This window comes from Melospiza georgiana, chromosome 33 (genome assembly GCF_028018845.1).
Source record: "Melospiza georgiana isolate bMelGeo1 chromosome 33, bMelGeo1.pri, whole genome shotgun sequence".
Taxonomy (NCBI): Eukaryota; Metazoa; Chordata; class Aves; order Passeriformes; family Passerellidae; genus Melospiza; species Melospiza georgiana.
In genome coordinates, this window is record NC_080462.1 from 2,477,515 (window position 1) to 2,578,498 (window position 100,984).

Consider the following 100,984-nt stretch of genomic DNA (forward strand, 5'->3'; position numbering starts at 1 on the left):
ATTTGGGTTTGGGGGTCTTGGGGACGTGGGAAGGTCCTGACCCCGCTGGATTTGGGGGTCAGGGCTGGGGGTGTCCCCACGCAAAGCAGGGATGCACAGAGGGTCCCAATTTGGGTTTGGGGAGCTCGGGGATGCAGGAAGACCCCCGACCCCACTGAATTTGGGGATGTCCCACCCAGGCAGGGATGGATCCCAATCCCCGTGTTTGGGGGGGCTCAGAAGACCCCAGACTCCCCAGTCCCCGTGTTTGGGGGATCAGAAGACCCCAGACTCCTCAGTCCCCTGGTTTGGGGAGGCTCAGAAGACCCCAGACTCCCCAATCCCCGTGTTTGGGGGGGCTCAGAAGACCCCAGACTCCCCAGTCCCCGGGTTTGGGGGGGCTCAGAAGACCCCAGACTCCCCAGTCCCCGTGTCTGGGGGGGCTCAGAAGCCCCCAGACCCCTCTGGATTTGGGGGTGACGGTGTCCCGGGGTGCCCCCGTACCTGAGCTGCCCGTAGCCCGCCATGCCCCGCGGTTCCTTGCCCGGTTCCCAGCTGTGCCTCCGGAACGGGTCCAGGGAGCTCCGCAGGGCCCGGGGTCTGCGCAGGGGGATCCGCCCTTCATCCTCCTCCTCCTCCTCCTCCTCATCCTCATCCCAGGCCGTGCCGGGCTCCAGCACGGACACGCAGCGGCGCCTCGGGGGCGGGAGACCCCCGTAGGGCTCTGGGGTGACTTGGGGGGGCTCCAGGATTTTGGGGGTCTCCAGAACTTGGTGGGGCTCCAGGGTTTTGGGGTGTTCCAGGATTTTGGGGTGCTCCAGGATTTTTGGGTGCTCCTGGTGGCCGGAGGCTGCAGGAAGGGGGAATGGAGGGGTTGAGGGGGGTCCAGCCCAGCCCTGAGGGGATTTTGGGGGGTCTCAGCTGGAGCAGGGGGGGGGTTCTGTCTCTCCGCGGTGCTGGAGGGTCCCCAAAGCCCCCAGGGGGGGCGGGAAAGTCAAAATTCACTCCCCCTGCCCGAGGCTGAGCTCTTGTGGTTATTCATTAAACCGGGAGGAATTCGGGAAGGGAGGAGAGAGGCGGGGAAGGGGAAAATGGGAAAATGATGGGAAAGGGAGAGGAAATGGGAAAATGGGATTGGGAATGGGAGAGGGAATGGGATTGGGAATGGGAATGGGAGAGGGAATGGGATTGGGAATGGGAATGGGAGAGAGAATGGGATTGGGAATGGGAGAGAGAATGGGATTGGGAATGGGAAATGGGAGATGGAAATGGGGAATGGGAAATGGGAAATGGGATTGGGAATGGGAAATGGGAAATGGGAATGGGAATGGGAATGGGAAATGGGAAATGGGAATGGGAATGGGAGAGGGAATGGGGACAGGAATGGGAAAATGGGGAAATGGGGAAAAAAATGGGAAAATGGGTTTGGGAATGGGAACGGGAATAGGAATGGGAGTGGGAATGGGAAGTGGAAATGAGAAAATGGGAATGGGAAGGGGAAAATGGGGAAATGGGAAAATGGGAAAATGGGAAAATGGGATTAGGAATGGGAAAGGAATGGGAGTGGGAGTGAGAATGGGAGAGGGAGAGGAAATAGGAATGGGAATGAATGGGAAGATGGGAATGGGAGAGGAAATAGGGAAATGGGAGTGGGATTGGGAAACGGGAGAGGGAATGGAATTGGGAATGGGAAAAGGATTGGGAATGGGACTCCCCACCCCAGGGGGACCCCTCAAGGACGCAGCTCATCCGAGCCCCCAAATTCCCACCCCTGAGGGGAGGGATAAACCCCCCCAGAGTGGGGAAGGGGCCCAGGGGGCTTTAGAGGGAGCAGGGAGTGTGGGATGGGATCTCGGGTGGGTTTGGGATGGGGCTGGGAGAGGCTGTGGGATGGGAACACGGCGAGGTTTGGGATGTGATTTATGGCGAGGTTTGGGGTGGGATCTGAGCGGGTTTTGGGGTGGGATCTGAGTCGGGATCTGAGCAGGTTTTGGGGTGGGATCTGAGTTGGGATCTGAGTGGGTTTTGGGGTGGGATCTGGGCGGGTTTTGGGGTGGGATCTGAGCAGGTTTTGGGGTGGGATCTGAGCGGGTTTTGGGGTGGGATCTGAGTTGGGATCTGAGCAGGTTTTGGGGTGGGATCTGAGTCGGGATCTGAGCGGGTTTTGGGGTGGGATCTGAGCGGGTTTTGGGGTGGGATCTGAGCAGGTTTTGGGGTGGGATCTGAGCTGGGATTTGGGGGATTTCAGCCTGGCCATAGCCCCTAAAAGGCCCCACGAGACCGGGAAACCCCTGGGAATCCCGACCCCCTCCCAAAATCCCGACATCCCCCCAGAACCCCGACGCCCCCTGAGCACCCCGAGCCAGCTGCTGCTGCTGGGATCCCCCCCGGATCCTGGGCTGCATCCCCCCAATCCCTGTGCTCCAGCCCAGCGCCACAACCCCCAAATCCCAGCCCCACATGCTGGCCTGGCCAGACTCACCCCGCTGGGGACAGGGAGGGCACTGGGATGAGCTGGGATGAGCTGGGATGAGCTCGGCCGTTTTTCCTGTTTTTACATTCCCAGCCCGGTCAGCTGATGTTAAAAAAAAAGAAAACAACAGAAAAACCAAAAAAAAACCCGTTTTCCTTTGTGGATCTGCCCTTGGATCTGCCGGGGATCGGCCACAAACGCGGGATAATAAACATGGAATCATAAATAAATGAGGAGAGGAGCGTGGCCATGGCTCCAGGGGAAAACCACGGGCTTGGCTCTTCCCGAGGACCCACGAGGCTCCCCCCACGCAGATTTTGGGGTTCCCGGGCTCATCCAGGTGCAGGAAAGCAGCCGGGATGTGCAGGAGCTTCCCTGAGCCTGCCGGGAATCTCAGGATGCAAATTCAAACTCCGGAGCAGGGAAAGGGAAATCCTGCAGCAGATCCCCCCCAAATCCCAATTCCGGGGACAGATCCCCCTAAATCCCCATCCTGGGGATAGCCCCCCCAAATTCCTGGGGACAGTCCCCCCAAATCCCAATCCTGGGGGAGGCTCCAGCCCCCAAATCTGGACCCAGCCCCAAATCCCCCAAATCCCGGTCCTGGGGACAGATTCCTCCCCGAATCCTGATCCTGGGGGACAGCTCCCCAAAATGCCGACCTTGGGGACATCTTCACCCCTAAATCCCGATGCTGGGGGCAGCTCCAGCCCCAAATCCTGATCCCGCTCCCAAATCCCGATCTTGGGGACCGCTCCCCCAAAATCCCGGTCCTGGGGACATCTTCCTTCCCTCCGAACCCCTATGCTGAGGGCAGCTCCAGCCCCAAATCCCAATTCTGGGGACATTTCCCCCCCCAAATCCCGGTCCTGGGGGCAGCCCCGAAATGTTGGCTGAGAGTGGCCAGTTTGGATCCCGACCGGGACTCGGGAACAGCGGGATAACACCGGGACAAGGCCGGGATAACACCGGGACAACGGCGGACCGGGAATTTCGGGATCTCCTCCGAGCTGGGAATGGCCAAACTCACACCGGGGTGGGGTGTGCCGCGATTCCCGCTGGGAATTCCGGGATTCCCGGAGGGGTTCGGAACCCGGGGGGGGGCTCCGGTGTTTTCCCGGCACCGTCCGGTACCGGCGGGGAACGATCGGCGGGGGATTCCCCATCCCGGCGGCGCCGGAGGGAACCGGGACCGCGACCTTGGGGGGACCACGGGGAAGGTGGCCCTGGGGGGGGGGGGGGGCTCAGAGGGGATTTTGGGGGGTCCTGCTGTCCCCGGGTCACCCCGGGTCACCCCGGTCCTACCTGCGGGTGACGGGAGCGGGGGCTGAGCTCGGTGCCGGGCGGGAATTCCCAATTCCCAAATTAATTCCCAGTTCCCAAATTAATTCCCAATTCCCAGCGAGGTCCCGGCGGTTCCCGAGGAGGGGTCCCGGCCCCGCGCCCCCTCCCCCTTTCCCCGCACTCCAAACAAACCAGGAACCACCCGGCCGAGCGGAGCCTTTTCCCGGTTAACCCTTTGTCCCGCAGCTCCGGGGGTGCCGCTGCCGCTCCCCAAATCCCGGCACCCCCCGATTCCCTTTCCCAGCCATTTTCAGGGATCGGGAACAGCCCCCGCGTTCCCCTCGGGGTGGAACTCTCCCTTCCCCGCTCCCCGAGATCCTTCCCATGGGATTTGTGGCTGATTCAGCCGGGAACCCCCAAAACCCCGCAGGGCAGGGCGGGGCTGGCTCCGTGCCTCAGTTTCCCTGCCCCAAAGGCGAGAATTCCTTCACCCCCACTGGAATATTCCCGTTTTTCCCAACCCGCAGCCTGCAGAACCCCACATCCCACGGGGCTGAACCCCGAATCCTCGGCGCTGCCCCCACATCCATCCCCACCTTGTCCCGGTTCCGCACGGGTCACACACCTCGGGCAATGCCGGATCCAGGCGGGATTTCATCTCCTGCGAAAAACCGGCACGGAACGGGTTAATCCCGGCTGCACCGGCTCCATCCCGCTCCGGAGGCACCTGCGGGCCCCCAGCACCCCGATTCCCACCAAAGGGAATATCCGGCAGCGTGGAAAAGCTCCGGGAGCGCCCAGATTTTCCCGGGGTTTCTCCTCGCCGGCAGAAATCCCAGGAAAATCCCGAATTTTCGGCCCCTCCGGAGCCAAAGGGCCCCGGGTTCCGCGTCCCCGCGGGTATTCCCGGGGATTTGTCCCGCCGGGAAGGTGTTTGTTTAAACAAGCGGGCGGAACGGGGACCTTTGTGCGGGATTCGGGAGGTGCCAGGAGGTGCCAACTCCCCGGCCCCGAGCCCTGCCCGCTCCCGAAGCTTTTCCAGGGATTTCCTCGGGAATTCTCTCTCCCAGGGCAGGGATTGAGTGAGTTCTCCTTTCCCCCAGGTTTTTCGGGGGTTAAGTTTTGGCCTGGCGGTTTCCTGGTTCTGCGGGTCCGCCCCGCGGCGCTTGTGTGCATAAACCTTTGGAATTAGGGTGGAATTTGGGAAGCTGGGGCTTGGATTCCTGGATGGAGGCGGGAATGGGGTCTTTGGGTCCTTGCCGAGCAAAGCTATGACCCCACAGAGGGACAAAAACCCCTTCCCCAAAACTCCAGAAACATTCCAGGCGTGGAATCTTTCTGTTTTCCAACCTGAATGATTCCATGATTTCCAAGGGGATTCTGGAATTTTCTCCTCCTCACCAGGGTCCCCTCGGGGGGGGTTTCATCCTTGCCGATGCCGCAGCTCCACCCCCCGAAATCCAGGGAGGTGCCAGGGTTTGGGATCCAACGGGGACAACTCCTTTTCCCAACAAAGCCTCGCCCTAAATCCCAATGCGGCCGCTGGGAATGAGCCACCCGCGCCCCTTTTCCAGCTGGAAATCCCTCTGGGATCATCCTTACCCCTCATCCCGGCGCTCCGGTGCTCCCGGCTGCTCGGATCCCCCCGGCACGGGAGGGGTGGGATCCGGGGGTGAGGAATTCCAGCCTTGGGGACATTGTTTAGGGACAAAAGGGACAAAGGGGACACTGTTCCCTCGGGATCTCCATCCACCAACACGGAATTCTTGGCTGCGGGGTGATGGGAGCCACCAAATGTTGGGATTTTTTTTTTTTGGGGGGGGGGGATTATCTCCCAAATATCGGGATTTTTGAGGCGGCAAGATGCAAATCTTTTATTTTCCATGGAATATCTGCAATCCCAGCAGTGTCACACGGGGGAGGGAAATCGATGTCCGGCATCGCAGCAGCTCCAGAGGGAGGAACCCATGATCCCAGAGATCCCTGTGATCCCAGTGCCTGATCCCAGTGATCTCTGTGATCCCAGTGCCTGATCCCAGTGATCTCAGTGATTCCAGTGATCCCTGTGATCCCAGTACCAAATCCCAATGATCTCTGTGATTCCAGGGATTCCTGTGATCCCAGTACCTGATCCCAGTGATCCCTGTGATCCCAGCACCAGATCCCAATGATCTCTGTGATTCCAGGGATTCCTGTGATCCCAGTACCTGATCCCAGTGATCCCAGTACCAGATCCCAATGATCTCTGTGATCCTTGTACCCAATCCCAATGATCCCTGTGATTCCAGTGATTCCTGTGATCCCAGTACCCAATTCCAATGACCTCTGTGATCCCAGTACCTGATCCCAATGATCTCCGTGATCCCAGTGATTCCTGTGATCCCAGTACCCAATTCCAATGACCTCTGTGATCCCAGTACCTGATCCCAATGATATGTGTGATCCTTGTACCCAATCCCAATGATCCCTGTGATTCCAGTGATCCCAGTACCTGATCCCAGTGATCCCAGTCATCCTGGTACCCAATCCCAATGATCCCTGTGATTCCAGTGATCCCAGTACCTGATCCCAATGATCCCAGTGATCCCAGTCGTCCTGGTCCCCAATCCCAATGATCTCTGTGATCCCAGCACCTGATCTCTGTGATCCCTGGGATTCCTGGGATCCTGATAATGGGATCCCAGTAATCCCAGTGATCCCAATGATCCTTGTGATCCCAATTACCCTGGTACCCAATTCCAATGATCCCTGTGAACCCAGTGATCCTTGTACCTGATCCCCACGATCCCTGTGCCTGATCCCAATGATCCCACCATCCAATTGCAGTGATCCCAGTGATCCCTGTGAGCCCAGTGATCCCAATGACCCTGGTACCCAATCCCAATGATCCTGTGATCCCAGTGATCCCATTACATGATCCAAACGATCCCTGTGATCCTTGTGATGCCAATGATCCCAGTACGCAATCCCAGTGATCCCAGTGATCCCATTACCTGATCCCAATGAACCCCGTGCCCGATCCCAGTGACCCCTGTGGTCCCAGTACCCAATCCCAGTGATCCCAGTGACCCCTGTGGTCCCAGTTCCCAATCCCAGTGATCCCAGTGACCCCTGTGGTCCCAGTACCCCATCCCAGTGATCCCAGTGACCCCTGTGGTCCCAGTACCCAATCCCAGTGATCCCAGTGACCCCTGTGGTCCCAGTACCCAATCCCAGTGATCCCAGTGACCCCTGTGGTCCCAGTACCCCATCCCAGTGATCCCAACGACCCCTACGATCCTCCTACCCGCTCCCTGTTGCCCCTGTGACCAATCCCTGCAGGAATCACCATTTTACTCCCAAACCCCCACATTTCCACCAAAAACGAACTCCCTGATGCTTATCAACAACATTTCCCCATCCCACCCTCTGGATCCCCTCCCAACCCACGGATCCAACCACCAGACAATGCCCAGCGCTGGAAAGCGACCCTGGAAGTAGAGGGATCCATGGAATCCATGGAAATCTGGAGCTCTGGGGAGGTGCCTGGAGTGCAGGTGCAGATCAGGTCCAGAGCAGGTCCAAAGCAGGTCCAGACCAGGTCCAGATTGGGTCCAGATCGGGTCTAGATGAGCGGGTAGGAGGCGTAGCTGGCGATGCCGCAGAGGTTGGAGGCGTTGCGGGCCATGCGGATGTACCCGGCGTCCCCGAAATACACGCCCCAGCTTTGGGAACAGGGAGAAGAAAACAGGGAAAAAATCCTCATTTTTTTAAAAAGGAGAAGGTGCCAGAATCCTGGGATTCATGGAACTATTCCGTGTGGAAACCCAGGGCACCACAGGGAATATTTCTCTGTTTGCTCTGACGTGTTCTGACGCCCAGGGGGAGCACTGATTTTGACCCTCATTCATGGAGAAAGTTTTCTAAACTTCGAGATAGACTAAAATCCACAAAAATGTGAAATTATAGAGAGCAGTGTAGAGGCATCACTTGGTGAGAAATTGAGATTTTGGGATTTTTAGTGTGCAAGATGGAGGGCACAGGGTGTCATCCTGGATTTCTTCTCCAGGCTTCTTCTTCATGGGTTTGGGTGGCATTTTGTAATTGGGCGGAAAAATCCACATTGGGATCAGTTATTGGGTTAAAAGGGGAAATAATTTAGGTGTCAGTTCTTAATTGGATAGTTTAGTCTTAAAAGACCTTGGAACAAGAGATTGTTGGCCATTTTGTGCCTTGCTGCCCAACTCACAGTAGTGAGATTGTTTTACTGATAAGAAATAATAAACACAATAATAAACACTTGAGTCCCAACATGAATTATTGTCTCAAGTGCCTCCAGTCCAGACCCAGAGAAACTCACAACTGGTACCACCACAATTTGGGTTGGTAAAGTCCTCGGAAATCACAAAGTCCAACTGTCCCCGAGGCTGCTAAGGCCACCACCATGGGAATGTGTCCCCAAGTGCCACATCCACACGGATTTGGGCAGCTCCAAACACAAAATCCTGGGATTATGGAGTGGGTTGGGCCGGAATGGACCTTATGGATCATCGTTCCAACCCCCCCGTGGGTGAAGAAGCACCTGGACAAGGCCCTGAGGGACAAGGTGGGAGTTTTGGGGTGTCCAGGGCTGGGAGTTGGACTCTGATCCTTGTGGGCTCCATCCAGCTGGGAATGTTCCAGAATTCCCTGTGGATGCTCAGGGTTTTTACCTGTTCTTCACCAGCCAATATTCCTTGTTTTCCAGGGAGCCGTATCCCACCACCAGCACGGCGTGGTTCAGCTTCTCCTGCGAGCACTGGGGGTCGTCAAACACGCCTGGGGAGGGAGAAAATTCAGAATTCCAACGGATCCCAGCCTCCCTCCAGGAATTCACCACCAGCCTCCCAAACCCCACCCAAATTCCCAATGATACCTCTCACCAGGATTCTGGGGTGAAAGAAAGGAAGAAGGTAGGTTTGGAAGGGTGGAAGGATTCTGGAAAGAAAGGAAGAAGGTGGGTTTGGAAAGTTGGAAGGATTCTGGAAAGAAGGTGGATTTGGAAGGTTGGAAGGATTGTGAAAAGAAAGGAAGAAGTTGGATTTGGAAGGTTGGAAGGATTCTGGAGTGAAAGGAAGGAAGAAGATGGATTTGGAAAGTTGGAAGGATTCTGTTGGAATGTTGGAAGGATTCTGGAAAGAAAGGAAGAAGGTGGATTTGGAAGGTTGGAAGGATTCTGCAAAGAAAGTGGATTTGGAAGGTTGGAAGAGCCCTAAAGGCCTCAAGACCATCCCACTCCAGCCTCCCCCCAGGAATTAACCCAAAAATCCCCGAATTCCGCCCAATCCGGAGGCCTCACCGGAGCGGTAGAGGAAGAAGCTGGGCCGGGTGGCGTCGATGGCCACGGCCACGGGGCCCACGGTGGCCACGGCGTCCCTGAGCGCGGCCTCGTCGCCCTCGGGCAGCTCCACGAAGCGGGAGCAGGAGGCGGCGCGGGCGGAGGCGTTGTAGTGGCACGTCCCGTTCTGATGGGAAACGGGGGAAAAAAACGGGAAACGGGAATGAGGTGGGAAACGGGAATGAGATGGGAAATGGGAATGAACTGGGAAATGGGAAACAGGAATGAGGTGGGAAATGGGAATGAACTGGGAAATGGGAAACAGGAATGAGGTGGGAAATGGGAATGAGGTGGGAAATGGGAATGAACCGGGACATGGGAATGAGGTGGGAAATGGGAATGAGCCGGGAAACGGGAATGAGGTGGGAAATGGGAATGAGCTGGGAAATGGGAATGAGCCGGGAAATGGGAACCAGGAATGAGGCAGGAAACAGGAATGAGGTGGGAAACAGGAATCAGGCAGGAAATGGGAAGGAGATTGGAAATGGGAAGGAGATGGGAAATGGAAATAAACCAGGAAACGGGAATGAGCTGAGAAACGGAAACGAGACAGGAAATGGGAACGAGCCAAAGAATGGGAATTAACTGGGAAACGGGGATGAGACAAAGAATAGGAACAAGTCTAGAGACGGGAACCAGCCAGAAAATGGGAACAAGCCAAGAAATGGGAATGAGCCACTGGGATCCAGGAGCATTCCCAGACCCCCATCCGAGCCCCTCCAGTCCTGCCTTCCCCATCCTTGGTTTGTTTCCCACAGGATTCTCTGTCCTTTTTCCTCAAAAACATCCAAAATTCCAACCCCATTCTGAGGCTGGTTCCCAATCCCAAATCCAGCACAAGCCTGCATCGTCATCCTCCTCTTCCCTGGAGCCACCATCCTCATCCTCCCTATCCACAGATGCTTCTCATTCCCTCCAGACCCCAGGAACAGCTTTTCCCTCTGTAGCTCCACATTCGGAGAGTTAATTCCCACTTTTTCTTGGATTGAGCTGTTGTTGCTCTGACCCATTTCCTGGGATCGTGTTTTCAGGAGGCTCCTGACCCATTTTTCCCTCCCCTCCAGCTCGTTGCTTAAGAAATGGTGAAATAACCAGGTAGGAATTCCAGCTCCTGGTCCAGTCACTCCCCTCCAAACAATCCCAAAGTTCCTGGCCTGGCTTTGGATCCTGAGGTGCCACCAGGAAACCGAGGCAGGGGGAATTGGATGGGAGAGGAGGGAGCAAAACAGGAACAGGGTGAGGTTTCCATGAGTTTTCCAGGAAAAGAGGTTTTCCAGGCCCACCTGAGCCGTGTAGGGATAGGACTCCTCGGACTCGATGCCGCCGTTGTCGATGATGTACTGGAACGCGTCCGTCATGAGCCCGCCGGCGCAGCCCTTGTTCCCGTACATCCCAGAGCAATCCACAAGGTTCTGGACGCTCAGGGACACCAAATTCCCGGTTTTCAGCTTCAGCTGCGCCTCCAGAGCTCCCACGGCGCTGAAGGCCCAGCAGGATCCGCAGGCGCCCTGCGGAGGAGGCGGGAGAGGCTCAGGGGCCGCCGTGGGGAGCGGCGGGAGGATGCCGGGGCGAGGCTCACCTGGTTCTTCACCTCGGTCACACAGCCCTTGTCCCGCCAGTCCAGAGCCTCGGGGATGTCCCCAGCAGGCCGGGGTCGGGCTGGGAATGCGGAATTCCGGCGGGGACGGGGACGGAGCTGGAGCCCCGTCAGCGATGCTGCCACCTCCTCGCTGGTCTGGGGGCAAGGAGAATCCCAGAGGGTGATTTCTGCTCTCTGTCAGCCCCACACGAGGGTGGTGCGGGATTTCTGAGGTGGAATTGGCTGTGGGGGATCCTCAACTCCTTGTTTTTCCATTTAATTTCAAGATTTTAATCAGGAAAGGAAAAGCTCAGCTCCAGCTCCCCAAGTCCCTGGAAACTGGGTCATAAACCCCCTCCAAATTTGGGACACAGAAGAGGGATGATCCATAAATATCCCAAATGACCAGGACAGCTCCTGTGCGCCCCAAATTCCACCCCAGGGAGTTCTTTCCTCACAGAATTCCTCACAGAATTCCAGACACCTCCCGTGTGTCCCAAATCCCACCCCAAGCAGCTCTTTCCTCACAGAACTCCAGAGCAGCCTGTCCCTGGCTGCTGGATCCCACCAGAGAGGGCTGAGGGGGATGTCAGGAGCTTTCCCACCCCAGACCCACCAAAATCCAGGTCCAGTCCCCCTCCGGGGCAATTCCAGAGGGCTGGAACCGCTGCCAGCACCCACCATGTCCCCCAGGTGGTTCATGCCCAGCGTGTAGGAGCGGAGCCCCAGGGAGTGCTCCAGGTTGTGGAGGGTCACCAGCCACAGGTTCTTCTCCCACGTCAGGCGACGGAGCAAATCCTCCTGCAATGCCAGCAGGGCCCTGTCAGAGCCGGGACAGCCCCTCCAGAGCCTTCCCAGCCCAGTTCATCCCAGTAAAAGCCGTCGGGAGCCCCAGCTGGCTCATCCCCGGGGAGCGGCCGTGCTCACAACGCCGTCGGATCTTCTCCAACCAGGAGAGCCCCAGGAAATCCCGGGATGTTCCCAGGACATTCCCAGCTCCCATCCTATCACCTTCGCACCTGGGGGTGATATTCCTTGCCGTAGGATTTTTTCCAGAGCTCCCAGTGCCGGTCCAGCGCGGGGTCGGGGTGTCCCAGGGCCAGCACCAGCAGGGCCAGGAGGGCGGCGGGAGCCAGCGGCTCCATCCCGGGATCCGGAGCAGGAGCCGAGGGCTCGGAGCCGGGATTGACCCCTCGGTGACAAATCCGGTCTGGGCAGGGAGGTGACAACACCCCGGTGACCTGGCGGTGCCACCGGCCCGCCCGGACACGCAGCACAAAATTCCCTGCGGGGGAGAATCCCGGAGCCAGCCCCGTGTCCGTGAGGGCAGGCCAGGACACACCCGAGCTGCTGGGACAAATCCATGCCCAAAAATCCCCAAAATTCCCTGGTTTTACCCGAGCAGCGCCCCTCAGGATGGCATACACCGACAACCCCACAACCCAGGTGGAGGTTTGGGATAAAACAGACCCCACAGCCCCACAAATCCACTTGTCCCCGTGTTTTACTTCCTCCAAGCGCTCCTGGGGCGGGGATTAAAACATCAAAGCCGCCCAAATTACCTCCAGAAGCTGCTCCCGGGCTGGCCCCGACCTCCAGGAGGGGCTGGGGAGGGGATTTGGGGGTTCGGGCTCGGATCAGGAGGGTTCCCAGCGCCGGCACGCCGGGATTTGGGGCGCGGGGCAGCGGCGCCGTGGGCAGAAATCACGAGCCAGGAAATGAGGGAATGAGGAACCGAAAGTCCCAATTTCGATTTCAGTTCAGCTCTGAGGGGCCAGCAGGGCGAGAGCTTCCAGAAAACACCCAGGGAGGGAGGGAGGGAGGGAGGGTTTGTTGTTTCAGCACCCCAAAAATGCGGGGTGAGAGCGGGGTCACAGCTCGGGGTGGGTTTGGGGAGCTCCAGGTGGGAATGGGGAGAGCTGAGCCCCCAGTTCACCCCACCAGAGCCAGATCTGGGGAAAACATCCTGGTAATTCCCCTCCGGATGGGAAAAGAGGGGTGGGAGGAGGATCCATAATAGGATCAGAGCACTGACCCGTGTTAGCACCAGCGTGGGGAGCATGAAACATGGACATTCCCAGTTCCTCCAGTTAAACCACACACAGAAAAGGTTTATCCAGGTGGAATTCCCAACTGAGCATCCCCACAAGGACAGGAAGGAGACTTGTCCCACCCCAGGGTGGTGGTGGCACCACCTGGATTGAGAATCACGGAATGCTTTGGGAAGGGACACCTCCCAGGAAGGAATTCCCTCCCCGCATCCCCAAACCCCGCAGTGTTCCTGCAGCCAAGAAGCAGACCTGACCCATTTTGGGTATTTTATCCAAAATTTATTAGCGGGAAGCGGAGGGGGCGACAGGGACAGGGCGGAATTCCCGTGTGTCTCCGTGGCATCCCGGCTGCCTCAGTGCTGCTTCCGCCGGAACGAGCAGCCTGGGGGAGCAAACACAGACCTGGCAATGCTGCACCGCTCTGGGAACGGCAACTCCACCTCTCCCATCCCGAATTCTGGGCAATTCTGATGGCAAAAGCTTCCACAGCAGCCCAAATTCCAAACCTCTCCTTGGCGTTCCAACCCTCCACCACAAATTCCAAAACTACTGAGGGGGGGAATCAGCCCCGCTGAGGTCCCAAATCCCCCCACCCCAAACAGGAACCAGCCCCTCCAGTGGGGTCCACACCGTGTCCCCCCACCCCAAAATCCCCCCAAGCCCTCCTTGCACGGCACCTCCCCACGGAGCAGCCCCGGATTCCTCCATCCCCTCCCACCCTCGGTATTCCCAAAGCCCCCTCGGGATACCCACCCTCGGTGAGCCGAGCCTTGCCCCCCGTGGGCTGGCACAGCACCGTGGAGCAGCCCACGCAGAGCACCACGGTCTGGGCATGGCTGAACACGGTCGTGATCTTGTAACAGCCTGCGGGGACAGCGTGGGGACAGCGGAGTTACCGGGGTGGGGACACGGGCAGGGGGACCGGGACACGTGGAGGGACACGGAGGGACAACGGGACAAGGCAGGAAACGCGTGAAGGGACACGAAAGGGGGATACCGGGAGGGACACGGAGAAGAAGAACGGGGAAAAACACGAAGAGACGGCGGGACACAGGGAAATAAACACATGGAAGGGCAAAGAGAGAGCGGGGACAACAGCGGGACACGGGGAGACCCTCGATGCCCACCGGGGCACTTGACGTCCATGAAGTACGAGTTGGGGCTCTGCACCAGCCGCTTCTTCTTATGCTTGCGCTTCTCCTCCTCGGGAGACGGGTGCAACAGGTCCTTGGCGAGCTGCGGGGACACCGGGATCGGTCAGTCCTGAGGACACCGCGATCGCTCCCGCTCCCCCCACCCTCCGTCCCCTCACGCCGCTGCCGCCATCTTGGGGCTCCCACGTTCGCGCTCCTCGCCCTCAGCGCCCCGCGCGCCCCCGGCCCCGCCGCCCTCCCCGCGCCTTCCCCGCGCCCTCCCGCCCCTCCCTGGCCCCGCCGGGCGCGGTTCTGGGGCGGCCGCGGGGGCGGCGGAGCCCGGGCAGGGTCGGGCCGCACTCACAGGCATGGCGGCGGCGGTGTGAGGGGCCGGAAAGGGACGGGCTCAGCCCCGCAGCGCCATTTCCGCTGAGGGGCGGCCCCAGGGGCGGAAGTGGGGCGGTGCCATCGTTGGGCTGTGGCGGCGGTGTTGACGCCATTGTGGGAAGGTCGCTAACTTAGCCGCCTTTTGGGACGGTCGTTAAAGTTTTGTCACTTTGAGGAAGGCGCCTCTCATTGCCGCCATTTGGGGTGGTTCTTTAAACTGTCGGAATTTGGGAAAGTGCCTCATTGTCAGTAGGGTGGTTCGTGTTTCCGCCATTTTGAGATGGTCCCTGTGTTGCCGCCATTTTGGGGAGGTCGCTGAACCTCTGCCATCTTGGGATGGTGGCGCCATTTTGGGAGTGGCGCGTCGGACTCGTGACGTAAGAGTATCTGTTCGATGACGTCATCTGGGCGTGGCGTCACGGCGGGAGGCGGGGCCGCATTCAGGCCCCGCCCGGGGGGGGCCGGCCCGGTCCCGGTGGCGGCGGGCGGTGGCGGGGGCCATGGCCAAGGCCTACGACCACCTCTTCAAGCTGCTGCTGATCGGGGACAGCGGCGTGGGCAAGACCTGCCTCGTCATCCGCTTCGCCGAGGACAACTTCAGCAGCACCTACATCTCCACCATCGGTGAGTGAGACCCCCTCGGGACCCCCCCCGGGACCCCCCTAATGGGGACCCACCGGGATTCACCGGCACCCCCCAAACCGGGACGCCCCCCCCAAGTGGGAACCTCCGGGATTCACCGGGACCTCCCAGCGGGACTCACCGGGATTGTTTGGGACTCCAATCCTAGGACCCCTCCGGGATCCCCCAGCCGGGATTCACCGGGACCCCCCCTCTCTGAAATTCCCCCGGGATCCCTCCCTGATCCTTCCATCCCGGGACCCCACCGGGACCCTCATACCGGGATTCACCGGGACTCCCCCAATCAGAAATTCCCCCGGGACCCCTCCCTGATCCTTCCACCCCGGGAGACCACCGGGACTCCCATCCCGGGATTCACCGGGACCCCGCCTCACCGAAATCCCCCCGGGACCCCTCCCACATCTCTCTGCCCCGGCACCCCCATCCCGGGATTCACCGGGACCCTGGCACTCAGCAGGAACCCCCACCCCAAAATCCCCGGGACCCCCACGCTGGAACTGACCAGAACCCCCCCACCGGGAGCCCACCGGGTTCTTCCCGGGAACCTCCGCCCCGGAATGCCCCGGGATTCCCCTCCCGGATTTTGCCCCCCCCGTTTCCCGGAGAGCCAGATGGTTCCTGGGCGCCGGAATGCCGTCGCTGGGAGCACTGGGAGCACTGGGAGGGCACTGGTTTTGCTCCCCAGTGCCCCCCTCTCTTTCCCCCAGGCATCGACTTCAAGATCCGCACTGTGGACATCGATGGGAAGAAGATCAAGCTGCAGGTCTGGTGAGTCGGGGATGAGGGATGCTCAGGGAAGGTTGGAGACCCCCAAATCCCCCCCCAAAATTCCCCCAAAATCCCCAAACCCGCCCCGTTTCCGCAGGGACACGGCGGGACAGGAACGCTTCAAAACCATCACCACGGCCTATTACCGCGGAGCCGTGGTACGGGGAGGGGGCTGCAGCCCGGGGGGGGGGTCGGGACCCCACCCCAAAACCGCGGGCAGGGGGTCCCGACCCCCCTCCCGTGACCCCCGATCCCCCCCCACCCAGGGCATCGTCCTGGTGTACGACATCACGGACGAGAAATCCTTCGAGAACATCCAGAACTGGATGAAAAGCATCAAGGAGGTGGGTGGGGGGATTCTGGGGAGGGGGAATTGGGTGGGGGTCGCGGGGGTCCTGCCCGTGTTTCCCTCCCCTGTCCCCAGAACGCCTCGGCCGGGGTGGAGCGGCTCCTCCTGGGCAACAAGTGCGACATGGAGGGGAGGAGGAAAGTGCAGCGGGACGCGGCCGAGAAGGTGGGAGGGGGCTCGGGGAGGGGGCTGCGAGGGAAGAAGGGGTGCTGGGGGGTCCCTGGGGGTGGGATTGGGGTGGGGTTTGTGGGGCTGGGGGGGTCTGGAGGCGGCTTTGGGGCTGGGGGGTTCTGGGGACGCGCTGGAGGAGTCTGTGGGGTCTCCATGGGAATTGGGGGGTCACAGAAGGGTTTTGGGATGGGGTTAGTGGGATTGGAGGGGGTCCCAGGGGTTTTGGGGAGGGGTTAGTGGGATTGGAGGGGGTCCCAGGGGTTTTGGGGAGGGGTTAGTGGGATTGGGGGGTTCCCAGGGGTTTTGGGGAGGGGTTATTGGGATTGGGGGGGGTCCCAGGGGATCACAGGAAGGTCACGGTGCCTCAGCTGGCCAAGGAACACGGGATTCACTTCTTCGAGACCAGCGCCAAGTCCAGCCAGAACGTGGAGGAGGTGAGGGGGGGTCCCTGGGACTGCACCCCCAAATTTGCCGGGATGGGGGGGGGGGGGGGTCCCTCCTTCCTCCCGGAGGGTCCCCAAGCACTGCCCCCCCTCTGAGCAGCCCCTGTCCCCCCAGGCTTTCTGCACGCTGGCGCGGGACATCCTGCACAAATCCTTCAGCAAAGCCGTGAGTGGGGCCGGCATTTGGGGGTGGGGGGCAGCCCAGCGACCCCCCCTGCGCCCCCCTGACCCCCCACTCTCTCCGCAGCCCCCCGGCAGCAGCAGCAGGGCCCTGCTGGAGCCCGGCCCCCCCCGGAAGGCCGGCGGGAGATGCTCCCTGGGGTAGGGGCTCGGGAGCTCCCCGAGACCCCCGGGGCAGCGCGGGCGCCTCTCCGGAGGGATCTGGGGGGGAATCTGGGGGGATTTGGGGCTGCCCCCCTCTCTCCTTGTGCCATAAAGCCCCGCTGTGCCTTGTCCCGCCTCCGGAGTCTCTTTGATGGGGGTTTGGAGGGGGCGGAACCGGGTTGGGATCGCGGTCGGGACCGGGATTGCGATCGGGATTGGGACCGGGACCGGGACCAGGACCGGGATCGCGGTTGGGACTGGGACCTGAATCGGGATTGGAGACGGGACCGGGACCGGGATTGGAGACGGGATCGGGTTCGATACCGTGATCGGGACCAAGACCGGGATCGGGATTGGAGACGGGACCGAGACCGGGACCGGGGTCGGAGTCGGGATCGGGTTCGATACCGTGATCGGGACCAGGACCGGGATCGGGATTGGAGACGGGACCGGGGTCGGAGACGGGATCGAGTTCGATACCGTGATCGCGACCGGGACGAGCGGCGGCGAAGCCGCGCCCAAGCCACGCCCACAACACCAAATATTGATTTAAAAAAAAAAAACACGCCCACTCGCAGAGCCACGCCTCCATCTCATTCGCATATCCCCGCCCCTAATTAAACCGAAACCACGCCCCTCATAAATTAAGATATTCCCGATATGGTTAAACCACGCCCCTTATGCATACTTCGGACCACGCCCCTCTCTCCCATTGGCTGAGCCTCCAGGCCCCGCCCTCCCCCTCCCGGCACCCCCGGCAGTTCCAACATGGCGGTGCCGCCGTCGCGGCGGGGCCGGGCCCGGTAGTTCCCGGAGGATCGCGGGGGTTCCTGGGGCTTTCCCGCGAATCCCGCCGCCCCGATGGGGCCCGGCGGCCTCGCGGTGCTGCTGGCGGTGCTGAGCGGGCTGCGGTGAGCGGGGACCGGGGGAAACCGGGGGGTGGAAGGAACGGGCCCGGTGCGGGGCCCTCACGGCAGCTCCTCTGTGCCCACAGCCCGGCGGCGTCGGCTGCGGCAGCGAGCGAGGAGCGGCCCGGTGAGCAGGGCAGGGCCGGCGTTTGGGACGGTCCCGGGGGCTCGGTCTGGTCCCGGGGGTTCGGACCGGGATGTGGGGGCTCGGACCGGGGGGCCTGGAACGGGATCCCGGGGGCTCGGACAGGTTCCGGGAGCTCAGACCGGGATAGATCCGGGGCTGTGAGGCTGGAGACGGAGGGGTCTCTCCGGTCGCGGGGTCTCGGTCCGGCCCCGGGGCTCTGTCCGGTACCGGGGCGCTCCCCGCCGGTTCCCCGGTAACGCGATCCCCCCGGCCCGCAGCGAGCCCCGCGGTGGCCACGCCGTGCTGGCGAGTGGAGCAGTTCGTGGTTGCCCAGGAGTGCACGCGGTGCTCCGGCTTCGAGATGGTGAGTGCGGCTCCCCGGGCTCGGGGTCCCCCCGTTATCCCGGGGCTCTCCCCGTGACCGAGCCCTCCGTGCTCCCGTTGGCAGAAAACGATCCCGGCGTGCGGCCCCACCGGCTTCATCGAGAAAATCAACTGCGCCTCGTCCCACCGGGATGAGTACAAGAGGTGGGGCCGGGAATTAACGGGATCGCGGCTGGGAATTAACGGGATCGGGGCTGGGAGTTAACGGGAACGGAGCTGGGAATTAACGGGGGATCGGGGCTGGGAATTAACGGGGGATCGGGGCTGGGAATTAACGGGATAGGGTTGGGAATTAACGGGATAGGGTTGGGAATTAACGGGGGATCGGAACTGGGAATTAATGGGGGATCGGGGCTGGGAATTAACGGGGGATCGGGGCTGGGAATTAACGGGATTGGGGCCGGGAATTAACGGGGGATTGGGGCCGGGAGATCCCGGGATTGGGGCTGGGAATTAACGGCAGATTGGGGCTGGGAGATCCTGGGATTTGGGCTGGGAAATAACGGGGGATAGGGGCTGGGAATTCTCTCAGGGCCGGGAATTCCTGTGAGATTGGAGCTGGGAATTCCGGGGGATTGGGGCTGGGAACTCCTGGGGGATTTGAGCTGGGAACTCCTGGGGGATCGAGGCTCGGAATTCCAGGAGAATCGGGGCTGGGAATTGCATCGGAGCCGGCAATTCCCAGGGGGTGGACAGGGCATTCATCCATCCATCCCTCGCTGCCCCGGGCCGTGCCGCAGCTGCCGCTCGGCCGCGCTGGAGGCTCAGCGCTTCTGGCGCTTCGTGGGCTCCGCTCTGGGCGTGGCGGCGGCGGCGGCGGCGCTCGTGGTGCTGCGGCAGCGCGTGCTGGACCGGCGGGCGCTCGAGAAGGTCCGCAAGCAGATCGAGTCCATTTAGCCGGAGGGCTCGGAGCCGGGAGTTCCGCCGGCCCGGAGCGCCGGGAGGAGAGGCGGCCCCGGCTTTGCTGCCCGCACCCGGAGTCCTGCCGGGATCTGCCTCGGGGAGCATCCAGGGCATCCCTCGGAGCGGGTGCAGAATAAATCCCCGGGTTTGTCCTTTTGGGGGGGATCGCCGTGCCCCCCAGCACCGGGATCTGCTCTGGGATCGTCCTCCAGGAGAGGGATGTGGAATAAATCCTGGTCATGGTTCCTGGAGTGAGGCTGCGGTTGTTTGTTTGCTTGGGGGGATCCCCATTTATTCCAGGGCTGAGGGTCCCCGGGGGGGTGGAATGTGGAATAAATCCCAGTCCCTGTGGCTGGAGCACGTTTGGCCTTTGGGGGTCCCCCCGACATTCCACGGGGTGGAAGCACAGCTCAGGTTTATTCTGGAACGTTCCCCCGTCACATCTCATCCCCGTGTCCCCGCGTCCCTCCTGTCCCCGCGTCCTGCCTGGAGGAATTGGTGCCCGGATCCCTCCGGGAGGCGGGAATTCCATCCCCAGGCCCCTCCCCGCCTCCGTCCTCTGCTCCCGGTCCCGGCTCTGGCCCCGACATCCACCGGGGGAACGGGAATTGTGCGACCTCTCCCGGTTCCCGCCGCATCAGGATGTTCCTGGAGATCACTGCGGGAACGGGGACACCGATGGGGCTGGAGGGGCTGTCCCGGTTCCCATCCCGGTGCTCCCGTTACCTCAGGCCGTTCCCACCCCCCTCCCGGTGCTCCCGTTACCTCCGGTGGGCCCGAGGCCGTCCCGGTCGCCGTCCCGGCGGAACGGGCTGGAACTGGGCAGCAGGATCAGCCCCAGCGACAGGAACAGGATCTGCGGGAGGGACGGGAGCCGTGAGGCCGGAACGGGACTGGGAGGGACCGGGAGGGTGCCGGAGGAGCCGTACCAGGACACAGGTGCCGGTCTGAGCGGGCTTGGTGGAGGTTTCCTTGATCAGCGCCTGGAGCTGCCGCAGGAGAGACCTGCGGGAACGGGGGTCAGCTCTGTGCCCATCCCGGTGCTTCATCCCGGTGCCCCATCCCAGCTCCGTGCCCATCCCGGTGCCCCATCCCGGTGCTCACCCGTTGCTCGTTTCCAGCTCCTGCACCTTTTTCCGCAGCTCCTGGTTCAGTGCCGAGCACGCGGCCGCCCTGCCCGGACAGAGAGAGGGACAATAACGGGGAAAGGGATGAACCGGGATAACGGGAACGCAGGGATAACGGGAACACCGGGATAACGGGAACACCGGGATAACCGGGACCCCCACCTGCTCTCCAGCTCGTCCAGGTATTCCTTCTTCCTCCTCCGGCTGTCCTGCGCCGATTGTTTGTTCCGGATCTTTCTCCGCACCTTTTTCAGGAGCCGCTCCTGGGCCTGGGGCACCGAGGGGTCACTGCTGTCCCCCCCCCCGTCCCGGTGGCACCGAGCGCCCCCCGTGTGCCCCCCGGCCGTACCTGGGTGAGGGGCAGCGCCCCGGGCAGGGTCACCCCCTCCTGTGCCAGCAGCCGCTGCTCCTCCTCCGTCAGCCGGAGCTGCGCGACACGGGGGGAATGGGGCTGAACTGGGGGGACTGGGCTGAACTGGGGGGACTGGGGTGAGCTAGGGGGGTCTGGGGGGAACTGGGGGAGTCTGGGGGTGAGCTAGGGGGGTCTGGGGGTGAGCTGGGGGGTCTGGGGGCAAACTTGGGGGTCCAGGGGCAAACTGGGAAGGTCTGGGAGTGCACTGGGGGGGGGTCTGGGGGTGAGCTGGGGGTTCCGGGAGTGAATTGAGGCATCTGGAAACGAACTGGGGGGTCTGGGGACGAACTGGGAATGAACTAGGGGGGGGGTCCGGGGACAAACTGGGAAGGTCTGAGAATTAACTGGGGGGGTCCAGGGGTGAACTGGAAGGGTCCGGGACTGAACTGGGGGGACTGGGGCAAGCCTGGGGGTCCGAGACTGAACTGGGGGATCCGGGGCTGAACTGGGGGTCCAGGTGTGAGCTGGGGGTGCCGGCACTCACCGTGGTTCGGGGGTCGGGCTGCGGGGCCAGCTGCGTGCCGGGGAACAGCGAGGGGTGCAGGGGCGCGCTGAGGTCACAAACCACCTCCAGCAGCACCGGCGGGGGCCCCTCGGTCCGGGGGGGCTCCGGGCCGGTGCCGAGCCCGCAGGCGATGTCGGGGTTCACCGTCAGCCCCAGCAGCTCCTCGGTTCCGCTGCCCTGCGGGGACACCGGGCCGGGGTCCGTGACGGCACCCCCGCGACATCCCGGTGTCCCCGGGGGGGTCCTGCCCGCCCCCACTCACATCATCCTCCGGGAGCGTCAAGATCTGGAAGCCCAGCACCGGCACCGGGAGCGAGGCGGGATCCGGGAAGAGCCCGTCGGGTTCCGGGAGCTCCGGTGCCTCCATTGGGGTTCCCTGGGGATCCCTCGTGCCCCGAGCCCCGGGGGTGAACCCCCTGCGGGTCCCCCGGTCCCCGGTGGTGCCGCCGCCTCCGCCCGGTGCCGCCGCTGGGCACCAGGATCTCCGGGATCCCGGGGAACGCGGCCAAGTCCCGCCCCGTGCCGGGAAGGGCCGCGATCATCCCTCCCCCCGCGGGGCTCGGGGCTCCGGCCGCCCTACCGGGGCACCGGGGGGTGCGGCTGCCTCCGGAGGGTCTCGCGGGGGAACTGGGAACGGGGGAACCGGGCTTGGGGCGGCTCTGTACCGGAGCCGGTGCCCCCCGCGCCCCCCGGTAACGGAGTTGGGGTGGAGGAACGGGGGATGTCCCCGGTAACGGGGTCCGGGAGTGCAGGATCGCCGAGATCCCCCCGGTAACCGGAGCATTCCCCCGCCCCGCCCGGCCGAGCGGACACGTGCGCGCTCCCGGGGCCGCGGGGCCGCGCGGGCTCTGCTCGCTCCCCATTGGCTGCTCCGCGCGTCAATCCGTGACGTAAGCGGGGATTCCGCGCCGCTATTGGCTGGGCTGGCGGCGGTGCCGCCCCCCGGAGTTCCCGGGACGCCGTTGGGATGCGGCGGGCGGTGAGTGCGGGGCGGGGGGAGCGGGGGTCCCGCCGGTGCCGTCCTCGGTTCCGCCCTCGGTTCCGACCCCCGCTCCTGTCCTCGGCCCCGTTTCCGATCCCGGGCCCGGAAAAGCCGATCCTTGACTCCCGATCCCGGTCCTTATTTCCCGATCCCCGCTCGGTCCCGGTCCGCAATCCCGGTTCTTGATCGTGGTCGCAGTCCCGGTCCTTGATCCCGATCGCGGTCGTGGTCCCCGGTCGCGCTCCTTGACCTCTAACGCGGTCTGTGGTCCCAAGTTCCCCATCCCGGTGCCCGATTCCGGTCCCGGTCCTTGTTCCCATTCCGGTCCTTGTTCCCATTCCGGTCCCTCCCCGCCGCCCTGTCCGTGTCCCGGGGCCCCCGGGCGGGCGGGGGTCGGTGCCGGGTGAGTCACCGGGGCCGGGGGCGGCTCTGACCGGCCCGTCCCGTTCCAGCCCCGCTTCCCGGGGATGCGCAGCGCGGCTCGGAGCTTCCCCGGCAGCTGCGGGCGCTGAGCACCGGGAGCACGATGGACACCGGCATCGGGGACACCGGCACCGGGGCCTCGTTGGCCTGGAGCCCCGGGGCGGCCTCGCAGCCCCCGCCCGGGCTGGGGGTGAAGTTGGGGTCGCTGGTGCTGCTGCTGCTGCTGCCCCTCGCCTGCGGCCTCGCACCCCTCTGGTGCTTCCGACAGCCCCCCGGTACCGGGAATTGGGGGGTCTCAGGGGTTCGGGGAGTGGGGGGCTCATGGAGTTGGGGGGTTCAGGGGGGTCTTGGGGAGTCTGGGGGTGTCCAAGGGGCTGGAACCGAGGCTGTCCAGCACTGTCCCCGCGGGGCCTGGCAGGGTGCAGGGTTGAGGGGGGGTCTCGTTGGGGTCTCAGCCCCCCGATTTCCCCCGCAGACCCCCGCAGCCCCGTGCTCAGCCTGGTGAGCTGCTTCTCGGGCGGGGTTTTCATGGGCACCTTCCTGCTGGACCTCCTGCCCGACTACCTGGGCAGCATCGGCGCGGCGCTGGAGGGGCTGCGCATCACGGTGAGACCCCCGCGCCTGGCACCGTCCCCACGGGTGTCCTTGTCCCCAGGGGGTTTCTGTCCCCGGGATTGGGAGGGGGACAGTGAGGGTGGGACAAGGACAGAGGGGGTACAGTGGGGATGGACATTGAGAAAGGACAAGGACAGAGCATGGACAGTGAGAATGGGACAAGGACCACGGACATTGCAGAGGGTACAGTGAGAATGGGGCACTGAGGACATTGAGGATGAGGAAGGAGGGCAGCTGGGACAACAGAGAAGGGACAGCAGGGCCACGCTGATGCCAGCGGAGCAGCCAGAATGGTGACAATATCCCCTGGTTTCTCCAAAGTGCCTCTCCCAGCTCCGTGCCTCAGTTTCCCCGTCACATGCTGCACGGACAGATCCTCCTCTGCCCGCAGCTTCCCCTTGGCACTGTCCCCTCCCCCTTGGCACTGACTGTCCCCACCGTCCCCTCCCCACAGCTGCAGTTCCCCCTGCCCGAGTTCATCCTGGCCATGGGCTTTTTCCTGGTGCTGGTGCTGGAGCAGGTGACGCTGGCGCAGCGCGAGCTGGCCGAGCCTCCCGAGGAGTCGCGGGCGCTGCTGCCCAACGGTTCCTCCATCCAGGCCGCGGCTCCGGGCCCCGGCGTCCCGGTGGGCTCGGCGGTGCCCGGTGCCCCCGGGGCGCTGCGGGCCGGGGCGCTGGCGCTGGCGCTGGCGCTGCACGCGGTGCTGGAGGGGCTGGCGCTGGGGCTGCGCGAGGGGGACGCGGCGGCGCTGCGGGTGCTGCTGGCACTGCTGCTGCACAAGGGCGCCGTGGCCTTCGGCCTCTCGCTGGAGCTGCTGCGGAGCCGCCTGCGCCCGCCCGCCGTGGCCTCGTGCCTGGTGCTGCTGGCGCTCATGTCCCCGCTGGGCGTCGGGGTGGGCACGGCGCTGGCGGCGGGCGCGGGGCCGAGGCAGCGCCTGTGCCGGGCCGTGCTGGAGGGCTTGGCGGCCGGCACCTTCCTCTTCGTCACCTTCCTGGAGATTCTGCCCCAGGAGCTGGGGGTGCCGCGGAATCGCATCCCCAAGGTGATCCTGATCCTCGCCGGCTTCGCGTTGGTCAGCGCCATCCTCTTCGTCAAGGGATGAGATCCGCCGGGATCTGCGCCCCGGCCTCGGAGGATCCCGTGGGATTCCTGTGCCCCGAAGTGCCAAAGTGCCTCTCCCAGCTCTGTGCCTCAGTTTCCCTCTCTAACCTGTCCTCTTTCTCAAGCCCGACCTGGGATCCCCCATTCTCGCTCCCACCCTGCACTCCCCTTTTCCAAAGTGCCAAAGTGCCTCTCTCAGCGCTGTGCCTCAGTTTCCCTGTCTGCACAAGGGATCGGTGCTGTGACCCCCCCTCCCAGGACACCGGGAGGGGGTGAGTGTCCCCCCCTCAATAACCACAAGTGCCCTTACAGACTCCCCCGGATTTGGGGGTGTTGGATGAAGCAAATAAAGAACTGAACCCCAAATTGCTGCCTGTGCCTGGGGAGGGTGGGACGGGATTTGGCGTGTGTCTCAGTGTGCCCCGCTCACCCCCCAGGATATATGTGCTAGGGGAGTCTGATACCCCCTAATTGTGAGTCTGGGGGGTTTCTGCTCAGTTCCCAGGCTTGGGGAGGGGGTGACCCCGCGGTACCCCCAGAGCCGCCCCCATTTCTGAGCCCCTCCGTGCTCATCCGCCCCATTTCGCTCACAGCGCAGACCACGCCCCTTCCAGAGGCCGCGCCCCTTCCCAGCCCGGCGCTCTCGCGCTGCTCTCCGGGATTTGTAGTCCCAGCCTCCCTCACCGCCCAGTACCTCGTAACCCTGTGCCTCCATTTCCCAGCGCTTCCTGCGCAGCGCCCGCACAGATCACTGGGAGTTATAGTCCACACACATAACGCACCCCGTGGTTGGCGCTGCCCGCTGAACTACAGATCCCGGCGTGCCGCGCGCGGCGGCGGCGGCGGAGCGGCGGAGCGGGGAAGATGGCGGCGGCGGGCGCGGGGGCCGGGCCCGGGCCCGGCGCGGGACCCTCGGCCGGCGCCGGTGCGTCCAACCCGCGCAAGTTCAGCGAGAAGATCGCACTGCAGAAGCAGCGGCAGGCGGAGGAGACCGCGGCCTTCGAGGAGGTCATGATGGAGATCTGCTCCACACGGGTGAGGACGGGCCGCGCGCCGGATGCGCCGCGGGGCGGGGGGGGGCCGGGGCGGAGGGGCCGTGAGGGGCTGGGGGGGCCCGGGGCTGAGGGGGAGAGGACCGAGGGAATCGTGAGGGGCTGAGGGGGGTCTTGAGGAGCTGGCGGGGGCCGTGATTTGGGGGGATCGTGAGGGGACGCGGGGGCGAGGGTGTGGGGGGGCTGGAGGGGTCCTGAGGGGATGGGGGGCCCGTGAGGAATTTGGGGAGGGGGCTCAGAGGGGGCTAAGGAGGCTGCGAGAATATTGGGGGGAGTTTGAGGGGTGCTCTGAAGGATTTGGGTTGGGGTAGAAGGGTCCGGAAGGGCTCGGAAGGGTTTGGGGGTGTTGGAGGGGCTGCGAGGGTTTTGGGGAGGGGGTCCAGGGGGGTTCCGCGTGGATCCCGGCGGAATTGGGGTGGGAAAGGGATCCCTGATGGCTCCGATCCCACCCCGCGGAGCTCCGGGCTCTGTCCCTGTGCCCGGGACCCCTCGGGGCATGCTCAGGTTGGGTTTGTTTGGGGCCGGGAAAGGCAGGGATGGGATATTTGGGGTATCTGGGATCAATCCCACCCGGCAGCTCCGGGAAAGGCGAGTGCTGGGGACTCGGAGGGAGTCGGGAAAACCGGGAATGCTCCAGATGTGGAGCTGCTCAGGAATCGCCTCCTGACACCTGTGGGAATTTCCGCCATCCCGGCGTTTGGTGGAATTTTGGTCCTTCCCAGCCCAAAGTGCGGGATGGAGGAGCGAGGATGGGCAGTGAGGAATCCGGGGAGGCTCTTCCAGGGCATGGGGAAAATCCGGGGAATGCCCAGCAGAGCTTCCAAAACCGGGAATATTTTTGGCTTGGATCTGCGGGAGCTCAGAGTCTGGGATGTCACTGTCACAGTTCACAGGGACATCCTTGGAGAGTTCGGGGCTGGGCCGGACCTTGCTGTCCCTTCCTGGGCGGTTTAGGAGCGGGGTGGAGCATCCCCGGGTGCCTCCATCCGCAGGGATTTTGGGGCCGTGTTTGCAGAGCAAACAGCTGGTTAATGTGCAGCGGGGCTGTGCTGAGCCCTGCCTGGAATCGTGGATCCAGGAATCCGCTCCCTCCCTGAGCCCTGCCTGGAATCAGTGCTCCGGGAGTTCCTTCCCTCATCCCTGCCTGGAATCGTGAATCCAATCCCTCATCCCTGCCTGGAATCGTGAATCCAATCCATCATCCATGCCTGGAATCATTCCTCTCGGAATTCCTTCCCTGACCCCTGCCTGGAGTAATTCCTGTGGGAACCCATTCTCTGATCCCTGCCTGGAATAATTTCTCCAGAAATCCACTCCCCGATCCCTTTCTGGAATCATTCTCCAGGAATCCACTCCACGGTCCTTCTCTGGGATGGCTCCTCTGGGAATTCCTCCCCTCATCCCTGCCCCATCCATTCCCGTGTGGGATCCGCAGCCCCCCCAGCTCTGCTCCGTGGTTCCCGGAGTTTTTCCCGGAGTTTTTCCCGGAATTTTTCCTGGAGTTTCCCCACTGTTTGAGAGCTGCAGATCCCGGGTTCCAGGCTCCCCCAGGCTCACAGCTCCCTGCTCCATCCCAAGGCCTTAAGCCCCAGCGCAGCTCCGGGTGCTAATCCCGCCAGCTGCTGCCTAAATCTCCTGGGGGTTTTTGGGTTGTTTTCCTTGTTTTTCCCTCTGGATCTGGATCTCCACGGTTTTGCGCTCAGGAATTCGGTGTTTCCCGTTTTTCAGCTGGTTTTGTGGCTTCAGCTTCTCTTTCCCTGGGATTTCTCCAGGCACTGAGGCACAACAGCTCGTGGATCTGTTTAGGGCCCCCCAGCTCCGGAGTGAAAGGGGATTCCTGTGGGCTCAGCCCAGGGAATTCCTCCTTCCCTGGGCGCTGGGAGCAGGGTGGGGTGATGAGGGGATGGGGGGATTGGGCCATGCCCTGCTGCTGGAGGGGGGTGAGGCCGTTCCCTTTCCTGGGAATCCCAAATCTCTGATGGTTTCTGGGATCCCCTTATCTCCCGCCGTGCTGTGCTGTGACTCCTTCCCCCAGCCTTGAGTCCTGCTCTGTGCTGGAATCTCCGGGGTGGCCTTGGGTGGATGGGGTGGAAAATCTCTCTGGATCTGACCCCAGAGTCTGTCTGGGACAGGGGGAGCCTCTGCTCCAGGACTGCGGGATCCCCTCGGGATCCTGACCCTCATCATCCCGCTCTGGGTGCGGGAAGGGGCCGGATCCAATGTGGGGTGCAGGAAGGGGCCGGATCCAATGTGGGGCGTGGGAAGGGCAGCCCGGGGGTCCCAGGGGGTGCTGGCCACCCCGCTGAGTGTCCCCCACCCGTGTCCCCCCAGCTGCAGGCGCAGAAGCTGCGGCTGGCCCACAGCCGGGGCCCCTTCTACAGCGGCTCCCTGCCCAACGTCAACCAGATCGGCAGCGGCGTGCCCGACTTCCAGGTGACTCCAGGGGCTCTCTGGGGACACGGGCACCTTCCCCGGTCCCTTCGCCCGCTCCCACGAGGGGCAGCTGCTCCCGAGCCCCTCCTGGGTGGGCTCAGCCGTTCCCCCTCCCCTCAGGGCCCGTCGCCGCTGGATTCCACGCGCGGCACGCGGCACCACGGGCTGGTGGAGCGCGTGCAGCGGGACCCGCGCCGCATGATGTCCCCCCTGCGCCGCTACGTGCGCCAGATATCCTTTGTGCCGTGTCCCCGGTGCTCTCCCAGGCCTCCTGCCCTTCCCAGGGCCTTTGGGAGCCCCCCGATCTCTGTGTGACCCTTAACGTGCCCCCACATCGACAGCTCTCCCTACGGACCCACGTACCTGTCACCACCGCCCGAGCCCAGCTGGAGGAGGTAATTCCTGCTTGCCCTGGGTCCTGGGTGCCCGTTCCCATCCCATTCCCATCCTGGAGGAGGTAATTCCTGATTGCCCTGGGTCCTGGGTGCCCATTCCCATCCCATTCCCATCCTGGAGGAGGTAATTCCTGATTGCCCTGGGTCCCCAGTGCCCGTTCCCATCCTGTTCCCATCCCATTCCCATCCTGGAGGAGGTAATTCCTGCTTGCCCCGGGTCCCCAGTGCCCTTTCCCATCCTGTTCCCATCCCATTGCCATCCTGGAGGAGGTAGTTCCTGATTGCCCTGGGTCCTGGGTGCCCGTTCCCATCCTGTTCCCATCCCATTCCCATCCTGGAGGAGGTAATTCCTGCTTGCTCTGGGTCCCCAGTGCCCTTTCCCATCCTGTTCCCATCCTGGAGGAGGTAATTCCTGATTGCCCTGGGTCCCCAGTGCCCGTTCCCATCCTGTTCCCATCCCATTCCCATCCTGGAGAAGGTAATTCCTGATTGCCCCGGGTCCCCAGTGCCCTTTCCCATCCTGTTCCCATCCCATTGCCATCCTGGAGGAGGTAGTTCCTGATTGCCCTGGGTCCCCAGTGCCCTTTCCCATCCTGTTCCTATCCCATTCCCATCCTGGAGGAGGTAATTCCTGCTTGCCCTGGGTCCTGGGTGCCCATTCCTGGGTCCTGGGTGCCCATTCCCATCCCATTCCCATCCTGGAGGAGGTAGTTCCTGATTGCCCTGGGTCCTGGGTGCCCATTCCCATCCCATTCCCTGATGCCCTTTCTCCCTCTGCAGGACCATGCCCTGGAGCAATTTCCCCATGGAGAAAGGACATTTATTCCGGCTGCCCTCGGCTCTCAACAGGTAATGGATGGGTTTTCTCCCTGTTGCCAAGCCAGGCTCCAGCCCTTTCTGCAGAGGAGGTGGCCCTGGAGACCCCCAGAGAGGCCCCAGGACCCCCCTGGGGAGGAGCTGGCCCCTGACCCCCCGTCAGGGCCCCCTCTGGAGGGGTCCCACGGCTGAACAATGTCCCTCTTTGTCACTCGTCCCAGCCGCCTTTCCCAGCCCTTCCCTGCCCTCCTCTGCCTGGGAACAGCTCCCTGGGAACACCCTGGGTGCCCCCAGCCCCTAAAGGGTCCCTGGGGTGCCCTGGGGGTCCCATTGTGCCCCCATACCAGGGGTGGTGGCAGAGGGGACGGGAGCGGAGCCGGTCTGGGGACACAGGGGAGGGATCCCAGTGGGGAGGGGGCACCAGGAGGGGGCTGGGGCTGGGCTGGGGGGCTGTCAGTGGGTTGGGGGTCTGTCAGTGGGTCTGTCAGTGGGTCGGGGGTCTGTCAGTGGGTCTGTCAGTGGGTCTGTCAGTGGGGCTGTCAGTGGGTCTGTCAGTGGGCCGGGGGTGTGTCAGTGGGGCTCTCAGTGGGCTGGGGGTCTGTCAGTGGGTCTGTCAGTGGGCTGGGGGTCTGTCAGTGGGCCGGGGGTGTGTCAGTGGGGCTCTCAGTGGGCTGGGGGTGTGTCAGTGGGTCGGGGGTCTGTCAGTGGGTCTGTCAGTGGGCTGGGGGTCAGTCAGTGGGTCTGTCAGTGGGCTGGGGGTCTGTCAGTGGGGCTGTCAGTGGGTCGGGGGTCTGTCAGTGGGTTGGGGGTCTGTCAGTGGGTCGGGGTCCAGGCAGAGCCCAGATCCAGCCTCTCTCCCCGTGTGCAGGACGAACTCGGACTCGGCGCTGCACACGAGCGTGATGAACCCCACACCCCAGGACTCCTACCTGGGCCCCTCCCAGGCTGGGCCCCCCCCCGGCCGCCGAGCTGGTGAGCTCCCCCCACGCCCCCTGAGGGCAGCCCCCTCCCCTCTGTGCTCCCCTCACCCTCCTGCTCCCCCACAGGTTTCCTGGACGGGGACTCGGACAGCAAAGGTGAGCGTGGCACCAACCCATGTGCCCAGTGCTGTGTCCCCTCTTTCTCTGTTCTGGGGGGGCTCTGAGTGAACCCCCCTGTGCCCCCTCCTCCTCACACTGACCCCCCCTGTGCCCCCTCCTCCTCACACTGACCCCCCCCGTGCCCTTCCCAGTGTTTCTTTTCCAAGTGCCTCCCATCGAAGAGAACTTCGATGACAACAAGCACTCGCTGAAGCCCTGGGACGCCAAGAAGGTGGGTGGGGACACCAGGAAGGTGGGTGGGGACACCAGGAAGGTGGCTGGGGGTGTCCCCCCGTGTCCCCCACCCCTGTGGCCTGGCCTCACTCCCACCCTTTGATCCCACAGCTCTCGTCCTCCTCGGCCCGGCCGCGCTCCTGCGAGGTGCCGGGAATCCAGTGAGTGCTGGGAGGGGCTGGCATGGGGAGGGGGATGCCAGGGAGGGGCTGGAGGTGGGAAAGGGGCACTGGGGGCACTGGGGGAGCCCCTGTCCTGCTCTGATCCCGGCTCTCTCCCCCCTGTGCCAGCGTATTCCCATCCCCGGATCAACCTGCCAACGTGCCCCTCATGCCCTCGGCCCTCAACACGGGGGGGTCCCTGCCCGACCTGACCACGCTGCACTTCCCGTCCCCCCTGCCCACCCCCCTGGACCCCGAGGAGGCCCCGTACCCGCCCCTGAGCGGGGGCAGCAGCACCTCCAACCTGGCCACCACCATGACCCACCTGGGCATCAGCGGCAGCGCCGGCGGCGTCGGGCTGGGCTACGACCCCCCAGGTGAGACCCCTGCACCCAGAGAGGGTCCCCAGGCTGGGAACTGCTCTGGGGGACACAGGGAGCGCCACCAGTGTCCAGCAGACAGAGATGGGGACCCCTGCACGGCGTGGGGGGACACAGAGCCCCTCCAGGAGGTGTCCTGGGGTGGCAGTGGCAGCTCCAGGGATCCCAGTCTGGGATGGAGCAATCTGAGAGTGGGGTGGGGATGGATTTGGGGGTCCTGTGGGTGTGTGGGGGGAGCCCAGCTCCCACCCTGTTGCCCTGTGGGGTCCCATGGTGTTGTGGGTCTCTGAGGGGAGCCCAGCTCCCACCCTGTTGCCCTATAAGATCCATTCGTTTTGTGGGTCCCTGGGGGTGCCCAGCTGTCATTCCCTGCGCTCTGGCAGTGCCAGGGGTCTCACAGGGGTCTGGGAGGAGCCCGTCTCCCACCCCGGTGCCCCGTCCCGCTCCTGCCCGGGGTGTGTGTCCGTCCCTGTGTCCGTGTGTCCGTGCCCATCGTTTCGTTCCCCTCCATCCCCGTCCCCGGGCCGTCCCGGGGCTGGGGCCGTGCCGGGGTAACGGTGCTCTCTGTTTTTGTCCCCACAGGACTCCCCTCACCTCTGCAGAGCTCCCTGAGTAACCCGTCCCTGCAGTCCTCCCTGAGCAATCCCAACCTGCAGGCCTCCCTGCGCGGCCCCTCGCTGCAGGCCTCCCTCAGCAACCCCTCGCTGCAGTCCTCGCACAGCAGCTCCTCCATCCCCTCCTCCCTGTCCAACCAGTCCCTGCCCTCCTCGCTGTCCTCCTCGCTCTCCAACCCCTCGCTGCCCACGTCCCCGCGGCCGCAGCCGCTGCAGTCCTCGCCCAGCAACCCCAGCCTGCCCTCGGGGCTGGGCGGCTCCTTCGCGGCCACCTCGCCCCGCCGGCGCGTCCCGCTCAGCCCCCTGTCCCTGCCCGCGGCCGGCGACTGCAGACGGCAGCACCCCAAACAGTTCTCACCAACAATGTCACCCACATTGTCCTCCATCACCCAGGTACGCATCGTCGTCGTCCCCTGCTCCGGCGCCGCCGCCTCCTCTTCCTCGGCCTCCTCCTCCTCCTCTTCCTCAGCCTTTTCCTCCTTTCCCCCTCCTTGTCCTCTTCCTTTCCCCTTCCTTCTCCTTCTCCTCGTCCTCTTCCCCATCCTCCCTCTTCTTACCCTTCTTGTGTTCCTTCTCTTTTTCTTCTTTCCCTTTCTTCTCTTCCCCATCCTTGTTCTTGTCTTGGATCTCACCTTTGTCCTTCTCCTCCTTTCCCCTTCTTTCTCCTCCTCCTTGTCCTCCATCTTCCTTCTTTTCATCCTTGTGTCCTTTCTCTTTCTCTTCCTTTTCCTTCTGTTTCTGCTCTTCCCCATCCTCCTTCTCATCCTTGTGTTCCTTCTCTTTCTCTTCTTTTTCTTCTTTCTCTTTCTCCTCTTCCCCATCCTTATCCTTATCTTGGACCTCCTCTTCCTCACCCTCCTCTTCGTCCCGCTTATCCTCAACCTCCTCATCCTCCTCTTCCTCTCCCCTCCTCATGCCTTCACTTCTCGTCTCGTTTCCATCCTCATCTCACCCACACCCCAGGGCCCCCCTCACCCCCACAGCCCCTCCCTGTGCTCAGGGACAGTGGGGGGGACCCTGTGTCCCTTCTAGGGACCCCTCAATGTCCCTCCCAGGACCCCCCAGTCCCTCCCAGGCCCCCCACGTCCCCTCCAGGCCCCCTCCCCTCCGCGGCTCCGGCTGCAGCCGTGGCTGTTTCGGGGCTCTCAGGGACGGCTCCTGCCGCTGCTGGGGGGGCTGGGGGAGCCCCCCACCCTCGGGGGGGGGCCCTGCTGACGCCCCCTCCCCGTTCTCTCCGCAGGGCGTGCCCCTGGACACCAGCAAGCTGCCGGCGGAGCAGCGGCTGCCCCCGTACCCCTACGGGCAGCCGGGGCTGCTGCTGGGCTCCCAGCCCCCCCCGAGGGGCCCCGCGCCCCCCCCGCGCCCCTACAACCCCCCCTACACCCCCGGCACCCCCCTGGGGCAGCCCCTGGCACAGCCCCACGCAGCAGACTTCGGCCTGGGCAGCGTGAGTGGGGCACGGGGACAGGGGGACAGGGGGACATGGGGACAGGGGGGCACCTCTGGGGGGATGTGGGGATGGGGAGGGGGACACGGGGACAGGGACCCCCCTGGGGCAGCCCCTGGCACAGCCCCATGCAGCAGACTTCGGCCTGGGCAGCGTGAGTGGGGCACGGGGACAGGGGGACATGGGGACACCTCGGAGGGGGCGTGGGGATGGGGATCCCCTCTGTGGGGTGGACATGGGGTCAGAGAATGTTGTATGGGGTCAGGGGGGCAAGGAGGACATGGGGACAGGGACCCGTCAGGAGGCTCCTTGTGGGGTGGACATGGGGTCAGCGGGACAAGAGGGGGACAGGGGACCCTCTGGGTGGGGTCACCAGGGAAGAATGGGGACAGGGTACTCTCTGTGGGGGTTTCACCTCCCACCTCCCTCTGTGGGGGTCTCACCTCCCGTGTCTCCCCCTCCCCACAGCTGGAGCAGTTCGGGATCGGGGAGAGCCCCCCCGGGAACAGCGGAGGCTTCCCCGAGGATTTGGGGGGGGCCCTGGGTTACCCCCCGAGCGAGGGGGGCTACGACCCCCCCGGCCTGAGCCGCCCAAACCTGAGCAACTGCAGCCGCCACGGCCCCATCCCCAACATCATCTTCACAGGTGGGGGGCACGGGGGGTCCTGGGCTTGGGGCAGGGGGTCTCTGGGGGGGGCTGGGGGTCCATGGGGCGTCACAAGGAGTGGGCTGGGGGCTGTTTGGGAGAGTCACAGGAGGGGAGGTGAGGGCTGGGGGTCTCTGGGCTGTCACGGGGGGTGTCTCAGGGGTCTCTGGGGTGTCCCAGGGTGGTGTCCCGGGGGTCCCTGGGCTGTCCTGGGGGTCCCTGGTCTGTCCCGGGGTCCCTGTCCCCGCTGACCCCCGTGTCCCCCCCTCTCGCCGTTCCCCGCAGGCGACTCGCCCCCCGGGCTCTCCAAGGAGATCGCCACGGCCCTGGCGGGGGTGCCGGGCTTCGAGGTGGAGGGGGGCTCGCTGGGGGGCCTGGGGGGCCTGGAGGAGGAGCTGCGCATCGAGCCGCTGACGCTGGACGGGCTGAGCATGCTGAGCGACCCGTGCGCGCTGCTCACCGACCCCGCCGTGGAGGATTCCTTCCGCTCCGACCGCCTGCAGTGAGCCCGGGCCGGCCCCGGGGCCGCCGCCCGCTGCGCTCCCGCTGAGGGACCGGGACAGCTCCGGGAGAGAACCGGGAATGCACCGGGACAGCACCGGGAATGCACCGGGAGTGCAACGGGAGAGGCGGGAACGGATCCCGAACCCCAGAACGGATCCCGAACCCGGGAACGGATCCCGAACCCCGGAACGGATCCCGAACCCCGGAAGGGATCCCAAACCTGGGAACGGATCCCGAACCCGGGAACGGATCCCGAACCCTGGAACGGATCCCGAACCCCGGAACGGATCCCAAACTCGGGAGCGGATCCCAAACCCCGGAACGGATCCCGAACCCCGGAGCGGATCCAAAACCCGGCTGCAGGGAGCTGCGACCCCCCCACCCAGCCCCACAGAAATGGGCGGGGGGCTCCGTCCGGACCCTCCACACTGTGGCTGTCAAGGGCTGCGACCGCCCCCAGTGAGCCTGGGGGGGGGTCCGTGCCAAGCCCCCTCCCCAGTTCCCACCCTGGGACTGACCCTGTCACTGTCATGCCAGGAAAATCCTGGAAAAGTGGGGAGGGGGCTCCAGGCACGGCTCTCAAGGGCTCCTTCTGCTCCTTCCGAGGTTGGGGGGGTCCCCAGCACCCCCCAGCCCCCCTCTCCAAATTCCCACCGGGTTCTCTTCTCCAGGAAACCCCCGGGACCACCTCAGGGTGAGGGAATTTGGGGAGGGGGAGACAATCCAGGCACCCCCCCAAACCATCCTGGGGGGTTCCACTCATCGCCCCCCCTCAATTCCCACCCCCAGAGCCCACCTGCCACCGAACCCCGGGAAATTTGGGGAGGGGGCTGCACCCCCGGGGGGGGCTGTACATAACCCCGTAGGTAGAGACCCCCGGGGGGGGCTCGGGGGGGCTGCTTCTGCCTTTATTTTATCATTTTTCCGGCTAATCATCATCATGTTTAAGGAGAGATCCCGCTCCCCCCTCCCCAATATGTACCCCAAGCCCCCCTCCCCAAATTACCCAGCTGCCGGGGACGTGTAGAAAGCACTTGTAACTTTGCCCCCTGCCCCCCTCCCCAAAATTGGGGGGCCCGTCCGTGGGTGGGGGGCCCTGGGCCCCCCCCGGAGGGAGCCAGAGTGATTTATTATTATTATTATTTTTTAAAATATATTCTATGTTAATTAAATCCCCCTCCTGCTGGCGTGTGGGTGATTTTGGGGGGGGGTTCTGAGGATTTTGGGGGAAGGTTCTGAGGATTTTGGGGAGGGTTCTGAGGATTTTGGGGAAGGTGCTGAGGATTTTGTTGGGGGAATTCTGAGGATTTTGTTGGGGGGATTCTGAGGATTTTGGGAGGGGGTTCTGAGGGTTTTCTGAGGATTTTGGGGAGGGGTTTCTGGGGATTTTGGGGGTTCTGAGTTTTTGGGGCGGGGGGCGGTGTTCCCCGGCGGTTCCCCGAGTCCTCCCCGCCGCCAGGGGGCGCTGTGCGGGCGGGCGCCGGGCGGGCGCGCGGTCGCGGCCCAGCGGAGCCCAAAGACGCGGCCCCGGCCCGGCCCGGCCCGGCCCGGCCCGCAGGTACCGGGAGGGGGGGTGGGGGAACCGGGAGGGGCCGGGCCGGGGGTCCCGCGGGGGCTGCGGGGCCGGGGCTGGGCTCTGCGGGCCGCATGTGGGGCAGTCACCGGGAGGGGGGATGCGGGGCCGGCCGGGGGGGCACCGGGGCGGCCACGGGGATGGGGAACGCTCCGGAGGCCCCACCGGGAGGGACACGGGGACGGAGGATCCTCCAGGGCTCACCGGGGGGGACGCGGGGATGGGGAACCCCCGCAGGCCCCGGCAGGAGGTGACCCCAGGCAGGGCTGTCGCTGTCCCCGTCGCTGTCCCCGCCCGGCTGAGGGGGTGTCACTGCTGGCACCCCTCGGTGCAGCGACCGTGCCCTCCGTACCGGGCTCCCGGAGCCACCCCGGTGTCCCGGGCGGTGTCCGCGGTGGGGTCGCGGCCGTGTGGCCCCCCCGGTGTGGCGGGGCCGGGGTGACGTGCGCGGCCCGGGCCTGGCGCCGCTTCCTTCCCCTTTCCTGCTGCCCCCGTGCTCCGGCTCCGCCGCTCCCCGTGCGCAAACCGGGGGTGCCGCGGGGGGCTGGGGACACCGGGGGGACTTTGGGGACGGGGGCACCGGAGGGGCTCCGGGGACCGGGAGGACTTTGGGGACGGGGCCGCTGGGGACAGCGAGGGGCGCAGAAGGGAGCGGGTTCCCAAAGCAGGAGCGAGCCCCCAACCGGGGGTGCCTCGGCGTTGGGGTCCGTCCTCTCTCCGGGCACTACCGAGGGGAGCTCCCCGTGCTCGGGGGTGGCTGCAGGCTCCGGAGGGTCCCCGTGTCCCGCGGCGTGACCGGAACCTCCTCCCTTCCCGTCCCGTCCCGTCCCCGCTGGGGTGGTGGCACCGTCGGCCGTGTCCCCGCAGATGCTGTTGGAGCCATGGCGGACGAGAAGCCCCCGCAGCTCGTGGATTATTTCGTGGTGGCCGGGCTGGCCGAGGGCTCGCGGGCGCTGGAGGAGGAGCAGCAGCCGCGGCCGGCGCGGCCCGGGGAGCCCATCACGGATGTGGCCGTGATCATCCGCTCGCAGGGCGAGGAGGTGCCCCAGGGCTTCACCTGCATCGAGACCAGCACGTCCGGACACCCCGTGGACCTCAACGCGGGGCTGCTCAACAACCCGCAGATGTTCCTGTGCTACAAACGGGGGCGGGACAAACCCCCCCTGATCGAGCTGGGGTGAGTGGGGGGCACAGAGTCCTGCTCTGGGTCACGGCAGCCCTGGGGAAGAGTTTGGGGAGCTGGGGAAGAACCTGGAGGGGGAAGATTTTGGGAAGCTGGAAAAGAACCCAGAGGGGAAAGAGTTTGGGAAGCTGGGGAAGAACCTGCAGGGGGAAGAGTTTGGGAAGCTGGGGGAGAACCCAGAGAGGGAAGAGTTTGGGAAGGTGGAAAAGAACCCAGAGAGGGAAGAGTTTGGGAAGGTGGAAAAGAACCCAGAGAGGGAAGAGTTTGGGAAGGACCCCGGAGGTGCCACTGGCAGTTCCCCTCACGACTCTCCCTGTGCTGGTGTTCGCAGGGGCCTTGGGATGAAGGAAGAGATGAGAATGTTGATGTTATGTTTCAGAAGGCTTGATTTATTGTTTTATGATATATATTATATTAAAACTATACTAAAAATAATTAGGAAAAAGGATTTTTTCAGAAGGCTAGCTGGGAATAGAAAAAGAATTATAACAAAGGGTTGAACTGGCTGAGACGATCCAAACAGCTGGATTGTGATTGGCTATTAATTAGAAACAAATACATGAGATCAATCACAGATCCACTGACTGTGATTGGCCATTAATTAGAAACAATTACACGAGCCCAATCACAGGTGCACCTGCTGCATCCCGCAGCAGCAGATAGCCATTATTTACATAAAGGATTTTTGACAAAACCCATCTGTGACCCTCCCACCCCTCAGGGTGCACTACGAGGGCAAGGACCGGCCCAAGCCGGGCTGCCAGCTGCTGGACACGACGCCCTACAGCCGCTCTGCCAACCTGGCCGCGGGCTCGCCGGGCCACCAGCGCACGTTCCTGACGTTCCGGCGCGCGGCCGAGCCGCCCGGGCACCACACGCTGGGCGTCACCGACATCTGCCTGGTGATGCCCAGCAAGGGCGAGAGCACGCCCCACACCTTCTGCCGCGTGGACAAGAACCTCAACACCAGCATGGTGGGTTTGGGGGGGCGCCCCCCTCGTCCCCGCGGCGCTGCCCTGCCCGTGCTGAGCCCCAACATCCCGACCCTCCGTTGCAGTGGGGCCCCGCGCTGTTCCTGTGCTACAAGATCGCCGTGGCCAAGGACAACACGCTGGTCTACGAGGCAGGTGGGCTCCTGGCGTGGGGGTGCTGGGGGCTCACGGCGGGAGCCAGAGTTGTTTGTTGTCACAATTAGTTTATTATTTTAGTTTGTGTTGATTAATCTCCTCCAGTGGGCGCGGGGCTGATTTGGGGGAGGTGCAGGAGCCCCTGGGTCTCCTCAGAGGGGTTTGGGGAGCACAAGGTGGGGCCCTTCAGCTGCCCCTGCACCTTGGGGGGGGCCTTGACAGGTTTTTGGGACTGGGGTCACTTACTGGAGAGGGGGGACAGTGGGATCTCTTACTGGGAAGTGTGGTGTCCCGTACTGGGGTGACAGTGGGGTCTGTTACTGGGAAGTGGGGTCTCTTACTGGGGTGACAGTGGGGGTTTCTTTACTGGGAAGTGTGGTATCCTTTATTGGGGTGAGAATGGGGTCTCTTACTGGGGTAACAGTGGTGTCCCTTACTGGGGTGACACTGGAGTCCCTTACTGGATTTACAATGGAGTCCTTTACTGGGAAGTGTGGTGTCCCTTACTGGGGTGACACTGGGGTCTCGTACTGGGAAGTGTGGTGTCCCTTTCTGGGGTGACACCGGGGTCTCTCACTGGGGGTTGGGGGCAGTTGTGTTTCCTTTTGGGGGGTGGTTTTGGGGAGCTGTGGGCACTCCCCTGGCTGCCCCCTCCTCGCTGGGGTGGGTGAGATGACCCGGGGGGCTGATGCCGCCGTCCGGTGTCCATGTGTCCGGCTGTCCGTGTGTCCGTGCAGGCCTGCTGAGCCGCTACCCCGAGCAGGACAGCGAGTCCTTCCCTCTGCCCGAGTCGGTGCCCGTGTTCTGCCTGCCCATGGGCGCCACCATCGAGAGCTGGCCCGTGGGCACCAAGTACCCCCTGCCCGTCTTCTCCACCTTCGTCCTCACCGGCGCCTCGGGGGACAAGGCACGGCAGGACAGGGGGCTGGGGGGTGGCACGGGGGTCCCTGGTGCCATGGGAGGGGGTGGGTGCCTGGGTGCCCTATAGCCTCGGACCAGGATTGCTGTGCCAGGGATTGCCAGGGCTGTGGGACCAGGATCCTGGGACCAGGGGTTCCCATCCTTTGTGGGACTGGCATCCTGGTGCCAGGGGTTCCCAGCTCTGTGGGCCTGGGATCCCAGTGCCAGGGGTTCCCATCCCTCATGATCCCTGGTGCCAGGAGTTCCCAGTGCTGTGGGAACGGGATCCTGGGACCAGCTGATCCCATCCTTCATTGGCCCAGGATCCCTGTGCCAGGGGTTCCCATCCCTGTGGCCCCAGGATCCTGGTGCCATGGGTTCCTGGCACTGTGGGATCAGTATCCTCGGTGCCAGGGGTTCCAATCCCTCATGGGATCAGGATCCCTGTGCCCGGGGTTCCCATCCCTCATGGGCCCAGGATCCCTGTGCCCGGGGTTCCCATCCCTCATGGGACAGGGATCCCTGTGCCTGGGGTTCCTGGCACTGTGGGATCAGAATCCTCGGTGCCAGGGGTTCCCATCCCTCGTGGCACTGGGATCCTGGTGCGAAGAGTTCCTGGCACTGTGGGCCTGGGATCCCTGTGCCCGGGGTTCCTGGCACTGTGGGATCAGTATCCTCGGTGCCAGGGGTTCCCATCCCTCATGGGCCCAGGATCCCTGTGCCGGGGGTTCCCAGCTATCACTGTGACCCCAGGATCCCTGTGCCAGGGGTTCCTGGCACTGTGACCCCAGGATCCTGGTGCCATGGGTTCCTGGCACCGCTGTCCCGGGGTCCCGGTGCCCAGGGTGCCCTGACAGCCCGGCGTGCCCGCAGGTGTACGGCGCCGCCATCCAGTTCCACGAGGCGTTTCCCCGGGAGCGGCTGTCGGAGGCGCAGGCGCTGCGCCTGGGGCTGCTCAGCGTGGTGGACCGGCGGCCGGTGCCGGGGCGCTCGCTGCACACGCGCAAGAGCATCTGCGTGCTGTCCCACTGGCCCTTCTTCGACGTCTTCCGCAAGTTCCTCATGTTCATCTACCGCTACTCCATCTCGGGCCCCCACGTGCTGCCCCTGGAGACGTGAGCGGGGTCCGGGGGGGGCTCCGGGGGGGGCGGGGGCCCGCGGCCACCCCCGCGCTGACGGGGCCGCTCCGCCCGCAGGCACATCTCGCACTTCATGCACAACGTGCCCTTCCCGTCCCCGCAGCGCCCGCGCATCCTGGTGCAGGTGAGTCACCCGGGGGGGGTGACCGTGCCATCCCAGCCCATCCCATCCCAGCCCCATTCCCATCCCACCCCATCCAATTGATCCCGTCCCATCCCATCTCATTGATCCCATTGATCCCATCCCATCCCATCCCATTAATCTCATCCCACCCCATCCCATTGATCCCATCCCATCCCATCCCATCCCATCCCATCCCATCCCATCCCATCCCATCCCATCCCATCCCATCCCATCCCATCCCATCCCATTAATCTCATCCCACCCCATCCCACTGATCCCATCCCATCCCAGCCCCATTCCCATCCCATTGATCCCATCCCATCCCATTGATCCCATCCCATCCCATTGATCCCACCCCACCCCATCCCAGTGTGTCCCTGTGTCCCCGACCACCCTGTCCGTGTGTCCCTGCAGATGTCCCCCTATGACAGCCTGCTGCTGTGCCGGCCCGTGTCCTCCCCGCTGCCCCTCAGGTAGGGCTGGGGAATGCTGGTGGGGGGGCACAGGTGGGGAGGGGGCCGTGGGTGACCAGGTGATGTCCCCCCCCTCAGCGGGGCCAGTTTCCTGACGCTGCTGCAGAACCTGGGCCCTGACAACGCCGTGGCACTGCTGGTGGCCGTCCTCACCGAGCAGAAGCTGCTCATCCACTCGCTGCGCCCCGACGTCCTGACCAGCGTGGGGGAAGCCCTGGTGGCGGTGAGTGACCGCAGGGGACACCGAGGGACACCGAGGGGACGTGCCACCGTGGGGCTGGGGATTTGTGACACTGGGGATCCTGGTCCCACAGCGCTGGGGACCTGTGGCACTGGGGATCCTGGTCCCACAGTGCTGGGGACCTGTGGCACTGGGGACTGGCATCCCTCAGCGCTGGGGACCTGTGGCACTGGGGACTGGCATCCCTCAGCGTTGGGGATCTGTGACACTGGGGATTGCCGTCCCTCAGCACTGGGGACCTGTGGCACTGGGGACTGGCATCCCTCAGTGCTGGGGACCTGTGGCACTGGGGATTGCCGTCCCTCAGCACTGGGGACCTGTGACACTGGGGATACTGGTCCCACAGCGCTGGGGACCTGTGGCACTGGAGATTGGCATCCCTCAGCGCTGGGGGCCTGTGGCACTGGGGACTGGCATCCCTCAGCGCTGGGGACCTGTGGCACTGGGGATTGCTGCCCCTCAGCACTGGGGACCTGTGGCACTGGGGATCCTGTTCCCAGAGTGCTGGGGATCTGTGGCACTGGGGACTGGCATCCCTCAGTGCTGGGGACCTGTGGCACTGGGGATTGCCACCCCTCAGCACTGGGGATCCCTGTACTGTGGTGTTGGGAGCACCAATCCCACAGTGCTGAGGACCTGCCGTGGAGATCTCCCTGCCACAGTGCTGGGGACCCCCATTTTGTGCTGCTGGGCACCCCGATCCCACAGGACTGGTGATCCTGTGCCACGGGCGCTCCCGGTCCTGCGGCGCCGGGCCCCCCATCCCGCCTGGCGGGGGCCCCGCGGCGCTGACCACCCTGTCCTGTCCCCAGATGATCTTCCCCCTGCGCTGGCAGTGCCCCTACATCCCGCTGTGCCCGCTGGCGCTGGCTGACGTGCTGTGTGCCCCCGTGCCCTTCATTGTAGGCATCCACTCCAGCTACTTCGACCTCTACGAGCCCCCCCGCGACGTCATCTTTGTCGACCTGGACACCAACACCATTTTCCAGTGAGTGTCCCCAGGGCTGGGGTGGGCAGGGGGTCCTGGGGGCGCCGGGGCTCCCGCCCTGCCCTCGTGCCTGTGTCCCCAGGAGCGAGGAGAGGAAGCTGCTGTCGCCCCGCGCGCTGCCCCGCAAGCCCTGCAAGGTGCTGCTGGCCTCGCTGCACAGCCTGTCCCAGCAGCTGGATGAGCGTGAGTGGGGGGCCTGGGGGGTCTGGGGGTCACCACATCCCCCAGCTCTGCTGTTATCATGGAATAGCCCAAACTGGGAGGGAACCACTGGGGTCAAAGACCCCCCTGGATCCCCCCCTGGATCCCCCCCAGGAGAATGCCTGGGAGCATTTCCCAAGCAGGATCAGAGCTGTGGCTTCACTCCCTCATTCCCTGGGTGTTGCTTCCCAACTGACCCCACCCTCAGGGCTCTCTGGCCACGGGGTTTGTTCGGCTGGGTGTCCCCTGTGCCAACACTGTCCCATCCGTGTCCTTGGTGCCAGCCCTGTCCCATCCCTGTCCCCTGTGCTAACCCTGTCCCGTCCCCGGCGTCCCCAGTCCCAACCCTGTCCCCGGTGTCCCCGCAGTGCTGAGCGCGCCGGGCGAGGAGGAGCCCCCGGAGCTGGTTCTGAGCGACGCGGAGGCCGCGGGGGCGCGGCGGGCGCAGCTGGAGCTGGAGGCGCGGGCGGCGTTCCTGCGCTTCATGGCCTGTGCCCTGCGCGGGTACCGCTCCTTCCTGCGGCCCATCGCGCCCGCGCCCGCCCCGGCCGGCCGCGACGCCGGCAGCCTGTTCGCCCTGCAGGGTGAGGGGGGAATGGGGTGCTGGGGGGGACATGGGGGTGTCCTGGGTGAGCTCTGTGCTGTCCTGTCTGTGACGCCGGCAGCCTGTTCGCCCTGCAGGGTGAGGGGGGAATGGGGAGCTGGGGGGGACATGGGGGTGTGAGAACATGAGTTCTGTGCTGTCCTGTCTGGTTCCTGCTCATCTTCATCCCATCCCATCCCTTCCTGTACATCCCATCCCATCCCATCCCATCCCATCCCATCCCATCCCATCCCATCCCATCCCATCCCATCCCATCCCATTGATCCCACCGCACCCCAATGTCCCCCTTGGTGTCCCCTCTGTGTCCCCAGGGTTCCTGCGCTCCCGGGATCGGGCATACCAGCGATCCCATTGATCCCATTGATCCCATTGATCCCACCCCAATGTCCCCAATGTCCCCTCTGTGTCCCCAGGGTTCCTGCACTCCCGGGATCGGGCGTACCAGCGATCCCATTGATCCCATTGATCCCATTGATTCCATTGATCCCACCCCAATGTGCCCAATGTCCCCAATGTCCCCTCTGTGTCCCCAGGGTTCCTGCGCTCCCGGGATCGGGCGTACCAGCGTTTCTACGGGCAGCTGCTGCGCACGCAGCTCTTCACGCAGTTCATCGAGGACTGCTCCTTCGCCAGCGACCGCGAGCCCTGCCTCGAGTTCTTCGACACCTGCGTCGACAAGGTGTGTCCCCGTGTGTCCCCGTGTGTCCCCGTGTGTCCCCGTGCGTCCCTTGTGTGTCCCCGTGTGTCCCCGTGTGTCCCTGTGTGTCACTTGCGTGTCCCCGTGTGTCCCTGTGTGTCCCTGTGTGTCCCCGTGTGTCCCTGTGCGTCCCTTGTGTGTCCCTGTGTGTCCCTTGTGTGTCCCTGTGTCCCTGTGTGTCCCCTCTGTGTGTCCTTCACTCCCTGCTCCTAGTTCTTCGACACCTGCATTGACAAGGTGTGTCCCTGTGTCCCCTCCATGTGTCCCTACCATCCCCCTGCTGACGCCGCCCCCTCCCCAGGTGCAGGTGGACCTGGAGAAGCCCGAGGACACGCCCCTGATGGAGCTGGACGACCCCCGAGGTGGGGAGCACACGGTGTTCATCACCCCCCCGGAGCAGCCGGCGGGGCCCGACGGGGCCGAGCCCCCCGCCTGCTACAGGTGAGACCCCCGGGACCCTCCCCTGTGCCCCTTCCCAAACACCCTCACCTGTGCCCCCCCCGACCCAGGTATGACGGGTTCCCCTCACCTGTGCCCCCCACACCTCCCAGGTATGACGGGTTCCCCTCACCTGTGCCCCCCCACACCCAGGTATGACGGGTTCCCCTCACCTGTGCCCCCATCCCCAGGTATGACGGGTTCCCCACGCTGCGCCCAGAGCTGCTGGAGCCCCCCCGGGACCCTCTGGTGGCTCAGCTGTGCCAGGCCAGGAGCAGCGCCCCGAGCAGCCCCGCCCCGCGGCGCACCAAGCAGGTGAGGGGCACACCTGGGACACCTGGGCACGAGGGAACAGCACCTGGGCACACTTGGGACACCTGGACGGGTGGGACAGCACCTGCTAAGTGTCCTGTAAGCTGTGCCACCTGTCCAGGTGCCCAGATGGCACAATGCTCTCACAGGTGTCCCTGAGCTGTGCCACCTGTCCAGGTGCCCACCCGGGCACGGCGCTGAGCGGCTCAGCCCCGTTCCCTGACTGTCCCTCGGTGTCCCCAGGAGATGAAGGTGGCCCAGCGCGTGGCACAGAAGTCGTCGGCGGTGCCCGAGCTGTGGGCGCGGTGCCTGCTGGGGCACTGCTACGGGCTCTGGTTCCTGTACCTGCCCACGCAGGTGCGCGCCGCCCCCGCCAAGCTGCGGGCGCTGCAGCTGGCCTACGACGTGCTGCGCAAGATGGAGCAGCACAAGGTGGTGCTGCCCGACGAGGTGGGTCGGGCTCTGTTCCAGAACCTTCTGGGGAAGCGGGGAGATGGGGTGGGGGGGGCTGAGGGGGCTGAGGGGAACGGGAAATGGTGGCCAGTGTCCAGGGCTGTGTCCAGTGTCCAGGGCTGTGTCCAGTGTCCAGTGCTGGGTCCTGTGTCCAGTGCTGTGTCCAGTGTCCGGTGCTGTGTCCAGTGTCCAGTGTCCAGTGCTGTGGTCAGTGTCCAGTGTCCAGTGCTGTGTCCAGTGTCCAGTGCTGTGGTCAGTGCTGTGTCCAGTGTCCAGGGCTGTGTCCAGTGTCCGGTGCTGGGTCCAGTGTCCAGGGCTGTGTCCAGTGTCCAGGGCTGTGGTCAGTGCTGTGATCAGTGTCCAGGGCTGTGTCCAGGGCTGGGTCCAGTGTCCAGGGCTGTGTCCAGTGTCCAGTGCTGTGGTCAGTGTCCAGGGCTGTGTCCAGTGTCCAGGGCTGTGTCTGGTGCTGTGTCCAGTGTCCAAGGCTGTGTCCAGTGTCCAGGGCTGTGTCCAGTGTCCAGGGCTGTGGTCAGTGTCCAGGGCTGTGTCCAGTGCTGTGTCCAGGGCTGTGGTCAGTGTCCAGTGCTGTGTCCAGTGTCCAAGGCTGTGATCAGTGTCCAGGGCTGTGGTCAGTGCTGTGTCCAGTGTCCAGTGCTGTGTCCAGTGCTGTGTCCAGTGCTGTGGTCAGGAGGGACTTGGAGGGGCTGGAGCAGCAGGAGGAGGGAATGGAGAACGTGTGAGGGAGCTGGGAAGGGAGCAAAGGAGGCTCAGGGGCACCTTGTGGCTCTGCACTGCTGCCAGGGTCAGACGCTGCTCGCAGGGGACAGGGACAGGACGAGAGGCTCTTTCCCACCCTGTGGCACTGTGCAGGGGTGCCCAGGTGCCCCCCGTGGTGATCTGAGGTGCCCCCCAGGTGTGCTACCGCATCCTGATGCAGCTGTGCGGGCAGTACGGCGAGCCCGTGCTGTCCGTGCGCGTCCTGCTGGAGATGAAGCGCGCCGGCATCGTCCCCAACACCGTCACCTACGGCTACTACAACAAGGTGACGCCCAGGGGACCCTCTGGGGTGGGTGGGGGTCCCGAGGGTCTCCTGACCCCCCGTGTGCCCCCCGGCAGGCGGTGCTGGAGAGCAAATGGCCGGCGGGGACGCAGGGCGGGCGGCTGCGCTGGGCCAAGCTCAGGAACGTGGTGCTGGGGGCGGCGCAGTTCCGGCAGCCCCTGAGGCAGCGGCAGCGGCAGCGAGCGGCCGGAGACCCCCCCGGTGAGGGCACGGGGGGGATCGGGACCCCACTGACACCCCCTGGTACCCCTGTGGGCGATTGAGCCCCTCCGAGCATCTCCAGGGCTTGGGGTGATTGTCCCCTGTCCCCTCCTGCCACCTCCCTGGGTGGGGGGGGGAGTTATGGGGGTCAGGGGGGGTCTCACTGACACCCCCTTGTCCCCCTCATGTGACTGAGACCCCCCCAGCCCACCCACTCACACACCCTGATTCAGCCCCTCTGAGCATCTCCGGGGCACGGGGGAGGTCCTGGCGATCGTCCCCTGTCACCTTCTGCCACCTCCCTGTGTTGGGGGGGGGGTATTATTGGCCCCATTGATGCCCCCTTGGCCCCATTGACGCTCCCTTGTCCCCTCCTTAGGGCACTGAGCCCTCCCAGGGCTGGGGGCTGTTGTCCCTGACCCCTCTGTCCTGTCCCCCCCCCCATGGATGGGGATTCAGTCCCTGACCCGTCTGTCCTGTGCCCCCCAGGTGTGGGGCCCGCTGGCCCTGACCCCTCTGTCCTGTGCTCCCCCATGGATGGGGATTCAGTCCCTGACCCCTCTGTCCCCCCCAGGTGTGGGGCCCGCTGTCCCTGACCCCTCTGTCCCGTCCCCCCCCAGGTGTGGGGCCCGCTGTCCCTGACCCCTCTGTCCTGTCCCCTCCCCAGGTCACTGTGCCCCCCCATGGATGGGGATTCTGTCCCTGACCCCTCTGTCCCGTCCCCCCCCCATGGATGGGGATTCTGTCCCTGACCCCTCTGTCCTGTCCCCCCCAGGTGCGGGGCCCGCTGTCCCTGACCCCTCTGTCCCGTCCCCTCCCCAGGTCACTGTGCCCCCCCATGGATGGGGATTCTGTCCCTGACCCCTCTGTCCCGTCCCCCCCCCATGGATGGGGATTCTGTCCCTGACCCCTCTGTCCCGTCCCCCCCAGGTGACCGCGCCGCCGCCGCCCCGCGCCCCCCGCTGCACCGCCAGACCACCTGGGCCGGGCGGAGCCTCCGGGACGCGGTGCCGGCGCCGCGGCTCGTCAAGAGCGGCAGCCTCAGTTTCCCCGCCCGCAGCGAGGTGGGGGGCGCGGCCCGGGAGGGGCCCGGGGAGCCCCCCCTGCTCCCGGTGACCCCCACGCCGCCCGCCCCCCGCCGCGCCCCCGGTTCGGCCGACGGGAGCCTCTCGGACATCGCCACCGACGACAGCGGCGGCGACGAGGGGCCCGGGGGGGGTCCCGGTGGTGCCGGTCCCGGTGGTGCCGGGGGGGTGACCCCGCGCCGGGGCCTGGCGGCCAAGCTGCAGCAGCTGCTGTCCCCCGGTAAGCGCCCCCCGCGGCCCTCGGAGCCCCCCCGGGATGCCGGGGGTCGCCGGGGGTCGGAGCAGCGGGACGGGGACCCCCCCCCCGCCCCCCCGGTCACGGCGCAGCCCCGGCGGGACCCTGCTGCGGCCCCGGGAGCGGCCCGAGTCCACGGCCTCCGAGGTACGGCGCGCGGCTGCCCTGTCTGGCCGTCTGTCTGTGTGTGTGTGTGTCTGTCCGTCTGTCTGTCTGTCTGTCCGTGTGTCCGTCCGTCTGCCTGTCCGGTCTGTCCGTCTGTGTGTCTGTCCATCCGTCCATCCATCTGTCCATCCATCCGTCTGTCTGTCTGTCCGTCCATCTGTCTGTCCATCTATTAGTCTGTCTGTCTGTCCATCTGTCTGTCCGTCTGTCTGTCCATCCATCCGTCTGTCCTATCTGTCCGTCCATCTGTCCGTCTGCTGTCCGTCTGTCTGTCCATCCGTCTGTCCGTCTGTCCGGCCGCCCCGCTGACCCCCGTGTGTCCCCTGTCCCCCCCCGGCAGAGCTCGGTGTCGCTGGGCAGTGAGCTGGACCTGTCCGATGCCTCGGGGGGCAGCGGGGGCGGCGCCCCCAAAGCCCCCGGGGAGCCCTGCACGGATGGGGGGGCGGGCACGGAGCCCCCCGGCCTGGAGGTGGGAAATGGGGGGGTGGGAAATGCGGGGGGGCAGAGAGATGGGGTTGGGGGGGCACGGGAGTGGGGGCAGAGCTCAGGTTTGGGGGGCAGAGCTGGGTTTGGAGGGGGCACAGCTCGGGTTTGGGGACATAGCTGAGATTTGGGGGGGGCAGAGCTGAAATTTGGGGACAGAGCTCAGGTTTGGGGTTTGGGGGGCAGATTTGGGGTTTGGGGGGGCAGAGCTGAGGTTTGGGGTGCACAGGGCTTGGGGGGGGCTGAGATTTGGGGGGCAGAGCCCAGGTTTGGGGTGCAGATGTGTGCTTTGGAGGGCAGATCTGGGTTTTGGGTGGCAGATCTCAGGTTTAGGGTGGCAGATCTGTGCTTTGGGGGGCAGATCTCAGGTTTAGGGGGGCAGGTCTGTGCTTTGGGGGGCAGACCCGTGCTTTGGGCTCAGCCATCCCGTGCCCAGGTGCTGCTGTCGAGCTGCTCGCGCTGCCCGGGCTGCGCCGCGCTGGTGTTCGACGAGGAGCTCATGGCCGGCTGGACCTCGGACGACTCCAACCTCAACACCTCGTGCCCCTTCTGCAGCCGCTCCTTCGTGCCCTTCCTGAGCATCGAGATCCGCGACCTCCGCCGGCCGCCCAGGTGACACACCTGGGACACACCTGGGACACGCCTGGGACACACCTGGGACACACCTGGGACAGCCCTGGGACACACCTGGGACACACCTGGGACAGCCCAGGGACACACCTGGGACACACCTGGGACACACTTGGGACAGCCCAGGACACACCTGGGACAGCCCAGGGACACGCCCGGGGACCCCTCGCTGCCCTCCTGATGTCCCCAAGGTGCCACCCCCGGGGACACCCCCTGGGGCACCCCCTGCCCTCCCCATGTCCCCCAGATGTCCCCAACACCCCTCTTTGCTCCCTGCCATTTCCCTCTCCTTCCATCCATCTGTCTGTCCATCCATCCACCCTTTGGGGGTCCCCCGGTGCCCCCCATCACCGCGACCCCCCCCGTGTGTCCCGCAGCCCCCCCCCGGTGCCCCCCTCCCCACAGGGGCCGGTGCTGAGCGACCGCCGGCGCTGCCTGGAGCTGGACGGGACCCCCGGGACCCCCGGGCTGTGCAACGGCTGCGCCGAGACCCCGGTAACGGGGGGCTGGGAATGGGGGGCTGGGAATTGGGGGGGGGTCCTTCTCTCATCCCTGAAATTGGGGTTTGGGACAGTCCCATTTAGGATTTGGGTGGTGCTTTGGGGGTGCTTTGGTGGTTCTGGGCTGGGCAGGGGGTCCCAAATGTTTCTCACCCAATTCCCAGGTCCTGGTGCGTTCCAGGGCAGGGCAGGGCAGGGGGTGTCCCCCTGCTCTAATTTGGGGGCCCCAAGCCTGTCCCCCTCTCTAATTTGGGGGTCCCAATTGTGTCGTCCCCCCCCATTCCAGGGCAGGGCAGGGGATGTCTCCCAACTCTGATTTGGGGGTCCCCTTCATTGCCAGGTCCTGGTCCATCCCAGGGCAGGGGGTGTCCCTCCCCCCTAATTTGGGGGTCCCAAACGTGTTCCCCCCCCCCCATTCCCAGTTCCCTGTGTGTTCCAGGGCTGGGCAGGGCTTGTTCCCCTCCCCTAATTCAGGGGTCCCAATCGTGTTCCCCCCAATTCTCAGGCCCTGGGGCATTGCAGGGTGGGGCGGGAGGTGTCCATCCCCTCGAGGTCGGGGTCCCCATCGTGTCCCCCTCCCCTAACTCGGTGTCCCCACGGTGTCCCCCCCCTTTGCAGCCGCCGTGGCGCCGGGAGCGCGTGGCCTTTGCGTACCTGTGCCCGCTGGTGCTGCGCAAGGAGCTCGAGAGCCTGGTGGAGAACGAGGGCGGGGAGCTGCTGGCGCGCCCCGAGCTGGTGGACAAGCACCCCATCATCTTCTGGAACCTTCTGTGGTTCTTCCAGCGCCTGGCGCTGCCCAGCCAGCTGCCCCTGCTGCTGCTGGGCTCGCAGCACGCGCCCCCCGACCCGCAGGTGAGTTTGGGGGGGCTGGGGAGGGGTCTTGGGGGGGTTTGGGGGTGTCATTGATGGTGCTGGACCTCCCGTGTCCCGCTGCCCCTGCTGCTGCTGGGCTCCCAGCACGCGCCCCCCTGGACCCACAGGTGAGTTTGGGGGGCTCTGGAGGGATCTGGGGGAGTTTTGTGGTGGTGCTGAGCCCCCTAACCCTGTCCTGAGCCCTCCCAACCCTGTCCTGAGCCCCCCAATCTGTCCTGAGCCCCCCCCAACCCTGTCCTGCGGTCTTGTTGGGCTCCCAGCACGGCCCCCGAGAGCCCCAAGTGGGTTTGGGGGCTTTGGGGGTCCTTCACCACCACAATTTGGGGGTGCCCTCCCGTTCCCAGGGCTGGGCAGGAGCTCCCTCACCAGCACAATTTGGGGGTCCCGCAATTCTGGGGTCTGGGGGGGTTTGGTGGTGCTGAGCCCCCCCAACCTGCGCTGCAGCCCTGCTGGGCTCCCAGCACGGCCCCCCAGACCCCGAGGTGGGTTTGGGGGTCTCTGGGGGTCTCTGGGGGGTCCCTGGTGGTGCTGAGCCCCCTGCCCGCCCCGCAGCCCCCCGAGCCGTCGCGGGTCCGTGTGAGGCTGCTGTGGGATGTGCTGAGCCCCGACCCCGAGAGCTGCCCCCCGCTCTACGTGATCTGGAGGCTGCACAGTGAGGAAGGGGCTGGGGTTGGGGATTTGGGGATTTGGGGTGTGGGATTGGGGATTTGGGGTGTGGGATTGGGGGATTTGGGATATGGGATTGGGATATGGGGATATGGGTTTGGGGGTTGAGATTTAGGATTGGGGATTGGGGGATTTGGATATGGGATTGGGAAAGGGGATATGGGGTTGGGGTATGGGATTGGGGATTGGCATTGGGGGATTGGGGGATTTGGGATTGGGAAATGGAATATGGGATTGGGGTGTGGGAATGGGGTATGGGATTGAGGTGTGGGATTGGGGGTGTGGGATATGGGAATGGGGTACACGGGGGTATGGAAGGAATTGAGGAATGGCCAAGAGCAAAGAGTGGGATCAGGGACACCTTGGGGTCACTCTGGGCTCACCTTTGGGGTCCCCAGGTGTCATCCCAGGGGATTTGGGGACACTGGGGTCCCCCAGGTGTCATCCCAGGGGATTTGGGGACGCTGGGGTGACATTTTGGGGTCCCCAGGTAGCATCCCCCCCCGGCTGCACCCCTGGGGCCCCCCGGCCCGCCTGTTCTCGCTGCCCTTCCTGGAGGCCCTGCTGAGCCACGTGGGGCTCAACGAGGTGCACAAAGCCATCGGGCTGTTCCTGGAGACCCTGGCAGACCCCGAGGCCCCCCAGACCCTGCACAGGTACGGACAGACCCCAAATACCCCAAATCCCCCCAAATTCCCCCCAAAATCCACCCATCCTGCAGACCCTGGCGGCGCCCGGAGCCCCCCAGACCCTGCACAGGTACGGACAGACCCCAAAATCCCCTCAAATTCCACCCAAATCCGCCCCAAATTCCTCCAAAATCATCCCCAATACCCCAAAATCCCCCCTAAATCCCCCCAATGCCCCCTGTCCCCCCTGCAGGAGCATTTACCGGGAGCTGCTGTTCCTGACGCTGGCGGCGCTGGGCCGGGAGCACACGGACATCGGTACGGGGGGACATGGGGGGACATGGGGGGCTCAGGGGGACCCTGGGGGGACATGGGGGGCTCAGGGGGACACTGGGGGGCTCAGAAGGACTCGGGGAGCGTGGGGGGCTCAGGGGTCCGGGGGGAACCGAGGGGTGGCCCTGGGGGTCTCAGGGGCACCTTGGGGGTGTTGGGGGCTAGGGGGGGACAAAGGGAGGGGGCTCAGAGGGACGTGGGGGGCTCAGGGTGTGTTTGGGGGGGGACACATTTGGTTTAGGGGGCTCAGAAGGATGGGGGGTGGCACAGAGGGACACGATGGGTGTAGGGGGCTCAGAGGGGGACACTGGGGGTCTCAGGGGGCTCAGAGGGACATGGAGGGCTCAGGGTGTGTTTGGGGGGCACACCGGGGGTCTCTGGGGGCCATTCTGACCGCTCCCCCTGCCCCCCCAGCCGCCTTTGACCGCCGGTACCGTTCGGCGCTGGCCAAGCTGGGCGGGGCCCCGGGCCGGGACGAGCTGCGGCGGCGGCGGGCGCAGCCCCCGAGTGCGCGAGCGAGCGAGTGCCGCCGGTGCTTCGGGGCGCCCCCCGAGTGCTGAGGGACCCCCGGAACCGGGACAGGGCCCGGGAACCCCCCCCGAGTGCCGCCGGTGCTTCGGGGCGCCCCCCGAGTGCTGAGGGACCCCCGGGACCGGGAACCTCCCCCGAGTGCCGCCGGTGCTTCGGGGCGCCCCCCGAGTGCTGAGGGACCCCCGGAACCGGGACAGGGACCGGGAACCCCCCCGGGAACATCCCCTGAGTGCTGAGAGACCCCCGGGACAGGGGGACCCCGGGAACCCCTCAGGAGGAGATAGGAATGACCCCCCCCAGGGCACCCCCAAAGGGTTGGGGGGGCTGAGGTGGGGAAGGAACCCCCAGGACCCCTCCTCAAATACTCCAGGGTGGGGAAGGGAACCCCCTCAAATGCTCCAGGGACCCCCCCAGGACCCCCCTAAAATGCTCCAGGGTCCCCCAGGATCACCCTCAAATCCTTTAGGGTGGGGAAAGGACCCCCCAGGAACCCCTTAAATACTCCAGGATGGGGAGAAAAGACCCTCAGGAACCCCCTCAAATGCTCCAGGAAGGACAAGGGACCCCCAGGACCCCCCTCAAATACTCCAGGAAGGACAAGGGACCGCCAGGACCCCCCTCAGATGCTCCAGGGTGGGGAGAAAGGACCCCCGGCCCCCCCAGGCTCACGACGGGTTTTCTATGTCAGTATTAATATATTTTTATTTATTTATTCAGCCTCCCCCAGAGTGAGAGCGCGGGTGGGACGGGCAGGGACGGCTCTGGGGAGGTTCCCCATCCTCATTTCTGTCCCGAGGGGGTTCGGGGGTGCCAGGGCAGCTGGGGGGGCGCTGGGTTTGTGCCCCCCGGGGGATTTGGGGCCATTGGGGGGTTCGGTGGCCATTGGGGGGGGTTCGGGGCCGCCCCCTCCCCTCGCACTGTGCAATAGCAGCCCCCGCCCCAGGGGCCTGTAAATAAAAGCTGCTGCGGTATTTTCCTCGCTGGCTCCGGGATCATTTTTATTTACCGGGGGGGTTTGAGGGCGCGGAGCCCCCTGAGGGGAGTGAGGCCGGCTCCGCCATCTTGGACCCTGGCGCTGCCCTCAGGCCGCCATCTTGGATCCGGGCACGGGCCATGAGGCCTCGCGAGCACCGAGCCCCGCTCGCTGCGGCCCCGCCGGGCATTGGAGGGCTCTGCCCGCTGTCCCCAGAACCGGGATCTCCTCCCCGGAGCCACCGCGGCCTCGCAGCGGCGCCACGTGCGGCGGAACCGGGCCGGTGCTGGGCCCGGGGCCGGTACGGCGGCTGGGAGGGGACAAAACTCCCCGGTGCGCCGTGGGAGAAGTCGCGCGCCGCCACCGCGCGCCGCCGGCAGTACCCGGATGTTCAGGCTCGGGGACCCATTAAAGGCGCCCCGCGGGGAAGCTCGGCGCGTTCCCGTTGGTGCAGCGCGACGTCAATCATTGCTGAGACATCCAGTGAAAGCTGGCAGGCGGGATAAGAGAGGATCGTAGCGATTCCATTGGTGAGATTTCATGCCAGTCTGCACGCCGCACCAATGGGCGTCGCGGCTGGGGTCGGGAGGCGGGGCGGGCGCGGCGGCGGCGGCGGCCAATCAGCGGCATTGTTTGTGGTGGTGCCGGTTGCGCTCGGCGGCGGCCGCGTCTGCTCCGCCCGCCCGGCCCGGGACCCCCGGGACCGCCCGGGACCCGCCGGCATCCGCCGGGAGCCACCGGGAACCGTCCGGAACCCACCGGGAACCGCCGGGAACCCGCCGAGACCCCCCGCGACCCCCGAGCCAGGTGAGGCCCGCGGGGGCGGCGGGGCCGGGCCCGGCGGGGGCGGGGCAGGGCCTGGCTGGGGGGGGGGGGGGGGCGAGAACCGGGGCTGAGGGGGATTTTGGGGGGTCAGGCGGATTTTGGGGGGCTGAGAGTGGATTTTTGGGGGGGCTCAGGGAGATTTTGGGGGCTGAGGGCAGCAGGCAGAGCCCGAGGGGTTGGGCGGCGGCGGAGCTCGGATTTGGGGGAGCAGCGCACAGGGATTTTGGGGGGCAAAGCTGAGGGGTTTTAGGAAGCAGAGCTCAGATGTGGGGGAGCAAAGCCCAAGGATTTTGGGGAGCAGAGCACAGGGATTTGGGAGTGCGGAGCTCGGGGATTTTGGGGAGCAGAGCTGAGGGATTTTGGGGGAGCAGAGCTCAGATTTTGGGGAGCAGGGCTCAGGGATTCTGGGGAGCAGAGCTCAGATTTTGCAGGGCAGAGCTGGGGGATTTTGGGGGATAGAGCTGAGGGATTTTGGGGAGCAGAGCTCAGATTTAGGGGAGCAGAGCCAGGAATTTTTGGGGAGCAGAGCACAGGGATTTTGGGAGTGCGGAGCTCAGGAATTTTAGGGAGCAGAGCTCAGATTTGAGGGAGCAGAGCTCAGGGATTTTGGGGGCAGAGCCGGCAGGATTGGGGTCACCAAGCAGACAGATCTGGGGGGAAAGAGCTCGGATTTTGGGGAGCAGAGCTCAGAGATTTGGGAGTGCGGAGCTGTGGGATTTTGGGAAGCAGAGCACAGGGATTTTGGGGGGCGACTCTCAGGGATTTTGGGGAGCAGAGCTCAGATTTGGGGAGCAGAGCTCAGGGATTTTTTGGGGGCAGCACTCAGGGATTTCGGGCATCAGAGCTCAGAGATTTTGGGGAGCAGAGCTCAGATTTGGGGGAGCAGAGCTCAGGGATTTTTGGCGTGCAGAGGTGAGGGATTTTGGGGAGCAGCTCCCAGGGATTTTGGGGAGCAGCTCCCAGGGATTTTGGGGAGCAGCTCTCAGGGATTTTGGGGAGCAAAGCTCAGAGATTTTGGGGAGCAAAGCTCAGGGATTTTGGGGAGCAGCTCTCAGAGATTTTGGGGAGCAGCTCCCAGGGATTTTGGGGAGCAGCTCCCAGGGATTTTGGGGAGCAGCTCTCAGGGATTTTGGGGAGCAAAGCTCAGGGATTTTGGGGAGCAGCTCTCAAAGATTTTGGGGAGCAGCTCTCAGGGGTTTTGGGGAGCAGCTCTCAGGGATTTTGGGGAGCTGCTCTCGGGGATTTTGGGGAGCAGCTCTCAGGGATTTTGGGGAGCAGCTCTCAGGGATTTTGGGGAGCAGAGCTCAGGGATTTTGGGGAGCAGCTCTCAGGGGTTTTGGGGAGCAGCTCTCAGGGATTTGGGGGCTCATCCCGGGCGGTTTGGGGGCGCTCCGGGCAATCCCCCGGGCACTGTTCCCGGTGGGATTGAGGGGTGCGGATCCCGGAGCCCCCCGGATCGCCCCCTCGAGCCCCGCTTTGTTCCGTGCGGGCTCCGGGGCCGCTCCCGGTGCCCGGTTCCTTCCCGCGCCGTTTCCCGGCCGCATCCCGGATTTCCTCCCCGCGGGATTCTCCCTCTTTTCGTGCCCCCATCCCCCCCATTTGGGAAACTTGGCCATCCCCGCCCGGGCTGGGAGGGGGCGCGGACCCCTCCTCACCCGTTCTGGGCAGCTGGGTCCTCTCCCAGCACGGATCCAGAGGGTTCCTCCTCGCAGGGATTGAGGGTTTCCCCTCCCAGGATTTGAGGGTTCCTCCTTGCCCACATTCCCCAAATCGAGGCGATTTTGGGCGCTTTGGAGCCTGGAGAGGGATCTGTGATGGCGGGGGGAGGGGGTGGCTTGCCGGGAACTGAGGAGGAGGAGGAGATTTGGGAATCTGGGAGCAGGGAGGAAGAGCCGGGATCCATTGGCTTTTCCCGAGCGTTTCTGATTTATTTTATTTCATTTTTTAATTTTAACATCCATTTGATTTTTTTTTTTTTTTGGAGCTTCCTCGGCCGCTGCCGGGCGGGAGGAGGAGGAGGAGGAGGAGGAGGAGGAAGGGGGAGCTCGGCAATGGGAGCAGCTCCTCCTGGCAGGAGTGTGGGAGGATTTGACTCCTGTTCCTCGCTGCTCCCGCCTGGGGGCTGGGGCTGAGGAGGCAGCCGCGGTTTTGGGGGAATTTCTGGCGTTTTAAGGGCTGGGGGGTGCCCAGTCTGAGAGACCCTGGCGCGTGCCAGGATCTGGGACATCCCCCAAAATCTGGGTGGTGTTGGGGTGCAGTGGAGCTTCCATGGGGAATCCCTGCTGGGAATGCAGGGCTGGGCTGGGATTCGGTGGGGTTGGAGCTGCTGGGATCCATCTGGGGTGGTTCCATGCTCTGATCCTTTGGGATCTCGGTGCCACCTTCCCCTGGCACCATTCCTGGTCACGAGGCTGGCACTGCCTCCATCCATCTCCCAGGATTTGGGGCGTCCCCCATGCTGAGGTTCCTGTTGGGGTGCAGTGGAGTTTGCATAGGGAGAACTCCATCTCTGCTGGGAGTGCAGGGTTGGGCTGGGATTCGGTGGGGTTGGATCCATCCAAGGTCTCCATGGTGGCTCCATGCTCTGATCCTTTGGGATCTGGGTGCCACCTTCCCCTGGCACCATTCCTGGTCACGAGGCTGGCACTGCCCCCATCCATCTCCCAGGATTTGGGACATCCCCTATGCTGAGGTTGTTCTTGGGGTGCAGTGGAGTTCCCATAGGGAATCCCTGCTGGGAATGCAGGGTTGGGCTGGGATTTGTCACCTTGGTGGTGTTGGATACATCCAAGGTGTCCATGGTGGCTCCATGCTCTGATCCTTTGGGATCTCGGTGCCACCTTCCCCTGGCACCGTTCCTGGCACTGCCTCCATCCATCTCCCAGGATTTGGGACATCCCCCATGCTGAGGTTCCTGTTGGGGTGCAGTGGAGTTTGCATAGGGAATCCCTGCTGGGAATGCAGGGCTGGGCTGGGATTTGGTGGGGTTGGATCCATCCAAGGTGTCCATGGTGGCTCCATGCTCTGATCCTTTGGGATCTCGGTGCCACCTTCCCCTGGCACCGTTCCTGGCACTGCCCCCATCCCTTTTCCATCTCCCCCGAGCAGGGCGGCTCCCAGGCTGCCCTCGGGTGCTGTTTCACATGGAGAGCAGCAATTCCAGCCTGGCAGGATGGGTTTATCCCACTCAGGATGTTCCTGGAAGCACCTTCCCCTCCAGAGCCACCTCCCAGGGGGGGTGGGATCCGCGTTCAGGAGAGGAATTTCCCGAATTTTCAGCTTTTTCCTGATTATTTCCCAGTTCATTGACAGTTTTCCATGCTTGGGTCTTCCATCTGCGATGGCAGAAATGCTCCTTGATCCATGGTTGTTCCTGGTGGGAATCTGTGGCTTTGGGTTTCACATGGATCCTGGAATTCTGTCCCAGGGATGGCTGGGGTTGTGTTTGCTGTGGGGTTTGTTGATGTTTTAGGATTTTTTCCAGGTTTTTAGGGAAATCTGCGGGTTTGGGTTTCACATGGATCTTGGAATGGCTGGGGTTGTGTTTGCCGTGGGGTTTGTTGGTGTTTTAGGATTTTTTCCAGGTTTTTAGGGGAATTCTGTATTTTGCACCATTTAGGGATGCTCTCATGGTTGGGATGGGATGGGATGGGATGGGATGGGATGGGATGGGATGTGCTGGGATGGGATGGGATGTGCTGGGGTGCACCCCCATTCCTCTGCAGGAACTTCTCCCCAGCATCCCACCCCGATCCCCCTTCTCCTGCACTCCAGTCCCTGTCCCTGGTCCCTGCCAGCCCTCAGGGATGCCCCAGGCTCTCCCTGGCTTTCCCTTTCCCAGCTCTGCCGTGCCCTCAGCAGCTCCTCAGGGCAGGGGATGTTCAGGGCTGTGCCAGCCCGTGCCATGAGGAGCTGCCCTGCTGTGCTTGGGCTCCTCCCGTGCCACGGTTGGGGTTTGGGCACCTCAGGGCTCACACTGAGCTGGGGGAGTGGGGCAGGAGGAGGCTGCAGTGCTGGGCTTGGTTCTGCTTTTGTTTTTATTTTTATTTCTTTAGTTCTTTATTTTCCTTTTTTATTTTTCCTTTTTTTATTATTTTTCCTTTTATAATTTTTCTTTTTTATTTTTCTTTTTTTTAAATTATTTTTCCCTTTTTTATTTTTCTTTTAATTATTTTTCTTTATTTTTTCTTGTTCTTTTTTTTATTATTTTTCCCTTTTATATTTTTCTTTTTTAATTTTTCTTTCCTTTTCCTTTTCCTTTTCCTTTTCCTTTTCCTTTTCCTTTTCCTTTTCCTTTTCCTTTTCCTTTTCCTTTTCCTTTTCCTTTTCCTTTTCCTTTTCCTTTTTTCCTTTTGTCTTTTTCCTTTTTCTTTGTTTCTTTTTCTCTTTTTTATTTTTCTTTCTTTAATTTTTTTCTTTGTTTTTATTTTAATTTTTTAATGCTTCACTTAAAATATCTATTATTACTATTATTATTTTTCTTTATTTTAATTTTTCTCTATTTCTTTTTCTTTTTTATCCCCCGATTTTCCCATGAGCTTGGCCCTTCCGAGCCCTGGCAGGTTCAGGATGGGGAAGGGACTCATCCCCTCAGACCCCGGGGTTCCCTCAGTGCCCCTTGGATGGAATTTGTGCTGGTGGCATCTGGAACATTCCTGAGCCCTGCGGGAGCAGCCCCAGCCCTGGAATCCTCGGGGAGGTTTGGGAGCGGCGCTGCCAAACCCAGAATAGCCCGAGGAGCCGGGGTTGGGTTTCAGGGGTGCTCCCTCATCCATCATCCATCCATCCATCATCCATCATCCATCCATCCATCCATCATCCATCCATCCATCCATCCATCCATCATCCATCCATCATCCATCCATCCATCCATCCATCCATCCATCATCCATCCATCCATCCATCCATCATCCATCCATCATCCATCCATCCATCCATCCATCCATCCATCCATCCATCCATCCATCATCCATCCATCCATCATCCATCCATCCATCCATCCATCCATCCATCCATCCATCCATCATCCATCCATCCATCCATCATCCATCCATCCATCCATCCATCATCCTCCATCCATCCATCATCCATCCATCCATCATCCATCCATCCATCCATCCATCCATCATCCATCCATCCATCCATCCATCCATCCATCCATCCATCCATCATCCATCCATCCATCCATCCATGGTGTCCGTCCTGCTGCAGAGATTCCATCCCCGAGTGGGGCTCTGGGGCTGAACCCCAACATTGCCCCGTTTTGGGGCGGAGGGGATGGCAGGAGTTGGGTTTGTGGGGTTCTCCATGCCCTGGGTGTTTGATCCCCAATAAAATGTGGGGTTCATTGCCGTGGGGTCCCAGGAGATGGATGTGTGAACCCCAGGATTTTATGGGGTGAGACTGAGCCAGAGCCTGTGGGAGGGGGAGGCTGCTCCTGTCACCCATCCCAGTGTTCATTCGCGCTTTCCCAGCAGGAAATCCCCCAAATTGGCCTGAAATCCCCCAAACTCCACCTGAAATTCCCCAAAATCTGCCTGAAATTCCCCAAAATCTGCCTGAAATCCCCCAAAATCCACCTGAAATTCCCCAAAATCCGCCTGAAATCCCCCAAACTCCGCCTGAAATCCCCCAGACTCCAGGAGCAGAGCCCCAGGTGTGCTCCCCAATCTGGATTTTCGGGAGGGCCTGGCTGGAAAACCTGCCTGGGCTGTTTCCCACAGCATCCAGGGCCCCCAGGGGATTTTTGGTGCTCCAGGGGTTGGTCCTTGGCTGGAGGAAGGGTTGGGAATCTCAGCTGCTCCCAGTTTGCTCCCAGTTTGCTCCCAGTTGCAGCTGGGGTGCAGGTGGAGGAGCTCCATAAGGAATTTCCCTGCTCCTCAAACACATCCCGGCGCTGAGGGATTCTGAGGGCAAAGGACACAGAATTCCAGGGAATTCCAAAATTATCCCGTTGTTCTCCTTGGGTAACTCCAAACTTTCTGCTTGGAAAAAAAAAAAAAATCCAAGCTTGGATTTTCCTCTTTATTAAATCCTGGATTCCAATCAAATCTCTGAGCCCTGAGAAATCCCAACAGCTCCTTGTGCCACGGGGGCATTGCCACGGCTGGGCTTGTTCCTTGCATGGAATTGGAATGGCCCCAGTGGAAGGCTGAGGAATTCCAGAACCCAAAATTTGCTGGTTTTACTTGGGAAGTTGGGGCTGCTGGGTGTGGGTGGGGATGGCTCTGTGTGCATTGGGATGGGAATCCTAAATTTCCATCAGACAAAGGAGGGGTTAACCCAGCTGGGATTGGGATGAATCCCTGGGAATGGGATCATGGATTCCTGCTTTTCCAAGGAATGGCCCCAGTGGAAGGTTTAGGAAATTCCAGAACCCAAAATTTGCTGGTTTTACTGGGAAGTTGGGGCTGCTGGATGCGAGTGGGAATCCTGAATTCCCATCAGGCAAAGGAAGGGTTAATCCAGCTGGGATTGGGATGAATCCATAGGAATGGCCTCAGTGGAAGGTGGAGGGAATTCCAGAACCCAACATTTGTTGGTTTTATCTGGAATTGCTGGGCTGGGAAGTTGGAGCTGCTGGGTGTGGGTGGGGATGGCTCTGCTGTGCATTGGGATGGGAATCCTGAATTCCCAGCAGGCAAAGGACATTTTCTGAGGGGTTAACCCAGCTGGGATTGGGATGAATCCCTGGGAATGGGATCGTGGATTCCCACCTTCCCCTGGTCCTATCCTGGCAATCCTTTGGTTGTGTTGGGTTTGTGGTGGGAGCTCCTTGAGCGAGGCCTTCCCTGCAGATCAGGAAGCTTTTGGATTCCCATTGAATGGCAAAATTGGGGGAAAATCATCCCTTTCCCTGCTTAACCATCCTCCAGTTTCCCCAGAATCTCCTCCTGGTTACACAGTGTCAGCCTGAAGCCAGCCTGGGATGGATGGCTCCAATTCCAGGTGCTGTCGTTTGGGAGGAGGGAATTGGATCCAGGAATTCTGGTTTTGTTTTCCCAGTGGGGAGGAGGATCCAGGGATCCTTTGGGATAAAAGGAGCTCTGGTCAGGCTTCCCAAAGGCCTTTTCAGGAGACAGGAGCTCCCAGGGAGTGGATCCCCAGGGAAAAGCCCAAATCCAGTTCAGTGATGTTTGAGTGCCTCCTTTGCCCATCCTGGCTGGGAGGATCATTGGGAAGGTCGGGGCAGGAGCAGGGAGGGATTTCATCCCTTCCCAAATCCCCACCCAGCCCAGACAGGAATGGAAGGGCCCGAGGAGAAGGGAGAGGATGGAAACAGGTGCTGAAAATCCAGGGAAATGGAGAAATGAAGGAATTTGCTGCTCTCCTGTGCCCTCTGCGTTTTCCATGGACACAGCCTGGAATAAATCATCCCCGGGCCCATCCCACCCCCTCATTAGCTGATAAATCCATGGAAACGAGCATGCAATTAAAGCTAATTAATCCTTTCCCCCTTTGGAAACCAAATTGTTCCATTTTATCCAATAAAGGCAAACTGGGGGGGTTCCAGTGCTGGAATTCCCAGGCTCCCACAGCTCAGGGGTGGAACAGGGCCCTGGATGTCGGGGATTATCGGGGTGTTTTGGGGGGATCTGACATTTTCCATCTGCTCCAAGCCCTGTCCAGCCTGGCCTTGAGCGCTTGCAGGGATGGGGCAGCCCCGGATTCCCGGGGTGATCTGTGCCAGGGAGGGCTGGAGTGAGGACAGGGCTGTTCCTCTGGCTGAGGAATCCCAAATACCCAGGCTCAATCTCCCGTGTTTTGGTTTAAAACTGTGTTTTAAACTCCCATGTTTTGGTTTAAAACCATGTTTTCCATTCCCTGAGATTCTCCATCTCCTGGATTTCCCATGTGGTGAATGCTCCAAGCTCTCGTTAATTCCTTAACGAGGCCCCAAATTTGTCCCCATCCTGTTCCTGCTGGGACATCTCAGCCCTGGGGATCCACAGTGGGATTTGGGCTCCACTGGAATTGGATCAGGGGGTTTGGGACAGCCAGAATCACTTTGGATGCTCCTTCTGCAGGGCCAGCCCACGGGTGGCATCTCCCAGGCCTTGGCATCTCCAGGGAATGCTCAGCATCTCCTCGGGGCTCTGCCCCTGCTCCCCGTGCTCCTTGCTGGGACCCTTTGGCATCTCCCTGCCATCCCTCAGCATCTCCTCCTGCCCCTTCCCTCGGTGCCTTTTTGGGGATTTTGGCGTCGTCGTTGGCATCCCTCGGTGTCTTCCTGGCGTCTTCCTTGGCATCTTCTGTGGCATCTTCATCCACATGCGGATGGACGTGCCCAGCGGATCCCTGGGCACATTCTCTGGGCACAATCCCTTAGCACATTCTCAGATCCCTGGGCACGTTCGCTGGGACCCCTGGGCACATTCCCTGGGCACATTCTGAGATCCTGGGCACGTTCTCTGGGCAGATTCCTGGTTCCCTGGGCACATTCTCTGGGCACAATCCCTTAGCACATTTTCAGATCTCTGGGCACATTCCCTGGGCGCATTCTGAGATCCCTGGGCACATTCCGTGGGCAAATTCTGCCCTGGGATCCCTGGGCACTTTCCTTGGGCACAATCCCTGGGATCTCTGGGCACATTCCCTGGGATTTCTGGGCACATTCCCTGGGCACATTCCCAAATCCCTGGGCACCATCCCTGGGATCCCTGGGCACATTCCCAAATCCCTGGACACATTCTGGGATCCCTGGGCACATTCCGTGGGCACATTCCCTGGGATCTCTGGGCACATTCCCTGGGCACATTCTGGGATCCCTGGGCACATTTGCTGGGACCCCTGGGCACATTCCCTGGGCACATTCTGGGATCCCTGGGCACCATCCCTGGGATCTCTGGGCACATTCCCTGGGATCCCTGGGCACAATCCCTGGGATCTCTGGGCACATTCCCTGGGCACATTCCGGGGCCCCTGGGGACCCTCTCCGTGCCCCGGGCCCGGCCATCCCGAGGCCGCTCCGCGCTGTTTGGGCGCTGGGAGGGGCGGCTCCCGGCGGCCCCGGGGCTCCTTTTTGGGAGGGAGAGAGTTAAAATTCCAGGGGAGGGAAGGAGCTTCCATGAATGAAGACAAAGTTTGGCGGGGGGCCAGCAGCGGGGGAGGGGGAGCGGGGAGGGGGCGGCCGAAATCCCAGCGAAAATCAAACACCCCCCCCCAAAAAAAAGAAAAAAATCCAGAGCCAATTCCATGTCTGGAAGCGCCAAACCGGTCACGACCGGCATTTTTAAATTTTTTTTTTCTTTTTTAAATTTTTTTTCATTCAAATTTTTTTTTTTTTTAATTCCCTTTTTTTTTTTTTTTTTTTTTTTTTTTTTCCTCCTCTCCCTTCTCTTTTTCCCTGCCCCCGCGAGGCATCATGGGAAAAAGTCAGCATCCCCCCTTTTCTTTTGTTTAATAAAACAGAACGCGCATGATTGGCAGGGAAGGGCCCGCTCGGAGCGCGGCTCCGGCTCCGGCTGCGGCTGCGGCGGCTCCGATGGAGCGCGGGGCCCGGCCCGGCCCCGGCCGCCCCCCGCTCCCGCTCCTGCCCCCGCTCCTCCCCCGCGTTCCGGGCAGCCCGAGGCGGCAGCAGCAGCAGCGGGAGTACCGGACCTGTGAGTATCCGTCACGCCGTGCCGCGTTTGGCAGGCAATGCGCGCTAAAGGCTTCCTGAAGCTGATTTTTAATTTTTTTTTTCGTTTTTATGGTGGTTTTATTTTGTGTCTGGAGGGAGTGTTTTAAGGAGGGAAGGAGCGCCGGTTTGCTGTCGGAGCGGATCCGTGATTCCCTTCTCGCTTCCCTCCCCCCTTTCCCCACCATCGCTATTCCCCTGGAATTCTCCCATCCCACCCTCCCCGCCGCCGCCTGCACGGGGGGTGACAAAAATCCCGAAAGCCCCGGCAGTAACAATGCCTGGCACCGGTGTCACCCCTCCCCTGCCCCCGGCGATCGATCGAATATCGATCGGGCCGCGCATTGGTGATCGATGGCCCCGCAGCGCCGCACAAAGGCAGCGCCCGCAGTCGAGGAAATCGGGAAGCGTTGTTATATAAGGGAGCCTGGGAAGTCTGCGTCATCCCGGATGGGGAGGGGGCCGGGCGCTCCCTCCTCCCCCCGCCCCCCATCCCAGCGCTTTTTATTGGGTTTTCTGTTCCCAGCTGCATTTTCCCTAAACGGGGCTGTCCCAGGCAGATGTGCTGGAATTTTTATCTCTCTTTAAGAGTTTGTGGAGTTTTGGGGTCTTTCCCCCCTCCCCATTTCAGGGCATAAAGCAGTTTCTGGAGTTCCTGCTCTCCTCACACATCCCAAAATCCTGGGGTGGGATGAGGTGTGAGGTTTGTGGTGCTGGACCCGGCCCTGGCATTCCCTGCTGCCGAGAAGTGGAGTTGGACAAGAGCACAAACTTAGGGAAGGGAAGCACTTTGGGGAGGGAGGATTTTCCTCCTTTCCTGCTTTTCCTGCTTCCCATTGTTGGTTTTGTACTTGACCCGGAGCTGCAGAATGTGAGGACATCCCGAGCTGGGGGTGCTGATCTGGAATCCAGGAGATCCAGGGTCTGGGGGATTTGGAACTGGGGGAATCCAGGGTCTGGGAGATCTGGAATCTGAGAGATCCAGGGTCTGGGAGATCTGGAATCTGGGACATATGGAATTGGGAGATCCAGTCAGGGGGATCCAGGCTCTGGGAGATGTGGAATCCAGGAGATCCAGGGTCTGGGAGATCTGGAATCCAGGAGATCCAGGGTCTGGGAGATCCAGAATCTGAGAGATCTGGAATCATGGGGATCCAGGGTCTGGAAGATCTGCAATCTGAGAGATCCAGGGTCTGAGAGATCCAGAATCAGGGGGATCCAGGGTCTGAGAAATCCAGGGTCTGGGAGATCTGGAACGTGGGAGATGGGGAGCTGGGGGGATCCAGGGTGTGAGAGATTTGGAATTGGGGGGATCCAGGGTCTGGGACATCTGGAATCTGGGGATCCAGGGTCTGGGAGATCTGGAATCCAGGAGATCCAAGGTCTGGGACATCTGGAACAGGGGATCCGGGGGCAGGGAGCCGTGTCCCCGTGCTGGGATCCAGGAACAGCAGCAGAACTCCTGGAGCAGTTTGCTCTGTAGGAATTCCCACCCTGCCACATCCCAGTGCCCGCTCCCATCCCTGCCCAAATCTTTCCTCGTATTCCCGTTCCCTCCCGGGAGCAGCCGTGTCCCTTCTGGGACGGCTCTGGGATCGTTTTTGGGGCTTCTCTGCCATTCCTTTAATCCCGGTGCTCCTCCTGCTCCGGAGAAAATCCCCGTGAGCCGCCCTCACCCTCCCGTACCTGCTCGGGATTCCTGCCGGGCATTCCCGGAGCAGCAGCCTCGGGAGCTGCAGGGTTTTTGTTCTTTTCCCCTTCCCGATCCCGCTGCCGCCGCCGCGCCGTTAAATCCTAATTACCTTTTTAGGTGATTATCCTTTTCCTGGCGTTCCCTGGGAATGCCGGCCCTGGGAGCCAGCCATTTTGTGTGCCGTGCCGAGCGAACGCGCGTGTGACGGCGGCGTCGGGATGGGCCGAGCCCAGCTGGGACCGGAGCCCCCGGAGCAGGGCTGGGGCCGGGTGGGTCCGGATGAGCTGCCAGCCCTGTGGAATCCCCATGGCGTCAGCGGGGATTGACACCAGATCCTGGGATTTGGGGGGGTTTGGGCACCGGGAGTGTGCCCAGGTGAGCTGCAGGTGTTGGGTCTCACCAATTCCTGATCCCGGGAAAATGGGACTTTAATAGGATTTGGATGGGTTTTATTCCATCGTATCTGAGTGATGTCTGGGTTTGGAGTGACCAGGATTGATCCCAGATCCTGGATTTAGGGGGGTTCAGGCAGTGGGAGCCTGCCCAGGTGAGTTGGATCTCACCAATTCCTGCTCCCTGATCCCGGGAAATTGGACTTCAATGTGATTTGGATGAGTTTTATTCCGTCAGTCTCATATCTGAATGTCTGAGTTTGGCACGTGGATCCCTTGTGGGGGATCAGGGATTGTTCCTGGTGGATCAGGGATCCCTCGTGGCAGATCAGGGGTCACTCCTGGTGGATCAGGGATCACTGGATCACTCCTGGTGTATCAAGGATTGTTCCTGGCAGATCAGGGATCCCTTGTGGCAGATCAGGAATCCCTCCTGGTGGATCAGGGATTGTTCCTGGAGGATCACTGGATCACTCCTGGTGGATCAGGTGTTCACTCTTGGTGGATCAGGGATCCCTCCTGGTGGATCAGGGATCCCTCCTGGTGGATCAAGGATCGTTCCTCGTGGATCAAGGATTGCTCCTGACAGATCAGGGACCATTCCTGGTGCTGGATCAGGAATTACAACCCCTCCATGATCTCTGGAGGCTCCAAGGCTGGGAACTGGGGCTGGAAGACCAACGAGGGGATTGACCCAATGGAAAACCCTCCAAGGAGGCTGGGAAGGAGCTGGGACCTCCCTGGATAAACCCTGGCTGGAATTAACTCCTGCTGCTGCCAAGTTCTGGACTCCATCGGGTAAATCCCAGGATATTTCATCTCTCCCTGGATATTCCCACTTCCTTCTGGAATATTCCTTCTCTTGACCCAACTCACTCGCTCCAGCCTTTCAAATCCTCCCGCTGAGGATTTATTTTTTTGTGTTGGATATTTCCCCCTGTGGGCACCACATCCAGCCTCCTTGGAAGGAAGAAGGGGTTCTGCTTTGTTTGCGTGCACCAAACCTGTCCTGCCGGGCCCCGTGGAGCAGGAGGAACGTGCCGGGGAGCGCGTGGTGCCACAGCAGGGACGGCACCCACAGAGGGCTGGGAATCACCACCAGGACCTGGCCAGCACCCTGGCATTCCTGGAAAGCCCCCCCAGGTCTGTGCAGCCCACCCTGCCCATCCCACCCTGCAGCCCCTGCACTCTTGGCTGCCAGGATTCCACGCCGTGCGTTCGGCTCCCGTTTTCCATCGGTTTTGCCACCATTTGGGAGTTTGTTTCCAGCGAGGAGGATTTTTCAGGTGGAAGCTGAAGGGAGAGGCTGTTCCCTGGGATGTGCTGATCACCCGGGGCTGTGCCCGAGGGCAGCAGGGCCGGATGATCCGGTTTGGGATGTGCCGAGACCGGAGCCTGTCCGACCTCCAGACAGTTCCCGGCCCTGGAACCATTCCTGCTCTTTGCTGTGGATTTCTGCATGGAACCAGGAGCTCTCCCAGCGCTCTGGAAATTCCCAGTGGACCCTCCCCTTCCCCCTCCAGCCACAGGGCCCCATTCAACACCGAATCCGAAGCCTCATTTAATTTTTATTGGATCTGGCTGAGCCTGGAGAACCTCTGGAGCGGATTAAATAGTGCTGGGCCCCATTCCCGGTAACGGCACTTGGCATTTGTTGGGATTTTGCCAGAGGGGAGGGCACTGGGAGACCACCTTGGTGATGGAGCAGGGACTGGGGGCATCTCCAGAATTCCTGCGGGATGCTTCCACCCCCTGGAGAGATCTGCAGGATCCTGGAGGGGACAAGCAGGATGTTGGAGCAGGAGATCCTGGCTCTCCCTGGTTCATCCCATCTCCATGCTCAGTTCAGCTCTCCGTGAGAAGCTCCTATCCCATGGGGTGTTGCTCCTGTGTACCTCTCCCTCCTCTGTCTCATTGCTGTGAGCAGCAGGAGATCCTGGCTCTCCCTGGTTCATCCCATCTCCCTGCTCAGTTCAGCTGTCCGTGGGAGCTCCTATCCCATGGAATGTTGCCCCTGTGCATCTCTCCCCTCCTGCTCTGCCGTGCCCGTGTCTGGCACAGGCTGCAGCGGCAGCGCCGGCGCGGCTCCGGGCGCTCCCGGGTGTCTGGAGCTCCCCCCGGGGTCACTGCTGCGGGCGGGGGCGGCAGCGGCTGCCCCGGCCTGCCCCGGCTTGCCGGGCTAAATTTGGGAGACGTGCGGAGAGACGGGATCAGCAGGTAGGGCAGAGCCCCAGGTGCTCCTCGGAGGCTCCGTCCGGCGTTTTTTGGGATCGTATTCGGGATTTCTGTGGGTTTTCCTGCTGCCCTCGTGCTCCCGCTGTCTCCAGTGGCACTGAACCTGTGTGCCGATGTGCAGATGCATCATTCCAGGGATCTGTACCCTCTGGAAGGGTTTATCCAGGAGTGACTTGGAGCCAGCTCCTGGCAGGTGAGGAGCAGCTCCAGGTGCTCCCCAGGACACTTTCTGTTCCCTGCAGAGCAAGGAATTCCCTGTTCCCCAGCCGGCCACATGGAATTCCCAGCAACTCCCCAGGTGTTTGTCCTGGTCCCTGGGTGTTTGTCCTGGTCCCCAGCCCTGCTCCTCGGGGAAAAGCCTCGCCCAGCTGCTCTGCAGGTGGAGCTCCCCTGGCTCTTTGTTGTCAGAGCTGGTTCCTTATCAGCCTGGGAGCGGGCTTGGGATGGGGTTGGGATGGGCTCCAGGCTTGGGATGGGGTTGGGATGGGCTCCAGGCCTGGGATGGGGCTGGGATGGGCTCCTGCCTGTTTTCCAGAGGGCATTCCTGCACCTGGAGCTGAGGTGGGAGGGCGGGGATGGACCTGCCTGAGCATTCCTGCCTGCAGAAGGCACGGTGGGGATTTCCTGGCGTTCCAGGGGCTTCATCCCAGCTCCCCTTCCTTGCTGAGCCCCATCCATGGGGTTTAGCCCCAAAGGAGGGATTGTGGTGCTGTTCTCAGGGACTGCAGGGGCTTCAGAGGGGCAAACTCCTGACCTGGATGGGGACTTGGGAGGTTGGAGCTCTGTGAGGAGGTCAGAGCTCTCCAAGGGGTTGGAGCTCTGTGAGATTGGAGCTCCATGAGGAGATTGGAGCTCTCCAAGGGGTTGGAGCTCTGTGAGATTGGAGCTCTCCAGGGGGTCGGAGCTCCATGAGATCAGGGCTCTCCTAGATGTTGGAGCTCTCCAAGGGGTCAGAGCTCCATGAGGAGATCAGAGCTCTCCAGGAGGTCAGAGCTCTGTGAGATTGGAGCTCCATGAGGAGATCAGAGCTCTCCAGGAGGTCGGAGCTCTGTGAGATTGGAGCTCCATGAGGAGATCAGAGCTCTCCAAGAGATTGGAGCTCCATGAGGAGATCAGAGCTCTCCAGGAGGTCGGAGCTCTGTGAGATTGGAGCTCCATGAGGAGATCAGAGCTCTCCAGGAGGTCAGAGCTCTGTGAGATTGGAGCTCCATGAGGAGATCAGAGCACTCCAGGGGTTTGGAGCTCCGTGAGGTCAGAGCTCTCCAGGGCGTTGGAGCTCCATGAGGAGATTGGAGCTCTCCCGTATGTTGGAGCTCCATGAGGAGATTGGAGCTCTCCCGTATGTTGGAGCTCCATGAGGAGGTCAGAGCTCTGTGAGGAGCCCAAGCTGAGCTCGGGGGGGATCCCGGGGGGGTTCCCTGGCCCCCTTGTCACTGACCTGTCCCTGTCCGTGTCCCTCAGGATGGACCGCATGACGGAGGACGCGCTGCGCCTGAACCTGCTCAAGCGGAGCCTGGAGCCGGCCGAGGAGCGCGAGGACGTGCTGGCCAAGAGGCTGAAGATGGAGGGCCACGAGGCCATGGAGAGGCTGAAGATGCTGGCGCTGCTCAAGCGCAAGGACCTGGCGGGGCTGGAGGTGCCCCACGAGCTGCCCGTGAAGCCGGACGGGATCAAGGGCTACGAGGAGAAGCTCAACGGGAGCCTGAGGCCCCACGGCGACGGGCGCGGCGCGGCCCGGCCGGGCAAGGAGAACATCAACGACGAGCCCGTGGACATGAGCGCCAGGAGGAGGTGGGTGCTGGCAGTTCCGGGCTGGGGGTGAAATGGGGTTTGGGGGGTCCTGGAGAGCCCCTTGTGGTGACACCGAGAGCTGGGCGTGGTGGCATGAGAGGGAATGGCTTCCATGGACAGAGGGTGGGTGGGATGGGAAGGTGGCCACAGAGATTTGTGGATTCCTCATCCCTGGAAGTGTCTGATGCCAGGCTGGAGCAGCCTGGGACGGTGGGAGGTGTCCCTGGAGGGTCCTGCTCAGGGCGAGGAGCAGCATCCTCAGCGGAATTAATTCCTTGGATGTTGTGCAATGTGAGGGTTCCAGCGGGGCACCAGCGTCGCACACGGACACTTGGATGGGCACGGGAAATCAGCCCTGGGAACGCTGGGAATGCTCCACTCTGAGTTGAGAACTGAGGCTGGGAACGTCTCATTTTCCTGGATTTTCCCTGGGAATGTGCTCCACCTCTCCTCACCTCTGCCTGCCTCCCTGGCCCTGGCTGCTCTCCAATGACTCTGTTGGAATTCTGCTCTCCCCTGCACAAAGGAAACCCAACAATTGGTGATTCCTCACGGATGGATCCGTTTTACTCCTTGGATTTGGACTCTGGCTCTGCCTTGTTCCCCTGGTGGAATGTCAGTGATCCAGCCTGGATTTATTGGGATGCTCCTCAAAACAATCCCCAGGAGCTGCAGGAGGGACAGCCCTGACCCAGGAAAATCCCACCCAGATTGGAACTCCTGGCACTCAGCCTGCTTTGCCTCGGCCTCCTCCTCCTTGGGATGCTCTGGGATTTCTCTGCTGGAGCCCTGGTGCTTTGGAATATCCACAAAAGCAGCTGGAATGTTTGGGAGCAATCCCAGCTCTGAGCATCTCCCCAGCCCTGGAGCAGCCAAACCTGGGAGCTGGGATTGGCTCTGGGCTCCCTCCTGGGTGCTCAGGGTTTGGGATGAGAAATTCCACGGTGTCCCCTCAGTGCAGGGACCTTCCAGGGAGCTGGAATCACCTCCACAGTGGATTATCCCACACTTTTCCAAGGCTCTCCAGCAGCAGGGATGGAACCCAGGCTCTCAAAGGGCTTTCCTCGGACTCTCCTTGCCTGGATGGTGCCAGCTGGATCCTGCTGGACTCCACCACTGATTTTTGGTTTTATTTCTTTGCCCTGCTGCTCCTTTGGTTTCCCAATCCCGGCATGGATCAGATGGATATTCATGCAGGTTTTCCTTCATGGAGTGAGCTTTTCCAATAGATTTGGGTTGGGATAGGCTTGGAGTGGTGCTGTTAATGGAGGGGGGCTCAGCCCCTTCTCCACCACAGTGAGGATTCCAGGCTGGAGTATCCCTGGAGTATCCCTGGAGTATCCCTGCAGCCCTGGGGAGGGAGGGAGTGCATTTGAGGGAGTCCTTCCCTCCTGGTGTCCATGGGAGCTGCACTGCTCTGGATCTGTGCTGGAACGAGGGGGATCCTCCTCCCAAAATCCCACATTGCTGGTTCTGTGGGGCTCCCCAAATTCCTGCTTCACTGGGGCTCCCAGATCCCCAATTCCTGGGGGCTCCCCAGTTCCTGCCTCACTGGAGCTCCCCAATCCCAATTTCTGCCTCACTGGGGCTCCCCAATCCCAATTCTGCCTCACTGGGGCTCCCAGATCCCCAATTCCTGCCTTACTGGGGCTCCCCAATCCCCAATTCCTGCCTCACTGGAGTTCCCCAATCCCAATTCCTGGGGGCTCCCCAATTCCTGCCTCACTGTGCCTCCCCCAATACCAATTCCTGCCTCACTGGGGCTCCCCAGATCCCCAGTTCCTGCCTCACTGGGGTTCCCCAATCCCAATTCTGCCTCACTGGGGCTCCCCAATTCTGCCTCACTGTGCCTCCCCCAATCCCCAATTCCTGCCTCACTGGGGCTCCCCCAATCCCAATTCCTGCCTCACTGGGGCTCCCCAAATCCCAATTCCTGCCTCACCGTGCCTCCCCCAGTGCCCAGTTGTGCCTCAGAGGGGTCCCCAGTTCCTGCCTCACTGGCTCCTGTCCCCACAGTGACCAGGAGCGGGGCAGGCTGACGCCGTCCCCGGACATCATCGTCCTGTCGGACAACGAGGCCTCCAGCCCCCGCTCCAGCTCCCGCATGGAGGAGCGGCTCAAGGCGGCCAACCTGGAGATGTTCAAGGTGAGGCCACGGGGACTCCGTCCTGGAAAGGCACGGCACGAGGGGGGTGAAGGGTTTGGGGAGGGATGAAATGTTTGGGGTATTGGGGAGAGATGAAATGTCTGGGGCATTGGGGAGGGATGAGGCGTTTGGGGAGGGATGAAACATTTGGGGAACTGGGGTGGAATGAAACATTTGGGGCATTGGGGAGGATGAAGCATTTGGGGAGGATGAAGCTTTTGGGGAGGGATGAAGCTTTTGGGACATTAAGGAGGGATGAAGCATTTGGGGAGGGATTGAAGCATTTTGGGGCATTGGGATGGATTGAAGCTTTTGGGACATTGAGGGGATGAAGCATTTGGGGAGGGATTGAAGCATTTGGGGTATTGTGGGAGGATGAAGCATTTGGGGCCTTCCTCAGCCAGTTCCAGGTGCAGCCCCCCCGTTCGCACACCTGTGGTCCCCATTCCCACTTGGATTCACCTTTCTCCTTTCCCTTGCTCACGTCCTGCTGGGTTTGTGGGGGTTTCCAGGGGAAGAGCCTGGAGGAGAGGCAGCAGCTGATCAAGCAGCTCCGGGACGAGCTGCGGCTGGAGGAGGCCCGGCTGGTGCTCCTCAAGAAGCTGCGGCAGAGCCAGCTCCAGAAGGAGAACGTGGTGCAGAAGGTGAGGGCCGGGCATGGCTGGGATAAGGGGTGCCCACGGAGCCCCCACCCCACGTGTGGGATTCCCTAAATCCCCTCCTGGGAATGCAAATCCTGTCCTTGGTGCCCCCCAGACCCCCGTTGTCCAGAACGCCGCGTCCATCGTGCAGCCGTCGCCCGCCCACGTGGGACAGCAGGGCCTGTCCAAGATCCCCTCCCGGCCCGGGGCTCAGGGCGTGGAGCCGCAGAATTTAAGGACATTACAGGTGAGAATTCCTGGGTTTTCCTGGAAAATGCTGATTTTGGTGGGTGCACACACAGCTGAGGGGTTTTTCCTTCAATTCCCGGTGTTTGGGGTTGGGTTTGGGTTTGTCAGGAATTAAGAATCAGTGATCCTTGTGGAGATGGATATTCCATGATTTTCTGAATGTCCAGTGTCCCAGAGTGGGGTGAGGATGGTGGGAATTCTCCAAGGCCTGCAGCCTCCCTGCTGCTCCCAAAGGAGAAATGTTTGCTCCATGGATTTCTGCTCTCCTTGACCATGGGGTAAAGGTCCACAGTCCTCAAAAATCCAGGAGAGTTTGGGGAAAAAACAAGGGATCTGGGGCCTCCCACGGGAATTAGGGATGTGCCAGCTTGAGCTGGGGGAAAGGGCCACAATCCTGTAAAATCCAGGAGAGTTTGGGGAAAAATGAAGGATTTGGGGCCTTAGAGATTAATGGGATTCTGGATAAGCAGGAACTCCATGGATCAGGGAATCGATGCTCCAAGTTTTCCCTCATTTTTCTCCGATTTTATCACCGAGCTCTGGGGGGATGTTTGTGGTTATCCCGAGCCGGTTGCTGTGATTTAACCCCCAATTCCTCCTGGATCCCCCCAGGGCCACAGCGTGATCCGCTCGGCCGCCAGCTCAGCCCTGCCCCACATGCTGATGTCCCAGCGCGTCATCGCCCCCAGCCCCGCGCAGCTCCAGGGCCAGCGCGGGCCCCAGAAACCCGGCCTGGTGCGCAGCTCCACGCCCGGCATGAGCCCCGCCATCAACTACCAGCCGGTGGGTCGCTGGTCTGGGCTGGTTTGGGCTGGTTGGGCACTGGTTTGGGCTGGTCTGCGCTGGTTTGGGCTGGTCTGCACTGGTTTGGGCTGGTTGGGCACTGGTTTGGGCTGGTCTGCGCTGGTTTGGGCTGGTTTTCACTGATTTGGGCTGGTTGAGCACTGGTTTGGGCAGGTTTTCAGTGGTTTGGGCTGCCTGGGCACTGGTTGGTACCAGTTTGCCCTCAGTTTTTACCGGTTTGGGCAGTAGTTAAGGCTGGTTGAGCACTGGTTTGGGCACTGGTGTGTACCAGTTTGTACTGGTTTGGGCCAGTTTGCACCAGTTTGGGCTGGTTTGCACGACCCCCATCCCAAGGCCCCACCTGCTCCACAATTCCCAGGACTCCCCAGTCCTTCTGACCCCGCAGCAGCTCCTGGTGCTCCAGGGGTCTGTGACCCTGGCACTCCCAGCAATCCTGAATCCCCACCTGATCCCAAATCCCCACCTGATCCCAAATCCACACCTGATCCCAAATCCACACCTGATTCCAAATCCCCACTCTGATCCCAAATCCCCACTGTGATCCCGAATCCCCACCTGCTCCTAAATCCCCACTGTGATCCCGAATCTCCACCTGATCCTGAATTCGTGCCCTGATCCCGAATCCCCACCTGATCCCAAATCAAGTCCTGATGCTGAATTCCCCCCGTGATCCCAAATCCCCGCCTGATCCTGAATTTGTGCCCTGATCCTGAATTCCCCCTGTAATCCTGAATCCCCACCTGATCCCGAAATCTCACCCTGATCCCAAATCCCCACCTGACCCCAAATCTCCCCCGCAGCAATCGGGCTCATCGGTGCCGTGCCAGCACTCATCCTCCTCCACCATCTATATGAACCTCACATCCCAAACCTTCACCCTAACTCCAAATTCTCCCCATGATCCCAAATCTCCACCATGATCCCAAATCCCCAGATCCAAAATTCACGCCCTGATCCCAAATCCCCCTGGTGATCCCAAATCCCCACCTGACCCCATACCTCTCCCCCACAGCAATCAGGCTCGTCGAGCATGCCAGCACTCGTCCTCCTCCACCATCTATATGAACCTCACATCCCAAATTCGCGCCCTGATCCCGAATCCCTCCATGATCCCAAATCCCCCCCTGTGACCCCAAATCCCCACCTGACCCCATACCTCTCCCCCACAGCAGTCGGGCTCGTCGGTGCCGTGCCAGCGCTCGTCCTCATCCACCATCTACATGAACCTCCCATCCCAAATTCGCGCCCTGATCCCGAATCCCCACCGTGATCCTGAATTCTCGCCCTGATCCCCAGTTTACACCCTGACCCCAAATCCCCCCCATGATCCCAAATTCCCCACCTGACCCCAAATCTCTCCCACAGCAATCGGGCTCGTCAGTGCCGTGCCAGCGCTCGTCCTCCTCCGCCATCTACATGAACCTCGCGTCGCACATGCAGCCGGGCTCGGTGGCCCGCGTGTCGTCCCCGCTCCCCAGCCCCAGCGCGCTCTCGGACGCCGCCAACTCGCAGGCCGCGGCCAAGCTGGCGCTGCGCAAGCAGCTGGAGAAGACGCTGCTGGAGATCCCTCCCCCGAAGCCGCCGGCGCCGCTGCTGCACTTCCTGCCCAGCGCCGCCAACAGCGAGTTCATCTACATGGTGGGGCTGGAGGAGGTGGTGCAGAGCGTCATCGACAGCCAAGGTGATGCCCAGGGTCGCCCCAAAGGGGATTTGGGGGGGTTTGACGCATAATTTGGGGTGGAATCGTGGGGTTTAGGGCTTTGGGGGTGGTTGGAAGGGGTTGGAGAAGGAGGTGGTGGGGGTTGGTGGGGGAAATTGAAAGTTTGGGGTGGGTTTTTGCAGGTTTTTAAGGGGTTCGCAGACTAAATTTGTGGGGTTTTAAATGAAATTTTTCAGGATTTTGGATGATTCGCGGGATTTGGGGTGATTTGTGGGATTTCAGCCAAAATGTCAGTATTTCGGGCAAAAATTTCGGTATATCCGTCCAGTTTTTGGTGATTTCAGTCAGGATTTTCAGGCTTTCAGCCCAAAATGTTGGGTTCAGACTGGGTGCATGATTTTTGGCTGGTTCTGGCTGGGTGGAGGATTTTTGGCTGATCTGCAGGATTTCAGCCAAAAATTTCAATATTCCCCCTCAGTTTTTTTGGTGATTTCAGTCAGGATTTTCAGTCTTTCACCCCGAAACATTGGGTTCTCTCTGGATGCGGGATTTTTGGCTGATTCGCAGGATTTCATCCAATTCCCATTATTTCAGCCATAACTTTCACTATTCCCGCCCAGTTTTTTTGGTGATTTCGGTTGAGATTTTCGGGATTTTAGCCCGAAACCCTGCATCCCGCGGGGGTGCTGAGCCGGGGTGTGTTCCAGGGAAGAGCGCCCCGGCGGTGCCGCGCGTGGAGCCGTTCGTGTGCGCGCAGTGCCGCACCGACTTCACGCCGCACTGGAAGCAGGAGAAGGGCGGGCGCATCCTGTGCGAGCAGTGCCAGACCTCCAACCAGAAGAAGGCGCTCAAGGCCGAGCACACGAACCGCCTCAAGAACGCCTTCGTCAAGGCCCTGCAGCAGGAGCAGGTGGGGATGGCTGGGAGTGCCCCTTTGCCGTGGCTCATCCCATCCCAAAGCGTCCCAAACCACTCTGTCCCATCCCATTCCATTATCCCCATCCCATTGTTCCCATTGGTCCCATCCCATTGTTCCTATTGATCCCATCCCATTGTTCCCATCCCATTGATCCCATCAATCCCATTGGTCCCATCCCATTGTTCCTATTGATCCCATCCCATTGTTCCCATTGGTCCCATCCCATTGATCCCATCCCATTCTTCCCATCGATCCCATCCCATTTTGTTCCCATCGATCCCATCCCATTCTTCCCATTGATCCCATCCCATTGTTCCCATCCCATTGATCCCATCAATCCCATTGGTCCCATCCCATTGTTCCTATTGATCCCATCCCATTGTTCCCATCCCATTGATCCCATCAATCCCATTGGTCCCATCCCATTGTTCCTATTGATCCCATCCCATTGTTCCCATTGGTCCCATCCCATTGATCCCATCCCATTCTTCCCATCGATCCCATCCCATTTTGTTCCCATCGATCCCATCCCATTTTGTTCCCATCGATCCCATCCCATTCTTCCCATTGATCCCATCCCATTGTTCCCATCCCATTGATCCCATCAATCCCATTGGTCCCATCCCATTGTTCCTATTGATCCCATCCCATTGTTCCCATTGGTCCCATCCCATTTTGTTCCCATCGATCCCATCCCATTGTTCCTATTGATCCTATTGATTTCATCCCATTGATTCCATCCCATTGGATGTGGGATATGTGGGATCATTGTTCCTATTGATCCCATCCCATTGTTCCCATCCCATTGATCTCATCCCATCAATCCCATTGATTCCATCCCATCGATCCCATCCCATTGTTCCCATTGACCCCACCCCACTGATCCTGTCCCACTCATCCCATCCCAGCCAGGTTGGCCTTCCTGAGGAATTGAGCAGGATGGCATTCCCAGGGGTGTCATTCCCATGGCTGTCTGTCCCATGTCTGTCTGTCTGTCTGTCCCACAGGAGATCGAGCAGCGGCTGCAGCAGCAGGCTGCCCTGTCCCATGGCTGTCTGTCATTGCCATGTCTGTCTGTCTGTCTGTCCCACAGGAGATCGAGCAGCGGCTGCAGCAGCAGGCTGCCCTGTCCCATGGCTGTCTGTCCCATGTCTGTCTGTCTGTCTGTCCCACAGGAGATCGAGCAGCGGCTGCAGCAGCAGGCTGCCCTGTCCCATGGCTGTCTGTCACTGCCATGTCTGTCTGTCTGTCTGTCCCACAGGAGATGGAGCAGCGGCTGCAGCAGCAGGCTGCCTTGTCCCATGGCTGTCTGTCACTGCCATGTCTGTCTGTCTGTCTGTCCCACAGGAGATCGAGCAGCGGCTGCAGCAGCAGGCTGCCCTGTCCCATGGCTGTCTGTCACTGCCATGTCTGTCTGTCTGTCTGTCCCACAGGAGATCGAGCAGCGGCTGCAGCAGCAGGCTGCCCTGTCCCATGGCTGTCTGTCATTGCCATGTCTGTCTGTCTGTCTGTCCCACAGGAGATCGAGCAGCGGCTGCAGCAGCAGGCTGCCCTGTCCCATGGCTGTCTGTCATTGCCCTGTCTGTCTGTCTGTCTGTCCCACAGGAGATGGAGCAGCGGCTGCAGCAGCAGGCTGCCCTGTCCCATGGCTGTCTGTCACTGCCATGTCTGTCTGTCTGTCTGTCCCACAGGAGATCGAGCAGCGGCTGCAGCAGCAGGCTGCCCTGTCCCCCACGGCTGCGCCCGCCGTGCCCAGCGTGGGCAAACAGGACGGGATCCTGCGGCACCACACGCTCCGGCAGGTGGGACACGGGGTGTGGGATCAGGGGCTGGGATTGTGGGATGAGATAATGGGGTGGGATTGTTGGATGGGATCGTGGGATAGTGGGATGGGATCATGGGGTGGGACCATGGGATAGGACCATGGGATAATGGGGTAATGGGGTAATTGGATCATGGGATCATGGGGATGGGACTATGAGATAATGGGATGGGATTGTGGGATGGGACCATGAGATAATGGGGTAATGGGATCAGGGGATCATGGGATCGTGGGGTGGGATCATGGGGATGGGACTATGAGATAATGGGATGGGATCGTGGGATGGGACCATGGGATTGTGGGATGGGATAATGGGATGAAATCATGGGATAATGGGATGGGACCATGGGATGAAATCATAGGATAATGGGATGGGACCATGGGATGGGACCGTAGGATAATGGGATGGGGTGGGACAGGATGGCACTTGATGGGAAGGGGACCATGGGAATGGGATGGGATCATGGAGATGGAGCCATGTGATAATAGGATGGGATCGTGGGGATGGGACAGGATGTGGTCACGGGGAGGTGCCCATCAGGATGGGTGCAATGTCCGCCCGTTCTCCCCACGCCCACGCTCCCAACCCCGTGTCCGTGTGTCCGTGTGTCCGTGTGTGCAGGCCCCGCAGCCCCAGAGCAGCCTCCAGCGCGGCATCCCCACCTCGGCCCGCTCCATGCTCTCCAACTTCGCCCAGGCCCCGCAGCTCTCGGTGGCCGGGGGGCTCCTGGGAATGCCAGGTACGGCGGGAACGGGGCTGGGGATGGGCTGGGATGGGATGGGATGGGATGGGATGGGAACGATGGGATGGGATGGGATGGGATGGGAACAATGGGATGGGATGGGATGAGTGGGATGGGATCAGATCAGATCAGATCAGCAGTGTGGGACACACCCACTGGGTTTTGGGGCAAACTTTGGGAATTCCCTGTGCCAGCCCCGTCCTGGCCCTTCCTGCCTCATGCGGGTTTCGGGGTGGCCGTGGGGCTGTGGGATCTTTGGGGTCTCTGGGATCCATGGGGTCCCTGGTGTCTGTGGGATCCGTGGGCTCTGTGGGGTCTCTGGGATATTTGGGATCCTTGGTATCCATGTGGTGCCGAGGATCCCTGGGCTCTGTGGGCTCTGTGGGATCCATGGGTTCTGTGGGATCCATGAGCTCTGTGAGATCTGTGGGATCCTTGGGATCTGTGGGATCCATGGGGTTTGTGGGCTCTGTGGGGTTCCTGGGCTCTGTGGGATCTGTAGAGGATCCATGCAATCTGTGGGATCTCTGGGCTCTGTGGTCTCAGTGGGATCTATAGGATTTCTGTGGGCTCTATGGGCTCTGTGGGCTCTGTGGGATCCATAGGCTCTGTGGGATCAGTGGGATCTTTGGGATCTCTGGTGTGCCCAGGCTCTGTAGGATCAGTGGGATCCCTGGGCTCAGTGTGATTTCCGTGGGCTCTGTAGGATCCCTGTGCTCAGTGTGATTTCTGTAGGATCAGTGGGCTCTCTGTGCTCAGTGTGGTTTCCATGGGCTCAGTGGGATCTGTAGGATTTCTGTGGGATCTGTAGGATCCCTGTGCTCAGTGTGATTTCTGTGGGATCCCTGGGCTCTGTAGGATCCCTGTGCTCAGTGTGGTTTCCGTGGGATCCCCGTGCTCAGTGTGGTTTCTGTGGTATCCCCGTGCTCAGTGTGGTTTCTGTGGGATCCCTGTGCTCTGTGGGATCCCTGTGCTCAGTGTGGTTTCTGTGGGCTCTGTGGGATCCCTGGGATCTGTGGGATCCCCGTGCTCAGCGTGGTTTCCGTGGGCTCTGTAGGATCCCTGTGCTCAGTGTGATTTCCGTGGGATCTGTGGGATCCCTGGGATCTGTGTGATCCCTGGGCTCTGTGGTATCCCCGTGCTCTCAGCGTGGTTTCCGTGGGCTCTGTGGGATCCCTCTGCTCAGTGTGGTTTCTGTGGGATCCCTGTGCTCTGTGGGATCCCCGTGCTCAGAGTGGTTTCCGTGGGATCCCTGTGCTCTGTGGGATCCCCGTGCTCAGAGTGGTTTCCGTGGTGTCTGTGGGCTCCCCGTGCTCAGCGTGGTTTCTGTGGTTTCCATGGGATCCCTGTGCTCTGTGGTATCCCCATGCTCAGTGTGGTTTCTGTGGGATCCCTGTGCTCAGTGTGGTTTCCGTGGTTTCTGTGGGATCCCTGTGCTCTGTGGTATCCCCGTGCTCAGCGTGGTTTCTGTGGGCTCCCCGTGCTCAGCGTGGTTTCCGTGCCGTCCCCAGGGGTGAACATCGCGTACCTGAACGCCGGCATCGGGGGCCACAAAGCGTCGAGCCTGGCGGACCGGCAGCGGGAGTACCTGCTGGATATGATCCCGCCGCGCTCCATATCGCAGTCCATCAGCGGGCAGAAATAGCCCCGGATCCCCGCAGCCCCGACCGGGCCGGGCTGGGCCCAGCCGGGCTGAGCCGGGCCGAGCCGGGCTGAACCAGGCCAAACCTGGCTGGGCTGAACCGGGCTGAGCTGAACCAGGCCGGGCGCCGCCGCCGCCTCCCGGGGACAACACAACAGATCAGACCGAGAACCGCAGAGAAACAAACAGCGAAAACAAAACAAAAACAGCGACCCCAGACGCAAGAAACATTTCAGAGGCGCCTGCCCCCGGTGCTCCCAGCCCGAACTGCCCCCGGTTCCCCGGCCGGAGCAGCCCCGGCCCCGCCGCTCGTTTTGTAACGCCGCCGCTTCCCCCTTGTGTTGTGGGTTTGTTTTTTGCCCCTTTTTTCCTTATTTTCGCCCCCCTCCCTTGGCTCCATGGATGGTTAAAGCTTTTTTCTCCCTTTTTCCAGAGACTTTGGCAAGGGCACCTTCCCCATTTCCCCGGGGGGAGATTTTGGGGGGCGGCCTGTGCTGGTTTGGGGGGGATGCTCTGATCCCATAGAGGGGGGGGACAAATCCCTGTTGGATGTGATCCCAGGGGTGTCACCTCCCCCTGTCCCCACTCCTGGGGTGTCACCTCCCCAGAACACCCCAACCCCAATCCCTCGGCTCCAGCCCCAATCCCAGTGTCCCCAGGGGTGACAACGCTGCCAGAGCCACCCCAGGAACCCCTCGGGGGTCCCTCAATGTCCCCTCGAGGTGACCAGACCCCCCCCAGGTGCCACCCCCCGGGGGTGTCCCCTCTGTCCCCACGTCGGGGACGCGGCGGCTCCGGAGCGGACGGCGCGGCCAGGGCGGGTGAGTGACCCCTGACCTGTCCTGAACTGTCCCCACGTCTGTCCCCACATCTGTCCCCGAGCCCTGCATGCTCCAGAGCCGCTCTCACCCCTCCCTGGCCCCTCTGTCACCCGGGGGTGGCACCGGGGTCACCGATGGCACCTGTGTCACCAATGGCACCCGTGTCACCAATGGCACCCGTGTCACCAATGGCACCTGTGTCACCAGCGTGTCCCCCAAGGGACAGCGAGGGGGTCCCCGTGTGCCACCCCGGGGGTGACAGCGGTGGCACTGATAGTGAGGAGGGGTCTCTGGTGTCCCCCTGTCCCCGGGGGTGGCACTGGGGGGGTCTCGGTGTCCCCCGGGGGTGTCGGGGAGGGCCCAAAGCGAGGAATGAGCCGCGAGAAAAATCTCGATTTGCACTTCAGCCCTGCCGAGCTCCCCCGCCCCGAGTTCCCGTGGGTTTGGTGAATTTTGGTCACAATTCCCCTTTTTCCCTGACTCTGAGCCTCTCCCGCTCCTCTCGTGCAATTCCCCCAATTGGGGGGGTCCCAAATCCCCCAAAATCCCCCCAAAATCCCCCCGACCCCAAAACCAGGGCGACCCAACCCCTGATTTAAAGGGAGGGGACCCCCCCCCCCCCCATAAATTTTAGGGGGGACCCCACCCCACCCTGAATTAGAGGAGGGGTCCCCCCCTCTCCAGCCCCCTCCCCACATTCAATGAGCACTTACCCTGGGGGGGGTTGGACCCCCCAAAATCCCCCCCGGGACCCCCCAGAGGCAAAGGAAAAATGGGGTTTATTCTGATTTTTGGGGGGGGTTTTAATGGGGTTTTATATTCAGAATTTTGGGGTGTTTCTGTTGGCTTTGATCATTTCCAGCTGCTCCCCCCCCCATTTTCCCATTTTTTCCTTTTCCCATTTTCCCCCAATTTTCCAATTCCCTCCCCAGATTTCTCACCCTGGGAGCACTTTGACAGATGGGGTTTTTGGGGCTAAAACCTGAATTTTTGGGTTATTTTAGGGATTTCTGTTACTTTTTAAGGGGGGGGGTCATTCCCTCTCCACCCCCCAAGTGCCACTGCCCCCCCCACCCAGGGCTGAGGAAAACAAATTTAAAAAACCCTAAAAAAAGGGATTTTCACCCTTAAAAATGGTGAAAACCTGGAAAAAAATCCCAAACCCAAGTGCAATACGGGGGGGGGGGTCCCAACTCTTGGTGCTATAAATGAAATTTGGGGGGGGGGGCAACCCTGTCACCCCCCCTTGGGGGTCTCAGCCCCGGGGGCTGCGGGCAGTTCCCCCCTCCCCAAAAATGATCCTGGGCCGTTCCCACCCCCCAAAATCGACTCCAAATCCCAAAAGTGATTCCCAGGATTGGGGAGGGGGGGAAATTCCCAACCCCAAAATGGCCCCAAATCCTTTCCTGGGCTCCTGAGCAGTTCCCACCCCCCCAAAAATGAACCCCCCCAATCCCAGAACTGCCCCCAAACCCCTCCTGGGATCCCAGGCAGTTCCCCCACCCCAATCCCGGAATTCCAGGGGGGAATTTGGATCCATGTCCAGCCCCCTCCCCACCACCCCCCCCCAGCATAGGTTTATCCCTATTTTTATTATTATTATTATTATAATTATTATTATTTTTGGCTTGCCCCCCTTTTCCCCCCCGTCCTGCTGCCCCCAGGGCTGTGATATCCCAGAAAATTCCCTTTTTTTATTCCCCCCTTCCCCTCCCAGCTCCAAACTTTTGAGGATTTTTCCCGCTTTTTTTCCGGCTAGGGGTAGATCCGCTTGTGAAAACGCTTTTTTGGGGTTTCTGTTTTGGGGGAGGGGGGGGTTTGTTTTTATTTTTTTTTGGTTCCTCCAAAGGCATTTCCCATTTCCCAAACCCCGAATTCCCACCCCGAATTCCCCCAATCCCAGCCCCCGTTTGCTTCCGCTCTCGCTGCCGATATAACCAGGACTCATCCGTGTATATAAAACTTGAGCTGTTTCTTGACACATTAAAAAAAAAAAAGGCAAAAAAAGGCAAAAAAAAAAAAAGACAAAAAAAGGTTTAAAAAAAAAAAAAAAAAAAACAACCAAAAAAAAAAGACGAGAAAAAAAAAAACAAAAAACAACAACAAACCTGTACATTGTGTAGAAAACAAAAAAAAAAAAAAAAGGAAAAAAAGAAGAAAAAAAGAAGATAAAAAAACGACGGAAAAACCGGCCAAGGTTCCCGAAGGACCCGCCTGGTGTTGTGGAAGTGTCACGTCCGTGTCGTGTGCCCTCGTGTGTGTGACATGAACCGTGCAAGGAGGGGGGGCCGGGGGGCTCCACCCCCCAATTCTGTGCCTTTCACACGGGGCGGCACCGGGACCCCCGGCGGGGCCCAGATCCCTGTTCCTGTATTTGCACTGTTTTTATTCTGGATTGGCTTCCCGACAATACACGGCTCCAACGACCCCGCCTGCGCCTCTTCCTGCGCCCCAAAATCCTGGGGAGGGACGGGAGGGGGCGTGGGGATGGGGCGGCTCTTGGGGGGCAGGGGGGGTGGGATTGGAATCGCGGCGTTTCGGCCCAAAAATCCCTTATTTCAGCCCCAAAAATCCGTCATTTCAGCCCAAAATTCCAGAAATCGCAGCGTTTCAGCCCCAAAATCCGTCATTTCAGCCCCAAAAAATGCGTTATTTCAGCCCCAAAAATCCAGGATTTCAGCCCAAAAGTTCCAGGATTTAAGCGCTAAAGGTTCCAGGAATTCAGCCCAAAAATCCCTTATTTCAGCCCCAAAATCCCTTATTTCAGCCCAAAAATCCATCACTTCAGCCCAAAATTCCCACATTTCAGCCCCAAAAATCCAGGATTTCAGCCCAAAAGTTCCAGGATTTAAGCCCCAAAAGTTCCAGGAATTCAGCCCAAAAATCCCTTATTTCAGCCCCAAAATCCCTTATTTCAGCCCAAAAATCTGTCACTTCAGCCCAAAATTCCCACATTTCAGCCCCAAAAATCCAGGATTTCAGCCCAAAAGATCCAGGATTTTAACCCCAAAGGTTCCAGGAATTCAGCCCAAAAATCCGTCATTTCAGCCCAGAATTCCAGAAATCACGGCGTTTCAGCCCCAAAATCCGTTATTTCAGCCCGAAATTCCAGAAATGGCAGCGTTTCAGCCCCACATTTCAGCCCCAAAAATGCAGGATTTCAGCCCAAAAGTTCCAGGATTTAAGCCCAAAAATCCATCATTTCAGCCCGGAATTCCAGGACTTCAGCAAAAAAATCTAGGATTTCAGCCCCAAAAGTCCCAGGATTTCAGAAAAAAAATCCATTATTTTAGCGTGAAATTCCAGCATTTTAGCCTCGAAAATTCCAGGATTTTAGAAAAACCATCTGTGAATTTTAGCCCAAAATTCCAGCGTTTTAGCCTGAAATTCCAGTGTTTTAGCAAAAAAAAATTCCAGCATTTCAGCCCCAAAAATCCAGGATTTTCGCCCAAAACTCCAGTATTTTAGCAAAAAAATTCCATTGTTTCAGCCCAAAAATTTCAGCATTTCAGCCCCAAAAATTCCAGGATTTCAGAAAAAAAATTCCAGGGTTTCAGCACAAAATTCCCACATTTCAGCCCGAAATTTAAGGATATCATCCAAAGATTCCAGCATTTCACCCCAAAATTCCAGGATTTCAGCCCAAACCCTTGTGTTCCAGTTTTCAGAATTTCACACCCAGGTTTTTATTTCCTGCCCAAATTTGGGGATTTCAGTAAAATTTCCAAGATTTCAGCCCAGTTCGGGTGTCAGGAAAATAAATCAAGATTTTAGGTCCAATTTCAGTCCAGAATTGTGGGGTTTTGGTCCCAATTTCCAGGATTTTAGGCCCAATTTCTGTGTTTGGAATTCTGATCCCAATTTGCAGAATTCCAGTGCCCAATTCCTGGATCCAGCCCCAAAAATCACTGAATTTAATCCCATTTTTGGCCTTCCAGCCCCATCTGCAGGACTTCATTCCCATTTCCATCTTTCAGGCACAACTTTGGGGATTTTCATCTGTCGGGTTTGGTCCAAATTTGGACGATTTCAGCCCTAATTTGAGGATTTTGGACCCCAGTTTCTGGCTTGGGGTGGGGGTGGGTGGAAATGGGGGTTTTTTTTGCACAAATTTAAGGATTTTCCCCATTTTTTCCCTCCTTTCCATCGGGTTTGAGCTCGGGGCTGATGGCAGAGTGTGGGAGGGGGCGAGGGTGAGGATCCCCCAATTTTTGGAGAAAGGCTTAAAAATAAAATTAATTCAAACTTCGGCCTTTTGTAACAATTATTTAATTAAGAGAAGAATCATTTACCAGGGCGGCAAATTAGGGTGGGCCCCCCAAAAAATCCTCCAGGACGTGGGGACACAAATTTGGGTGTCCCTGTCCCCGATTTGGGGGTGTCAGGGACCAGATTTGCTACAAAAGGAGTTTTATTTGCTAAAAAAAGACCCAAAATTTGGGAAATTTGTGTACAAAGAGCCCCCGGAGGGAGGGGAAGGCACCGGTGGTGGTGGGGGGGGGACAGGGACGGATTTGGGGACCCCTGATGGACACGGGGACCCCAGAAATGGACAAAAGGACCCCAAAAATGGACACAGGGACCCCCGGATGGACACAGGGTCCCCAAAAATGGACACGGGGACCCCAAAAATGGACAAACAGACCCCAAAAATGGACACGGGGACCCCAAAAATGGACACGGGGACCCCAGAAATGGACACAGGGACCCCAAAAATGGACACAGGGACCCCAGAAATGGACACAGGAATCCAAAAATGGACACAGGAACCCCAAAAATGGACACGGGGACTCCAGAAATGGACAAACGGACCCCAGAAATGGACACGGGGACCCCCGGGATCGACATGAGGACACCCAGGACAGAGACGGGACCCCAAATATGGACACGAGGATGCCCAGGACAAACATGAAGACCCCAAAAAACGGACACGGGGACCCCCAAAATTGACAATGGAGCCCCATGATGGACACGGGGACCCTCAAGGCAGACACGGGGACCCCAGAAATGGACACGGGGACCCTCAGGACAGACATGAGGATGCACAGGACAGACACGAGGACCCCTGGGACGGACAACGGACCCCAAAAATGGACACGGGGACTCCAAAAATGCCCGCAAGGAGCCCAAAAAGGGACACGGGGACCCCAAAAATGGACACGGGGACCCCCAGGATGGACACGGGACCCTCGGGGCAGACACGGGGAGCCCCAAAACCGGACACGGGGACCTCAAAATTGACACGGGGACCCCCGGGACAGACACGGGACCCCCAGGACAGACACGGGACCCCCGGGACAGACACGGGGACCTCAAAATTGACACGGGGACCCCCGGGACAGACACGGGACCCCCGGGACAGACACGGGGAGCCCCAAAATGGACACGGGGACCCCCGGGACAGACACGGGGACCCCTGGGACAGACACGGGGACCCCCGGGACAGACACGGGGCCCCGCCGCGGGCTCAGATGCGGATGCGGCCGTCCCGGAGGCGCTGCCAGCGCTCGGCGTCCAGCGGGACGAAGGCTCGGGCGGCCTCGTCCAGCAGCAGCAGCGGCTCCGCCACCAGCGCGGGGTCGCAGCCGTCCCGCGCCAGCCGCACCTTCTGCTGCTTGAACGTCTCCGTCATGTCCAGCCCCTCCTGGTGACACAGGGCGGGGGTGTTGGGGACCCCCGGGATCCCCCCGAGCATCCCCTGGGACCCCCAGGGACCCCTGAGCACATCCCGAGCACCCCCGGGACCCCCGAGCAACCCCAAACAGCCCTGAACGCCCCCCTGAGCACCCCCTGGGACCCCCGAGCACCCTCTGGGACCCCTGAGCACCCCCAGGGACCCCTAAACAGCCCCAGGACCCCCTGAGCACCCCCTGGGACCCCCGAGCACCCTCTGGGACCCCTAAACACCCTCGAGGATCCCCCAGCACCCCCTGGGACCCCCTAAACACCCCCTAGGACCACCCTGAGCACTCCCGGGACCCCCGAGCACCCTCTGGGACCCTCTGGGACCCCCGAGCACCCCCAGGGACCCCTAAACACCCCCCAGGACCCCCTGAGCACCCCCTGGGACCCCTAAACACCCCCTAGGACCACCCTGAGAGCCCCCCAGGACCTTTAAGGACCTCTGAGCACCCCCCGAGCACCCTCCAGGCACCCCCCAGAACCCCCCGGTACCCCCGTTATCCCCCGGTACCGTCAGCCGCAAGAAGCGGGGCCGCGCGTAGGGCGGCAGGAGCCGCTCCAGGTACCCCCGGTACCCCCGGTACCCCATTCCCCCGGTACCCCCGGTACCCCAGCACCCCCCGTTATCCCTCGGTACCGTCAGCCGCAAGAAGCGGGGCCGCGCGTAGGGCGGCAGGAGCCGCTCCAGGTGCCCCCGGTACCCCCGGTACCCCATTCCCCCGGTGCCCCCGGTACCCCAGGACCCCCGAGCACCCCCCGGTTCCCGGTACCGTCAGCCGCAGGAAGCGGGGCCGCGCGTAGGGCGGCAGGAGCCGCTCCAGGTGCCGGTACAGCCCGGGGCCGTCCAGGGAGTGCCCGGGGCGCAGAACGAGAGCGGCCATGCCCGCCCGGCCCTCGTGTCCTGCAGGGGAGGGGACAGTGGGGACACCGGGGGGGGTTGGGGACATCGGGGACATTGGGGGGATTGGGGACATTGGGGGGATTGGGGACATTGGGGACACTGAGGGGCATTGGGGACATTGGGGGGATTGGGGACATTGGGGACATTTGGGGACATTTGGGGGGATTGGAGACGTCAGGGGGATTGGGGACATTGGGGACACTGAGGGACATTGGGGACACTGAGGGGCATTGGGGACATTGGGGACATTGGGGACATTTGGGGACATTTGGGGGGATTGGGGACATTGGGGACATTGGGGACACTGAGGGACATTGGGGGGATTGGGGATATTTAGGGACATTTGGGACATTTGGGGACATTGGGGGGATGGGGGACATCAGGGACACTGGGGACACTGAGGGGCATTGGGGACATCAGGGACATTGGGGACATTTGGGGACATTGGGGATATTTAGGGACATTTGGGACATTGGGGGTGTTGGGGACATTGGGGGGATTGGGGACATTTGGGGACATTGGGGACATTTGGGGGGACGCTTGGGGACACTGGGGATATTCGGGGATATTTTGGGGACATCCGGGGGGACACTGGGGACGCTCAGCGGCCGTACCGGGCACGGTGACCCCGTAGACGGTGGCGTCCTGCAGGGACTCGTGGGCCAGCAGCGCCTCGGTCACCTCGGTGGTGGCCACGTTCTCACCCTTCCACCTGGGCATGGGAGGGAGGGGAAAACGTTTAATGGGGACCCCCTGGGCACCCCCGGGCACCCCTGGGACCCCCAAACACATCCAGGGACCCCCCAGGACCCCCAAACACATCCAGGGACCCCTCCCAGGACCCCCAAACACACCCAGGGACCCTCCAGGACCCCCAAACACATCCAGGGACCCCCCAGGACCCCCAAACACATCCAGGGACCCCCCCAGGACCCCCAAACACACCCAGGGACCCCCCCAGGACCCCTAAACACATCCAGGGACCCCTCAGGACCCCCAAACACATCCAGGGACCCCCCCAGGACCCCCGACTTCTTCTGAGCCAAGCCCAGAACATTCCCCAGGGCTGAGCCCCCCTGGCTGTGCAGGGAGGGGGCTCTGGGGGTGTCCCCATCCCAGGGGTGTCCCTGGGGGTGTCCCCATTGTGGGGAGGGGACTCTGGGGGTGTCCCTGGGGGTCTCCCCACCCCGGGGTGTCCCCGGCACCTGAAGGTGTCCCCGGTGCGGTCCCGGAAGCGCACGAACTGCTCCCGGTCCTGCTCCACCAGGTCGCCGGTGTTGAAGAATTCGTCGCCCTCGGTGAAGACCCCGCGGAGCAATTTCTGCTCCGAGAGCTCCCGGCAGCCCGCGTAGCCCAGGAACGGCGTCCGGGGCGTCACCGGCGCGATCAGCAGCCCCGTCTCACCTGAGGGCACGGCGACACAAAATTTAAGGGGTTTGGAGAATTTGGAGTTAATTAAAAATATATTCATTATTTTAACCGGGGCGTCGCCGGCGCGATCAGCAGCCCCGTCTCACCTGAGGGCGCGGCGACACAAAATTTAAGGGGTTTAGAGAATTTGGAGTTAATTAAAAATAAATTATTTTAACCGGGGCGTCACCGGCGCGATCAGCAGCCCCGTCTCACCTGAGGGCGCGGCGACACAAAATTTAAGGGGTTTGGAGAATTTGGAGTTAATTAAAAATATATTCATTATTTTAACCGGGGCGTCACCGGCGCGATCAGCAGCCCCGTCTCACCTGAGGGCACGGCGACACAAAATTTAAGGGATTTGGAGAATCTGGAGTTAATTAAAAATATATTAAATATTTTAACCGGGGCGTCACCGGCGCGATCAGCAGCCCCGTCTCACCTGAGGGCACGGCGACACACAAAATTTAAGGGATTTGGAGAATTTGGAGTTAATTAAAAATATATTCATTATTTTAACCGGGGCGTCGCCGGCGCGATCAGCAGCCCCGTCTCACCTGAGGGCACGGCGACACACAAAATTGAGGGAATTTAGAGAATTTTGGGAGTTATCCCGCAATAAACTCACAATTTCTGACTCTAAACCGTCAGGGAGTGTTTGGCTATCGGTTTTGATTAATATTCACAATTTTTCGTCGCTCCAGGTGCCCCCGTGCCCGCTGCTCACCCATCCTGGCACGGATGCAGCGCCCGTTCCCGTCCCGCTCCGGTGCCCCGGCAGCGACGTCGTAACGAACGACCTCGAACGGGGAGAAGAGCTGGGACAGGGGCGGGAAGGGTTAATTTTATTAATGGAAATAAAATAAAAATGGTAAATTAAATTTAAATAATATTTTTATGTATTTAGATATTTACATATTTATATTTTCATATTTTATATATATTATATATTTCTATTTTATGTATATATATGATATGTTTATACTTTATATATTTATATATTTATACTATATATTTATATATTTTTATATTTATATTTTTATAATTTTATATATTTATATTTATATTTTTATATTTTTATATATTTATATATTTATATGTTTACATATTTCCTTTTTAAATAAATATATTTTCACGGTCTATTTTCCGTGCAGACCTTGTAGATGGCGCTGCAGCGATTTATATATTTATATATTTATATATTTATATATTTATATATTTATATATTTATATATTTATATATTTATATATTTATATATAAAATATAATTACATATATATTATTTATATATTTATATTTTTAATATTTATATATTTATACTTACAATATTAAATTTTGTATATTTTTATGTATTTATATTTTTATATATTTATGCAATTGTTTATATATTTATATCTTACCTATTTGTATATATTTGTATATATTTAGATATTTTTATATTTTACATATTTCATATATTTATGTATTTATATATTTACATATTTCCTCTAAAAAATAAATATTTTCACGTATATATTTTCCTGGCAGACCTTGTAGAGGGCGGAGCAGCGGCCCACGGCGCCGGGGGTGCTGGTGTAGTTGAACAGGGTCACATTATATAGTTATATATTTATATATTTATATATTTATATATTTATATATTTATATATTTATATATTTATATAGTTATATAGTTATATAGTTATATAGTTATATAGTTATATAGTTATATAGTTATATATAAATATATAAATATATTTGCAGACCTTGTAGACGGCGGAGCAGCAGCCCACTGCGCTGGGGGTGCCGGTGTAGCTGAACAGGGTCACGTTATATAGTTATATATTGATATATATTGATAAATATTGATATATATTGATATATATTGATATATTTATATATTTATATTTTTATATTTTAATATATTTATATATTTATATTTCTATATTTCTGTATTTGCAGACCTTGTAGAGAGCGGAGCAGCGGCCCATGGCACCAGGGGTGCCAGTGTAGTTGAACAGGGTCACGTTATATAGTTATATATTGATATATATTGATATATTTATATATTTATATTTTTATTTTTACATTTTTATATATTTATATATTTATATTTCTATATTTCTGTACTTGCAGACCTTGTAGAGGGCGGAGCAGCGGCCCACGGCGCCGGGGGTGCCGGTGTAGTTGAACAGGGTCACGTTACATAGTTATATATTGATATATATTTATATATTGATATATTGATATATTGATATATTTATATTTTTATTTTTATATTTTATATATTTATATTTCTATATTTCTGTACTTGCAGACCTTGTAGAGGGCGGAGCAGCGGCCCACGGCGCCGGGGGTGCCGGTGTAGTTGAACAGGGTCACGTTATATAGTTATATATTGATATATTTATATATTTATATTTATATATTTATATATTTTCAGACCTTGTAGAGGGCGGAGCAGCGGCCCACGGCGCCCGGGGTGCCGGTGTAGTTGAACAGGGTGACGTTGCCCTCGCTCATGCCGTACGTCTCCACGATGCGCACGGGCCCGAAGCGCCGCTGGAAGCTGCGCCACACGTCGGGCCGGAGCCCGCTGCCCACGGCCAGCCGGAGCCGGTGCTGCCGTTCCGCGGGGCGCTGCGGGGGGAACGTCAGTGCCGGGAGCCCTCGGGGGCACCGGGAACCCCTCGGGAACACCGGGAACCCCCCGGGAACACCAGGAACCCCTCGGGGGCACCGGGAACCCCTCGGGAACACCGGGAACCCCCTGGGACCACCGGGAACCCCTCGGGGGCACCGGGAACCCCCCGGGACCACCAGGAAACCCTTGGGACCACCGGGAACCCCTCGGGAATACCGGGAACCCCTCGGGAACACCGGGAACCCCCCGGGACCACCAGGAAACTCTTGGGACCACCGGGAACTCCTTGAGACCACCGGGAACCCCTCGGGAACACCAGGAACCCTCAGGACCACCGGGAACCCCCCGGGAACCCCTCGGGACCACCAGGAACCCCCCGGGACCACCATCAGCACTGGGAACCCCTTGGGACCACCGGGAACCCCTCGGGACCACCGGGAACCCCCCGGGGCCACTGTCAGCACTGGGAACCCCCGGGACCCCCTCAGATCTGCGGGAGACCCCCAGGACACCCTCCCCAGCCTGGGGAACCCCCCAGGACACCCCCACCCAGCCGGGACCCTCCCCCAGCTTGGGAGAAACCCCTGGGACCCCTCCACAGCTCCGGGGCTGCCCCCGGCACCCCCTCCCAGCCCAGGACCACCGTCAGCTCCAGAGGGCCCCCAGGACACCCCCGGGACCCCCCGGGACCCCCCGGGACCCCCATTCCGTCCCCCCGACCTGCGGCTGGTTGACGAGGTAGCGGCAGAGCTCCCCGATGTACTGGAACACGGTGACGCCCTCGGCGCGGCAATCCTCCCAGAACTGGCTGGCCGAGAACTTCTCCTTCAGCACACACGTGGCTCCTGCGGCATGGGGAGGGGGGGATCAGCCCCAAAACACCCCCAAAACACCCCCAAAACATCCCAGAAACACCCCCTAAACATCCCCAAAAAAGCACGCCCAAAACCACCCCAAAACATCCCCCAATACAATACCAAAACCGCGCCCAAAACACTCCCAAAATACTCCCAAAACACCCCCAAAATATCCCCAAAACACACACAAAAACCTCCCCAAAATCACCCCCAATAACACCCCGAAAAATCCCCAAAATCATACCCAAAACACCCCCAAAAACACCCCCAAAAACTTCCCAAAAACACCCCTGAAGCATCCCCAAAATATCCCAGAAACATCCCCTAAACATCCCCAAAAACGCACGCACAAAACCACCCCAAAACATCCCCCAATACAATACCAAAACCGCGCCCAAAACGCTCCCAAAATACTCCCAAAACACCCCCAAAATATCCCCAAAAACATCCCAAAAACACCCCCAAAATCATCCCCAAAACACACACAAAAACCTCCCCAAAATCACCCCCAATAACACCCCGAAAAATCCCCAAAAGCATTCCCAAAACATCCCCAAAAATACCCCCAAAAACACCCCTGAAACATCCCCAAAACATCCCCAAAATATCCCCAAAACACCCCAAAAACATCCCCAAAAACACCCCTGAAACATCCCCAAAACACCCCAAAAACATCCCCAAAAACATCCCAAAAACATTCCAAAACACCCCCAAAAGCATTCCCAAAATACCCCCAAACAACCCCAAAAACATCCCCAAAATATCCCCCAAAACACCCCAAAAACATCCCCAAAAAACACCCCTGAAACATCCCCAAAACATCCCCAAAATATCCCCAAAAACATCCCCAAAAACACCCCCAAAAACATCCCCAAAACACCCACAAAACACCCCCCCATAAAACACCAAAACACCCACAAAACACCCCAAAAACGTCCCCAAAATATCCCCAAAACATCCCCAAAACACCCACAAACCCCCCCAAAATATCCCCCAAAACACCCCAAAACATTGCCAAAACATCCCCAAAAACAACTCCAAAAACTCCCCCAAAACACCTCCCAATACAATACCCAAACCACCCCCAAAACACCCCCAAAAACACGCCCAAAACCACCCCAAAACACCCCAAAACACCCCCAGTGCCCTCCTGGTGCCCTGTGCCCACTCACCGATGCCCAGGCAGCCCACGATGCCCAGCAGAAGCCCCAAAACACCCCCAAACCACCCCAAAACATGCCCAAAACACCCCAAAACCACCCCCAAAACACCCCAAAACACCCCCAAACCACCCTCAGTGCCCACTGACCGATGCCCAGGCAGCCCACGATGCCCAGCAGGGCCCCTGCCATGTGGTAGAGGGGCAGTGCCAGGTACACCACGTCCCTGCTGGACGCGCCCACCAGCTCGTAGAAGCTGAGGCACATGACGGCCTTGAGGTGGGACACGCGGGCGGCCTTGGGGAGCCCTGCGAGGGGGAAAAAAATGGAATTTTTTAAAATGAAACGGTATAAAAATCGATAAAATTTTATAAAAGTTTTATAAGGCCCATCCCTGGTGCCACCAGTCCAACCAGTCCAACCTCGGTGCCACCACCCCATCCCTGGTGCCACCATTGACCCCTGGTGCCACCGCTCCACCCCCGGTGTCACCACCCCATCCCCGGGGCCACCATCAACCCTCGGTGCCAGCAGCCCATCCCTGGTGCCATCATCCCATTCCCGGTGCCACCACCCCATCCCCGGGGCCACCATCAACCCTCGGTGCCAGCAGCCCATCCTCAGCTCCACCATCGACCCCTGGTGCCACCGCTCCATCCCTGGTGTCACCACCCCACTCCCAGTGCCACCACCTCATCCCCAGTGCCATCCCCGGTGTCACCACCCCATCCCCGGTGTCACCACCCCATCCCCGGTGCCATCACCCCATTCCCAGTGCCACCAACCCATCAACCCCCGGTGCCATCCCCAGTACCACCACATTACCCCCGGTGCCATCAGCACACCCCCGGTGCCACCACCCCATCCCCAGTGCCATCCCCGGTGCCACCGGTCCACCGCCGGTGTCACCAGCCCATTCCTGGTGCCGTCAGGCCGTCCCCAGCGCCATCCTCGGTGCCACCACCCCTACCCCCGGTGCCACCACCCCATTCCCGGTGCCATCGCCGGTGCCACCCCCGGTGCCAGTTTGATCAAACTGTGCTAAACGATCGGAAGGGCCGGCGCGGCCGTACCGGTGGTGCCCGAGGTGAAGATGAACAGGCACGGCTCGTTCATGTCCTCGGGCTCCCACAGCTCCTCGGGCCGCAGCTGCTCCGAGGCCGCGTCCAGCAGCTCCTGCAGGGCCAGGGCACCCTCGGGGCACGGCCCCGGCCCGAGCACCCACACGGCGACCCCGTCCTCCCGCAGCGCGGGCAGCAGCGGCGCCACCGCGCCCAGCAGGTCTGGGGGGTGGCAGAGAGTGCGGGCAGCTCGGGGGGCACCGGGGTCATCGCTCCGTCCGCAGTGCCGCCCCCGGTGCCACCGGCCCATCCCCGGTGTCACCACCCCATCCCCGGTGTCATCCCCGGTGCCACCAGCCCATCCCCGGTGTCACCACCCCAACCCCGGTGCCATCCCCGGTGCCACCGGCCCATCCCCGGTGTCATCACCCCAACCCCGGTGCCTCCATGGTGCCACCGGCCCATCCCCGGTGTCATCACCCCAACCCTGGTGCCTCCATGGTGCCACCAGCCCATCCCCGGTGTCATCCCTGGTGCCATCCCCGGTGCCACCGGCCCATCCCCAGTGTCATCACCCCAACCCCGATGCCATCCCCGGTGCCACCGGCCCATCCCCAGTGTCATCACCCCAATCCCGGTGTCACCATCCTACCCCCGGTGCCACCAGCCCATCCCCGGTGCCATCCCCGGTGCCCCAAGTGCTACCCACTCCTCGTTCCCCTCGTCCCCGTTCTTTACTCCCCTGCTCCCGCTCCGGTTCCCCGTCCTCTCATGCCCCGGTATCGCCGCTCTGTCTCCGTTACACCCCGGGATTCCCGCACTCCCCGGTGCCCCCGTTATGCCCCGGTACCTTTCCCTCTCCATTCCTCGGTTCCCTTCCCGGTACCCTCGGTGTCTCCCCGTTATCCCCGGGCCCCAAAATCTCCTCGCGTGCTCTCGGCCCTTTCCCCCCACGTTCCCCGCTCCCCTCCCGGTGCCTCGCCGTTATCCCCCGGTCCCATCGGTGCCTTTCCCTCTCCATTCCTCGGTTCCCTTCCCGGTCCCTTCGGTGTCCCCCCGTTATTCCCCGGTCCCCTCCCGGTACCCCCGGTATCCCCCCGGTTCCTCCGGGCCCTTTTCCCCACGTTCCCCACTCCCTTCCCGGTGTCCCCCGTTATCCCCCGGTCCCCCCGGTCTCCCCGGTGCCTTTCCCCCTCCATTCCTCGGTCCCCTCCCGGTCCCCCCGCTTCCTCCGGGCCCTTTTTCCCCACGTCCCCGCTCCCCTCCCGCTATGCCCCGGTCTCCCCGGTGTCCCTCCGCTCCCCTCCCGGTCCCCCCCGTTATCCCCCGGTTCTCCCCCGTTTCTCACCATCCGCCACCAGCAGCGCCGTGGCCCCGCAGCTCCTCAGGCAGTGCCGGAGCCCCGCCGGTCTCAGCGCCGTTCCCAGGAAGGCCGGGCGGGCTCCGAGCGCCGCCAGCCCGAACCATGCCCAGACGAACCGGGGCTCGTTACCGACCAGCAGCCCCACGGTGTCGCCGGGCCTCGGCGGGGCCCGCAGCGCCCGCAGCGCGTTCGCCACCCGGGCCACGCTCCGCGCCGCGCTCCCCAGCGGCTCCGCCCGTCCCCGGAACCGCAGGAACGGCCGCGCCGGAGCCTCGCGGGCCGCCCGCAGGAACCGGGACACCACGCAGCCCCCGGGGCCGCGCCGCGCCCGCCGCCGCACCCGCAGCGCCCGCAGCGCGAACGAGAGATCGGCCCAGAGGTGCGGCCGCAGGAGCCGCTGCAGCGCCCCCAGAACGCCCAGAGCGGCCAGCAGCGCCCCCAGAGCGGGGCCGGGGGGCCCCAGGAGCGCCCCCAGCCCCAGCGCCGCCAGCAGCGCCCCCAGAGCCGCCGCCAGCGCCATCGCCTCGGGGGCGGGGAGGACGCGCCCGCCTTGGCCACGCCCGCCCTGGCCACGCCCACCAACCGCGCCCGCCCTGGCCACGCCCACCAACCGCGCCCGCCTTGGCCACGCCCGCCCTGGCCACGCCCGCCTTGACCACGCCCACCAACCGCGCCCGCCTTGGACACGCCCACTCGGAGCCCACCCCCCCCCCCCATTCGCGACCCCTCTGCCAAGCCCAAACCCCCCCCCCGTGTCACCTCTGTCCCCTCCCCATTGTCCCCACTGTCCCCTCCCCTGGTCCCTCTGTCCCCTCCCCTCTGTCCCCCCCCCTCTGTCCCCCCCCATTGTCCCCATTGTCTCTTCCCACCTGTCCCCCCCCATTGTCCCCCTGTCCCCTCTGTCCCCCCCATTGTCCCTCTGTCCCCTCTGTCCCCCCCATTGTCCCTCTGTCCCCCCCATTGTCCCTCTGTCCCCTCTGTCCCCCCAATTGTCCCTCTGTCCCCCCCATTGTCCCTCTGTCCCCTCTGTCCCCCCATTGTCCCTCTCTCCCCCCATTGTCCCTCTGTCCCCCCCATTGTCCCCCTGTCCCCTCTGTCCCCCCCATTGTCCCTCTGTCCCCTCTGTCCCCCCAATTGTCCCTCTGTCCCCCCCATTGTCCCTCTGTCCCTCTGTCCCCCCATTGTCCCCCTGTCCCCTCTGTCCCCCCCATTGTCCCTCTGTCCCCTCTGTCCCCCCAATTGTCCCTCTGTCCTCTCCATTGTCCCTCTGCCCTCTCTGTCCCCCCCACTGTCCCCTGTCCCCTCCCCATTGTCACCTCCCTCTTGTCCCCCCCATTGCCCCCATTGTCCCTCTGTCCCCTCTGCCCCCCCCATTGTCCCTCTGCCCCCCCCATTGTCCCTCTGTCCCCCCATTGTCCCTCTGTCCCCTCTGTCCCCCCCATTGTCCCTCTGTCCCCCCATTGTCCCTCTGTCCCCCCATTGTCCCTCTGTCCCTCTGTCCCCTCCGGGGCCTCCCGGTGTCCCAGATTCCCCCTATCCTGGGGGGGGGTGTTGGCAGTGCCACCATGGATGGGGGGGGTTGGCACTGTGGCAGTGCCACCACCCCTGTGTCCCCCCCCGTGTCCCATCCATGTCACCCCTTTTAGGGGGAGGGGGACACACGACCCCCCCCCCCCCCATGTCACAAATCTGGGGCCGTTCAATGTGAAACAGGAAAGTTTTTATTAAAGTTTTTATTAAAGTTTTTATTGCTGCTTTTCTTAAAAACCCCTAAAAACGCTCATGGGGGGGGGGGCAGGACCCCTCCTCAAATTCTGCCGCCCCCCCCCCACCCTCCCCACCCCCAGGACCCCCCAGCTCCCCCTCCCCAAATCCTCCTGGAGCAGCCCCTCGGTTCCACCCTTTATTTACAGCTCTGCAGGAAAATGGGGCTGGGGCTTCCCCCCTTTGTCCCCTTGGGGGGACCCCCACCCACATAGGGGGATCCTGGGGTGGGGTGGGGGGGCAGAGACCCCTCCCCATGTGGTGAAAACTGGGGGGGAAGGGAGTGGGGGGTACACCGAGCTTGGGGTTTTGCTGGCACCGGTTTGGGGTTTATTGCAAAGGGACTTTTGGGATTTGGGGTTTATTGAAAAAAACCTTTTGGGATTTGGGGTTTATTGCCAAAGGTTTGGGTGCAGGGCCCTGCTGGGATTTGGGGTTTATTACAAAGTGTTTGGGTGCAGGGGAGGCATTTTGGGATTTGGGGTTTATTGCAGAGGGTTTGGGTGCGAGGGGGGGGAATTTTTGGGATTTGGGCCTTTTGGGATTTGAGGTTTATTGCAAAGGGCCTGAGTGCAGGGCCCTGCTGGGATTTGGGATTTATTGCAAAAAACCTTTTGGGATTTGGAGTTTAATGCAAAGGGTTTGGGTGCAGGGGCATTTTGGAATTTGGGGTTTATTGCAAAGGGTTTGGGTGCAGGGCCCTGCTGGGATTTGGGGTTTATTGCAAAAAACCTTTTGGCATTTGGGGTTTAATGCAAAGGGCATTTTGGAATTTGGGGTTTATTGCAAAGGGCCTGGGTGCAGGGGCCTGCTGGGATTTGGGGTTTATTGCGAAGGGGGCTTTTTGGGATTTGGGGTTTAAATCTCCTCTTTGGAAACCCTAAAATCTCCTCTTTGGCCCCTCCTGCCAGGCTGCAGGGTCAGCTCTGACCCTTGGACCTGCCTGCTTGCAGAGGGATTGTTCCATGAAAGGGGATTCATTGTTTTCCCGTTGTTTCATAACGGAGGGATCTCAAAGCTTGCTCTCATTTCAACCTCCCTTCTGGTTTCCATGTTCTCAAACTCTTTTTAAAATTTTGAATCATCTTTTGAAAATTATCTTTTTATGACTTCCAACTAACAGACTGGGATGAAGTCAGAACAAAGAAGAAAGTCTAAATCCTCTTTGTGTTTGTTGTCTCATATTGTCCTAATTCAAATTGTCCAAATTATTATTACTCTATTTGTATTACTATTTTTATAACACTATTATACTTTTAAAAATTTTAAAACCAAGTGATTGGCGTTTTTCACAATCCCAGTCTCTTAGTTGAAAATTATCAAAAGATTTTTGTGACTTTTCTAATTTTGGGATTAATGCTGGTGAATTTTCAGGGTTTAGTGTCTCATTTTGGGTCGAGAAATCTGTCCCAAACACTGGGGGAGACTCTGGAGCTGTTTGTGAACAGTTGTTTTTAAAATGTAAAAAGGTGAATAGTAATAAAATGGTTATAAAAACAGTGATACAATTAGAGTGATAATAATTTGGACAATTTGAATTAGGACAATATGAGACAAGAAATACAAAGAGGGTTTAGACTTTCTTCTTTCTTCTGACTTCATCCCAGTCTGTTAGTTGAAAATGATCAAAAGATAATTCAAAATTTTAAAAACAATTATCCCAACACAAAAGATGAAAGGGTTGGCATTTTCAGGGGCGAAATAATTCCCTGTCCGTGCTGTATTTATGAAAGCAGCTGTCACATTCCAGCCTCCCCCTCCTTTGCGTGCGTGGCTGCGGCTGTGCGGGAGAACCGCGACACAAAGCAGCCCCGCTCAGTGCTGGGAGCGACAGCCGCGCTTTATGGCACCTTTTACGACAGTCATGCTTTACAGCACCTTTAATGACAGTCTCGCTTTACGGCACCTTTTTACGACAGTGCTGCTTTACGGCACCTTTTACGACAGTCGCGCTTCACGACGCCTTTTATGACAGTCGCGCTTTACGGCACCTTTTACGACAGTGCTGCTTTACGGCACCTTTTACGACAGTCGCGCTTTACGGCACCTTTTACGACAGTCGCGCTTTACTGCACCTTTTACGACAGTCGTGCTTTACGGCCCCTTTTACGACAGTCGCGCTTTACGGCCCCTTTTACGACAGTCGCGCTTTACGACACCTTTTACGACAGTCACGCTTTACGGCACCTTTTACGACAGTCGCGCTTTACGACACCTTTTACGACAGTGCTGCTTTACGACACCTTTTACGACAGTCGCGATTTACGGCACCTTTTACGACAGTGCTGCTTTGCGGCACCTTTCACGACAGTCGTGCTTTACGGCACCTTTTACGACAGTCGCGCTTCACGACACCTTTTACGACAGTGCTGCTTTACGACACCTTTTACGACAGTGCTGCTTTACTACACCTTTTACGACAGTCGCACTTTACGGCACCTTTTACGACAGTCGCACTTTACGGCACCTTTTACGACAGTGCTGTTTTACGGCACCTTTTACGACAGTCGTGCTTTACGGCATCTTTTACGACAGTCGTGCTTTACTGCGCCTTTTACGACAGTTGCACTTTACGGTACCTTTTATGACAGTCGTGCTTTACAGCACCTTTTACGACAGTCGCGCTTTACGGCACCTTTTACGACAGTCGCGCTTTACGGCCGGTTTTACGACAGTCGTGCTTTACGGCACCTTTTACGACAGTCGCGTTTTACGTCATTTCCCTTTCTGGAACTTTTCCAGCACTTTCCAGCGCTTTATGCTTTTTATTTTGCTTTTTAATTTATTTTTAATAAATGTAATTTTTTACCATTTTAAGTTATCTTTTATTTCATTAACCTTGGCCACGCCCATCGACCACGCCCACTTTGGACACGCCCAGTCTGAGCCCCGCCCAACCTCTCCGCCAAGCCCAACCCCCTCATGTCACCTCTCTCCCCTCCCCTCCATCCCTCTGTCCCGTGTCCCCTTCGCACTGTCACTCCAGCATTGTCCCCCAATTGTCCCCTCCCCATTGTCACCCCCCCCACTGTCCCCTCCCCTGTCCCTTCCGTCCCCTTTCCCCATTGTCACCCCCATCATTGTCCCCTCCCTGGTCCTTCTGTCCCCTCCCCTGTCCCCTTCCGGGGCCTCCCCGCTCCCTCTGTGTCCCAGATTC

The 100,984-nt window shown here is 60.9% G+C and overlaps 11 protein-coding genes across 16 annotated transcripts; 6 read left to right on the plus strand and 5 right to left on the minus strand.

Moving 5' to 3' along the window:
* Nucleotides 1-5,600: 5,600 nt before the first annotated feature.
* Nucleotides 5,601-12,348, minus strand: LOC131095208 (cathepsin S-like). 4 transcript variants are annotated; one of them, XM_058042850.1, is made up of 11 exons: nt 12,234-12,348; nt 11,691-11,881; nt 11,353-11,472; nt 10,672-10,827; nt 10,376-10,600; nt 9,054-9,219; nt 8,428-8,533; nt 6,228-7,440; nt 5,997-6,156; nt 5,895-5,943; nt 5,601-5,863 (listed from the first exon to the last, which is right to left on the minus strand). In XM_058042850.1, exons 2-8 carry the CDS (start codon nt 11,814-11,816, stop codon nt 7,341-7,343), a joined length of 999 nt encoding a protein of 332 aa, XP_057898833.1. In that variant the 5' UTR covers nt 11,817-11,881; nt 12,234-12,348; the 3' UTR covers nt 5,601-5,863; nt 5,895-5,943; nt 5,997-6,156; nt 6,228-7,340. The 4 variants fall into 4 exon arrangements, with proteins under 4 accessions (XP_057898833.1, XP_057898834.1, XP_057898835.1 ...); XM_058042851.1 differs by having other exon boundaries at nt 5,601-5,943; nt 6,299-7,440; XM_058042852.1 differs by having other exon boundaries at nt 5,601-5,943; nt 5,997-6,076.
* A 631-nt stretch (nt 12,349-12,979) lies between these two features.
* On the minus strand, nt 12,980-14,274 carry RPS27 (ribosomal protein S27). The gene is made up of 4 exons (XM_058042965.1): nt 14,220-14,274; nt 13,850-13,958; nt 13,476-13,586; nt 12,980-13,104 (listed from the first exon to the last, which is right to left on the minus strand). Exons 1-4 carry the CDS (start codon nt 14,223-14,225, stop codon nt 13,076-13,078), a joined length of 255 nt encoding a protein of 84 aa, XP_057898948.1. The 5' UTR covers nt 14,226-14,274; the 3' UTR covers nt 12,980-13,075.
* A 415-nt stretch (nt 14,275-14,689) lies between these two features.
* Nucleotides 14,690-17,052, plus strand: RAB13 (RAB13, member RAS oncogene family). The gene is made up of 8 exons (XM_058042907.1): nt 14,690-14,866; nt 15,592-15,652; nt 15,750-15,810; nt 15,919-15,996; nt 16,077-16,166; nt 16,541-16,606; nt 16,731-16,781; nt 16,863-17,052. The coding sequence occupies exons 1-8, from the start codon at nt 14,743-14,745 to the stop codon at nt 16,938-16,940; spliced, it is 609 nt and encodes a 202-aa protein (XP_057898890.1). The 5' UTR covers nt 14,690-14,742; the 3' UTR covers nt 16,941-17,052.
* A 669-nt stretch (nt 17,053-17,721) lies between these two features.
* On the plus strand, nt 17,722-19,512 carry JTB (jumping translocation breakpoint). Its single transcript, XM_058042936.1, has 5 exons — nt 17,722-17,850; nt 17,934-17,974; nt 18,253-18,338; nt 18,423-18,502; nt 19,099-19,512. The coding sequence occupies exons 1-5, from the start codon at nt 17,801-17,803 to the stop codon at nt 19,253-19,255; spliced, it is 414 nt and encodes a 137-aa protein (XP_057898919.1). The 5' UTR covers nt 17,722-17,800; the 3' UTR covers nt 19,256-19,512.
* A 186-nt stretch (nt 19,513-19,698) lies between these two features.
* CREB3L4 (cAMP responsive element binding protein 3 like 4) lies at nt 19,699-21,755 on the minus strand. Its single transcript, XM_058042865.1, has 8 exons — nt 21,568-21,755; nt 21,285-21,482; nt 20,738-20,815; nt 20,551-20,657; nt 20,366-20,434; nt 20,191-20,266; nt 20,027-20,117; nt 19,699-19,919 (listed from the first exon to the last, which is right to left on the minus strand). Exons 1-8 carry the CDS (start codon nt 21,670-21,672, stop codon nt 19,699-19,701), a joined length of 945 nt encoding a protein of 314 aa, XP_057898848.1. The 5' UTR covers nt 21,673-21,755.
* Nucleotides 21,756-22,766: 1,011 nt separating this feature from the next.
* On the plus strand, nt 22,767-24,785 carry SLC39A1 (solute carrier family 39 member 1). 2 transcript variants are annotated; one of them, XM_058042864.1, is made up of 4 exons: nt 22,767-22,977; nt 23,096-23,124; nt 23,186-23,316; nt 23,780-24,785. In XM_058042864.1, exons 1-4 carry the CDS (start codon nt 22,814-22,816, stop codon nt 24,425-24,427), a joined length of 972 nt encoding a protein of 323 aa, XP_057898847.1. In that variant the 5' UTR covers nt 22,767-22,813; the 3' UTR covers nt 24,428-24,785. The 2 variants fall into 2 exon arrangements, with proteins under 2 accessions (XP_057898847.1, XP_057898846.1); XM_058042863.1 differs by lacking the exon at nt 23,096-23,124 and having other exon boundaries at nt 22,767-22,985.
* A 505-nt stretch (nt 24,786-25,290) lies between these two features.
* CRTC2 (CREB regulated transcription coactivator 2) lies at nt 25,291-35,304 on the plus strand. Its single transcript, XM_058042986.1, has 14 exons — nt 25,291-25,461; nt 27,810-27,911; nt 28,032-28,142; nt 28,245-28,306; nt 29,087-29,155; nt 29,991-30,094; nt 30,169-30,198; nt 30,354-30,433; nt 30,547-30,596; nt 30,726-30,973; nt 31,559-31,983; nt 32,831-33,037; nt 33,506-33,683; nt 33,969-35,304. The coding sequence occupies exons 1-14, from the start codon at nt 25,291-25,293 to the stop codon at nt 34,187-34,189; spliced, it is 2,058 nt and encodes a 685-aa protein (XP_057898969.1). The 3' UTR covers nt 34,190-35,304.
* Nucleotides 31,976-32,595, minus strand: LOC131095264 (cilia- and flagella-associated protein 251-like). Its single transcript, XM_058042931.1, has one exon. The coding sequence runs from the start codon at nt 32,503-32,505 to the stop codon at nt 32,056-32,058; it is 450 nt and encodes a 149-aa protein (XP_057898914.1). The 5' UTR covers nt 32,506-32,595; the 3' UTR covers nt 31,976-32,055.
* Nucleotides 35,305-35,683: 379 nt separating the features above from the next.
* DENND4B (DENN domain containing 4B) lies at nt 35,684-52,847 on the plus strand. Its single transcript, XM_058042984.1, is given in 28 exon segments — nt 35,684-35,745; nt 36,628-36,937; nt 37,665-37,917; nt 38,001-38,070; nt 38,808-38,977; nt 39,844-40,085; nt 40,167-40,233; nt 40,648-40,706; nt 40,785-40,929; nt 41,760-41,935; nt 42,018-42,118; nt 42,505-42,720; nt 43,274-43,419; nt 43,739-43,878; nt 44,067-44,190; nt 44,431-44,637; nt 45,554-45,682; nt 45,757-45,901; nt 46,832-47,289; nt 47,291-47,368; nt 47,727-47,855; nt 48,306-48,481; nt 48,877-48,994; nt 49,618-49,851; nt 50,425-50,524; nt 51,029-51,194; nt 51,421-51,485; nt 51,915-52,847. Coding segments are annotated over 27 exon segments (4,356 nt in total). The 5' UTR covers nt 35,684-35,745; nt 36,628-36,641; the 3' UTR covers nt 52,061-52,847.
* An 823-nt stretch (nt 52,848-53,670) lies between these two features.
* Nucleotides 53,671-80,668, plus strand: GATAD2B (GATA zinc finger domain containing 2B). Of its 2 annotated transcripts, none has more exons than XM_058042780.1 (11): nt 53,671-53,811; nt 69,230-69,559; nt 71,576-71,705; nt 72,218-72,349; nt 72,462-72,593; nt 73,208-73,378; nt 74,765-75,080; nt 75,767-75,969; nt 77,670-77,780; nt 78,423-78,540; nt 80,055-80,668. In XM_058042780.1, the coding sequence occupies exons 2-11, from the start codon at nt 69,231-69,233 to the stop codon at nt 80,186-80,188; spliced, it is 1,776 nt and encodes a 591-aa protein (XP_057898763.1). In that variant the 5' UTR covers nt 53,671-53,811; nt 69,230; the 3' UTR covers nt 80,189-80,668. The 2 variants fall into 2 exon arrangements, with proteins under 2 accessions (XP_057898763.1, XP_057898764.1); XM_058042781.1 differs by lacking the exon at nt 53,671-53,811 and adding an exon at nt 63,328-63,431.
* Nucleotides 80,669-86,312: 5,644 nt separating this feature from the next.
* SLC27A3 (solute carrier family 27 member 3) lies at nt 86,313-96,583 on the minus strand. Its single transcript, XM_058042653.1, has 10 exons — nt 96,049-96,583; nt 94,713-94,922; nt 93,789-93,947; nt 92,343-92,467; nt 91,424-91,618; nt 89,727-89,817; nt 88,795-88,993; nt 88,204-88,301; nt 87,459-87,589; nt 86,313-86,650 (listed from the first exon to the last, which is right to left on the minus strand). Exons 1-10 carry the CDS (start codon nt 96,581-96,583, stop codon nt 86,474-86,476), a joined length of 1,920 nt encoding a protein of 639 aa, XP_057898636.1. The 3' UTR covers nt 86,313-86,473.
* Between the last annotated feature and the right edge of the window lie 4,401 nt (nt 96,584-100,984).

What these genes read in the sequence shown, in the direction of transcription:
- RAB13 (XM_058042907.1), top strand. Translation starts at nt 14,743, where the DNA reads ATGGCCAAGGCCTACGACCACCTCTTCAAGCTGCTGCTGATCGGGGAC. An exon ending in AAGATCAAGCTGCAGGTCTG is followed by an intron (nt 15,653 to 15,749) that starts GTGAGTCGGGGA and finishes CCGTTTCCGCAG; the next exon opens with GGACACGGCGGGACAGGAAC. An exon ending in CCTATTACCGCGGAGCCGTG is followed by an intron (nt 15,811 to 15,918) that starts GTACGGGGAGGG and finishes CCCCCCACCCAG; the next exon opens with GGCATCGTCCTGGTGTACGA.
- CREB3L4 (XM_058042865.1), bottom strand. Translation starts at nt 21,672, where the DNA reads ATGGAGGCACCGGAGCTCCCGGAACCCGACGGGCTCTTCCCGGATCCC. An exon ending in CTGGACGAGCTGGAGAGCAG is followed by an intron (nt 20,435 to 20,550) that starts GTGGGGGTCCCG and finishes CTGTCCGGGCAG; the next exon opens with GGCGGCCGCGTGCTCGGCAC. An exon ending in CGGCCTCGGGCCCACCGGAG is followed by an intron (nt 19,920 to 20,026) that starts GTAACGGGAGCA and finishes CCGTTCCCGCAG; the next exon opens with TGATCTCCAGGAACATCCTG.
- JTB (XM_058042936.1), top strand. Translation starts at nt 17,801, where the DNA reads ATGGGGCCCGGCGGCCTCGCGGTGCTGCTGGCGGTGCTGAGCGGGCTG. An exon ending in GCGGTGCTGAGCGGGCTGCG is followed by an intron (nt 17,851 to 17,933) that starts GTGAGCGGGGAC and finishes CTGTGCCCACAG; the next exon opens with CCCGGCGGCGTCGGCTGCGG. An exon ending in AGCGAGCGAGGAGCGGCCCG is followed by an intron (nt 17,975 to 18,252) that starts GTGAGCAGGGCA and finishes CCCGGCCCGCAG; the next exon opens with CGAGCCCCGCGGTGGCCACG.
- LOC131095264 (XM_058042931.1), bottom strand. Translation starts at nt 32,505, where the DNA reads ATGAGGAGGGGAGAGGAAGAGGAGGATGAGGAGGTTGAGGATAAGCGG.
- RPS27 (XM_058042965.1), bottom strand. An exon ending in CATGGACGTCAAGTGCCCCG is followed by an intron (nt 13,587 to 13,849) that starts GTGGGCATCGAG and finishes CTGTCCCCGCAG; the next exon opens with GCTGTTACAAGATCACGACC. An exon ending in CAAGGCTCGGCTCACCGAGG is followed by an intron (nt 13,105 to 13,475) that starts GTGGGTATCCCG and finishes TTGCTCCCCCAG; the next exon opens with GCTGCTCGTTCCGGCGGAAG.
- SLC39A1 (XM_058042864.1), top strand. Translation starts at nt 22,814, where the DNA reads ATGGACACCGGCATCGGGGACACCGGCACCGGGGCCTCGTTGGCCTGG. An exon ending in CCCCTCTGGTGCTTCCGACA is followed by an intron (nt 22,978 to 23,095) that starts GCCCCCCGGTAC and finishes GCTGGAACCGAG; the next exon opens with GCTGTCCAGCACTGTCCCCG. An exon ending in CACTGTCCCCGCGGGGCCTG is followed by an intron (nt 23,125 to 23,185) that starts GCAGGGTGCAGG and finishes TTTCCCCCGCAG; the next exon opens with ACCCCCGCAGCCCCGTGCTC.
- SLC27A3 (XM_058042653.1), bottom strand. Translation starts at nt 96,583, where the DNA reads ATGGCGCTGGCGGCGGCTCTGGGGGCGCTGCTGGCGGCGCTGGGGCTG. An exon ending in CGTGGGCTGCCTGGGCATCG is followed by an intron (nt 92,468 to 93,788) that starts GTCAGTGGGCAC and finishes CCCATGCCGCAG; the next exon opens with GAGCCACGTGTGTGCTGAAG. An exon ending in GCTGCTCCGCCCTCTACAAG is followed by an intron (nt 89,818 to 91,423) that starts GTCTGAAAATAT and finishes CCCCTGTCCCAG; the next exon opens with CTCTTCTCCCCGTTCGAGGT.
- LOC131095208 (XM_058042851.1), bottom strand. Translation starts at nt 11,816, where the DNA reads ATGGAGCCGCTGGCTCCCGCCGCCCTCCTGGCCCTGCTGGTGCTGGCC. An exon ending in TGAACCACCTGGGGGACATG is followed by an intron (nt 10,828 to 11,352) that starts GTGGGTGCTGGC and finishes CCTTGCCCCCAG; the next exon opens with ACCAGCGAGGAGGTGGCAGC. An exon ending in CTTCTTCCTCTACCGCTCCG is followed by an intron (nt 8,534 to 9,053) that starts GTGAGGCCTCCG and finishes CTCCCTCCCCAG; the next exon opens with GCGTGTTTGACGACCCCCAG.
- GATAD2B (XM_058042780.1), top strand. Translation starts at nt 69,231, where the DNA reads ATGGACCGCATGACGGAGGACGCGCTGCGCCTGAACCTGCTCAAGCGG. An exon ending in CCAACCTGGAGATGTTCAAG is followed by an intron (nt 71,706 to 72,217) that starts GTGAGGCCACGG and finishes GGGGGTTTCCAG; the next exon opens with GGGAAGAGCCTGGAGGAGAG. An exon ending in GGGGCTCCTGGGAATGCCAG is followed by an intron (nt 78,541 to 80,054) that starts GTACGGCGGGAA and finishes TGCCGTCCCCAG; the next exon opens with GGGTGAACATCGCGTACCTG.
- CRTC2 (XM_058042986.1), top strand. Translation starts at nt 25,291, where the DNA reads ATGGCGGCGGCGGGCGCGGGGGCCGGGCCCGGGCCCGGCGCGGGACCC. An exon ending in TGCGCCGCTACGTGCGCCAG is followed by an intron (nt 28,143 to 28,244) that starts ATATCCTTTGTG and finishes ACGTGCCCCCAC; the next exon opens with ATCGACAGCTCTCCCTACGG. An exon ending in TGCGAGGTGCCGGGAATCCA is followed by an intron (nt 30,597 to 30,725) that starts GTGAGTGCTGGG and finishes CCCCTGTGCCAG; the next exon opens with CGTATTCCCATCCCCGGATC.